At 39.8% G+C, this 144,179-nt stretch overlaps 1 long non-coding RNA gene across 1 annotated transcript in view; it reads right to left on the bottom strand.

Annotated features, from left to right (window-relative positions):
- Nucleotides 1–139,273: 139,273 nt before the first annotated feature.
- LOC138118769 (uncharacterized) overlaps nt 139,274–144,179 on the bottom strand; it is a 19,966-nt gene continuing 15,060 nt past the window's right edge. Inside the window, exon 3 of the long non-coding RNA XR_011155282.1 lies at nt 139,274–139,367. This is a non-coding gene — a long non-coding RNA (uncharacterized lncRNA). The remainder of the gene's footprint in view (nt 139,368–144,179) is intronic.

Genomic DNA, 144,179 nt, shown 5'->3' on the forward strand with positions numbered 1-144,179 from the left:
CAGACTCTGACAGAGCAACAATTCAACAAATACTACCTCCACTAATTTCATACAGTCCATTGAGTGGCTACATGAAACCAACAGATTTCATCATTAATATTACCATTATAGTGTGATCAGACTCAAAGGGCTAGGCAGATATTCTCTACTTGTAGTATAAACACTTACCCAAAGACCAATCTACTGTCCAGAGTACTTTATTGACCACTGCCACCACATGATATTTAAATCCACCCTCAGATCCTCAGTGGAAATCTTGCTTCTGGCATTGCTTTTCTGTATGTGGGGCATTGCTACCATAATGTTATTTCAAATCATTGGAATAAACAAGTGACCAGAATGACCAGTGTTCAAGTCATGTCTCAAAGCCACCTGATTACACAGAAAATATATTCAAAATAAAATGAAACTTTTAAATGGACTGTGTATTCTGGCAGAGAGGAAGGAAAAAAACTAAAAGCTGCAGCCAAACCTGTCACTCCTGAAAATTTTATTTTCTTATTCCCAAATAAGATATGCAGGTTGGTTTAGTTGCAGCTAGCTTTTATCAAAAACTTTGCCTCATGGCTCTTTATATGGATTCACACACTGTTAAACGATTCAGTGCAAAGCAAATGGAAAGATTAATTTTGTGATGTGGCACCAAAAGAAACAATTTAGAGCAAGGATTAGGGATTGGGCCACTCAGCAAAACTTTTGGAACAAGTCCATTATAACTACAGAACTGTATCAGTGATCACAAGAAAGATGGACTTTTTTAGGAGAATTGAGAAAATTCATACAAAAAGACTTTCCTCCCCTTATTTTTCCAAAAGGAATGAGAAGGAGGGAGGTTTTATAGAACAGAAAAAAAAATGTTGAAAATAGAATAACTGGAAATTTTGAGTCAATTACTACTAATGAGACATCAGACTGGTAGATTGCTATTTATACATAAATACAGAGCACAGCTAACAACCCAGTGGTCATAATATAGCAACCAGGGCAGGGTATTTTGGCAGCATGCGTGTCATTCTATGACACCTCTAAATCTGGTTTATTTTCTTTATTATTAAAAACAATTTTATGAGTAAGAAATCCATTTCCCCTTTGTCTTCATGCTCATGCATATGTTGCGAAGCTTATTGCTATTAAAGCAGAATAGAGCTAAAAAAATCAGCTAAAAACAGCAATGATAATTTCTCCCTCAATTCATTCTCTTTCAGATACACATTCACAGAGGAACTTGTTCAACTAATTCAACAGCTACTTATGTCCTGTGCCCCCTTATACATCAACTGTTAAAAAAACATGTTATCAGCTGCATGGCTCCATTGCAGCCTTTTTCCTCCCTTCTGCTACTTCCTTTCTGCCTTCCTTAGCTGCCTACTGGTCAACTGAGATTTGCTTATTCAGATTTAGCGGTGTGGTATGAGCATGAAATCTTGGCACAATCAACAATGATGCAACCAGGTTACAAACCTGGACATCCAGCTCTGAACACAGTGTTTTGAATTAAAGAAAACCTCTTACAGCTGGTCCCTTTTTTCTTTCTAACATGCAAATGCCATGTAAGACAGCCCTGACCTTAACAGTAAAAACACCATGCAAATAATTTCACCATCCCATTAGCTCCCAGATGAATTGGTCTCAGTTTTTCATGGTATTCACCATACAGTGTCTAGTCACCATAACGTTGTTGTATCATGGCAGGACGTTACCCAAAATAACAGTCCTAAGTTTCATGTACTCAAAAGACACAAGCATTTTAAATTATCATTACAGTACAGGCCCATGAGATTAAGGTCACCCTCAACTTTCTTAAGAGAAGATGTGAAATCCCCCCAAATTTTAGACTATATTAGCAACTGCAGCAGAGAAATGCCTGAGAGTGATTATTTCATATTATTTCCCATTCAATTTTATTCTATTACTAAGATAAAACAAAAGGATAATAATTAAAAAACAAAACAAACATCAAAGCCTTGCAAATTAATGCTATGAATTAAAAGTCCCCCAGGTTTTTCACAGCATGCCTTCATATTTTTTGATGACTTAATTTCCATGCCTTCATGCTGATTGCTCCTAAAACACCTGGTAAACAGGATGTAGCATATTCTATTCCCTTTTACAAGAATTTAAAGTCTGAGCAATTTAATCTCAGAGCAGAAGAATCACCCCAGTACTGCTCATTGCTGTTGAAGATTAATTTTTACTAGCCACTTAGAGGGCTAAGGAGTGCATTACAACGAACGCTATTATTCAAGTTCAGCAGAACAAAATCCATCATTTCTGAGCAGGGGAAAATTATTTTTATTAGAGCCATTCACACAGCTCTATAATTCAGTGACATACACCATCTCTATTTATTCATTTTCCATTGTAAATTTTATCTTGTCCAAGAAGCAAAAAGTTCATTAGTTTGCTCAAAATGGTTCTTAATAAGTGTGCTAATTGAGAGTGTATAATTGCATTTCAGTAGTTTCCAGTGTTTGTTTATTGAGAAGTGACACAAATTTGTCTCCTTTGTATGTTTAATGCTAGCAAGACTTTGTTTACAGGAGAGCAACTGTGGTACCCATTATGCTCAGAGGTTAAAAATAGTAAAAAGCACATCACAAAGTAAAAAACACTTTGTGAAGGGTCTTGAAAAATTAGACTGAGGGATGTTAACACTTCCTCTAATGGATGAATGAGGGGAAGAAGGGTTCAATCCTATTATGAAACATTCTCAGTTGTGTCACAGACCCTAAAGATACTTAATACAACACATGGCAACCCACTTTCGGTTTCTTGCCCTGATTCAGCAGGCTCCATAAGTACTAGCCTTATTCTAAATGTCTGGATAGCACCACAGTAGACATATTAAATTATCTTCCTAAAGTGGGAGCTTTCATTCACATATAGAATAGCCAAACAAATTTGACTAAGTTTGAACTTTTAAAAAGCCATTTGCTTCTAAAACGTCCATATTGTCATTCTAATGGTTAAATCTATCTTCATGGACTTATGCTGAAGTTTGTCCATTATTAAAAATGAAGAGCTTTGCTTTTCAGTCAGGCATAACATACCCTCTCCTTATTAGCAAGTCTTTTTAACAAAGCAGGTTTTGAAACACCAACTTCTCCCTGGAAGTCTGCTGTGAAAATAGAGTCAAAGATGCATGATGAAATGTATGTGTCTTTTCACAGACCCTGCTTGGGAAAACAATGTTTCTTAGATCTGAGGTAGGAATGGAAGGAACCTGAGTCCATAAGTAAATTACTTCAAATTTTTATGAAAATGAAGCAGAGGAAAGGAATAAAGATTTCCTTCACATAATGGGAATCATTTTAGTAAGCACAAAAAAAAATGCCTCATGCCCCCTTGAGTCAAGAATAAATTTCTCCCCCAGTAGAAATAGCTGATACCAAATTAATTCTGACCTTAGATGCATCAGACTGATCCCTTAGAAACTTCTGAGTTTTAAACAGAATTCTCCAAACACCAAAAAAATGTGAAAAATTTATATCTCTGATATAAATATAGCAGCAGAAAGCAAGGTCCTAATTTCTTTCCACTCAGGATAGCTGCTATGTCCAAAGAGTGAAAGGGAAGCTGTTTTACACTGGCCTTTACCAGAAAATTCTCACGGAGTTGTCGCTGTTCAGAATCCAGCTTCAAATCACAGCAGCTGATAGGGAAAGCCCCTGCGGACAAGCCTTGGAACAAGGAAAATGCTGCTGAGACAAAGTGGCCCAGAGCTGTACACTTTGAAGTTGTACCCATTTATCTTTCAAATCACTTTGGTTAATCTCCATTCTGTCACGTTGTTTTTAATTCAATTTCCACTTACATGTCAGTCTCTAAATGTAAAGAATATATATACCAGGCCAGTGCAAGCTCTCAAGGAAAGCAGGGGCCAAGGAGGCACAACAGCCTTCTAGAACAGATTCATCTAAATAACTGTGTGTGGAAAATAAAGAAGTAAAGAAAAAGAAGTATTAACAATCACTTTCCCACCCACTGATTCTATACCAACATTAGTGATTAACAGGCAATTTTCAATTTCAATCAAATATTCAGTGCTAGATTCTCATTTCTATCTCATGAGCAAAACAGCTCTCTTTATGTTTTACAAATTTGTTCTTGAAATGTCATGAAGACCTTCTGACTCCACTTAGATTAGGAGTAGTTTCAGTAGGCCAGATTCTGATAATTTCACTATTGCTGAGAAATGCTCAGCAATAAATCCTGCCAAAACTTGCATTCAAATAGAAGGAAAACAAAGGTAATAAAATTCAGCCTATGCTCTTACAGTCAGCATTAGAAATATGAAAATGCTCGTATTTAAGTTTTATCCCAAATGTAATGGTTTTAATCTATTCGAGTTGGTTTTTGTTGTTGGGGTTATTTTTTGTTTTGGAGGTCTTTTCTTTAGAGCAGAGTCTCAAGTTGGGGCATATGTTCATTACTCTCTAAGATTATACAGGAAATATATTCCTAAATAATTTTTATTCCCTCCTGCACTCTGCCACATCATACTTTCTATATTTAGAAGTGATTAGATTTATTTACTTTGCACAGCAACTCAAATGAGTACAGAGCTGAACCTACTCTTCCAAGTGTCTGTTTACATACCCTGATTTCCATTTAAGTAGTGGCCAATTAAACCTTTGTAAGTAGAAGGAAGCACCCACGGCCTTTGAAATTTGAAGGTAAATATGCCACATACATGAACATTTCAGGTTATTGCTCTCCAATTAGAGCTCAGAGCACACCATCATTGTCCTTTTGACAGTGAAACCTGCCAGTCACATTTGCAAGTACACACATGAATTAAACATATCACCTAAGCATAATGTTTTTGCATCCTAGAATTGGGTCTTAGAGCTGTTCAGTCAAATGCATTATAATCATGAAAGGAACAGCTAACACGCTGCTTCAGAGCCCGCCGGTACTGCGGCCATCATGCAGAAGAATCACCCAAGCTGATGGGGCTCCTCCAGTGGCATACAACAGGGAGGTAAGTTCTTGTCGGGTGGCATCCAAGGTCTCCTCATGCACTGGCAATGTCCAGCTGCCCTTGCTGCCGTTGGTATCTGCTGCAAGTTAGTTAAGGCTGCTTGCCTGCAGGCCACTCTCATATACCCAAGGGTACCAGCCAGGCACTCAACCAATCACAGATCAAGGGAGAGATTAGCTTGATTCCTCCTTTTCACTCCAAATCCTCAGATGCACTTTGTCCTTTCTGGCCATGGCAGAAGTACTGAGCCAGAAGCTGAAACTCCAGGGCAGTGTAAGCACTGTTGTATGCCTGTGTGTGGGAGTAGGTGACTGTGGGTCAGTGGGAAACAAAGGCCAGGGATGAGAAAAGGAAAAGGGAACTGAAAAAGAACTGAAGGGACTATGCATAATGCGATGTTTTTGGGCAAAAGCATGCTGTTGCTTCTCCAAAGCGGCAGCTTTGCTGCTGGAGACAGGGAACACACATTGTCCTCAGAGCCCCACTGTCAGACTGCTCACTGGAGTTCAAGAGCATTGGTGCTGGTTTGAATGACAGTACGTTGCCTCCTGCTGGGCTGCACACCTCAGCACTACTTCAGAGCCAAAGCAGTGACGTTATGCACTATCTAGCCCAGAGATGTTTTTAATTTGGTTTGATTTCTCTCAGACAGGATTAGAAAGATGGAGTTCAAGGCCCCCTGCCTCGTGTCGACACCACTGTACCTCACCTCCCTCTTGCTGCTGTGTCACAGAGGTTGAAGATCTCTGGCAATGGGACAAAGAGACAGTAAAACAAGAAGCCCATATGCTTTTCTTTCAAAGCCATCGCTTGCAGAAAAATATGTTTCAGACTTTGCCTGCTGTGTTCCAAAGACACGAAACTTAGTTCACATTTGCAAGTTGTTCAGCGTGGCTTTATAAAAACTTCTCCGGCAGAATGAACTCACTCAAAATCAGCTCCTCTTTTGAAAATATAATGCTTTTCATCTGGGATGAAACAAGCGTAGGCTACTTTCAGTCAAAAAAGCTGATATAATGCAACACGTAGAGCGTGCACTGCCTTTCTCTGTAAAGCTGTATTTCGGAACAATTACAAAGGAGACATGTAAAACCAAATGTGGAAAGCTGTCCAACTGCTGAATGGATTGAATTTTTCCCTCACCCTTTGGCGAGGGTCATCTCTTCCTGCTATTATTAGGATGCCCACTGGGTGCAGGGTACCTCTATGGAAAATGGTATTCGTTGGAATTAACCAGCAACGTTTTAGGTGCACTCTGCTTCCTTGTCAAAAAATCTAGGAATCAACATTGCTGCCTATTTCCAAATGTCTCCCATGTCCTTATTAAATCTAGCTGTGGCAGCAGAAAGAATATCTCTTAAACAGCATATTGCAGCATTAAAAAGAGCACAGATGTGCTGAGAGTATCAGTCATACAATTCAGTTTGAACAAACAAGTCTTCATAAGGGGAAGCAAGGGAAAGATCTGGTGGATTCACTGGCAGTTTTGTTATGGCAGGGAAAGAACTCAACTAGCAGTGTCCAAACAAGAGGAAATTTGTGTTTTCAAATAGTTTTGTAAAACCCATTAGAAAAATAGTCCCCAATGAACAGGATAAACCAAATCCTGTAGAAGGTATCCTTTAGCAGCACTAGGACAGGCAAGGAGTTAAAATCTTTCATTTAGGCAACATGACCATAAAGCATTCTTCACTACCTGAGATAATTAACTATCTTTATTAAAATTTTGCCCCACAAAACAGAACGGATGTTACCAGCATTGTTTCCTCAGGTCCAAAGGTTATTTTTTGCATGTTTATAGCTGTCCTGGGTTGCAGTGTATTCTATTACCGTCCTCATGAGCTGTTGAAACCAGGTGGGGCAGTGTTTCCTTGCCTCCTCTTCCTCCAGACCATCTTCTGTTAATGAGCCCATCAACACCTGGCCTCCTGACCCATCATCCCATTGTGAGATGCTCCACCCAGAAGGAGGAACCAAGCATTCCATCCTGAATATAATCTGAGATTCTGAGCACCGAAGACATCACTTTCCACTGGATTCCCAGAGGACAGGAGCTGCATAGCCACCCCTGGACCTTCCAAGGAAGAGCAGACCCTTTCTGCAGGATCACTGCTTTGACAGAACCATGTCCGCCACTTCAGGCAGACTGCAGCCACCATTTTATAGGACTGCTACTGCCACCCCGACTCACAGGGTGTCAGGTTCTATCCTGACTCTGTCAGTTTAAACCAGTGTTTTCTGCCTTTATCTTTTTGATTTCCCTATTAAATTTTTATTCTAACTTGGTGCCTCTCACTGGTTTGTTTTCAAACTAGTACAATAGCATTCTCATGAACAAAAGTTGTGTGAAGGCTGATGACTGGAGCAGGATGCTATGGTGTCCTGTGGTAATAGTTATCTTTCCTGGAGGGAAAGGAACATTTTTTGCAACAAGATGTAAGCTGCTCTGAATCCTACTAGCAATGGTGGTCTGACAACTCCTTTCATAGGTCAGCTGAGCCCCAGAAAGCCTGCTGCCTGGCTTGGTAGCTCATTGTCTCCTCCTTGAACCTTAGCCCTGGCTTGACAGGTATGTAAGACCAACCCCAGAAGGCCCCAGACTGGTGTTGCCCCAGTAGGGCTGTGCATGCTTAATGCCACATGTGAGCATACCCCCCATCTAGCAGCATTCAGACAATACAGCAAGGCTTAGTCTCCTCCAGAGCTCTCACAGCTTCTGATTCTCAGTTAAGTTCCTCTCTGCTCTGCTAAAATCAATGTATCTCTCTGCTGCTGCTCTCCTCTTACAGGCTGTGTCCATATGGTCTGAGCACATTTGAGTAGCCAGGACTGGGCAGCAGCTGAGCCCAGGTGGCAGGTGAAGGGTCCCAGGAGGGTCATGGTGACATTACTAGGTCGGTGCTTTCTCTCACCAGCCAGAAGAAAGCCAGTCATGCAGCTTGGATAGGGATGCCCATATTCTTCAAAGGCTTTCTGGATAACAAGGAGACAAAGACCTTGGGGCTAACAAAATACACAGTGAGAAGAAGAATGCGTTGAAACCACTAAGAATGTAAGCCAAATCCAAAGTGATATATAACTAGAAATTAGAAATATGATGGAGCCACCAGTTCTTCAGCATGCCAGGGAAACCCATAAGGACACATCTACCTAACAGTGGAGAAATTGTAAGGAGTTGGGTGTAAAGGAATCTAAATTGCTTTACCTTATATGCATATTTTAGGCCTCACTTTTTTCTTTTAGCTTTCAGTTTTTCATAGCCTTGTTCCCTCCAAGGCTTTCATGCAGGCCTTCCTGCATTTCTTTGCTGAAGGCATGTCTCCAAGGAGATTCAAAATGTAGCCTGAATCTGTCTTTAATTTATGGTGTTGGACCTTAGTTCCCCAAAGGTACTAGTTTAAACATACTGTCAACTTCATCTTTACATTTCACCTCCTGTGCAATGTGTTCTACCTTTAACACAGCTCTGATAGCTGTATATTTGGGATATGGAAATATCTCAGAGGAAACCAAATGTTTACAGAAGTTCACTTAGCTACTGCATAAAGTAACTCTCATTTCTCTCTGCCAAATAATATGTGAGGTGAGAATGGAGTTGTTTATTGTACAAATGCAAACCCAAGGCATACAAGAGGAAACAATAGTGGAAGAAAATTCAGACCTGAGTACTGCTGGAAGTCACACAGTGATATATAAGCAAGTTAATAAAATTTGTGGTCTAAAGGAAAGAAAACTCTTTTTAGTGACTTGTAAATGTAGAAAATAAAACAACCGATGGTTATTCCAGAACACTTTTTCTGTGTATCTGTGCCCTGTGCAAGAGCTCTGCCAAAGCTTTTATTTGAGACATTGGCAGATTAGTAAAACTGCAGTGTGTGTTAGCGCTGCAGATCCCTGGCACCATCAGAAGTTGTTTCCAGTTCACGTGTACAATATGTCATGCTGTGCTGCATGCACATGGAGAATATTGGGCATATTTTGGGGTCTCTATTTCCTTCAATCTTCGCTCTTGAGCACATGCATATAGGTTGTTCTGTTGTGAAAATATTACATACTTAATTACCTATTTGAATTTTACTAAGGTATCTTGGGGATTTGTAATTAATTCTAATTCTAATAATTCTAATTTTAAAGCAATTCTAGGCAATATTTCTGTCATTCTCTACAGACAGATTCTGTATGGATGGCAGATGTGAGATCATTCGTGTGCTCAAATCCAGATCTCAGCAGGTCAAAAGTGGAGGGAAATCAAAAAATGTAACATTAGTTATTATGCTTAGTACAGTTTTATCCTTTTATTCAAATGTAAAAATAATTTACACACATAGCAGGAGCTTAAAGTGCTGTTAGTCTAATAATGCTCCACAATTTCTCTTTTTTATTACCCCTGTAAGAGTTCATGTTCTTCACTGGTCCCTTGCCTATCAGCAGGTTTACTAAGTTTCAGAAGTGTCCCTTGGAGGGTACCAGATGGTGATGGCACTGAGTGGAACAGAACAGCTAATATTGTATCATCATTGATGAGAATCCAGTAAAAGCATGGACATATCACTGTTGATCTGTCAAAGGAAAAACCAGCAGAAGACCTGAACCTGAGGTAAACTCTGCGTCTTAAGCAGAAGCAGCTTGTTTTCTTCCTACTTCTAAGGTAAGACAAGCAGCTGGTTTTATTGTATCAGCTTTAGGAATACTTAAGAAAATAATTTTGAAATTTAGTAGAAAAAAATCCTAGGTGAGCTTCTTTTTCAGACAGGTAGGCCTTTCATTGTAAAATTGAATGGAATTTCTGTATCAGATTTACAATGGAGTTCACATTTCAGTTTCAATTCTGGAATGACTATGGTTCTCCATATTTTATTTCCTCTACCAATCCATAAAACATGTCAATGATCTGCCTATAAGGTGGTGCCAATTGCATAAATACATAACACAGTATATAAGGGAAAATTACATTGGGTCACTTTGTGAACTCCATGAAGGACATGTGTATGCTCATAATAGTGGCCAGTTTATGCTAGGGTACATGGTGAACTTCAAACTGAAGTTTCACTGCAAAATGAAGCCGCACAAGACAAATTGTATAACAAGTTCTTTGCATGCACATGAACTGCTAAACAGTCTATTCATACTAGGGCTCATCACATTTGTAATCCATTCTGTAGGGGGTCAGTGCTAAAATTAAATTATACCTGCCTACCATTCTCAATCAAATCAGGCTGTGAACTGAAAAATAAAACAATTAAAATTAGAGGAAGGACAGCCTCCCACTGTTTATGATCTCATTCTATTTGTGAAAAGTAGGTGGAAATTCACCCATGGTGAGCATTTGGTTTATGTCAATTTTTTCTTGTTATTACAGCTGGGGCTTATTTTGTGAACTGTTTGCAGCTATTTCTGCTAAAAATAGGTGGATACCAATTTAAACTTCCTGGCAATACTTCAAGTCAAAGTATCATTAGTGGATAGTTATTATGCTGCATTTTATTGTAAGAGATCCTGCCATGAAGCCAATCTATACAAATATAAATAAAGACAGTTAGAATTACCTTCCAAACGACTCTATTGGAGGTTATTCATGTTTCGTTTAGCAAAACAAGCTAAGCTATTTGCAAGAAAATTTATTAGTTGCAGGAACACTGAGTTAATGAGACTTTCTAAACTCCTTATCAGGTTAGACTGTGACACTTGGAGAGAGATTGGGGATCAATTTTGCCTTTTTGCCTCAGTCCTAAGTAAGAGAAACTTGTAGTTCTCCCTTGGTTTCCAAGGAATATAATTTCTTTTTATCACTACTCCCTTTTCTGCTATTCAGTCTTGTAACAAAATAATATTCCCAAAACACATTGTCTCACAAACAAACACCAAAAAAAAAGTGACAATTAGATACAAAAGTCTTTATCTTCTAATGATAGCAATAGCTGACACATGAGGTCACATAATGATGATTTGGTCAGCCTTCTCCATGTACTTTCCTAGTCACCCATCACAGGGTTTATATCTTGGCCTGTGAAAACTGTCAGACCCAGTTGCCATAAAAGTTTTCAATAGGAGTCCCAGAGTCTCAGGGAAACTGCTTATACCATTTCCATGTTCTCCATCTCAAACTTATGAGCTGATAGTGTGGCTGCAGCTGTTACACAGTTGGTATTTCATTCCCATATTAGGAAACATTTCATCACTGAAAGCATTGTCAAGTTCTGGAACAGGCTGCCCAGGGAAGTGGTTGGGTCACCAGCCTTGCAGGTATTTAAAAGATAATGTTAATGTGGCATTTAGGGACATGGCATGGCTTAGTAGTAGATTTGGCAGTTGCTGATTTGACTGGATGATCTTAGAGGTCTTTTGCAACTTACACAATTCTGTGATTCTATGATCCTATCTGCTGTTATGTTATGTGACTTCTGACACCAGTGCAGGAATACCAAGATCTTGCTTTGGCTCTGAATCTCAATGATAAATGTATCTATCTATTGTCAAAGTCAGTAACATGTTCAGGAGTGCCCAGCAGTGAAATTTTACAAGGCTACTAAAGTGTGACCTTTGAATACTATGCTGTGAAGGGTTAGCTAAGCTATCCTCAGAGTTCAAGGTGTATCATTAAGGAAATTACATCCAGTCACGTTTTCAGATACAGCAGTGTCTGAAAGGAACAACACCCTCTTTGGGTGTTGTCTAGGAAATGCTAACTGCCCCAAGCCAAAGCCTGTTAAACAGTATAGAGATTCATTTCCCAGTGCTTGTGCCTTGTGCATTGGTCCAGTCTAGTCTGCTTGCAGAGCCATAGCCAGAAAGTTTCTATATTCACATGGCATAGCAGTGTTACCCCCAGGCCCACTGACCTCATGGAGAAAAAGAACACATCAGTGGAGTTGGAACCATTACCATGATAACAGAGTTGTATTTCTTCTTGGTTGTAGTTTTTTAGGCAATACCCTGTTGAAATAATTGTAGTGTGTCATAGTGATGTTCTTCTAACTCACTCGACTAACTAGACAGCCAACTGTCTAGAATACAGGGGTTTGGTCTAAACTAATTGTCAATTTTACTTTGTCTCTCTATCAATTCTTCCTGCCTAATTTAACTACCACTTTTTAGTCTGGAAAGCATCTCTGGATGTCTGTGTCCATCTCTGGTGAGTATCTAGACACTGACTTTCAGGCAATTAAAAGTAGCTGAAATGGGAAGAGACATGGGAAAAAAAATGGTTCTGAAAAGATGAGAGGGAGAGAATGGAATCAGTGTAGTTGCACAGCTCCAAAATCTGTGCTGTTAGGCTGGTTTCCAAGAAAGTCCTTTAAGGGTACAAATGTTTCTTTCTAAAGATCTTAAGGTTAAGAATGCAGATCTAGCATGATTAACTCCAACATTTAAGCAGAATGGTTTCAACATCTTGTTCTGGCACTGTAACACATAAAGCCAAAATAGATGCCTGGGGTTTGAATATATAAAAGGGAGGAAATTTACTTATCCAGTTGGGAATTAGAGGATTAATTCAGTAAGAAAACTTACTGAAGTACAGTGAGAAAACTGCTGTTTACATTAGATTTGCTCCTTTAGTTAACTATCTGGTTTTAAAAATAACACCTCTGCAAAAATGACATTCAAAATGTATCTTATTCTCTCAATGCTTGCTTTCTTTCATCAGGTGCTCACACCACCCACCCTTTAGCTGGGACACACGGGTGCTAGGATCTCAGCTATGCATGCAAAGCTAATACTCCTGTAGACAAACAATGAGTTTACTCATTCTCCACCATTCACCTAAAAAGTTGGGATGAGATTAGATTCAGGAAGTATTAGAACAGACATCTGAAGCAGACAGAGAAGCACAGAACCAATTATGGGAATCAATAGGACCCAAACAAAGAAAATTGTTGAGGAAAATGTTGTGATTGCATGTTTTGCAGAAAAAAAATTTATATACTTCCTCAGGAATATAGCAAGAAAGATATAACAAGAGCACAAACTGTTTAAAGTGTGTGAATATAGGAGTGTTTTCAATGTCTGTTTGGAAAGAGAAGGTTCTTAGACATTTTTTAGAGGCAGTGAAACAGTGGTATCTATACACAGAGAGAATGCTTTCTCATGTGCAAAGCAAAAACAAGAGAAAAGGAGCATCCAAAATGACCTCCACAGCTACAGAATCTTTCAATGAGTTTTGTTAATAGCACTAGCAGGGACTTAGAAGCTCACAGGGTTTCAGAAAAAGGGTAAGGAATTTGCTTTTATTTCTATTACACTTCAGGGGAGGGGAAAAATAGAGAAAATCTTAAGACAATGCAGGCAAGTTTGATGAAAGGAGAGATGGTAATGAAGATGTTGATATGAGAGGGGCTGATGTAAAAATAGCAAATGAAATTTTGTCTTCAGCTGGTTTCTTAAAGAGATATTAGACCCTAACAAAATCCTGCATCTAACAAAGGAAGGTGGTGGAAAAGCAGCAAGAGAAAGTAAGTGGGAAACCAACAGTGAATATCAAAATATCCTACTAAAGGATAGAAAACCACAAAGGAAAGTGTGATCTGAAATATAATGAAGTTTTAGAAAGAGTGTGAGAGGTATGGGGAGAAAAAAGGGAGGTCAAAGCAGTCATACTTAATCTTCCTTTTTGAAAGAGTAATTAAGATATTGCATGGAGAAGGTGAAAGGCTGGAAACCAGGAGTGTTTTAAGAAGGTGTCAAAGGCTGTAATTAAACTAAGGACAAAGGTAGGCATATAATTTGATTTCCTGATATTCTGCTTACAGGGAGTGGCAAGGCAATTGAATTTTTTTTTTATTACTATACTACTACTATTTAGTTTTTAAATTTAAGAACTAGTAGTAGCTCCATTAAATTTATTCTGCTCTTTCCAGTTTCATATTTACATAAGTATATTCAGATTATTTAGCCAAATCTGTCATGCAGATGATATGCTAATACTTCAGTCTTCTAAAACTTTGTATGATTTTTCTGCTATAGCTTACATGCCTACAGTTATCATTTAATACTGATAAAATTGAGTATAAAAACTACCAAACTGGATTTTTTTTACTCTTTTTACTTCACTGAGTGACTGTGTACAATTGAAAGTTACCATACAAGGTAAGAAACAGAGGGACTCATGACATTTTTACCAAAATGAGATTTCAAAAGATTATGTGTGAGTCAACACAGGCAGGTGGCCAGAACACCGCCAAACCAATGGCTGAAATGCAAAGAATAAATTTATTTTATTACCTTGCTAACTGGAGGATCCCCAAAGAAACACCCAGGCAGCAGAGACACATGAGGGCAGCACAGGCACCATCAGGCTCAGCCCATCCTGGCAGACTCTGGGGCTGCGTTTGCACCCTTTTAGCGAGGGCCTGCACAAGTGCAAGTTTGCCACCATGCTCTGATCTCCTCTGTGCTTTTTATGATCTTTGATCACTCTCCCAACAGGGAGCTCGAACATGTCCGTGAGAGCACCTCCAAGTCTCTGTAAACACTGGTGTTATCTCTACACAGAGATTCCACTTCACAAAACAGAGGATAAACAGCAGTAGGCATAATACATGGGATTTCCCCTCACTTTTACACTCCAGACTTCAGCATTCCCAGATGCAAGGTCACCTGAGCTAATCTACCATCCTCCTCACCATTCTTCTGCTTTTAACCATTTCCTCCCAACAGCTGAAGTATATTTTTTAAGAGGATGGAAAAGGCCTGAAGAATACTGAAAATTTATTTCATTTTGCAGATAATTGACACAAGCCAAAAGAATACGTCCCATAAGATAAGGATTCCCCCAGACATGCTATTATGAGCAAATCATATTCTTGCAAGAGGTTGCAAGAGAAACTTAGTTGTTCAGCTCCATCCTGCTTCTTACAGACTTCAGTCACTGGAAACAGATTCCAACTGACAGATGTGAAGATATGACAGCTTTGCCTGGGTATGCTTTACACGTTACCTGCCTGAACCCTTTGAAATCTGGTATGAAAAGGCCAAATTTTGCAAGAGACTAAAGCAAAACAAAAACACAGCACTGTCCAACTTAAAAAAACACCCTGCTAATTTCAGACTGATGTTACACGTTAATGACTTCCACATACTTCTTGTCTTAGAGTTTCAATAGCTGGGTGATCATCCCTCCAGGAATACTGCTTGCTATCACTCAGTTTTGTCAAAATGAAATCACCCAGATTAATGCCTTTTTCCCCTTTTTCTTTTCTTTCTGCAAGCGCCTGTCATTAATGACTTTTTCAATCTTGACAAAGTTGATAAGTAAGTTACTTTTAAGGAACTTCAAATCTGCATGTAGTTATTTGGCAACATAATCAAGTTGTGTTTATATTTTAGAGAGCAAAATAATGGGCAATGAATTCCACTGCCGCCGGCAGTCAAAAGTTCTCTAATACACCTCTACTTCTGCATTAGTTTAGGGTGAAACACGACCAAATCTCTTCCAAACAAAAGGCATTTCTGTCAGCGGACTGTTTCACTGAGATAAGAATAAAGGAAAAATAACTCTTTATGCTTTTAGCACAGATTGTTTACCTTGTGATAGATGTAGGCAAGTCTATCATTGGGGAAAGTTGCATTTCAGTTGACATGATTGAAAAGTATATTAAATCTCTTTTTTTCCTTTTTTTTTTTTCTTTTTTTCTTTTAAGGAAAGTATGACCAGAATTAACTCTTTCGGTTAAGACCCATTTTAATGCATTGGCCTGGCTTTTTCTGTTGCTTGCCTGTTTTTTCACAAAAAAACCAAAACCATATCTGTGCCTGTAAAATGCAGTCTCTTTGCTACCAGCTTAGTATCAGATTTTAGCAATTACACAGTCATTTCTCTTCACTGACAGTTAAAGTCACAGGGCATAGCTGTCATTTACTTTATTGAGACCAGGATTTGAACTGCTTTGTCTGGACTGATCCAGCCTGGAGTCTTCTGTGTTGTCTCTGTTATTCACCTTTCAAAACCAAATGCCACAATTCCATCCCAAGGAGACCAGCACACTCGTAGGAAGCTTCTGTTATTCCTAAGCACAAGCAGTATGTTTAGAATCATTTCTGTAGAAAATAAGGATAATCCATGCTTGGAAGGTCATGAAACTCTTAGACTTCCAAATTCAGAGATCTCAGACTTAAAGGTTAGTGCTAAATCCTGCAAATGTACTTAGAATTTTACATCCGTCAGTTCTGTTGGCTTCAGTGGTTTTACTGTTCTTAAGTTAAGCATATGAATGTGGCTTTGCACAGTCAGGGTTTAAAGAGATGAAGTGAAATTGAAAAATTTGGGATGATGAAAGGAAGCATAAGTTCTTAGTAGAATGTCTAAGTACATAGGTGTCCATTTGGATTTTTTGAGTGAGCATGCACAAGAGTATGAGTGCTGGATGAAATATGTCACTCCGTGATCCAACCGCAATAGCCAGTCTGCCTCCTCTAACTGCTAACAAGAGCAATTTCAGGAAAAATCCAACTCATCCTCTGTGCATCTTGACCAGTAATGCTTACAAGCTGCAGACACTTCAGAGAATGAAGCTTTCAAAATCTACCAAGTCTCTCTTGATTTTTCTCAGGGATGTAGAAGCAAGCAGATCGCATGTTCCCAACATTTGCTCAAATACAGCACTAGAATTCACCTGATAAACTCTAGGAGAATTTAAAAATAATATCACAATGTACTTTCCTAACCCTTTGCAGAGGTTTTACTCTTGCTGATGATGATTCCTCAAAAACAACAGTCTGACATACACACTAGTAATGGAAATATTGGGGTCAAGTAGTAAGAGTTTGGTGAAGTTGCAAGGAAAAAATAACAGTGTTTTACAAAGTGTAGGACATATGTCCATCATATAACAATATTATATTTCTCTTTGATTTCACAGAAGACTCAAATATCAGACTGCAACAGCTTTAAGGAAATTCCTGTCTTTTATAGGACATTTGACAAAGCTTGGATTAATGGAGCTAGGAACCCATCCAGTGATTTACAACTACAGCTAGAATAGAGATAAAGAGAAGAAAGACAAAAGGTTTGCATTAAAACCTTTACTACCAGACTGAAAGCAAGTCTGGAAGTTTTAGCAATACAAGGAGTTTTTTCTCTCACTGTAGGCAAATTCTCTATTATGATTTGGAGAGTTCTTTGCAAAGTCAACACAGAAAGTCAATTTAGCTTTCTATTTCCAGGTTTTACGTGAAGTACTTATTCAATAAGGCAAAACTTCCACTGATTTTTGCAGACAGTTTGTCTTGACTAAGGCACTAGATACTGTGTTACGCTAATTACTTGGAGCCTAAATCATCATCCCACTAAGCACTACAGCTACTATATCACTAGACTTGTTTTGTGGCTCTCTGACACCATTACATTACAGATTGATTCATTTTCATGTGGATTTAATATTGTGTCATATTTAATACAATTTAATGCATTTTAGTTCACTTTAAATATGTTTAACATCATTAAAAATGAAAAGGGAGGCAGTTTGCCACAGAGGTTTCTCATGTTTGTGGCCTGCCAGGACAGTTCTTCCAGTATCTTGCAGTTGCCCATATTGTGGTGTGTAGGCTGTACAGTATATATATTTCTTCAGCAGAACATGGGCCAGAGAAAATCCTGTCTCTAATAAAATATCTGGTCCCCATGCAAAATGATGGAAGAGAAAGCTTCTGTGTATAGAGAAAATATTGGCTTCCCAATCAACCATCTGGTGTATAGTGGGAATGGTCTGAGTATCTTTCTCAGTTGGAACATTTGGAAAATGAATATACTGTTGCTACAGCTCAGGCTGTTGGCCATGATGTTTGTGATAATGTTGTTGATTTACCAGATGTCCTGCAAATTCCTGGTGTGGTAGTGTTTCCTGCTCCTACTGAAGTCTTCATTACGTGATGGGTTTATGATTGCAGTCATTTCTCACAGAGTAGGAGGGAGCTGGGAAATGTGTCCAAGCACAGCATGGAATCCATCATCCACTCACCATTCAGTTTGCAAATCAAAATCTATCCCAACATGTTGCTTCTAGATCTCTAAAAATTACATGGGAATATATGTAAAGACTTGAGTAATACCACTGGCATATTTTGCGTTTTTCTAAACCACTCAATGCCTAATACACGTGCTTAAACATCTGTCTTGACGTATGCACACCCATTCCTTTTCCCTACTTCCCAGCTAGCAGGCAGGAACACAAATGGGAGCACTAAATGCTGTGTTTGCTTATCATGCTCAAGAAGTGTATCTGAGGTTTGAACAAGGATGCTTCACCACTCCACTCCTGCTCTGTTACAGTAGATTAATGAAGATAATATATGATGTACAGCTGAGTGCCTAGGCTTTGACTTCATAAATTAACTCATCTCTTTTACTTTCAAAATGAATAACCACATGTGCTGCTTTCTCTTTTTTGTTTCATGTTGCCGATTCATAGATAAGACACCTATTGGCATTATCTATGTGTTGATGGGGCTCTGAGCGACCTAGCCTAATGGAAGGTGTTGGAGCTAGATGATCTGTGGTTTAAGGTCCCTTCCACACCAAACCATTCTATCATTCTATATAGGTACCTGTAGAGGAAAAGCATAATGGAGGCCAAGGCACATATACACAGGAAAAAAAGTCTATTTCACAGGCAAAATGTATATATAGCAAATGTATCAGTCTATTTTTATTTAGATCCTAATATCCTCACCATTCTTGTTTTCCTGGTGTGAACATTGCTTAGTCAGCACACTTTGGACATAAAGACGCCTTATAGACCTGAAGCAAAAGTCATTGTCACTGGTTGAGAAAAAGCCAGAAAATGCACAAGGACTTAAAAATCCCATGTTGGCTCTGTAACAAGAAATAAACAAGAAATTTAAACAAGCATGAAAAAAATATAAACACTATTTTCAAATTCAAATAGACAACACTTTCTCTTCATCCTTCACTTTATTTGGTATGAATGTTTACATGTTAAAATACCAATTTCAACTCAAGGAATCCATATTGCCTAAGAGATCCCGAACTACCTAACGGATATTTAAAAGATGGATGTACCTTTCTCACAGGCATCTCAAGGTATACAACACCCAGCTTGGCTGAGTGTCAGAATAAGCAGTAATTTTTGGTGGCAGTGTGTAAAGAGCCAAGGAGCTGTTGCAGTGAAATGCAGTTCAGGCAGCACAGTCCTCTGCACACCACAGAACTCTGTTCCATCAAGAGAGCAGATAAGTCTCGTTTTAGTGGGTATTTATGGAAATGAATAGAGAAGATACCAACATATCTGTGATTAGGTAGATCCAAAGTCCACAAAACCTGATATGGGAGTCTTGATATCCCAGACTTAGTATGGCGCAGCATTAATAACAAATTTGCTTCATGGCTCAATTTCTTTTTACAGCTAGGAATGGGAATTCTATGGCAAAAAAAAAAAAAAAAATCTCAATTTGACGCAAGATTTTTCATGCCTCATGCTTCATGCAAGAGGGCATCATTTTCTGTGTGTGAAAATGGGTCCTAGACTACATGTTGACTGTGGGCTATTAATCTCAAACCAGGAAATGGTAGAGTATATATTACTTGTGTCAGTTCCACATTCAGAAGCAGGTAGTCTTTCTGAGATATATACAAATTTCTTATAAAGGAGCATATGTTTTCTCATGAAAGTTTCACCAGTGCTTTATTCAGATAGATTGGAAAACCTCCTTTCTTTCATATAATGTTTATCTCCAGGCTATCCAGATCCAGCTACAGTGAGAAACTATAAACCAAGTTCTGCCAGTGAGAGGAAATTTTACAAAGGCTCTCTTGTAAAGGAAAATGAAGACAGAAAATATTCAATTTGTACTGAAGAGATGGTCATTCCATGCCTGATCCCACTGACTTTGCCCTGTGTGAGATCTGTCATTCCTCATCTCAGTGCCAAGAGCTGTCTCTTAGCATACATAATTTCCCCCAATATTCTGGCTTCTTCCCAGGTGATCTTCACACACAAATATGAGAGGCATAGCGCAGCTGGTCCCTGATTAGGTAGCTAGCAACATTCAGGTAGGAAACCTGAAAACAATTATGTGTTTTATTAAGGTTCATTGTATTATCACTCTTGAAGGTTGTTGCTTCAGCTCAGAGAATCAGTGATAGCACAAAGAAATGGTCACTTGAAGACCTGTCCCAGGTGATTTGGACAAGCATTTGCACCAGCACACAACTCTCAGAAGTAATGTTTACAAGACTTTTATGATCAGCAATTTCCAAGCTGTTTCCAATTGTGACTACACTTCCAGTTGAGACACACTTGCAGAAATAATTTAATTTCTTTCAGATTAATGCTCTTTCTCACAATGATTATCTACAGAATTGCTGCCTCTGCTGCATCTCACTCCACAACATTGTCAGCAGGCAAGACTAAGGCAAAAAACAAAAATAACAAAGCCAAAAACAACAACCAAAAAAGCTCAGGGTTGTTATGTGCTACCTCTTATAAGTCTGGCTGCGTTTAAAATGTTGTTGACTCAAATAACTCCAACACCTACATCTCTGCTGGCAGATAGCATCTCAGTAATAGTCTTCAAAAGGCACAGCTTAAGAATCCTAGCCTGGCTGGTTTTAGCTCTCTCTGCTGGTGAAGGTGGATTTAACTAACATGCCAGAATGTAAAGCAGTGTAGGTGGAGTGCTGGTAATTCCTTTATACCAACTGCCATGAGGGCAGTGGTATCCTCTGGAAGGGGATAGGACAAACAACTGAGGATTGTAACATCTTAGGTTATCCCAGAAAGACATGCCAGAGATTTTGTGCCACTGTTCGTACAGCACAGCAGTTTCTATTCAAAAGCGATGCCATTTAAAAGTTAAACATTCACATTCTCAGGGTTATCTGTTAACCCTTAACCTGTCTCCTGAAGGAAAAAAAGACAAAGAGGAAGTGAAAATTTCAGTAGGTACCAAAAATGGATTTGATCCAGTTTTATAAACAGAAGTTGTTCCCTTAATCAGCTGCTGTTTGCCAAAATTTTGTGTCTTACCTTGCCTGATCCCTAGTTTTGGGTCAGGTCCTTTTCTTTCTGAATTAGCACTGCCATTCCCAATGCTTTCTTCAAAAGTAGTGAATTTCATGCTTATTTCCCAAAGGGATTTCTTTTTCCCCGGAAGCTGTGTGTACAGCAAATGGACCATTTTACACTTATGAATTCTGTCCTTTGTAGTTCTTGAGTTAGTAAAGCATTTAAAAGCATTAAGACTAATCATTCTAGGTAATTGTAGGTTGTACATTGCCTTTTGGGAATCTGGACTCTCAGATATATGGTAAATCTTTCTCTGGATATTGCAGTTGGTTGTCTTTTTCTCTTCATCATTAAGTGATGGGGCTGATGGAGATCAGCTGCTTCACTTTGTAAGTGGTTAGCATTCTCTCACCTGCTCTGCATGACTACTGAACTGAGGTATTTTGTGACAGTCTGCCCACTCTTCCCTGTTCAGATTAATGAATACAGCTTTAACTGTTAATTCAAAGGCAGTCAAGCTTATATCCAACAATTAGAGTACAACTTCCCTATCCAGATAGCCTATATGTAATTTGGCACAGTCTTTTATACCAATTTGGGGTTAAAGTGTGTTTCTGCACTAAAACTGACTTTGTAAAAACAACTTCAGGCTTCAGGGGGCTCTGTGCTTATTCTTCCTCAGAAACACCCAAGGGAGATTCACTATTTTCTCACACAAAGATGGTTTTTTTCCAACTGCCAGTATGCAGATTCAACCTGTGCTACAAAAAAAATTGTCTTCTTTTCACAATATGCATAATTTCCAGTAATAAAAATACTGCAGCCCAATTTTTGCCCTTAGGTAGCATCTGAGAAACCCAACTGAAAGCAAGACAAAGAAGATATTGTCCTGTGAGGGTTGCACAGGCGGATCCCAAGAGACAGCAAATGTTCAGCCCTGCAGCAGACAGGGCCTTGACCCATCAGTGCTGGCTGGAATGAAGCTCTCACTAGCTCTTCATCCTGAGCACATGTAGGAAACTGCTCATTTCACCATATGCTGTGATACAAATAGGCTTCCCAACATTTGCCTAAAATGTAAATTCATTCAGTCATGGCATCATTTGAGTCAGATACAGGTTCCACAAAAGTCAGAGGTAAACTCTTCCAGTTAATAGGACATGTTTTTTCCTGCTCTTCCCACTTCTTTATCACACATTCGTGATGAAATGTGGAATTTGACTTTGAAATATCAAGTTTTTTAAGGTTCTCAGGGAATTCACGCATCAACTGTAAAGTGTCTATTTATACAGCTGAACGAGATTATTTCTGCAAAGCAAAACTCCGAAGATCTTAATTCAGTGCCTAGTTCTACATCTAACTTCCTTGGGCTTAGTATTTTGCTATGACATGGTAACAATAACACTTAAGCTTCATCAAAAAACTTTAATAATTAAAACTTGTCTCTTCCAACAGATGGATAGATGAGCTGTCACTGCAGATCCCTAATTCAGATGATGTCTCCAGGGGGAAATATAAATATTAAAGTTAACAAGTGAATACTTTCTTATAGACTTATCTCCAAAGCTCCATTGAACTACTCCAAAATATACAGTGGGAAATATACTCCTCATAAAATGTGATTAAATCCTGGCAAATTAGAGACCCCTTTTAAATTCCAGAGACCCAGTCTAAAACAGCAAGTGACACTTAAGCAAGAAGGAAAATTCCAGTATAAATATCTGAAAAGCCAGGAATTTTGCTATGTGTCTGTCACCTTCAGCCATCTCTTACTTGGTGGACCTTAGATTAGGAGGAGGGCTTGGGTTGGAGACTTATGAGAACATTTCTATGACAGGAAAATTAATCACAATTTTTTTTTCTTCAAACTTTTCTATTCTTTTAAATAGCACTCAGAGCAATTTCATTCATATGTTTCAGATGCTAGGAAACTTTGTATTTCAAAATGCATGTCCCAAATGAGCACAGCTGACCTCAGAGTTTGGCATGTGAGTCAAAATTGCTGTTCAGAAGTGCCACCAGAGACAGGTGCTTAAAGTCTGATGAAGTTTGCACTTGTTGAATAAGTAGTCCAACATAAATCCAGTGTTTTTTAAGGATGGCTTTGCTTTGGTCATTAATGCTCCCTCCATCTCTCTCTTGGCAGACATCACCACTTGAATCAGTACAATGAAATATCTAAGAAATTGAAAAGGAAGGGACCATTTGAGGAACCAATCCTATGAACCCTTCAGGTTTTTGCCAAACTCAGAAGTGGTTACCCAAACAAAATCCAAAGGCACAAACATTAAAATGCAATCAGTGACAAGCACTTATTAGAAGACCAAGCTACCCCAGACTAAGATTTAAGCAGCCCCAGACCGAGCGTGCTGGAAGTTCAAGTCCTTGTAGCATTGATGTTTCCTAATTAGCCACATGCCATCATAAACAGCCAAAAGAAAAACATATGATGCCAGAATGTCAGCACTATCACCTGGATTTATTTTAGAAACCACCTTTTTTCTCTCTCCCCACTTGCTAGCACACAGAACTAGACTCACAACAGAGTACATACGTGACTGAGTGAGAGGAGCCCCTACAGCATTAGCATTAAAAGGTGGAGAAGGACAGAGGGCAGCAGCTGCCAACTCCAGGGGGAAGGCTGCACTCACAGCACAACACCCCGACCTGAGACCTCGCCAACCCGCCCCTGCTTGCTCTAGCTTTCTCTGACACTCACAGGTTTAATGCCACGTCTCTGTAGCTTTCCCAAAGAAAAAAAAAAGGGCTGTATTAGAAGTTAATAGTCCACTTTCACAGCTACACTGCAACTAAATGTAATCTTTCTCCTCTTGTGTGACAGCCTTTTTGTGCATTAGATTGGAATAGACTGTTACTGCCACTGTCCAACATCACGCTGACTTCAATGACTTTGTAAACACAGCCCACGACATCAGCAGTGCGCAGGCACGCCTGGGCACAGGGGCAGCACTTAGGGCGTCTGTTGTTGGTAGCGAGGCGCTGTCAGGGTTTAATCGGGTCAGGTCACTCTCTATTTCATCCCTGAACTGCTGCAATAGATCTGAGTTAGGCAGCAGGCCATTCACAACGGGAATATCTCCCAAATAGTTTTCATTACACACCCCCAGAGGAGTCTCTGAAAAGACCTGTCGTTTTCACCTGAAACGGCCATAATGCTGCCAGTCTATTTGCTCTGACTTTGTCTTTCATAAGGTCTTAAAAACTCCTGTCTTTGAGGCTCTATAGAAAGAGTAATGCTAGCAGAGAGCACAGCTGTTTTTCAGGGGAAAATCCCCTTGCAACCCATGATTTGGTTAATTGTAGGAGCCAGGAGGAGTGGGGGATGGAAGAGATATACACATTTTTAATATGATAACATGTTTCCAATCAAGCTTTACAAGATCCTACGCAGCATGGTTTGCAGCAGAGTGCTGAGTGCTGCTGCCTGAAAAGAAGCATGCTTTTTGATCATCATTTATTCTTCCCTTTCTTTTTCTTTTCCCTTTCAGAGAATAACAAGATTTGTGCAGAGTGGAAGAGAAGACAGAGTCTGCAAAATATATTCCCCCAAACACACCAGCTAGTTAAAGTGTATGGATGTGTAGACAATAAAGTTCACACTAGACAGTTAATGAAGCTGGGGAAAAAAATGTGAATTGGAACGTAATGAAAAATTCATACTTTCAGTGCATGAAAAATAAGTGAATGCCCTTTAATTGTTCAGTTTACTTGCAGAGAGGACAACTTGAATAAATTGAAAAAAAATATTCCAGGTTGTTAAAAAGAATAATGCACAGTCCTCTGCATCTTGTGCTAAATTCTTCAACGGTACTAGACATGTGAATATGTGAGGGTGTGAGTCACTGTAGTCCATTCGGTAGCCTACAGACCCAGGAACCAAATGAGGAGCAGCTGTGTAAGTATCAAATTGCACTCATCCTCCACCACCCACTCATTGACTGCAACAGAAAGAGAGGTGGCTTCTGGAGAGCTGGGAAGCAAGATACTGGGTTTTGTAGCCAGGGGGAGGAAAGGAATGTTGTCACCACCACTGGTGGGACAAGAGAGGAAAGGTTGTCACTGAGGAGAGGTCTCTTGGTCCATTTTCCAGTAGCATAGCACCTGTCTCCCTGTTGTCCCTATTCTTCTGCCAAAAGCATAAATCTCTCTTAGAATGCTTTTCCAAACAGGCTGGAGAAAGAGGTATGGAATTATGGAGGAGCCAATGCCAGCTGTAAGCCTGCTGTCTGAGAAAGGCTGCAGCTGTATTGGTTAGTGGGAGTCTGGTTAACAGAGAGGGTGAGGTAGGAGAAAAGGGGTAGGAGGAAGGTGGGAAGGTCTGATGAGATGCTGATACCAAAGGGGGAACTGGGAGTAGCTGCATAAGGGGTCTGTCCTTACTTTCTTTATGTACAGATGCCTCCCAAATGGCTCCTTGCACTGCTGAGCAGATTTCAATACCTATGCTCTTGTCCCTGTCTTACATCTGTATCCTTAAGGACTGTTTCTTGTTAAATGTTTGTTTCTGTGGATCTGCGTACGCTTCAGAGAGCATTTATATTGTCTTTCATCAATAAAGCACTTGACAAATGCTTGATTAAACCCCAAAATAGCATCACTTACGTTGAAAAGAGAAAATTTACAAGCATAAATTAATTACATTTTAAAAAAAAAGGAAAAAAGGAGAAAAAAGAAAGAAAAGAGATGCAGGAGAAATTACCTTTAAAAGCTCACAAATGAAACCCATGTCAGGATCAGGACCTGCAGCTCCTTTCTCTCCTGCTCTGTTCAGCTCCCCAAGCATACCTTCACAACACAGGACACCCCAGTGCTATTCAGTGTTCACATTGCATCAGTTGAGTTTCTCACTGTGGGAACTGTCAATTCATTGCTTTTTAAAGAAATGTGACAGGGTTGAGTTCAAGCATAATCCCCTTGAACAAGAAACCTTCACTGATGTTAAGATTAAAGATTTTGTCTGATATCCTCAAAACCAACTAATCATGGAGTGGCAGAAATGAATTTACCTTGGTTTTTGTACTCTGAGTACAATAATTTATTGCAAGAGGGCTTTATTGGCTTTTCACTGTGAATAGTGCAGCAAAGCAACTCTTAAGCAGCTTGCAGTGACATAAACAGGCAAGAAATGTGTCCATTCTGGCATTCTTGGGCTTTTTTTTTAATGACAGTCTAAAATGCAAAGTGAATTGTTTCAATTTCACAGCCATTAGAGGAAGAAAAGACCAAGTAGGTCAAGACTGTCACGTTAGAACCACTTAAATAAATAATAGTAATAGTCTGACACCTGACCAAAGGAGGATTTCTCCCTTTAGCACAACTACTAGTTCTTTGTTGAGTCAGGTCTGAATGTGTTATAATTAAAACACAGTGCAGCCTGAAGTCAGAGAAGTTATAGCAAGGGAAATTTGCCCATTATTCTCCAAGAAGATAATCATCAGTAATCATTAGTCAACCTATTCAGGCAGCAGGCAATATAGATGGATTATTTGTAGATCATGTACATGCATTTGATCTTTTTTTTCTACGGAAGTGAAAAAGAAAGTAAATTCTATGAACTGCTAGAATTGAATTTCAGTTGTGTACACGACAGCAAAGCAGATAAAAGCTTTTTTTGTAAAAGCTGATATGTTGTCATGAGGGGACTTTCTTCTAGAAAAATCTCAACATTTTGCTGATAACAACATAACAGTGCTCCCTTAATTTCACTCAAGCCTCTACAGGAACTAAAACAACACAGGCTCATCAAGAGAATATGCAAGATACACTGAACTAGCAATAAAAAGAAAAATGTGACTCTCCATGTAGGCTTTTTCACACTCTATTATATCTTTCAACTGTCATCATTAGCTGCAATTCTAGAAATGTCTTGTTGTTCTGTTGCCTTTGAAAATAGATACAGTGATTTCAATAGATTTTACTTGGATATACTGAAAAAAATTTTCCCTGACGGGTATATTCTGCTTTTAGTATGTTTCTTCAACACATGTTCATCATTATAATGATTGAATTTGAAAATTTACACATTCCTAGAGGAAAAAAGAAGCTAAAATCTGTAAATTGTTTTCCTGTGGCAATTGGAATGAAAGGTAAAGCTGGAAGACTAGTGGCAACAGAGCTTTACATATTTGTATAAAAGATGAACCCTTCTATCTGTTCACTGTTTATCAGTAAAGGAAAGAGAGAGAGATACAGCACTGCAGCCTAAGAAAGCTGATAACGAGTTTTGGTTCATGATATCTGGTGGTTCTTGTAAAAATAACAACAGCAACAACAAAACCATGGTAGGACATCATGGCAACAACAATCTGTACAGTAGAAATAGGATGATACTGTTGGTACTAAAGGATAGCTATCCTTTGCAAACTGACTGATGTAACTGTGTCAAACGAAAGCAAACTTTGCACTGATTTCCTTGTCATATAAAAGGCAATGACTCAGTGACTGTCACTTAATGTGCATCTGCTTTGAATGAATAGTAGCATTCATCCACTTCATAATAAGGATCCCGTTGTGAATAATATAATAAGCATGTGCAAGATAAAACCCATCAGAAGTGAATGTGTCAGTCAGAGTGATAAATATGCTGATTTGTTGATTCCTCCTCACCTCTACCCAAAACAAGATAAAGCAAATATAGAAAAATGAAAATGTTTCCACACAAGGTAAAAAATTTTGAGATCACAAAATGTACAAGAACAATTTCCAGCGGAAAGTAGAAGTGTTATATGTACAATGTGGCACCAGTGTTAATTGGCTGAACTTTGGAGTGGGATGTCATAAGAAGTCATGACAACTGCAAAGTGCTTGTCAAAGCCTAAATGGGATGAACCTACTCACTGGCAGGGAATTCCACCTGAGATATGCATTGAAGCAATTTTGTTTTCTTTTAGTTGAAATCTAACTTTTTTAATGCAGTCTGTAACTAACATTTGTGGCACCACTGGGCTGATGTATGCTGCCTGCAAATGCTCCAGAAGAAGAGCAATTAGTGACCTGTAAATTGAAGAGAAGCCATGAATGCTATCACTCTTTGTGATGCCAAATGGTGGCATTTGACTGCGTAGACGGGATTCAGTTGCATAATCATAGTCAGCCAATGCCCTCTGAAACATCCTAACATCTTCTAGCATCCACTCAGGCAAGACTGGCAGACCAATGCTCTCCTGAGCTTTTAACTCAGGAGTTTTTGATCTGGAAGGGCACATGTCCCTCATGGAGCTTGCACCATATCTGCTAGCCCAGGCCCAGATAAAGAATTTCAAATGGCAGCAGATGTCTGTGTTTAGGCACCTGACTCCACCCTTGCAGATTAAAATTGTCCCCTAACTGCAAACTCTCAGAAAGCTGCTGAATCCCAAGCCAGTGAATTTCTTTCAAATTCCTCTCATATGAGCTCTTTGGATACCATATGTAAGACATTGTGTCATTTTATGGTGGTATTATGGGACTAATGCTACTAACCCAGCTGAAGTTCTAAAGTAGTTTTGCTATTTATGACCTTTCCTTGCAAAATAACTCTGATAAGATGAACAGCTCACTAAGAAAGATTATATAATGTCACCTATCCCTTACTCAGTACTATCCATAATCGACAGGCATGAATGTGTTTAACTTTATTCACATGAATTTAATGAATCCATTTTCTTCCTGTTGTAATAGTCAGAATACAGGCCTAAATGCACAGGTCCCCTGTGCTCCCCTGTGATACTTTCCTTCTTCATTCCCAGGATTACATGGTGAAGTCACCATGAAAAATCATCCATCCTATTTAAGAGGAACTAGAAGATTGGATAGCAGCAAGCACCTGACTCCTCATCACTGGATGGTAGCAAAAGCCAGGTGCTTTTTCAAGGGTTGGCACTGTTTCTTTTGCTCCCCACAGCAATTTAGGGGGATTATACTTGCTCCCATCCTTTGCAGAAGTAATTACCTTCAAGCACTGCTGCTTGTATGTTGTACTTCCCACCTGCTGCCCCACTGTTTCACCTGTGAAAGCCTTAATTTGGTGCTTTAAGCATTTATATATCGCTTTACATCTTCAAAGCAGCGTACATGTGTTAATTAAATTACATGCCTAGGAGATAACAAAGTACAAGATACAAAGGCATTTTAAGCACACAGACAGTCTATCAAGTTCTAGTGCAACAGGAATAAATTAATAATGACCTTTTATAATGACTGAACTGCATAGCTTTGTTTTTCTTGCAAACAGTAAGTCAAATAAACCTATTAGGAATGGAAACATAACAACTTCGATGTCAAAATTCTGATGGACCTGGAGACCTTGAATCCAAGCTATATGCCACTGGGAAAAACAAAGTGGGGGGGGGGGGGGGGGGGGGGGGGAAGTGTCCTAAGATCCCAAATGAAAAATTATTTCATTCATGTCCTTGTTCCACAGGAAAAACTTTTTTATAGAAAAGAGCTATTTGTCACAGATGGCTATATTTACCCCACATTAAAATACAGATGGGATGAGCAGTATTTTCACATATGAATGTGTCTTTCTATAGAGTCTTGGGGTCATTTTTGACCAGGTAGTAGCTCCATGAAGAAATTTAGGAAAGGTATAATCATGTCATGGCCACTGGCATGATTCCTGTCCAAATATCAAAATAGTCCTCCAGCCTTCACCTAGTTGCTCCTTAGACAGGGATGTACACACAGTGTTCAGGCTTTTGAACCATCCATGATTTCACACACAGAGGTCCTCTGACACATGCAGTTCTGCTTTTGAGCAAGCCCAACACAACTTGGCCTCAACCACACTGAAGAGTTTTCTGCCTGCCTCCCTTGCCAGCTTTTCAGTGATCCATCAACTCTACCATGATCACTCCTTCAGGCATAGGAGATTTTAATTCAATTTCTGCCCCTACCTAGGAAAACCTGAATCTATTCCAAAAGTTGATTGGGATGATCACACTGTCCTTTTGGAACACAGAAATAAAGTGGCATCTCTTTCTTTTCCTGCACTGCAGCTGTAAAGGCATGAATTACTTTTAGTCCTTCAAAGATATGCTGTCAAACTCACAAGCAGGATAAAGACCTGGGCATCCTCCACAGTTGGAAAGCAGCTTGGTAAATGTAAGCAAGGCTTAAAACTGTTTGGTGGGGTTTTTTTTCCAGGTGAGGCTAATGAAGCTGTAATAAATATCTGAGTTTTCTAGTAACTAACTGAGTTTTCCAGGAACAAGTCATGCTGGCTTTGGTGCAACCCATGCTTAGTTGGTCATTCTTCTGCATTGCCTAAGGGATTTAATGTGGGTGATGCAGATTCTGGGTGGATGAATAAGTACAGGTTAGTTAAGTCAACATTCCACATTCAGCCATTTTAGTAGCAAGGCAACAGCTTCATCAGAGATTTTTTACAAAATAATTACATTTCCTCTCTCTGATCTCTGCAAATAGGACCTTTGGTAGCTAAGACATTTGGTTTTGCTGAGGTTGACGTATATAATTTATACATTGCCAAATAAAAACACCCAAACTAGGTCATTAAAATCTTTCCAATACACCACACTATTCACTGTGTAGAACTCCTTCAATCATATCAGAAGATTAGTCTTGACTCATGGAAGAACAGTCTGTTGTTAGTCTTTTTAAACTGATTTCACTCTCCTCAGAAATATGGAAAATAAGGAGCTGAGAGATTATTCACAGTGATGTCCATATTCATTTCAGTTTGCAAAACTAATGTATGTATCTGTGTGTCATGCATGTGTGCATTTTTGTGAGTATGAGAGAGAGAAAAAAGGAAAGAAAAAAATGTTTCCAATTCTTCTCTTGCTGTCCTCCTCATTTAGAAATATGTATTAGTTTTGTGAAGTCAAACATGCATAAAGCAAAAATAAACCCTTACAGGTTACCTGTGATTTCATGGCATCTTTTCCAGATTTTGAGTAGGAATTCTAATCTCTTTAAGATGAAGTAACTGTAACTTTTCTCTTACCTTGAAAAGTAGGGGCAGGAGATAAAAGGTAAAAAAAAAAAAAAGGACAATGTCATGGGCTGAGCTATGCCATCCTTTCCTTGTACTGATCAATATGTGAAGCCCATTGTAGTACACTTACAACTTTGCCTTTGAAACACAGATCAAGCTGGGTCAATGAGACAATCTTTTTGTATTAAAACTTCTTTCTTCTGTAGTCTGCGGACAACTTGTGAACTGAGTCTTCTGCTGGATAACTACAACAGCACCTGCTTTCAAATGAGATTTTCTCATAATCGGTTCTATCGGTTCTTTGTGTCTTTTTTTTTTGCATGTGTGTGCTACTCGACTTCCATCAGTGACTTAACAAGCACAGAATATTTTAAAGCCTTTGATCCTAAGAGCTCTTACTCATGCAAGTTGTCCTCAGTCACTCCACAAACCTCACTGAAGCACTGGGTAAGAAAAATTATATAGCATTTTGTGTATAAATGTCTGAAACACAAGAGAATGTAGCATACCACAATCAGATCTACTTTCTTTCAAGGACAATGGCATTTTGGGAAAAGAATAAAGCAGTTCAGAAACACAAAAATGTAATTCAGTAATATTTCATGGGAAAATACTTCAGTTTCAGAGCCACGGGTTTAGAGGACAACCTTTTGTATAATCCCAGAAGATAAGGGGCTAATGTGTACATCCCAAACACGTATAGCTGAACCTCTGCAGAGCCAACCAAGGATTGTTGGTAATCACAGACAGGAACTGTGGGTAATAACCAAGGATTATTTGTAATAACAGGCAATAGGAAAGAACAAGATATGACTGGAGAAGGGAGCCATGCAGAAGGCAGAACAAATGCTCTTGTACTAGTTCCTGAAGGTAAACACAGCACAGCACCAGTGCAGGAAGGAGGCCAGAAAGTGGGCATGGACTGTAGGGAGTGATCAAGACCATCAAAGACTCCCAAAGCCCTCTGACCCATTTCCAGAAAGATCTGAAAGAATGGCCCCTACGTGAGAATTAATTTGCATAGAAAGCGAGAAACCTGTCTTCAGGGCAGGGAACCCTGTTTATAGAAACGTACGCCCACCAAGCCCAGGTGGTATCCCAGGACATCCCATTAGCTGGACGATGCTGGAACCAGGACACTGATGACCTTTTTTTTTTCTTCTTTTTTTCTTTTTTCCCTTTCCTTTCCTTTCCTTTCCTTTCCTTTCCTTTCCTTTCCTTTCCTTTCCTTTCCTTTCCTTTCCTTTCCTTTCCTTTCCTTTCCTTTCCTTTCCTTTCCTTTCCTTTCCTTTCCTTTCCTTTCCTTTCCTTTCCTTTCCTTTCCTTTCCTTTCCTTTCCTTTCCTTTCCTTTTTCCTTTCCTTTTTCCTTTTTCCTTTCCTTTTTCCTTTCCTTTTTCCTTTCCTTTTTCCTTTCCTTTTTCCTTTCCTTTTTCCTTTCCTTTCCTTTCTTCTTCATTTCTTCCTCTATCCCTCTCTCTTCCCCTCTTTAAGTAATCTCTTTCTTTATCTCCACCATTTTATCTTACCCCTTTATGCAAAACATACTGCTGTGGGCTTATATAGTAAATCAGGGACTAACATCAATTTCCATGCCAAGTGGGTAATTTACTGATAAAACTCTGTGATTTTTTTGCGGATGAGTATTTGTTAATCTTGAGGGCTCCCTTCCCTTTAAGGGTGGGAAGTCACACCTTTGCCCTGGGGAGGGATGTATTCTGTAAAAAAGTCTCTGGAAAAAGTCACGAATTCTGGTATTGTCCTTAATCTAACTGGTCTGCCCTTGTACCCTATATCCAGTATAATCTGGAAGGCAGTGCAGGTTTCACACCTCACTTGTGATGTGCCTACAAGATACTCAAAGACCAGCTTAACACCAATGACAGCTATCTTCTTCCAGCAGTGACACTGGCGGCAGCACACAAGAGAGGGTTGAAGCTTTTTACTGTCTGTCTCTATTGGTAGAAGTGAGACAGGTATGACCTCATTCAGGGAAACAGATTTACAGCTGAGGCAAATGGCAACATAGGAAATCACAGTACCCAAATTGTTACAAAAGATCCATTGGAAAAAAATAAGAATTATATTTATAATTTCTCCCATTTTTATATTAAGCTACTTCAGTCTTTGCCTCCTCTAAAAATCTACACAACCAATAGTGTATACAAGTAGCTGACTCTTGAGAATGAGTCCGCTTGTGGAGTTCAAAGATACATCATTCAATAGCACCCTAAAATAGACCCATACTGATAAATCATGCCTGGATAGACATCCCTGGAGATGCATCTGTTGGGGATGGTGACACTGATTATGAATTTTCATCTCATATCTACTGAAAATATGCACCAGAGGGTAAGAAACAGTTCTCCCACAGTGAACACCATAGCCCCTTTAAAACATGATGAAGTAAGTGTAATAAAATAAATTATAAAAATATAATTTCAGAATTAAATTGGTTTCCTGTTTACTAGTGTAGCTTAAGATGTGCGGACATTTATTTTTTAATGTATTCTACAATACTGACACTCTCTTGAAGAAATTTAAAGAACAACTCTTCTCAGTTATAAAAAGCAACACTCCAAAGGCAGGAGTTTAAAACTCTTTCTCAGAAGTAAGCCTTATCTAAGCCCTATAAAGAGTAGATGACCTAAGGAAAGATCCAAGCTTTGCTGGGTTGAATTGAATTATTTGAGGGACACGTAGATGGAGTTCTGCCTCCCACTCCAAGAGATGTCTACACCTCCAATCAAATACTTGCTTAATATAAAATGTAAAAATTCAAACTTTTGCTATATGAAAAAATTCTCTGAGAACTGCAATAGTCAGACACCTTTTCTCAACTTTCAAATAGCACCTTGAGTAAGTGGGGAAAAAAATATAAGCAAACCATAATTAAGAAAGATTGAGCTGGCAGAGTCCTAAATTTATGTGAGAATTTAATTTTTCTGCTGGGTTAAAATTTGTGACTGTTTATGTGGGACCAACATAAGGTTCACAAGTTTTCTCAAATATGTCTTAAATTAATCAATTTCAGCCCACAACTGCTGTCAATAACTGTGGACTTTCATGCTGTTAGAAAGTAATTAAAAGCTTTAAGCCAACATTTCTGTTCTGCAAGCAAATTATTCCAGGTACTGACATGATGTTTCAGCATCCTCATGCTAAAGAACATAAAAACCAAAAAACATAACTTCTGTTTTAAATAGAAACTCTGTATGTGTACCCTCAGCTCAAGTTGTGCAATGGAGTTTCCAGTTTACCATGTGACATCTGCAAACACAAGGCTGTAACAATGGCCACAAAACACATTGGCCTTTCTAAAGCCTCTAATAGCACCCACAGAGTCACTCCTGTATCTAGAACTCACACACATCCCAAAAATTATGTCATACCCCTGATCCATGAAAATTTGTCTTGAAATTGAAATTACATTATTTCTTGATTGAAGTGCCATGAAAAAAGCATAAGACTTTGTTCTAGATAAAATGGTTTTCCATTCCTCTTGAAACGCCTGTTGTAACCAAGAAGGCAATAAGGTAATATAGGACTTACCAGAGCTTCAGGGCCACAGGGAGTGCAGCAAGGGACGAGGAAATATCTGAAGTGACAATAGGTGTCTGTATTTAGGCATTCCAATTGAGCCTAGCTACCACAGAAAATACATGCTGCTTAAAAAACTCTAATTTTTTTCCTTCCTCTTTCAAAGATGCAGCACTCCGACTTTGAAGTAAATTAATTTGGATTTAATTCTGTATTGCTAGCAAGAATAAGCATGGCTCCCATCATATTTTCCCTTCTCTGTGTGACTTGGTGCTGCTGTTTCTGCCTTGCTTTTCCTCTGAATGCCAAGCTATTAATTTAGTGGCCTTGCTACACAATAGAATGCAACAAAAGCAGAATAAGGCACAACAGAACCCAAAATTTCATGCAGTAGATGTAATTGTAATCTGTTCTTTCTAATATATATGGCTATGTCTTGTTCTCTCTTTCTTTATTTTTCTCAGAATTGTGCTCATTAATGTCATGGTAAAAAAATGTTAATTATTCTAAAAAGTAAAGCAAAAGAGCCCTCATCCACACGTGTTTATAAACAATGCAGAGATCTCCCAGGATTTTAGACAGTTTGGCAATATCTATATACATATAAATGTGTGTATACATGTATAAATACTGCTAGACAGCAGAGAAACCATTGTGCAGTTTCCCTGTTTTGTGTTTTATCGGCTAGCATTGCAAAAATTGATGAGCTAAAGAAACAAAGGCAGATCAACCAGGGATACTGGCGAAAGCATTGTCTACTAGGATTGAAAGAGAAGTGAAGAAAAATGCTGTAACTACAAGTAACACAGCCCTCGGAGATTCCAGCAACGTTAAAAATCAAGTGATTACCATTTAACTCCTTTCAATCAACTTTGATGTAATAACACAGCATGAGGGACTCGGAAAAACAGAAGTTAAGAAAAGAGGAGGATTATGTGAATAATAACCCCTTCATTAGAAAAGTGTATTTTCTGCCTGAAAGATGATTGATTGACAGCCTCAAATGAAGTCCTCTGTGTAGCAGCAGAGAAAGTTCACTGTGGCCAGCAGTGAAACAAATACTCTCCCTGTGACACCAGTGCCTTAGATTAGGTTGCAAGGTTATCTGTAGGCAGACTGGATGCACAGGTTTTCCAGGGGGAAGTTCTATGGCAGGTGAAAGTAGGCAAATTCTAACAAAAGAGAAAAGATAGTGGTGGTAGAGATATTAGTTTATTTGAGATTTAAATGAAATGTGTTTTAAAATAAATCTAATTTGCTTATTAAAATTGTAATTTATTTATAGTAATATGATCTTATTTATAATAAAAATTGTCACTATTATAATGATTATTACCCACCTTTATAATAATATTTATTCACCACTGATCGACCTATACCAAATGTGATACAGAACATGAATGTTGAAAAGTGCAGAAAATCCTAGAAAATCCTCAGCTTGTCCCAATCTAACAATCACCTTTATCTGCAAGCCCAGTAAAGCAATGTGCCATTAGATCAGTGCATGTGAAGGCAGCAGAAGAGGCTTAGTTTGGCCCATCATAAGACCCTTGTTTTACAGACTTACTGAGGAAAAGCTGGCATGTCACAGACTAAGCTTCCCTCTTGTCCATGGGAGTTTTGCAGTTCTGTAGTATAAATACCAGACTGCATTTTGAAACTTTTGTTGTAGGAACATTTGGGGTTTTTTTAAATTTGCACAAAGAGACTGGCAGGGCTGGATAACGCAAATACTGATGTCCTTAATTTTATATGGATTGATGAATTGCACAGCACTCTTCCAAATCCCGGTCAAAGGATGTGTATTTCACAAGTAGTGTTGCCTTGGCAGACACCTTGTAAATGCCAGCAGACACAAGCACTGCACAAACTGGAGGGCCCCTGTACAAAATCACAGCAGGGGCATTTCCTCAGATTCAGGTGTTTAGATGTGGTGCTTAGGGACATGGTTTAATGGTGGACCTCGCAGTGTTAGGTTTACGGTTGGACTCAGTGAGCTCCAGGGTCTCCCCCAACCTAAATTACTCTATATTCCTATGATCCTATGTAATGAACTATGCACTTAACTAACCTTCATATCACTGCTTTGCAGGACACTTAGAGTTCTGGTCCCTCAGATATACTGCTTTCAGGCTGTGGAGATTCCAAATTTCCCCAAGATGCCAAACAGCTGAAGGCAGCCCGGAGCCTGTGTAGGGCAGCCAGCTGGTGTGACTACAGACCTGTGTCCTACATGTAACTGGATCTATATGCACAGTTAGCAAATGGAAAGAAAGATTTGATCATCACAGCACTGAGAAAAAACAGAATGTGATATTATTATTTTCCTGCTATTATTTATTATTAATGACTTGATTCCTCTGAGAGGGGTCGACATCAATGTCAGTTGCCAGTTCTTGACACTTCTAAGGAAGAGGGCTATTATTAATTAATAATTATTATTATTGTATCACTGCACCAGCTGTGTGATAGGTGATTTACAGACATATTCAGGCAGGGTCCCTACATGAAATGTTTAAAATCTAAAACATGAAAATTACAAACAGCATTACAGACAAACAAGCGTGGGAGAGAGACAAAATGACAGAAGTGATTATGTTTGTCACAGGGTCACTGAGAAAAACCCTGGGCACAGGGGAGTCTGTGGGAACTTTGCTGTTGAGCCCACAGGCTCAAGAGTTTTGCTTCTCTTGTTGCTGATTTGGGGGAAGAGCTGGGGGTTTCAAGTCTATTTTCAGATGCCACTGCAGCACCAGCTCAGTTATCAGTCAGTGAAATGATATTAGATGTATCAGGGTATCTGGGTCCCAGGCATAAAGTTCTGAAGAAATAAACTATTGGAAGGACATGAAGATGAGCTTGAGGAAGTAGCTGACAGTTAATTAGTGGAAAACACAATTTTTTATGTCCAGTTTATGTGTCATTTTTCCCCTCTGTCCAGCCGCTAAAAGGAGCAACTTTTTCACGGTTATATCCACTTCCTAAAATGGAGCAATTTTTTTCTCACTTACATGTATTTTAACTCAGTGCAAACTCTGTGACTTTAGAGAACTTACACATTTCACCACATGAGAAAAATGCTGCCTCCAGTTTGATCCAGCCTAGCTGAGGCTCCTAACAGAAGGAGAGCTTTGCCCAAAGCTCTCTCTGCAGAAAATAGAGGACAATGTACTCCAGGGCATAATTCTGCCCACTTAGGAGATGCACTGCCCTCTGGAGGTTTCTGTCTTTCTCCATTCAGTATGCAGTTTAGAGTGACCAGCTTCCTAACTCCTGCATCACAGTGAGATGCCTAAATTGAGTAGAATGAATCCACGCCTCTATGCCTATGCATAATTTAAATCTACACCTCCTTGTAGCTCTGCTGCAGACCAAGTAATTACTGAGATATGTGACAGCAAGAGATAGTCAATAGATAGGAAGACCATTAAGGACTGCTTGGATTACTTGTACTTTGCTGGGCTCTTCAAGTGTGCTTTCTGCCCGTTAACACATCACTTAGGCTCTTCTTAAATGTCAGAACCTGACTGGACTTTTCTCTTCATGAGAGGCATATAGGCAAGGTTTTCGCCCTGCACCGCGTTTATTTATTTACAGCCTATTTTGAAAAAAGATTAGTTCAGTCAATCAAGGATTTTAATACATTTATATGGCACAATGGTGTATAAGTTTATTGACTGTGATTTCATGATGTGGAATAGGGAGAAAGCTGCCTTGGAAAAATGTATTGTTATTTTATATGAAATTCATGATGCTATTAAGTTTTTGGTCTCGTATACTGTGGAGTGCAGCATTTCAGAGATAAACTATCTTGATGTTTTCATTTCAAAGACAGGTAATAAGTGGAATACAACAATTTCCTGGAAACCCCAGACAGGCATAATCTGCTTTATGCAACCAGTCACCATCCTGAGGCTCTTAAAAAAGTTTTACTTTATAGCCATTTTGAGAACCTGTAGGATTTGCAATCATGGCAGTGGCTATAGGGCAAAGATGGATTATCTGGTTAATAAATACAGGGAGTGGGACTAAAAACAGGAATATATCATGAAAGCAAACAGCACTTGCATTAAGGGAGACAGTACAAAATTGCTGTAAATTGAAGCAGATAAAAAAAAGAAATTTTGCTTTTCGATGATACTTTATGGATCATTCATAATGACACCACTCAGTCTTCCTTCTCTGCCAGCATGATTCTTTTCTCCCACAGTCTCACAGAGGCAGGGAGCAACCTTTGGCTTCTGTACTGAGTGCTTCTGCATTATTGTACCTGCCTCTTATTGATGGGTACATAGATCCAGTGTCTTTTGCCCATGCTCCAAACTGGCAGGATGCTGTAAGAGATACGAGCATGTTCGGACAGCACTGTGTCCAAAGGACTATGCTCCATCAATACATCCCCAGGCACAGAGTCATTTTAGCATTGTTATGTATTTCTGAGACAGTGTTACATGAAACCAGTTCAAAGAGTGAAAACAGAAAATTATGTCCCTACCTATGACTAACTTCTACAGACATCGAAATTTCACCAATTTTTAGCCTCAAGCAATATACTTTTCACAGCAGCAGATCTGTTGTGTGCTTGTAGAGTGTCTAGCACTGGACACAGTGGTCTATAAAGCAATCTTCTGGAAAATAATCCCATGCTAATAACAATAAAGAAGAAATTAGTCAGTAAAGAATGATTTAAGCAAAGGGAATATGATATCAAAATCTAATTACATGGTCATTCAATCCCCAACATGGACCTGACTTCACAATATACTTCTTCATCTTTCTCTATCTAAAACGTACATACAACATCAGTTCCTGAAACACAGGCTCAAATTAGTTTCAACTAAACCATCTACAGTAATGCCAGAAAAATCACTATCAAAACCCTCCTGATTTACCCTGAAAAAACAGGAAGCAGAAGTAGGCTGTAATCTCATTTGGAAACACTATGATTGATTATCACCATTTCATTTTTCAATTACGATAACATAAATCTGAATTAATTTCAGTGTAAATGAGCTCAGGATTAGGATTTTTGACATGGTTTTTTTGCATGGGGAAGGAAGGAAGATAACTCCAGGGAAGAATTTAACTCCGAAATGAACCTGAAGGGACATTTACCTACCTTCACTGAATATGCAGTTTTTTGGGAGCAACTCGATTTCCATCTTGCAGACCTTCAGGTTCTTCCTCAAAAGTCCTTCCTCCTACTATAACCTACAATGAAAGCAGAAATCTTCAGTGAATTTTCCCAGAAATAGGTCTGAACAATATTTTTGAATGAAAGGTTTAGATAGGCAGTTCAGAGACAATCTTCCATGTGTAGAAAATGCCATTTAGAGTAATATTAATAGGATCTGCAAATGCACAGATTGTAGGGGATAGCTAAAGATGGATTTCAGACACACTAGAATAGAAATTATGCAGTTAAAAACAAAAATACAAAGAGAAACCAAAAAGGCTGTCTTTCAAAACTTGCACATTGGATTCTGCTAAGCATCTTTCTGTTCTCTCCTGTTTTCACAGGGACCAGGCATGTCTCAGCATTCACCACAGTCCAGTTCTGCTGTAATCCTAGAATAACTGCTTATTTCTTCCAGAACTGGACATCTGTATCTAGTCTGCAGGTGAGATGAAGCTGAGCAGTGCAGTTGACACAACAGACGAAAGGGATATCATCCAGAGGAACCTGGACATACTTGAGAAGTAAGCCCACGAGAATCTTGTGAAGTTCAACAAGTCCAAATGCAAGGTGCTGCATCCATGTGGGAAGCATAGATATGAGTTCTGACTGAGATAAGGGCTTGGAGGTCTCATGGATGAAAAGCTCAACTTGAGCCAACAGTGAGCACTCACAGCCCAGAGAGCCTGGGCTGCATCAAAAACTGTGCGGAAAACAGGTCAAGGGAGGAGATTCTCCTCCTCCACTCTGCCAAAAGATCTTGCCTGGAATGCCCTCCTGGTTCAGGAATGACACTCCCTCATTTAGTGCTCTCTCACCTGGCACCAAGACTCTCCCAAACCAGATGCCACTCACTCACTCCCCCCAACTTCCACCCCCCCCTTCCTGCTCGAGGGATGGATTTGAGAATTGGAGGCCCAAAAAGGTGAAAATTATTGTTTGACATAAGAACAATTTACTGTGAACAGCAATGAGATAAGAAAATGAACAGTAACAGCAACAATATTAATAACAAAAGTATACAAAAAGAGAGAATGATTCACAGGCAAAAATGCTCACCACAGAGCCTGACCCAACTGCAGCCTTTCTTCCCAACCAGAAGAAGGAACGCCTTTCTTCCTGGAAACAAGAGAAAGAGTCCCTTCCTCCCAGTCCCTGGCAATGACCTAAGATGGTATCAAATAACATTGGGGGTTTGGCCAGACCCACTGGGCTCTGCAGCCTAGAACTCCCGGGCTCAAGCTTTCCTGCAGACAGCCTCGTGCAAAGGTGGGACTACAGGTGTGTGCCACTGCACCCTGCTGCTCTAAAAAACATAACTCTGTCCTGGCCACAACTAGGACAAGTACTGGGTCCGGATCTGGGGTCCTCCAACACAAGAGAGATGTGGACCTGTTAGAGGGGATCCAGAGGAAGACCACAAAGATGATCAGAGGGATGGAGCACCTCTCCTACAAAGAGAGACATGGGGTTTTTCAGCGTGTAGAATTGAAGGCTCTAGGGAGACTTTGTAGCTGTCCTCCAATACCTTAGGGGTTCTTACAAAAAAGGAGGAGGACGAACTTTTTATACAGGCAGAGAGTGACAGGACAAGGGGTAATGGTTTTAAACTAAAAGAGGGCAGGTTTAGATTAGGTATCAGGATGAAATTTTTTACTGTGAGGGTGGTGAAGCACTGGAACAGGTTGTCCAGAGAAGTCATGGGTGTCCCATACCTGGAAATGTTGAAGGACAACTTGGATGAAACTTTGAGCAGCCTGAACTGGTAGGAAGTGTCCCTGCCCACAGCAGCAGACTTGGAACCAGATTATTTTTAACATTCCTTCCAATCCAAACCATTCTATGTGTCTATTTCACCAAGTAATCTAGTAGGCAGAGGGGGCTTTTGATTTTCAAGAATTCATACAAACTTCAGTGATAAAACTTCCCACATGCATTTTCTACTCAGATAAAATACAAGTTAGAATTTTTTTATTCCCCCTAGAAACTGTTCCGACAACCTTTTGCAGTAAGATGCACTTACAATTCTCAGTATGGCAAACGTGTTTCATACCATCTGTTCCATATTTATAATTCTTTAGTTTATATTAAAGAAAACAGTAAACTACAGGGATATTATGCATGCAATCGAGGATTTTATAAGGTTCAATAAATTCCCTCTTAACAATCAGAGTTAAACCTACATAAATTCTAATCTTTCTCCTGCTCTACATTTTACTTTCTCAGTTCCTCAATCAGTTTTGTTGCTCTGTTCTCTACTTTAAGATGAGACATCAATTTTACAACAGGATAACAGGCTAAACTCCCTTTTCAAAGAGACTCTGTGAGGAAGAATTGTAACACCTAACCAAAAGTAAAGCCATGGAAATCACAGATTTTTCAATTTGGCAAGTTTAAGAGTTGGAAAGAATAGTCCAGAAGAAGGAGACTTAAAATGCTTTGGTTTTTCTGGACAAATAGTTGTTTTGCTGACACCATGCATCTCATTCCCAGAGCTTGAAAGAAACAAATGTGATAATGACCTAGATTTAGAAAATTTTCAGAAAAGGCAACCATCTCTCTTGTACCCAAACTTAAGTTCTGTGGGCACAGGTCAAGAGTGTGACTTAGCTCCATTAGGACTGGAAACCCCATAATCCACCGTCCATGAGACTGGACAAATGGTGGGCTGCCTTGGTATCCTTGCAGATCCAAGTATGCAGGGAGTAGGGACTGTCACCCCACACCCATCAGGTGAATGTCTTCCTATTCTGACTAGAAAGTTATACCAAATAACTGGGGATGTATTTTATAGAGTTATGTCTTCAGGACCCAGCAATAAAGACCTCTCTTTGGTCCAGAATATCTTCCTGAATGGAGAAGATCCAGGCCAGGCTTTTCCAAAAGGAAGTCCTTGACTGCTAGAATGAACTATTCTTTGAAAAAAGGTTTCAGCTTTCTCTCTTATTGGAGCTTTTCTGCTTCATATACCACATATAGACACGTACTAAGAGAAATAGCAGAGCAATGAGTCTGGATCTCCAGTCAGAGAGCAGCTCACAGCACAGGAGACAGAGTCCCATCTTTACTCCACTTGTATCTAATTTTTTTTACAAGATGAAGCAGTATGAAGGAAATCCCTAGTAGAGTGGCATTTATGAACTTCTGGTAAGGATTTAAACACTCCAGATAGAGGAAGGAAGAGATAGCACTTTCTTCTGCATTTTAACCACCTGCTCTGACTCCTGCAGTCCTGGTAAATGTGAGTTTGTAATTCATTTATAATTTTGAAACATGAAGTCAAAACAGTTTCACAAGTTGTCTGTGTCATTAGGACAATGATGTTCTGTTGCATCAGATTCTTTTTGAAATGTGGGGTTTTGTCTCATCAGGTCGTATACCATTTTCCTAACATTTCTGTGTTCATTGTAAATCCAAAATAAGTTTCTATTCTTTATCTCCTTTTGAAGAATTCCTCTGACTTTACTCATTGTTCCTCAGATTTATGACAGATTATGACTCACTGCTCTTCCTGTCATCTAGAAAGACAAGTGAAAAGGGTTAGTCTCAAATTAACATATGAAGTCTTTCAGCTTCATTCTATTTCTGGTGACACATTCCTTGTCCTCTGGAACTTATACTGAGATTCTCCATGAAAAAGAGTTGGTATCCAAGGAAAGCCTCAATGACATTAACGATTACATCCTTTGGCACAGTCTTAAACATGCACTGTTTTTGTTGCAAGCTTAAAGCCTAAGTCAGCAGTATGTTCATTGCAGCAAATGGAGAAGCTTGGGGTTTACATCATCACATTGAGAGCAGGATTGGTTCTTACACATTTTTATGTTCTCATTTCCCCTGGAAGCTGTGTTGTCATATTGCCTGATTCATTTGAGCACAAAATAAAAAGCCAGAAGGAGTGATGTCTATACTGCGCAAGAAAATTTCTGTAGCAGGGATGTAGGCAGAGAACAGGGAAGAGGTGCCCATGTTTTCTTGCAGATTACCAAAGCACCTAGGAGCTTTAATATATGTCTCCAGAAAAAAAAAATATTTTACAGAGAGGTTGCTAGTTTATAAAAAGAGTTAGATGTTGCTTACAACTACTGAATACTCTCAAAAATTTTAGACAGTGATAAAAATACTGTTCCTCAGTAAACCAAAGGTACTGCAATTATTACAGATCAAAGATAGCTCACAACTGACACGTATTTTAAAGACACAGAAGTTTCAGATTGAAGAGAAAGTTCTGCAAGTGGCTGAAAGCATAACACAAACTTTTGTTTTCTTGGAATTTATAGAAATAAAATCTATGAGAAGATATATATGTTATCCTAAGATTTTTTTACTAAATAAAAGAACATATTTCTCCATTTTTCTTTAAAAATAGCAGATTTGAATATATGGGTTTGTTGGAAACATTAATTAACTATGTAGGTTAACTGTCTCTGTAAGCACAAAGGAAATTCTGGAAAGGCAAAATTAGTGTTTTGGTGGGGGCTTTGGAGGAAACAAGGGGATGAGGGAAAGCAAGTGATAGTTCTGCTAGTATCTGCTCAGTAAGTTTTCCCATAACAAGTCCAGTGAGCCAAAAGGTTCATTTGTGTTGTGCTTTCTGCCCTCTTGGACCTCACCTGGAACACTCCTGTGCCAGGTGTCACATTATGCCACGGTGACTACCACTTACTGGAGCAGGTCAGCTGACCGAAGGAGGAAAGTCATGGAAATTCCCTTTTCATGTGTGGAAACTTTCTCATGAGTTAGAACACAGACAGGGGCCAAATAATTTGCAGGTTTTATTCATATGGATACCTGCAGTTACCGAATATATTCAAATCCCAAGTCTTTTTTGTGCAGTTGGCAACCTAAACTCTGAGTGCCTCCCACAAGTTATTACAGGGACATGAGCATGCACCTCATCCTCTTTGATAAAAACAAGGACAGGTTTCTGTCCTTTGCTTGCCTTGGGTAAACAGCACCCTCAAAAATCCTCCATCGGTGTTGTGAGAGCTCCCTCTCCTGTTACAAACGGCTTTATCAGCTGATTTAAAGTCTTGGTTCTGGTTTACAGGGCTGAATCACAGCTGAGCAGGCAGAGAACGAGAAGGAGGGCAGACAAAGAGATGGTGCTAGGATCAGCTACAGAAATCGTCTCCCAGAAAAGTGTCAAGCAGAGGAATGTCCCTTTGTCTTTTCAGAAAATGCCCTGGAAGCAAGAATGAACAACTCATATTGTAACTTGATCCATTTTAAGGTGTAGCTGGTTGCAGGGCCGTATTTAAAGAGCTTGAGTAGGGATTTAGGCTGTTTAGTGCCTGATTTTTATTCAATAATCTGTTATTGCTTGTTTCATTTAATTACTTGATACCAAATAGCAAGCTGAAATGGGCCCCTTTCCATACTAGGTAACATTCCAATGACTCAAAAAGATGAAAAACCATGCAGACAAGGGGAAAACACAGCTTCCATCTTGTCCAGACATTTTTTGCAAGTCTCACAGGAAAAGGAAGCAGGAAGCCCACTGGCCCTAAATAGCCCTTTCCTCCCTGGAACACATGCCTGTAATAGTCAACCCAAAAGTGGGGGTTTTAGTGTCAGCTTTTCCAACACATACAGATGAAGCCATGAGTGAACTACTGAGATATCCACTCCAAAAGTCTCCATTAGTTTGACAGAGGGAACTTGAGGTCAAAGGCACCTGCAGTAATACGGCACTGCAAGAAGAAGGATCTTCCATACAGACTGTTTTAAATGGCCTCTCAAAATGAATTAGGCACCAAATGCAAGTAAACGTTATCAAGCATCCCTCTCTCTTCATTTATCATTGATTTCAACTTTCAGCCTTACACTCAAAATGAGAATTTGGTATCTTAAATGGGTTTTCAGACATATCTGAGTGCTAGAGATAAGATACCAAGAACTTCTGTACTCCTTTCAGGGGTGAGGGAAGAAGGTGAGCTTGAACTGCTTTAGCTGGGGAAGTGAGTTGAATCTGTGTCTCCCATAGCTATGTGAATACTCAAACATGAGGCCATTCTGTGCACATTTTCAAGGAAAGCAGCAGCCACTGCTGCACATTTGTCACAGATATCTCTGAGGTATGCCGTAAGCAGTTTCTAAGAATGCCTGATCAGGCTGAGCCTCTTGGCAGGAGGGACTGTCTGTGTGGACTTCGGTGAGAATGAAGCACTTTTCATCTGTCCTCCCCAGGCTGAGCACTTCTGGGTAGGCACAGAAGCAGAACAGGAGGTTCGCAGGGATTTTAAAGGTTAAAAACTGAGGCATCTCTAGAGGCAGTATGTGAGGCTTTTCAAGGTTTGAATGAGAGCTGGGCAGGGATTTTCAGGTTGCACATTTTGATGTCTGAATTCTTCATAGTTCCCCTTGGAGGTAGCAGCATCTTTTTGATTTGCAGCATGTAGGAGCAGGGAGCTTCACTGCCCATGGTGGGACTTCACACCTAAACACCTGCCTAAATACTTTAGAAAATGTGATTTATAGGTCATGACAGGACTCTTCCACACACTTCTTCTCTCCTACACAAAGCTTTCAATTAAGTAGCAGATAATGAGTATTATAAAACCTGTTTCTGATGTTTCTGAAGGATTTTTTTAGATGCAGTCCCTCAGTAGTCTAATCCATTTGTTGGTGGAGACAAAATAAACAAGCAAATTTGCAAGAGGTAGGCTACCTTTGCCTCATGTTCGTTTTGTGGGGGAAAAAAATAATAAAAATACTTTTTTGCCACTTGATCATTTTTGTGGGTAATTGTCAGGTTAAACTGAGGCTGTTCTGTCTTTTCCAGATAGTTAAAATAATAGCACAGTTCCTTACCCACAGCAGTTAATTATCAAACACAACCAGTTGCAAGGCTATTAAATAATTATAACATGTTTTATAACTGCTAAAAATGTATATGAATTTTAGATGGTGATATCATCATATCCCTTGTTAATATTCCTCAGCAGTTTAATAGAATGACTTATGACAATTAAGTGCAGTAAACACCTTTTATTACAGTTTTAACATAATTTTGCACTATATTTTCTACATACTAAATCACAGCTTCAAAGGAATCAAAGCAAAACATTAAAATGTCAATTATCTTGGGATCCTGAAGGGGCAAAGGTGGGAAGTGTACTTAGTACAAGTAAAACGAGACTGATTGATCTTTGGGGATGGTCCCTCCTTAGCTCAGGATGCTGATGCTCTGCAGGGTTTGAAACAAACCTTAAAGTTCTGAGGATAAATTCTTGGTGCAAGCAAATTGAGTTAGCTATGGAGAATACTAACATAGATCAAATTCCTTGCTTTAAAGTCACTCCTACAGAATGGGATCTGATCTCCCAGTTTTATACCCCAGCACCAATTCCCCCAGTGTCATGGGATCCCCAGAGCATGCACGTAGATTTTAACCTTTTGGACCCTTTCCCTTATTTGTGCTGTACTTTCTGAACTGCAGAACATAATCTCGAGTTCCAGATTTCTGTAGCTTTTTTATTCTGCAGGCAAGCCATGCAACTTGTCAGCAACTCCTTGACGTCAGCAAGTCTTGTTCTGAGGGCTTGCAGCAGTTATCATGAGTTGGTGCTAGTTAGCAGAGCTGTTAGCATAAGTCCACGAGCTTTAGTTTACAGTTTCAGAAATAGATTAATCCTCTGCTCCAAAAACAAACAAAAAGAACTTTTAACAGCTTTTGCACATTCAATGAATAGTCAAGCTGCACATACAACCTTTTGAAAATCAAGAAGGTTCAAATGTGTCCAGAAGTGTCCAAATAGTACCAACAACAGCAGCTGATTGTGAGCACCAACAGCAAGTCAGAAAAAGACAATGAGATTTATAGGGATGAGTCACCAGGCATGTATTTTCTGTACCTACATTCCTGTACCTAAGGAAAATAAAGAATTTACAGAGGAACTGCAGGACCACAGACCTCAGGGGGAATCCAGGTAAAAGAAGAACCAAGTGACTTCTGAGGAATCCTGGAGATACCACAATCCAGGTCCAGGACTATGCACCATACAGCTGCACCATTGCACTGACCCACCTGTCATTTGTCCCAGCCCACTTCATTGCTGCCATGAAGCAGGGAAGCCATGCAACTCATAAAAATTCATATATCTGTGATTTAATAGTCTCCATGCTGTCATTTGGTCTATAAATGTGCCAGGGTTCATTGGAAAAATGCATGTAGCAGTGCAAAAAGGCTACAAACTACTGGTTAAAGCCACATGTGTATAAAATCCCACTGCAGAAACATCCAAGTGTTCCAAGAAATCAAAAGAAAGGGTGGATATAATTAGAAATTTATATAGCATTAACAAGTGGTATTCAGTCATATTCTGCAAACTGAGAAGTATCAATGTGAGTGACCGAGACACAGACCCAGACCGGCAGGGGATCTGAATCATTTATTCAAAGGAATGAGCTGGTTTTGTGCACTTTTCCAAGGCACAGTATTTCCTTACATGGTGATCCTCACTACGTGACCTATCCCACGTTGCCACATCAGCAACACACTTCCTTCTATGAGATGATCACTCGCTGTTCACCCGTCTGTCAGCTCCCAGCAGGCTCCTCTCTGTAGGGTCCTGCTGTGTGACACCTCCTCCCCCCAGGGTCTGATGGAGACAAGCCTCTGTGTGCCACCATGTGCTCCTTTGTGCTCCTTTGTGCTGCCATGTGCTTCTTTGTGCTGCCATGTGCCTCTGCAGGTGCATCCCACAGCCCGCGACCCAATTCTATCTTATCTCTCCCCACATATCATGAAAAAGGAGAAATCTACTGTCCTGTCAAATCATGAACAATGTATTATTCAGGTCCCAAATACAGGAGCCTAAGATCCTTGACCACAGTGGCCACCATTAGTTAAGGAGTTTAACAGTGATGGGAAAAAGAGGAAAGGAGCAGCAATTAAAATAATAAGATTCTCTAGAAATGTAATAAGCTTCCATAGGAGCTGTCCTGGAAACATCTATCATTTAACAATGATAATCAATAATTAAATGAATTATTCCTTATTTTGAAATGGCCATTTCAGGGACATACTCATCTCTTAAATGCCACTGTATGATTTAAAAACAATAGTAATTTTTTTTTTTTTTTTAAGGAACAGCTGGGTGATTTTCACCTATCTTACAAAGAGAAATCAGAAAGGCTATTGCAGGAGTCCCAGTGAACTACAGCTTTATGCTACTAAACAACAGAAATCCACTAGTACATAGAAAAATACTTAATCAGATGATTCTGCATTTGATCATCCCAGATATATGCCACCACCACAGAAACAGATGTCTGCATGACAAAGTGTTGAAATAAATCAGTGCAGACCAGAGCTACAATTCCTGTGGAGGATGAATTTCTCTCAGAAGTTCAAGCCATCGTCCAGCTTGTAACATTCGTTGTTCTCAATTTCTAGGAAAATATTTGGGATTGCTAGAAAGAGATGGATTTCAGTAGGATTCAGTAGAATTCAGCTAAAGCTGTTACAAACGAGATCTGGGATGCAGAGTGAGCACAGGCTGTGTGGTCACTCCCAAGTTGTTAGTGGGTCCCCCCCACTGGTTTTGTAGCTTTCCAACCAAGGCTTCCCAAGGAGCCTATGAAGGGCATTAGCGCTAAGCAGTGGGACTGGGAAGCAGTCACTGTCAGCTGGCCTCAGGGGCCCAACTTCCTTCCACCAGTAGTGTTGCCATAGACCAAGAGTCCCTATTTTTGGTGAATTTTCTACATATCTCACTTTGACTCAACCACCAAGGAAGTTGTTGAGTCACCATCACCATCAATGATCTTGGAGGTCTATTTCAACCTAAATGATTCTATGATTCTATGTTTACCTTCTTCATTTTCAATGCCTACAAGAAACAGTGTATATTGAGCTCACTTTCCCTAGCTGTACCTGCAAAGCTGTACTGACCCTCTCTAGATCTTCTAGACACCCAAATCACATTTTCCGCATGCAAGATGCTCGCGTGGTTGCTCTAAGGCTGATGGGTATCTCCCCATGGACACTTCCACAAATGTCCTAGCACAGACACTTACAATGCCAGCATGCTGACTGCCAGCTTCCAAAAGATGATTCCTTACAGATTTGCCTGAGGAAAGCAGAAAACAAAGCTGTCCAGACAACCAGCAAGGCTCAGCAGAAGGGCATCTCCTGCTGTACTCCTGGGTGGCCCTGCAGTTACACTCACAGTCTACCCCCACTACATGCTAGAGAATTGCAAAGACACATCCCAAATCTGGCAGTCAGTTCCCCACGGTGGGCAAGTTGGACCAATCTGTCAAATGACTGATACACATCTATTAAATTGTCTTTTGTAATTCCCAGTAACACAGACTAACAAGATAACGCTTTGAATAATGCATCTCAGGATAAGAAAACTATGAACCACAGATGCTTCACTGTCTTGCAGTCATATGTCATTCTTCTGTCCTACTGCCTTTGACAAATTGAGTAGTATGATAGTTATATGGGTCCTTTGTTTCCTCATCTGCCTCTTCTCAAACCCAAGACTGAAAATTAACATGACTTTCAATCATTTTGCAAGTTATTAAATTTCTTTGCACCTACAGCAGGCACATGCCAAAAAGCGGTGGATTCACCAAACCTAGCTCTTCTACTGAGAGACTTGGTACACCTGTGGTATGATCCAGGATCCTTTTCAGTATAATCTTGACATCTGATCTTTGATGTAATTAGCACAATCCCAAATTTTCACAAGGGATTCTCTGTTCTTGTCAAAATCTTTACCATAACAACCTTTGAATTACAATACAGCAGTAAGTGTACTACAGCATTCAGCAGAGGAAAAGGTACAGTAGGAACAACTCTAAATGAAATTAATTAGAATGGTTAATGTTCGTGAAGCACTTTGAAGATGGAAAGAGCTATAGTAGTGCTAAATTATAATCATTAGCATGCCAGATTGTGAAGGTCTTACTCATTTATTACCCATTTGTTACACAGACTAAACTTACATTCACTTCAGCTGAAGATTTATCTGAATGAGAAATACAGATTTCAAAATTCATAAAATAATAATAGTAAATATGGATTAATAAACCTGTAAAAAGTCTGTGTTCATAGCCCCTGGTACTCCAGCCTGCTTAGGAAAGACCCACTTGGAAATGTCCTGGGGCTAAATAGATCCATTGTTCATTTAGTTTGAAAAAATTATATAAGCAAAAATAAATATAATAAATATGACACTGTTTATAATAAAACAGTGTTCTACATTGGATTAAATAGGCGCGCTGTACTGGGGAAAGGGAAAGGGAAAGGGAAAGGGAAAGGGAAAGGGAAAGGGAAAGGGAAAGGGAAAAATTCAAATGACACACTGAGATGTCCAAGACGATCCAGGGAGCTAAAGACCAGTCAGCCTGGCCTCAATTCTTGTTAAGGTGATAGACCAAATAATCCCAGAAACCATTTCCAAAAAATATCAAGGTGATTTGAAGTAATCAGCATGGATTTTTGAATGGTAATTCATGTCTGACAAACCTGGTAGCCTTGTACAAAGAAATGGTTCATCTGGTGCCTGAGTGGAGAGCAAAAGTAGACCTTAGCAAGGCATTTAACAGCCTTTCATAATATCATCATTGGCAAACTGATAATGCATAGGGAAGATAAACGGACAGGGAGGCAGACTGAAAACTGACTGATCCTTCCCCTCTGCTCAGCATTGATGAGACACATCTGGATTTCTGGATCCAGTCCTGGGTTCCCCACAACAGAAAAGATGTGGACATACTGGAGAGAGACCAGAAAAGGGTTACAAATGTGACTAAGGGCCTGGACCATCTCTAATATAATGAGAGACTGAGAGAGATGGGACAGTTCAACCTGGAGAAAAGAAGGCTCTGGAGGAATCTTACCAATGTCTGTAAGTACCTGAAGGGCAGATGTAAAGAAAACAAAGCCAGGCTTTTCTCAGGGGTGCCCTGTAGCAGGACCAATGGCAATGGGGACAAACTGAAATACAGGAAAGTCCATCAGAACACAAGAAGACAATTTTATTTTGTGAGGATGGTCAAATACTGGCGTTCAGACAGGTTTTGAAGTCTCCATTTTCAGAAAAGGAAGAAGAACAAGTGGGAAGAAAATGCCCTTTACAGTTAGCTGTGATATGGTATAAGAATTCAAACATCTGAGTTTAGAAAAATGAAATTCTTTGTGAAAGATTACCAAACTGACAGCCATGGAAGGTATGAATGTACCTGCATCTCATTCCCCAAGCATAGTCATTTACTAACCCTCTTTTAATTCCCTTGTGTCTCCTTATTTTCATCAGTGCTTCAGACTATTCTGGCCAAAGGATTGTGACAGAATCAAAGATCAGCAGTAATGTACATCACATATTGTCTCCCAACACCCTCATTCAGTGGTGAAGAAAGTTCTTTTATGGGTGAGATGAGTTAATCTATGTTGATTCAGTATTTCTTTTCACTGCAAAAGTAGCACCCATACCTGGTAGTTATTTGAAAATGGTTTACTTAAGAAAAAAATTTTGGTATACTTTAGTAATGCAACTTATTCCTAGTGAAGCTAACAAAATGTCTTTTTAAAGGTAATCAGGGAGACTTTCATTCACATCTTATAAACCTCATTTTTTTGCTTATGGTATGGTTTCTGCAAATAGCACATATCTCACCCAAAATTTATTTGGTGATCAGCCATCCACAGCAAGCACACATTAAGTTCTGAGTTGCAATAATGTCCAACTTTTCCAGCTCTTGCTGGAGAACTCAGCAGCTCCTCCAGTACTCCAAGGGTTTGTCAAGCAGTAAACAGTAGCAGCAGCTGGCCAGGATGCTAGGAGAAGAAAACAAATTTGAAATAAGGTACTTTTTTGTTCTTGTTTAAAGCCATGCTATCAGAGAAGATGCATGTGACAGGGATGGGAGTGCCTGTGAGAAGAAGCTACATGCAGACTTCCAACAGAGACTTTAAAGTACTGGTTAGCAGTATCAATGTATTTTGGCTGCATGCAAGTCCTTGCATACTATCATAGTGCCTGGAAAGTACACAGCACCTCTGAGTCATATAAAAGTTCTGGTTCCTGCACATAATCTGCATTTAGGCAGAAAGTAATAACTCATAGAGTGGAGGAGAGCAGATAATAGTTCCCCCAATAGTATCACATGACAACGTGAGATGATTTTAACTCTGTTGTTGCTCTGTACATATATATAGAGCAAAACTGTCTTGTAAGCACATTGCAATCCCAAATTCCTGTAGATTTGTATAACTTCAGCACAGCATGCTTCTTGTGAGTTCTGATAGGACAAATAAGTGCTTTGATCACATAGGTATCCACATTAAATGTGACCATTTAAATTACTCTGTCTCATATAAGTGCTTACGTGAGACTGGTGAAGTCCCTACACAGCTGAAGGAGAGACACCACCTCCTAACTCAGACTCTTGTCTTCTGCCTCCTCATTGTGCAGCAAGCTTGAGATCCTACAATGGGATTTATCTCACATAATTTTAGCAATACAAATCTTTAGCTTTTGGCTAAGCTAGTCTCCAAGCTCCTTCTACATTCAATGCTGAGATGGGTATTTCCAGTTAAATGTCAGTGTTCTTAGACAGATATTTTGGGGTGGGATAGCTTGCTTTCTTTCAAGGGATCCTTGACAATACATTATAGCAGTGGCCCATGTGAGCAACTCACAAGAGATGCCTGTAATCTATATTATAGACATAAAGTGACACAGAAGAACTTAAAAACATGGCAATCACCAAGCAGTGTGAAAATTGATTTGTAACACTCAAAGCTGCAGCACACTTCTAACTACCTTCAGCAACAAGGAAGAATCATCAGTAATGGAATTAGATGTCTATTTTATTCTAATACACTATTAAAGCTCTCAGAGGTTTAAACCTTCTGAAAATTATGGTAGTGTTGAGTTCAGTGGTATAATACAGATGAGGGTTCAAAGATATTTCAAAGATGATTAGCAACTTCTCTTATCTGTTTCTGACTCTCAGTATTTTATTAAATTAAGAAGGAAGTTTCATTTAAGAGAGGAAGACTAGCCCATCAGAGGGTCTGATCCATGCTAATTTACTGAGGGCAAAACTTGGCAAATTGTAACATTTGTGAAATATTATTAAAATAGTTTGTTGGGAAATGTTAAACTTTTCCAATAAGCTAAACTAGCAAAAAGGGACCAAAAATACACACATTGATATATCTTCCTTTAATAATTTAATATAAAAAGAGAATACAATGAAATGAACTGTCAAGTATAAAAATCCTTTTAGTATTCTCTTTTCATGTTCAAAATCTTTGTTGTGTTTGAGCATCCATAATTGCTTTGCGTCAAGTTCCCTAAGACATTTCCATCTGTCTTTCAGCAAACTTGAAAATGTTTTTTGTACTTTTGGCTTTAGTGAAAATCAGATGTTTGTTTCAGCCAGCAAGGTTACTTCTGGTGATTGTTTATCCTCTGCCATTCTGTTGTGATCACTGGGGTCATCTTTCATTTTGCCATGATACATGTATATCACTGTTTGCACCATCACACACAGCTCATAACTTGGGATAATCCAGAAGGGCATTGCATCCATCATTCCTTCTGTTTAGCCATTGAAATAACTTTACTCAGAATCAAAAGCTGAATGAAACAGCTGAGCCCAGCAAACAGAGCAGCTAACATGGGAGTTTCTGAAGGGTTAGCTACAAACCCTGTGCTCAGAGGTAGAGCAGTTGCAGAAGGTGAGTTGAGAGCATTTGCATGCATGTGTGTGTGTGTCTGCATTATCTATTCAAGTTTTGTCCTTTGGGAAAGCTGTGGGGACAGTCTCTCAATCTCCTATCAGGCCGTACTGATCAGCTTGTCAGAGTTTCTGTGAGACCCATCTGGCCATGACTAGCAGGTCTTTGATCAGAATCAGTGCTTGAAATCATCAAATAGCTAATCCCTCCCAGATTACTGAGGGAATGAGACTCTGCAGCAAGAATTTATATATAAATCATTTGCCTGGCGTCCTTTGGAACCAAGCAGATGAAGGAAGAACGAAAAGAAAGACAGTGACTTCACATACGGGAGGGTTATTTGGAAAAAACACATCTGGAAAGCATCACTGTTGAAGATTCAAGGCAGCAGGGACCCATCACTAAGGAACAAGCTATATGACAAATCAGGGTTTATAGAACAAGAGACAAGGGTACCATTTTATATACCTGCTCAAATTCCGCAAAATACTCATGTCTGAGCCACTGACACAGCCCTGTGCAAGTGATCTTGAAGGTTTATGGATTAATTTTCTAGCCAATATAGTGCAAGCTGGGGCACAAGCCACCAGCAGCTCCTACCATCATATCACATTTCAGAACAGCATCAACAGCTCCTTAAAACCTGCCTGTCCTATATTAAGGAAAAAAGCCGAGAAGTTGACATCTTGATGTGAGTGATATATATCAGAGATCTGTCAGTACAAAAACTACCTTGGAATTTCAAAAAAAAATACTGACAATTTCATAACTCAAAAAATAGTGTCATGGAACAATAAATTTGATTTCATCTTGGCAGATAAAAGGGCACTGATCTAAGGACTAAAAACAAAGATTTTTTAGGAGCAAGTCATCATGACTTAATTACAGTCATTATGTGCAGACTGCAAAAAAAGCTCAAATCAGTAATAAATATGGTTGGTGATTTAAAAGAGACGGGATCATAAAGCTGAAAACAACTATAGGCTGATAGAACTGGAAGAAGGTATGAATAATTTCAGAGAACTGATTAAATATTTTATTTGATGGTCAAAACACTACCATCCCACAGCTGAAAAATTAGGTGACATTAGTTATAAAAAACCTTGACTTTAGCAAAGAGAATAAAAGCAACTCCAAAAGCTAAAATACACTTATGTATAATATATATACATAATATATCTGTGTGTGTGTGCATCAGCGGGGAGGGTTGGGGTGAGGGGTAATGAAAAAAAGAGCAACATGACAGAAATGTATATAAATTTAGGAACTAGAAAGTTTGGGAAACTGATTAAGGAAAAAAGAAAGAATAAAGTAAAAAGCAAGGGATGATGCAGTTGTATGTAATAAAATATCCAAACATAAGGAATTCTGCCAGAGGTGCTGTTTTTTTCCTAAATTAATAAAGTAGGGCTGTCAGTAATAATGCAGAAAAGTGTTCAAAAATATTCTGGTTTTTATTTGGAAAAAACACTATATTTTCAGATTACATGAAGATGATGAGTACATTAATAAGAAATTTTCAGAGGCTTTCTTTATGTTCAAAGGGCCATGACAAAGAACAATACAATCTTTGTTATTTTTGCTTAGAAATAAAGAGGGGTTTGAATGAGATTTAATCCAAGTTACCTGGATCTATATTTCGATCTATATTTAGAAATGTTATAAACAAGTCATTTGTTAGCCAGAGGGGTCCAGAAGAAGTGTTAGGCTGGGAGTCTACATTTTTTAAGGAAGTCACTTTAAACTCTTAAAGTAGCTTCAAACTCCTAAAGCACTGAACAGATTTACTTCTTCATCTTGAAATGCCGATGCTTTCTTCAGTAGAATGCCTGCTATTTGTTAGGCACTTCACAAAGTCTCATATAAATTCTTTCTGAGCATCTGATGAGATGTTGTGTTTCTGGCAAGACAGGATGTCAGTGCCTGCTGCTTTTGAAGGCAGATTTTTTTGTGGAAGGTTGTATATAAATACATATTAAGGAAGAATGTTTTAACATAACATTTGAGACATAAATATTCATTTCCTGCTGCAAACTATAGATGAACAAGGTATAATAATTCCTTCTGAGTCTTGAGCACTTATTTTTGGAATGTTTGCTACTTCTTCCATCTGTTGCTTCTTGATCCCATGTTTTTTGTACAAAGTAAAATACCTCACCGTGGACTTCCTAGATTTCAGGAAGGAAGACATGCAATGGTGAAGCTGACCAGAACAGCGGCTACTGCTCTTCTGTTTCCTATATATGAATGATGCTGAGAATATGATATTTCAGTGGTGGTTCTCCCTGCCAGCCTGAAATTCTTCCTGAATGCATACAGTTTATAAAAGCCAACAAGCAAAGGCCATCACTGGACAAGAACCAATTCTCTTAAGGATTTATTTGTGCAGGGTGGGCAATGTACCGGGACTCTCACCTGAAGTGTTGCACATGGATGACACTGTGGTACTGATGGTGCCAGGCAAGCCCAAGCTGAGGCCATACGATCTGACAAAAGACTGAGCTCTATGCACAATCAAAAGTCACTGCATCCATTTGAGGTAAATATCAAGGTCCCTGTTCACTGCAGCTGGAAGGAAAATGGTATTTTCTGTGGGAGTATTTTATGTCTCACATCAAACCCACATGGGTATTTTCGTTTCTCATCTAATTTAAATAATCAAAATTGAAACCTTTTCCTCCTATTTTTAGTATTTGAAACACAGACAAAAATGTGTTTTCTCACACATAAGCAGAGGAAGAAAATATTTGCCTCCAAACTTTCCATCTAAAAGAAAAACTGCAGAAGCATTTACATGTTAATAAAAGCAACTCCTTCTACTGGTTATTATCCTCCTTTCTCACTCATGCATATTACAGTGATCCAAGCAGAGAATGAGCAGGCTTTCAGACCTTCCTTAGCATGCAAATGAAGCATTGGCTTATGCATCACCCCTTGCATCTGAAAGCAACTTGTGTGTTGCTGCATAACATCGTTCAGAAATTTGGGGGATCTTCCTTTATTCCTTCAGTCCAGCCAGGCAACATTTTCCATGTCTGATGTGTAGAACTAAACCTATTCCAAACAGCAATAAAACTGAGATAGAATAGCAGGTGAAGATAAGGAAGGAAATTAAAATTGATGGGGTTTTTATGGACACGTTTCAGAAAGGAGGAATTGCAGCATTTCCCTCCAGCTGTACACTCAAAATCAGATATGAAGGACTATCTGATTACTTCCTAAAGTGTTGCCTGGGAGGATTAAGCACAGGCCATGGAGCAGATCCTCTGCATAGGCAAATCACTGTATGCTTTTACACCAGCTGAAAGACTGGTCCTTCTGCATCCCATCTGCCAAATACACAGAGATGCAGAACGAGTGACTGCAGTCCTCCAGAGCAGGTACATCCCCTTTCTGCCAGTGTTTTTTTATGCACCCACTGAATTTCAGTACTCAGTTTAGCTCTTTTCCAACTTCATTTCATAGAGAACAGAAGATGGTTTTTGGCAGTGACACTTAGCTGAACTCCGCTTTGTGTGCAGTTAGATTCACTTCTAACACTTCTGAATGTCGTTACCCACACTGTTGCTTTTGTCCCAAACTCTCTTTTTGTTGGTTGGTTTTGTATTGAAATCACAGCTAAGCCATTCAGCATGGTATTTTCTCTACAGAGTGAAAAGTGTGTGAAAGCAGTTGAAGGTCACATGTATTATAACAAAACAAAAGAGAGAAATAATAGGGCATCCATTCTGAAGTCCTCAGACATCCAACATATTATTGCCCTGGTGATTTCAGTGTGGATAAGAAGAGCTGCAGAGGGAAGGAGGCATCTTAATCCAGCTGCTCCTTTCAGCATACACAATGGGAGGGATGCAGGGGTCTTGTTCCCCAGCCTCTTCCTGCCACTCGGTGTCATGTGCCTGGAGTGGTCTCTAGAGGCTACACCTCTGTGCCAGGGTACCACGGAGGAAAATGTTCAGTTTGTGGGTGTCTGCAGTAGCACCCCTGAACTCCTCAGCTCATTTGCTCCCCAGGACAGGCTCTGGGCACTGCAGTCCCCCAGGTCCCATTTCAGTTATGCAAATATTCCTACATGGGACCTGTGACCAGAGACATATTAGCTGGCTGAACAAGGAGATTTCTCTAGTAAAGGTACAGCTTGTTCCTCCATCCCAAAAAATGAGGTGTCTGGGAATATAGTATAAAACAGAAGAAAAAGAGAGTAGGGATGTATTTTATTGCAGTTCCTTCCTCTCTCCAGGTCCCCAACATCTGAGTCAGGAAGAACAACCAACCTGCATTATTTGAAGTGTGATTAATTTATTTCTGTGCAGCTCTTGCCAGCCTGCCAGTGTACCCAAACCACTCTCTTTTAGCAGATACTAGCTCTTCTTCATTGTGTTTGTCCTTCAGTAGTATAGAACAAGGCCTAATGATTTTAAACTAAGAAAGTGTAGAATTTGGCTAGGTATAAGGAAGAAAGTTTTTATGATGCAGGTGGTGAGACACTGGAATAGGTTGCCCAGAGAGGCAGTGGATGTCCCATCCCTGGAAACATTTAAAGTCGGGCTGGACAGGGCTCTGAGAGACCAGACTAGTTGAGGGATGACCCTGCTCATTAGAGCAGGGCTGAACTTTATGACCTCTAAGGAAGTCCTTTCCAACCCAAACTATTATATGATTCTATTATTCTGTTGCTTGGAAACAGACATTTAACACCTTTGAAGGTGGGAGCAACACAGCTTTTTAAACATTGTATCTACACGTTTTTGTAATTATGGTGGTTTCTGTTCCACACCAAGTCACTGGTGCTGGCACAGTCAAGCAAAGAACAGCCTGCTGAGGTCTTATTGTTTGGGCTGGTGGGTAGCCTATCCAAAGCAGCTGTGCATACTCCCTAGGCATCCCTAAAGACACTGGGGTTTCACAGCTCTAAGAGATAAGAAGTTCTCAGTAAGTTCAGACACCCTGCTGCAGCATATCCCTACAGTTCCAAACAGAAGGGGAAGGGAAGGTTGAGTCCCCCTTTGCTCCAGCTGACACAGGGAGGGGGCAAAGCGTTTGTCAGTCACTGTGGCTGTTTTAGGAGCAATAAGTTCCCAAAAATCCCTTGCTTTCTGAGTCCTTGTCTGTTTCCATCTCTCATGGACACCAGTTTTGTCCTCTGCCTGAAAGTCTGAACACTTGGCAACAAAGCCCTAACTCAACACCCAAACAGTAGAGCACAGCCATTAGTCCCAGACTCCTTTTCCCCTAGGCCAGATGGTCCCTCAGATGAAGAATATTATTCCTTCAGAATATAAAACACAATGCAGAGCTGTGAGCTGCCTTGCAGACCAAAAGAATTAAAGCCACTTCCCCATCTATACAGCATCATATATATTACATTAGCACAGTACTATACCCAGGCTAATAAAACCAGTTCTGCATTGGAGATAATAAACCTGCTGGTTGGACTGCAGCCAGTCTCGTATTGTAGCTAACCTAAAAGAGGTACCAAAGCTAACTAGTGACAGACCAGATTAAGTATTTGGGTGCTTAACCTCTGTTGAACTCTGTGCTGCAGGAGTTCCATTGCTCTCAACACCTGAGTTAGTGAGTTTAAAGCTTGCTCGGATATGTATTATCAGCTACTTGGGGGGAATATTAAGTGTGACCTGGTGCAAAGCAGGAGAGAAGATTCTCCTCCTTTTGCCTCCCAGAAGTGGAGTTATATATGAGACCAATTGTCTAAGTATATACGGTCTTGTTGTCAGGGCTGGCTGGCAGAGTGACTTTGTTCTTCCACACAGAGCCCCAAATCATCAATCCTTGGTCCATACAACAAGGGTATTTCAAACAGGGAGTGTCAATATTAATATCTCATTTCATTGTTTCTAATCAGCTGAAATTATACAGTCAGGGCAAACTCTGCTCTCTATTATCCTGGTGCAATTCATTGATTTCCACAATGGCCAAGTGTAATTGTGTGCAGAATTTGGCTATTAATGTAATTTTAATAAAAGTTTCTTCATGTATATTTCATAAATCTATTATTTTGCAGTGAGAACTTTCTAATCAGCAAGAAGGTATCTCTAGGTACTGTTGCTCATTTGGTAAGGTAGGCAATAAGTAATAAATACCACTGCATTAGAAATGTAAGTGAAAGAGAAAATTGGAAGTTGCTTTAGGATGAAAGTAGATTAAATATAGTGCATTTGCTTAAGTATCTTTATAATGTAGCTTGGCTTTTCATCTTGATCTTTGGTTAAAATTACTTTCTCTGAATTTAACTTTTCGTACATGCTAGAACACCTCTGCACTATTGGAATAAACAAGACTGTTAAATTAAATGCATATTGTGCCAAAACCTTCCCTCAGCAATATATGTGCTTAGGAATTTATAGCAGGATTTAAAATCAAAGCTGAAGGTCACCTCTTTTGTATCACAGGCCATTACATTTCTCCCCTGTAAGGAAATCCAGTAACTTTTACTCAAATTAGAACATTTCAGCTCCCTTGAGACCTTACTGTAATGTGCTTCAGACAGACATCAGCTGAAACAGAGCCACCACAAATGCCCACGGCCTTTGCAATGCCGGATAACAAAGAGGCACAGTGCTCTTTTATAGAAGGAAAAAACCAGTGTCCCTGATGCTCTGAGTCAGGATGAAGCCACCTTTGCTTCTGAATGTCTGAACCTGGCACAGTGGGCAAGGACTAAACCAGAGAGTTGTCTGTACCACATAGGAGCAGTGCCTAGTTCTGCCCTGGGGGAGAGTTTTCCTCATCTTGAAGACAAAAACCTATCTGCTTATTAACTTAGTGGAAACACCCAGCTTCTTCTACAGCCTCAGCAGAGAAGGAATGACTGGGGAATTTGTATGTGCTTTGTGGTATTTGTCTAGCTTGTTGTTCTCTCCAAATGCTACTAATCTGTGGAACTACTTTAGTAGTCCTGATCCTCTGTGTTTAGTCATAAATTTCCAGAATCTTATTTAAAACTCATTGCTACAAAGTAACATTTGGTATTTATGGATGGCTTTTCTACCTTTGGCATTCAGATACAACGCTTCATTTAGTGTGGGTCAACAAATTGGAGCCCTTCTCTGTGTCTTCCACCTAGCTATTAGGACTCCTCTCCGTAAAGAACTAAATCCAGTGAAAAGTGAAGTCAAGTGACTGCCCCTCACCCACTTCTTCAGCAGATAGGAGAGGGTAAGTTCTGATCTTATCCCTATTAGATTTTCCACATTCTCCTGGAGATGAGGGCATCTTTTCATAGTACCTCTAACACAGAGGAATGATCACTCCACTATTTGTGCTCAGTTATCCCTTTTGCATATAGAAACCCGTCTTTATTTACCCCACAGCAACCCCTTGCATCCAATGCTGATGACTTAGGCTCATGTACCCCTAATGTAATTTATTTTTCAGGAGTCAGTGTTTCATCTCCCAGATTTTGCGTGCTTTCTGAAAGGCAGGAGTCTAAATCCAGATGTGAAAGAAGCAAGGAAAATGGCTTTGAGGACAGAAATCCTCAAAGGCTTTGAGACTGAATATTTGACTGAAAGATTGCAATTACTTTCCTGGAGCTGCTGAGAACTGCAGGGATGACCTTGCTTAGTGTAATTTGGGATTTGAAAGAGGTTCCTTAGCTCAGAAGAGTTTGCATTCTCTTCAGCTGCTTATTGTTGCCAAAGGGCTACAAATAAGGGCTCAGGGAAAAAATGCTGTTTGAATACTCACAATTGCAATGCTGAGACATTTAGGGCATTTGCAACCTTGGTACTTTACATCATCCCTGTGATAGATATTCAGGACTCTTTTCAGGTATCATCTAGAAAAGCCTGTATTTTTGTTTCCTATGAAAATAGCAACAGTTTACCTTATCAAATTGTCATACAAATAGATCAATTAGGAAAACAGAACTTGCATGCTTAGAGAGTGAAGGATATGTGAGCATAAGAAAAACCTTGAAAAAGGGGCATTTGTACTGGATCTAGCAGCATGACTTATCACAATTAGTTCAGCAGAGTAGCATGTATCATATAAAATGCCAGACTGATAGGAAAAAAATACTCAAATGTGTCATGTACCACACAAAAAGGGTGGAACCAAACTGTGAAGTGCTGTGAGATAAAATGTTCAAGGTGCAATACAAGATGAGCCAGAATAGAAAGAGATGACAGCAACCAGACAGCAGACCAAAATAAAATAAAAAAAAAAAAAAAATGACATGCTGCCTTTGATCCTGTTTACAAGAGGGAAGCAGCCGCACAGTAAAGCTTTCAGAATCTGCAAGTGTAGGAGAGATTGCTTCTGAGAGAGGGCTTGAACCTGGAAGTTTGCATGCAGCTCTGCCATTAACTTCAGCAAGAGCTCAGTGTGCAGGGCGCCAGGAAGATTAGAGTCAGGATAACTCCATAAGTGGCTTGAGGACAAGAAAGACATATGCAAAGAGAAATACCATTGATCAATATCACCCTGCACTGTCCTTCTTTACACTGTATTAGCTCCCAAGCTTGGGAGCTAAAGTGCATTTTTAATGAAGCTTCAGTATTATATAAGGCTTTACCACCCTCCAGAAGTAGCCACATCTTTGCAAAAGGGTTTTAGGGTTGCTAGGGAGGCATCAGTCCAGGTGTCTGCAAGAGGCAGAGGAAGGGAAGCAGTAATCATGTATGTGGAAAGCAAGTTTTAGAGGGATCAGCACTCCTATTTGCTCCTTGAAAGAGAAACTCTTTTTCAAAAACTAAGTGGTATTAAACAACACATTATCTCTCAAAGTCTTTTACTAGTCAGAGGTTTTGCAGCACCTATATAGGGGCAGGGAAGGAGAAAGAAGGACAAACATTAAAATACACGTTTTCTGATATTTTGCAGCCTCTTCTGTAGCTGAGCTAGCGACCCACATTTTTGCTAGTGCTGCTATAAAGGAATAATTCTGTCCAACAAATCTAAAACAAAAAAAAGTAAGCATTGTACTGAAACCTGTGAACATTATATGTAAGAGTCATATGTAGAGGTAAACCTCATGCTCTGCTTAGTGCCATGTAAGAAAGTCTCAATGTAATGTCATGTCAGCCACCAGACCTTCATCATTCAAGACAATGGCTGACTAACATGAAAGACTCCAGACAATAATGAAGACCAGAGGTCTAAAAATTACAGTCCAGCTGGAAAGATGGGAAGAATTGATTCCATTTACTCATGGGACTAAAAGGCCACCATTTTCAAACATGCAAAATTTGCTGCCAAAAAGGAAAGGGATTAATTGATCCTCCTGTTTAATATAGGCAAGACAAGAGGTTAAAAGTTTAAACTATTTCAAAGAAGCTTTAGACAAGACATTAGGAAAAACTTCTTAATGTTAAGGATTGGACGGTGTATAAGGATAATGTATAAGGATTGGATGGGGTAGTCTTACCACCAGACTTTTTAAAAGGGTTACATGAAAGGCAGAAATGTTTACTCAACAGCTATTCTGTTTTCAGACTGAGGGTGGCCAAAACGGCCTGTCTAAATCATTTGAGTCTAGATTTATGAGCCAAGCTGCTGACTCTGAAATGAATTACAATATATTTATTTTAAAATCATACTGCAAAGTTAAGGAGAAAAACTTTAATTAAAATTGCGGGAGCAGCATGAGCAGGAAACATATTTGGAGATTTGGCATATGTTAAAACAACTTCTCTAGTGCAGCCTTTGAGGGGCATATTAATGTTTATCAGCAGTAAATATTTTGGCCACTGTCTCTCTTCTGAATGTGGAAGATGCAGAAAATCTCTTTCTCCTTGAGGCATTTATGGGGCACAGTTTCATTCCTGTTTACTGGACAGATGGCCATGTGTTGACTCTCTAGATGAAGTAGTTCATTCTGCTGTATTCGTTGATTAGCTTTGAAAAGCAGTTCTTTGGGGAGGGGGGAGAAATTGTTCTAAAGCTTTTATTCTTTTTAGAGGGACTTACTGTTCCAAATTGCTTACAGCTTTTCTCTCCATATAACGATTATGGAGTTAAACATTACAGAGTCTGTATAAGTAGAATAATGACAATAACTAGAGCAAGGAATGAAAATGTTAAACTAACAAATAAAGTGTTCGATTACTGAAACAGATGAGAAGACAGTGGGCAAATTCTAATACCAAGACATAGCTGGCACAATGATTAGACCACAGGCAAAGCTTACTGAGTTTGTATTCAGAATGCTAAAGCATCAACAGTGGAATACACAGGACTCACAACACAGAAAAAGCACAAAAAATAACTGGAGGATATATATGAAAGCAGAAGGGAAAATGGTGCAAGTGAAAAATATTATGAGACAGAAAGTCCAAAAAGGACAAGTTTGCCTGAGGATGAGGAATTGAAATGAGAAGCAGCACTCCTGCAGTACTGTGTGGTTCTTTCTAAGGCAGGATCCCCCTCAGCCCTCTCAACCAGCTCCTACTGACCCTAGTCCCTGAAGCACAAGCATGACAGCAGTGCTGTGATTCCTCAAATTGCCCAGCAAAATAAAACTCTCTACAGCTATATTTCCTTCAGATAGGATGACAATTTGTGTGCAGCATGCATGTTGCTGATAGGGCTTTGAGACCACTCTCTGGCCTCACTTATAAGGAAGGAATCTGGGTATCCTACCCCTCTCTAAGGCATAGTCTCATACAGTCAGAGGAAAACCAGCTGCTGTTGATAATGACATGGCAAGGCTTATGCTGTGCAGGGTTGATTGATCTGAATTCAGGTGATGATGGAGGGGAGTTTCATGGACTAAATCATTCCATGACTATAAGTGATCACCACGTTGTGCTAGCAGCAATAAAGTGAAGTCCTTTCGTTTTATTTAGGTTAGAAAAAGCAAGGCAGAGAAGGACTGAAGGGCTTGAGTAGGAAGGCAAACCTTGTTAGTTTCTATTTATTTTTACCATCTAATATCTAATGCTTCATAGCTCTTGTGACATTTCAGACACACGCGACAATTGCACTAAAATCTAAGTCCACAGAAGTAGGCCAATTTACAGCAACTGAGGAGCTCATTCTTCTAGGGACTACTACTGAGACAAATCATTTTGATTTTTAGGCTTTCCTCCAGCAATCAATATTTTTATTGCTTTACTTGAGATAGAAAACAATGATATAATAACAAAAGTTGCTGGGTTTTGCTTTAGATTGTTTGTTTTACTTTTTACTGGCTTGTTTTGAGCACAGTGGGATAGCCTCTTTTCAGAGAAAATATGAAAAAGGAGTGAAAAAAAATTGTACTCTACTTTGAAGGGAAAGAAGGGAAAAGGCTTCAGTGCACTGCCAATAGGCTGAGGCTCATACTGACTGTTTATTCAGCTTTCAGAGGCTGCATTCTCATCCATGCTGCTGTTTACATGTAAGGACATGTATTCCTGCATAGTCATATGCTGTTGCTCAGTTGTTTCATTTTGTTTTCTGTTTCTGCTCTTCATTCATCCCATACCAGAATTTGTGTTTCAAATGGATTGCATTGAAATATCTATATCTGTTACAGACTACGCTGCTTTCCATCACAAAATTCATATAAGCCATCCAGCAGGAATAAAAAGCACAGTGGCAAGTTGACCAGAGTCAGCTGCCCAAACTGCTCTGCCCGTAAATATACGGCTTTGCACTTCATGTGTCGCAAGTGGTGAGGGATAGCAGTCAGAGGATACTGTAGAATCATGATGCTCTGGCCTGGTGACCACAGCCCAATCTTAAACATTTTTTTTGTGCTTTTTGTCACCAGTTGTCATGATTTAACCTCAGCCAGCAATCAAGTCCCTCGCAGCCACTCACTCAATCCCCCAGCAGCGGGATCAGAGAGAGAATAGGAAGCCTAAAAGCCAGAAAACTCAATGGGTTGAGATAAAGACTATTCAATAGGGAAAGCAAGAGCTGCACACACAAGCAAAATAAAACAAGGATTTAATTCACTGCTCCCCATGGCAGGCAGGTGTTCAGCCATCACCAGGAGAGCAGGGCCTCATCACGTGTAATGGGTACTTGGGAAGACAAATGCCATCACTCCAAATGTTCTTCCTTCCTTCTTCTTCTCCCCACTTTATATACAGAGCATGATTTCACATGGTCTGGAATATCCCCTTGGTCAGTTTGGGTCACCTGTCCTGGCTGTGTCGCCTCCCAGCCTCCCATGTAGCCCCAACTTCCTTGCCAGTCTGGCAGTCCAAAAGTGGAAAAGGCCTTGGCTTTGTATAAGCCCTGCCCAGCAATAACAAAATCATCTCAGTATTATCAGCCCTGTGTTCAGCACAAATCCAAAACACAGCTCCATATCAGCCACTGTGAAGAAAGTTAACTCTACTCCAGCTGAAACCAGCATATCAAACTAAGATTATTCTCTCTGTCAGACCTGTTCTTTGAGGAGATTTTCACCATATCCTCAAGGTGGGAAATACTTCTTTTTCTAAATAGGACTCATATTTCCAGCATCACAGGCATCAAATACCTGTTTCTCAGCATTTGAGGGAAGATTTAGTTCATTTATCAATTCTACTCTTGAATTCTTTGAAAGGGGACAGATCTTTGTGTTCAGAAGCATAGAAAAATCTTCCTAAGTATTGCTCCATTTGTTTTGCAATTTGTGGCAAGAGAAGATTAGCACAAAAGAACGGATTAGTTGCTGGCTGGCAGCTTCTCTGACATTTATAATGGTTAGCCAGACTAGCTTTACCTATATAGCCTAATGTCCAACAAAACTGGTTTAATATTGTGTAGTTAAATAATTGTAAACATAATGAGTTGGATCTGTTGCTGGTGTTCTTCCTTATAATTTCACTTTACTAGTCCAATTTTTTTAAAAATGTGAAATCTGCAGACATTTCTGTAAATTTTGCAACGACTTTTAAAGTCTGGAATATGCCAACAAAGGAGTCCTAGAGTAAAGTTCCAAGGCAGAAGCATCTATACAGAATACCAGAAAAAGAGTAAGGTAGCACAAGACAAATCACAATCAAAGAGAGCACAGAAAACCACAGTGCTGTCAATAAAATGCAGGGTTTGCCAATCTCAGTCCTGGTTCAAACTGCTTGTCTTACCCTGAGCATCTCTGTCCTCCATTTCCCTAATTATAAAATTGTAAACTGCCAGGATTAGCTGTTGTGTACAGAAGGCCAGTAGCGTACTAAGTGTTTACACACTTTTCTGTTGACAGAAAAAAAAAAAAAAGGAGTTCAATTATATTTGTGAAGGACTGAAAAAAAGAAGCATTACAAGTATTCTATTGGTTTGTACTTACTTCTTATGAAATATTTCATCTCCTAAGATATTGCTCTGACAGCCTTAGCCGTTTACCAGTTTGATGCCTCTTTGCAAGGACTGTCCTATTGACACAGAATCATTTCTCCCCTCATAATAATATTTTCATGCCTCATGGCATTCCCACCTGTGGCTTTTTAGTAATTAATGATGTTACAATGCAAATTCTACTCAAGCTGCATATGTATTTTGTTCATTTGTTTCCTTATGGGAAACATTTTAATTTCCCCTGGCCTTTATGCAGCAGCTGCATGTCCTTCTGATTATTTCTTCTGTTGAAAAGCGGTCAAAATGTTGTTCAGGACAAAATTCAGTCCAGCTGTAAACATGTGAAACTCTTTTGGCCCAGAGTGTCGTAATCCACTTGCTATCTAGTTTTATTAAAAGCTAGACAAATCATAGAATCCTTCAGACATAAAGTAGCAGAAAGAAAGACAGAGAAAAGATAATTTTGAGGCTACTGAAGCAGACAGCTGTAGTGGGGGTTTTGAAGATTGCAGCAGTTCTAAGACATAGAAAATAAACTTTCCTGCTACACAATGCTGTCTGTTAAGAGCATGCCTATAAATATCATTCCCTTCTTCTTTATGTCTACGAACTAGATGAAAGAATTTGAAATAGAATTTTCTCATTAACATACAATTTAATGTATTTTGAAAGGAATTTTAACATGTATATAGCAACTTGTCTATTATTTTAAACCTCTGTTTTGCTGCAGGCAAACATAAAGACAGCCGTGTAGCTGAAGCATAAGCCTGGGAGTGGGGTGATATACTAAAATCTGTCATGGCCTTTACATTTATTTTACCTCAGTCTTATGAATCTTTCGAGAACTCATTTTAATCTTCTGTGAAATGGAAACAACAGCTCAAACACACATTACAGGGGCTCGGGAAGGTCTATGTCTTCAAAGGTCTTTGATGATCTCTGCTACAAAACATTATAACACTCTGACTATTGCTTTTACACATACCTTCTCTTCAAGGAGATCTGAAGTTGTATGTTCATTACACCTTAATAGCCTGTATTTTTTTTTCTGCTGTAGCTGGAAGCAGTGTTTTAAATTAAGTTCAAAACACTGGGGAAAAAAAGACATCGTCCTTGTTCTTCCTGAGTTGTCCACACTGCCTTTATCTCTTTTCTCAACTTCACAGTTTCCACATGTGAGGTTTCAGCTGAAGGGAAAAAACACCTGAACAGTTCTTGAAAAATAGTGACCTATCATGGGCTGTCACCTGTTCTGCAGACATTTTGCATCTGAAAGATGGTTATGAAATGAAATCACTATAGCTGAGAAACCTCAGGTATTAAATTTAACTGTATAGGGGGAGAGTAATTGGAAAATTCTTTCAAGTGGGCATTTTTTAATGAATAAACAAATATTTTGCAATATTGAAAATATATTATTTGAACCTATAGTTTTCTCCTAGAAAAAAAAAAATTACTGCCTTCAGATCCTGATTGTCTAATCAGTTTTAACCTTCATGCTCTGTTCTCCACTTAACTATGGTGCTACACTGTGATCACTCCTGGGCCCTGAAACAGAAATACTGTATCAAGATTCAGACCTATTTCACAGACAGCTAAGAGAGAGAGGCTCAACTATGGAGGTCCCTGTCCCATACTTCCAAAAGCAGTATGGGAGCTAGAATAGATTCAAAATTGAACAGGAGTATCCAAATATATAGTGCTTCATAGACTGGCAAATGCTTTGTTGCTTCTGCAGCCTAGATTTACTGGACACACTCTGGAGACATTTACACACCTTTCCAGAAAGCTTCTGTGCTCTGTTTTCTGCTTACCCTTTGTTTTAGGGACTTGTTGCAGTCCTCCTTCCTGTATATTAAGGATCTGTAATTCTTTCCTTCTGGTGAGTAATGGCTTTTTTCTGCTTCCATATCCACTCTGAGCACCAAGATACTCCATTCTCCTTCCATGTCTGTGTTCACCTCCTCCATCTTCTCCAATTCCAGAGCCTCTATGTCTCTCTTCATTACTCTGCTTCCTTCCAGTAAACCATTGTGGCTTCTGCAATCCATATGGGGTTATTTGCCTCTAATTTCCACCTAGGTCTTAATATCTTGTTATCCTTTTCCTCTCTATAAAGTTAGATGAGTTTTAGTTGGGACACACCTTGCTTTAACGCAAGAAGGTGCTTTTTCATAGACTTGCTTTATCATCTGGAGAGAACACCATGTTTGATAATAGTGGGTGGATTTACACAGTAGATGCCAGGTGGAGGGTGTGCCCCTCATCATGTTTTCCAGTTGTCTGTCATTGAAATATATTGAGTTCTGCTCCATACAGCTTGCTCCTGAACTTTTGCAGTCAGTGGGCTGCGACTCTCAAGGAATGTCATGACACCTCCAAACAGAAAAACAACGTTAGTCTGAAGGCCAGTCCTCACAAGCTCGGCCAGCTCTCTCACCTCTGTGAGTGCAGGACTGGTCGTGTTGCACTACGGGCAGGCAATGATTAGGAGTGCCAAGCACCTCCGTAAAGTAAGTAAAGCTTGTGAAGAGCTCTGTGTGTAGCTGAGCTCTCCACAGCAATATTAATGAACACTGACCTTGCTTTGAAAAAACACAGTGTGTGTTTCTTCACTGCTTCTCTACAGTCTCTGCTGATTTCTACAGTGTTCGGCATTCTTGGAAAATTCTACCCTGCTGTGAGACCTAGAGGATTTAAACTTTAGTTTAGTAGCTCTAAACTCCAAAAAGTGTACTCAAACAGGCACACATGCACTTAAAGACACAAAGGCTCACAATATAAAAGAGTTTTTATTCATTTTCCAGCAGAGGTTTGTCATCATAAATGATCACTAGCACTTTAGAGCACCACTTGCATTGTGTATGGATACACAGGAAAAGTCTTTGGGACAGCAAGATCAATTAAATTAAAATAATACAATGACTTTTTTTTCAAATTTTAACCTCTTTTTTAACTGAAATAAAACTTTAAGAAAAGCACTTCATTTCTGTGTCATCATTTCTCCCAGCTGTACAATGGGATAATAACAATGCTTTATCTCACTAGGATTCTGTGAAGAAAATTCATTATTCTTGTGAGAGCCTCTACTACTAGAGATAAAGGGTTGTGGAAAAGTCTCTCAAAAATTAGTTGTGTTTGGGCTTATCATTGGTCATGAGTAAAGTTAAATACATTCATAAGTGCTTTCTGTCTTTGGACCAAGTTCAAGATTTGTGCAATTACACAAAAATACTAAGTTAGGAATTCTTAAATTGAAAATGTGATGTTCCAATTCAAGAAATCAATAATTTTGAGGTTAAGGAACAATGCCTACATTTTCTGAGTCTTTCTCTCTCTGAGCATCAGAGTGGCATTTGCTGGCACAAAGGGAGAAAGCACATTCAAAAAACTCAGCCAATGGCATTTCCATGGTTCTGGGTAGACTTATTAGCTTATTGTAAGGAATTTTGTTAACACTAGAGTGAGTATCATAGGTTAGCAAGCATAGTCCCAGAAGGGATGTCCTTGCTAAGGGGTGCTTACAGCTTCCTCTGGGACCTGATAGAACCTATCAGCTGGCCAGTTTGAATATGGACAATTCTTTAAGCCACTTAAAGTTGTGACCGCCTCTGTGATACACACTTAAGAATAGACAAACTCCCCCCCAAGCTCTCTCTCGTTTCCGGCACTGGCACAGGTGGCTGCGGGCCCCGTGTGGGGGCCAGCGGGGCCAGCCAGGCCCTGCTTGGGCCAGGCCGGGCCGGGCCACGGCCAGCCTGGAGCCATGGGCCTGTTCCAGCTGTGGAACCCCCCCCACTGCCTTGCCGTGGGCAGCCGGAGCGGCTTGGCTCTCACCCCTCTCCACTGCGATAAGAAAAATTCAACATTCCAGCTGCAAAGCTGCAAGGCCGAGGTGAGATTAACCCTTTTATTGCTGTGAAGAGCTGAAAACCTGAGGGAAGAGAGAGAGGAGAGGCTTAAAGTTGAAAGTCTGTTGTGAAGCTATGATATATCAGAGTATCCCATTGTAATTTCATGAAGATATGGGGGGTGGAGTGTTCAACTCGTAAGCAAAAGCACCTGCGCTGAGATAGGCAGATGCTGACGCAGCTGTAATTTCATGAGAAGTTTGGACAGGGAGAGATGGAGCAGATGAGGACTTTTGCTCCAAATGGGAAAGGAGAAAACCTCAGTTCCTAGAGATGCTCCCAGAGACAGTCCTAATGATGAAGATGAGGAAGACCCTTTGCTCCCAGGGAAGGAGAAGGGCCTCTGTTTTTTGTTTCTGAATGGCTCAACCTTAAAATTGTACCCCAAAAAACTTCAAGAGTGGACCCTCGAAAGCAGTTGCGGGAAAAGCTGCAAGTCGGGGGAAGGGACTCACATCGTGAGCAGAGAGACTCCTCTTCCTAAACGGACTGAACAATATTTGGAAGTGGGTGGCTGTCTCGGTGTGATACTGTTTTCATAGCACGAGCAAGAAGAGACTTCTCTTTCTAAATGGACTGAACATGGTTATTATGGAAGTGGTAAACAGACTGAACATCTTAAGGGTTGTCTTTTTACATTGTCAGTGGGAGAAGGGAGGAAGGTGGGGGGAGGAGGAGAGTTCTGAAGGTGGTATAATTTTTTTTTCCTTCTTTTAGGTCTGTTAATAAACTTCTTTATATTCTTTCAAGTTGGTGCCTGCTTTGCATTTCTCCTAATTCTTATCTCACAGAAGATAAAGAGTAATGAGTATTTTAGACCAAACCACTACAATAAATTGGTGTTTCTGCCTGGTTACAAACCCAACCCGCTACAGTGAGGAATTCTGTTCAGTGCTCTAATGCTTCGTTTTGATACATACAGGCAAGGATACATCCTGCCCCAGGCTGCTTCAGAGATACAGAGCCCTTCAATTGATGTTGCAGTTAAAGGCTCAGCCTGACCTGCTGGGAAGTATACGGTTACTTCTTCCTCTTTTTTTTCCCCACATAAGTAGGGATGGTATCAAGGTTCTACAGCAATCTTCATCACACAGCTTTTCACAGGAAGAAGAACAAAAGGTAGAACAAAATGTACAGGTTGTCAAAGATGCTGTCACTTGGAACATAGTTCTCCTGAGCTGTATCTTAAAGGGGAGATAAAAGAAAAGAAACTAAAATATTTTATGTGTGTTTGAGATGAGCTCAACGCGATTCCTGTTTTTTCTCTGCTAAAACACATCACTGACTAAAGCAACATAAAGCTCAAAATGCTGTCTTTGAAAATAGTTAGACAAACACTACTTAGAGGCTTGGTTGTTTTGTTGTTTTTTAACTTTGCTTTAGCCTGTCAAACTCAAGAACTGTCTCTCTGCCATTTGCAGATTCTGCCTCTGCCCCCTTGCCATTTACAAGGGTTTAGACAACTATTGTGAGTCCTTTCCCCCCTTAGTTCTTCTGCCATAAATATCAAGGTGTGAAGCAATGAACATACATAAATGCAGCTGCACCACAACGCAGTAATGCATGAGGACTGCATGGCTTACAGAAAAATAGAGCCAGACATCTTAAAAACTCATCAATACTATGTGTCTGTGCAGCTGATGGGCAAGTCAAGCCACAGTCACTGTTGCTCACTCCTGATTTCACCCAGACAGCATTTGATCTGTGGGCTGAAGTCTGACATTATAATAGATAGTCACAGTGCCTGAGAGGGGCATGGTGACCACCGCAGGAGACACTGCTGGTTACAAGCTGCTGCATCTGTGTTTTGTGTCTGCAGCTGACTTTGTGTTCTACTCCACACCAAGCTACTGCTACACAGTTAAGGATTGTATTTTTAAAACAGTAAGGGACAAATTCACTTCAAAACATTGATTTCCTTTTTAATCACAAAGAGCAAGAGAGCAGAAATCCTCCAGGAGTTTGTACCCACACTCCACAGGCAAGAAACCATGCAGATAACAAGCAACCTATTCACCTCCCTAACTGGAAATGTCTGGTCTGAGCTGGTTGTCTGGCATCTACCTGTAGTCAGCAAAGAATGAAAAACACTGAAGGGGCTGATTTATCCAGTGCTAAAGCAGATGTCTCAGAAAAGCAGCATGAATTGCCCTCTGGAACTTATCTCCTCTTGCTAATTATAAGGGTACCCCGGAAAACTGGTTTAGAGTAGATACTGGACTTCCAGGCAGCTTAAGTTAGATGAGCTGACTTCCAGTGCTGGTTGAAAGGAGACTACATCAGAATCCTCTCCATTCCTCCTATAGCAGGCTTTCTGCCTTCCAGAAACTTCAGGCAAAGCCCTGGCTTAATTTAAGTCCTTGGCAACTCTCTAACCAGACTAGGATTTTCCCCCTCATACCTGCTTCTGATTCCTGCACTATTACAGCCTCACAAAACTACCAAGTGGGAATCGCTGCAGTAAAACCCTTGTCCAAATATTTCATAGTTTAAGGAGTCATGCATTTTTGAACAGTTCAAAAATTCTGTTTCAAAGCTTTCAGCAACCTTGCCTTTATTTTCTAAAATATTATCTTGCTTGCCATAAAATACTGCCTTGATTGTTAAAGTGGCTCTTTTTTCACTAGACAACATAAAAAATGGAGTGAGTATTCACCAAAAACCCAAAGATTATCTATAATTTTGAAACAGGCTGTGGCAGAAATGGAGCAGCTCTGGGTTAATTCTCAAATACCAAGTTTTAATCCAGTTAATCTACGGTTTACTGGAGAAACGTGTTGTGTAAGATCAACACGGAAACAGGGAAACAATGAAAAAAGGCAGCCTCAGACAAGATACCTCTCAACAAACACGTGGAAGATTTACAAATACAGAAGGGGGAGACGACTAAAGATTTCTCCATTAAAATACGACTCCTTCTGCAGAAGGGGGTAGGCTTTTCCCAGGCAGGTAAGGGAGACAGAGGCTGCAGCTCTAACTGCAGGCATTAGGGCTGACAATGAACAGGAAGCCTATTTAGTAGCTCTGTCAGCATTTGGCAGCGACCCAAGTAAGACAGACAAGCAAATTGGCCTGTGTTGTTTTAAACCCCTCGTTCCTTTATCTTACCTGCCGTCTTTGCTGACTTGCTCACCCCCAGCGGGGACCAGGTTAGCCGCCAGTCCTTTCCCAGCCATGGCCCTTCTACACATCCTATACCTTTGCAAGTCAGTGGGAGTTGCACCAGAGCTGCAGGTGGGATGCACATCTCCAGAGGGGCCTCCAGTGGGTACTTTTCACTAGGTACTTTTCACTTTTCTGAGGTACCACAAGAACAATAAACTTGTTCTTTTTTTTAAATGAAATATGAGATATGCCCCCAGAATCTGGGACTTCAAGGAAAAAAAACAAAAAAAAAAAAAAAAACCAAAAAAAACCAAATACCATGAGACTCCATTAAAAGCAGAAACTGACAACACTGTGACCCAGAAGTGACATGGAAAAGTCAGCATTATTTCTAGGTACAGTGAGACTCACATTGTTAACTTTTGAAATGCCTTCAAGAACAATATCAGACCAAATTAATTGCTGACATAAGTAATTTCACCAGAATAAGGTGAAAAGTCACCTGGATAAGGAATTTTACCAGGCTTGTCTAAGAAAAACTTTGCTACTGAATGTTTTTTCTCTGTACATTTGAGTGGAGCACAGACAATTTTCATATCAGCATGGTATCTTTTCTGAAAAAAAAAGAAGGACATGACAGATTTTGGAAACAAAATTATTACTTGCAACTGTGACAGATACCATGGTGACACTTACAAGATTTTTTTCCTATTAAGCTTTACCAAGTGCTAGTGCCACAATAAATAACCTTTCATACTTGGAGGCTTCAGAAGGAACAAATAAGGAATAGTACAAGTAATTCTAGAAGTTTAAAAAAGGATTTTATTACTTCAAACTTAAACCAATAATGCAGTAGAAAAAGAAAGTGGATGAACTATATGAAATTACTTACCAGGGTGTCCTCATTCCTAATCTATAATTTATATGCACATTTATTTTACATTTTTGTAAAAATAATTAGATGTATTTGGACTCCAAATGAAAAATATCAGATTATATATAAGGCAGCACAGAAGCCTCTGAGCTTAGATAACACTCCCAGTGAGATGCCTATGAAACTTTTTCATACCCGGTAGTCAATAGGGGATTTTCCTCCCAATTTCCCGTTCTACTGAGGCTTCAATCCCTCTTCCCCTGAGAAATTTAGCTTCACATGGACGGAAACAAAGAATTTTGAAGGTGGAAAAACATATAAAGTCAACTTAAATGCTTTCTGCATAGATGAAATGTGCATGCAGCTGAGTTTACAGAAGGATTTCATAATATCAAGGCTCACAGAGATCAAAAGTAATAATAAGGAGTCTCTCCGAGTCTGTGGTGGCATGAAAGAATCGTGCATTCGGGAGAAAATTTACATTTTGTTTGTTGACGTCTTGTAGATTGAGCTCTGCCAGAGGGATATAAATCAATGAAGATGCTGCTTTAGTGTTTGAGTCCATTATTAATATAGTCCAATATGTTTTTATCAGAATAAGTTTAAATAAAAGAGAAAGAAACATATTTAATTTTTTAAATTTTTCAGACAAGTTCCATTCCCTACTGTACACATACATATATAATCTGAATGTTTTCCATTTTCAGCTGGTACTACTTAGTCACAGACATGTAAATAAACCAGGTAAATTCTTACCAGTGAATACAAAGAAATCCTGTTAGGAAGGCAACTGTATAACCAGAATCTATAACTATAACTAGAATTCCCCTACATAAGAACACGGATTCCTTGGGTATCTCCCTGGCAGTCCTTTAATCTCTCTTCTAAGAAGTCATTTCAGTCTAAGCACTGCATTCAAGATTGAGACAGAAAAACAATGAGAAACCATGTGCTTTTATGGTCCAGGAAAATATTCACTATCTCAACAAGCTGTAGTTCCACAGTGAGCTCCAGAAGTTGGGATTCAAATAGAAAAGGAAGGCACAGTCAAAACATGCAAAAGGAAAAATATAAAATATTTCTGAGCTAACATGCTAGGTTGCTATATTTTTGGAGTATCCTGATATATGTACAGAAACAAATGTTTAAATCCTTTTGAAGTTAACTTTAGGATTCATGAAGCAACTACCAAAGTCAGCAGCTAAGATATCCTCAGCCTATCGTAAAGTTTACAGATAGAACAGAAGTAGAAAGAAAAAAGATAGATAAACCTGAAAATAGTGACTACTGAATGCTTGTATCCAACAGAGCAAAGAATGAGTTCATGTAATAAAGGAGTGTAAAGGTTTTCAGTTCAGAAAGGAGCACTTGGAGGATTTAAGTAAACAAGAGTTCAGTCCTAAAGGCAGAACTTTAATGGAAATCAAGAAGAACCTGACATGTATAAGGCTTACAAAAACAAGAATCTACTAGGAAAAGTTGGACGAAAGTGTTAAAATCCACCATGTTTTCCAACTCCATTGTGATTTATATTCTCTAGACTAAGACGTAAAGGAAAGAAGGAATACGGAGAATAAAACATCAAGTGAAGTAAGCAATTATAGGAGGTTTTTAAAAATCTATGAAATCTATAAAAGATGGGAAAGTAAACTGACAAAAATATAGTCATTTAGTCTATAGTTATGTTGAACAAAAAAAAAAAAACAGAGAAGTAATAGAGGAGGATTGATCACAAAAAAATTTAAAATACCTTTACAAATACTTTAGGTGAGAGAAAGTGGCCCACAAATCCAGAAGGCTGAACACCACATGTAGAAATGCCCAAGAACATACAGCTTTGAAAAGAAAAATAAATAATTATTAAAATGTATTCAAAGATTTCTGAGCACCACCGCATTATATGAAAGAGAGGTGGGAGTGCAGCAGGACTAAGACAATAAAAGGAAGGATCCAGACAAGATAGCAGGGAAAAATAGGGTGATTTCCTACTCAAATGTAGAAGAGGAATAGGCATGTGGAACACAAAACACTGGATTGCCTGCACTCCCTCCTTTTGTTTAAAAGACATAGCTCTGTTAAATGTCAACAGAGCTGCAGCAGTTTACAACAACAGAAGTTTTCTCACTGTGTAGCAGTATGTTTGAAGGGTTCCCTTATGTTAAAGGAAAACACATTTTTCCCTCCTAGTCCATTGAAGAAACATTTCCAGCATAACCCATCTTTATAAAAATACCTCCATGGAAAGGGGAGTAACTTAGTCACCACTGATGAAAAGAGTTTCTCCCTTCAGGGGAATACCTGTGCATGCACGTGAAGGTGTTTCCCTTCTGCTCTTTTACTTTTGAGACATCTCTTTTTAGGATTTTTAGGGTCAGACATAAGTGTATCAGAGGTAGGCCACGTCCTCAAGCCCTGTGCAGTAGCTTAGCTAACTCCAGAAGACCCTGTGAAGCACAAACTGTGCCAGATACATAAAGCAAGGATCAGTTACAAAAAGATAGGGTATCATGGCTCTGATCAATATTTTTTCCCTGGATTTTGCTTGGCAGAGACAAACTTGTATTTACCTGCTGGTTAAATAAGAGAAAAAATGTCCCATGAAAGTGGCATAAAACTTCCACAAAAATAACTCACTGTGTAAAAGTATTCCAAAATCGAATCTAATAACACTGCGTAGAAAAATCTATTCCACCAGTCTGGAATTCAAAGTATCATAAAGCTAGGGAACTGTGCAAGCAACATTAAACAAGACAAACAAAATGTAATCCAGAGCACTTGTAACAAAAGCATAGAATAAGGAATGGGAGAATAAAAGTGTGAAGGCAGCCTAATGCTTCCACAATTAATAGACTCTACTTAAAAAAAAATCAATTCAGTGCAAAGTTAGAAAGATGTCAGAAAGGAGCAATTATTCATGGCTAATTACTTTTTAGGGGATGATGACAATGGGTTAGTTTTCTCTGGTATTGATGAAGAAAAACCTCTGGGGAAATCATTTGCAAACGTTACCAAGGATATGAATTATTCTCTGGTATGTATGAAGTACAAGAATATGAAAGAATGAGTAAAATACTAGTGTAGTGAAGGTCATCAAGACAACTCAGCTAATAGCATAAATTACCACTTTAGAGATTCAAACATGCCATCAATATGTCTAATAATGAATGATCTCCTGGAAGGGATGATTTGTTATGAACTGTTCGGATACTTACTAGAAAGAAGACTTTAGAAAAATTCGCTTCAAGAGAATATAGCAAAAGACAAAATTACAGAATTCAGCCTGTAGTTGTCCCTGTCAGTGAATTAATAAAAAACCAAAACCCCTTAACAGAGGACTGTATTGTACTGAGGTCCATTCTCTTCCTGCAATGTGGGGTGATGTAGCACATCCCCTTGTCTTACAGCCACTTCCCCATTCCTCTACAGAATATCTACCATAGTTTTCTCCATTTTATCTTCTCTCTCTTACTTGTGGGTTCATTATCAGCTTTCTCTTCAGCATATCTATTCACAGCCATCTTGCCTATGCTAGTCTCAGACAGACAGCAACAGCTTTATCTCCTGGAAAATTAGCTTGTCTCACAGTCCCTCTATCCCAGTGGGGTCTCCATCCTAATTTGCTCACAGTTGTTCACATCTCTGCTCCAAGTGCCCTATAACATTTGAAAATCTGATTATAGAGTCCATAGCACTCATTATAAATTCTCCTTCTCATCTGTCTCTCCTGCCTTTAAGCTGCCACATCACCACCTCTGCCATTTAGCCTGTCCATTACACTGCTTTGCACCCATTTCTGTGGAGCTCTCCCTTCATGTTCCCATTTGTTCTCATCTTGACTTTAGTAAGTAGGATAGCCACACACACTGCTGGCACATTTACATGCAACCTTTGTAATAGCTGAGGGGCTTGACAGTAGCTGTGTTAGCTACCAGTTCCTCTTTACCTGCTTGCCTGATTGTGCAGTTAGGCAGCAGTTCTTGGACTCCCAGTAGCGACCATACATGAAACCTGCATGTGTTACGAGATATTACCAAATTGCCAGCTCTTCTACTAGAAGACAACAAGAAGTTGGGTTCTTTCAACTTCAGCATGGAATTATTTAAAAACCACTAGGCTTTATAGCAATTGTGTAGATTTCTGCTATAAGACAGTGCCATTTTCATGTGTTTTGGTGTTCAGTGCTATTTAGCTCACAGTAAGCAACTCCTTCAGACATGACTTGAATATGTCACCCACTCTTTTCAAAACTTCTTTGTTACAAGGGAGGTCTCATCCCTCCCATGTAAGCAGAAAAGGAAGAATAGTTTGTGAGCAAAAACAGGCCATCAATAAAGCCAGGAAAAGTCTGAGCTACCTTTGAAATCTACCACTACGGCTAAGTCTGAGGGCAAGGAGGCTGCAACTGCCTGCCAGGCAGTGCAGGAAAAGGAAAGTGTTTCCCAAAGAGGTCACCTGCCTTAGCAGCTAATAAAATCTGTAGACTTAAACTGACATAAAAGTAGCATGGGGGGAACCAGACCTCTATAGTAGAAATAGAATTGTGTTCAACCGTATACATTTCTTTTCACCTTAAATCATAGCCTCCTTAGGGCTAGGATGGGTGCAAAGGGCAGGAAAGTTTTAATGTAAATAATTCTGGTACAAACAATCAGGTTCAAACACAGATGAGTGAAAAGGTTGATATTCAAGCATAATTTCAAAGGTGAAACCTGCTTTTCTGCAAGCAGGGATACAATACTGCATTTTCCTGTCTCTTGAATCTGGTCTGTTCACTGGGCAAACAACTCTGCATTGCCCAAAATGATGCAAAGAGGAAGCAGGCTTGGAGAGCAGTCATTATCTGAATGCTTTTGAAGACATCTAGCATATATGATTGTAAATACACTGAGAACTAGTAAGAAGATAAATAATAAATCAGGAGGGAAGTACAGAACTGATCCTTTTTTTATGCAATTACAATTTTAAATAATCTCATTTGTCCTCTTTTTTTTTCATTTCCTCTGAGCCAGGGAACCATTAATCTCTAAAAATATTGTTTGTTCTCTTTTGATTGGCAGCCATTTAAAAGAAAGAAAAGAAGGAAGGGGAAGGGGAAGGGGAAGGGGAAGGGGAAGGGGAAGGGGAAGGGGAAGGGGAAGGGGAAGGGGAAGGGGAAGGGGAAGGGGAAGGGGAAGGGGAAGGGGAAGGGGAAGGGGAAGGGGAAGGGGAAGGGGAAGGGGAAGGGGGGGAGGAGGAGGAGGAGGAGGAGGAGGAGGAGGAGGAGGAGAAGGAGAAGGAGAAGGAGAAGGAGAAGGAGAAGGAGAAGGAGAAGGAGAAGGAGAAGGAGAAGGAGAAGGAGAAGGAGAAGGAGAAGGAGAAGGAGAAAAGAGAAAGAAAGAGAAAGAGAAAAAGAGAAAGAGAAAGAGAAAGAGAAAGAGAAAGAGAAAGAGAAAGAGAAAGAGAGAAAGACAGACAAAAAGAAGGAAAAGAGAAAATCCTCCTTGTCTGCAGGGGCATGTGTTTGCAGGGACGTTTGGACTTTATTAGGCATGTTCATTAGGTTCATTAGGTGAAAGTGTCACACTCCTAAAAAGAAAATGAATAGATTTTAGCATATCCAGACCATGTATTAAAATGGTATCACAAGTTATAAATTCTAAAGCATAATGTTTGACAGGAAGCTGTCATGGAAGCAATAGATTCATTATAAAAATTCTAGAAGTGCATACATCTCGTTGACTGTTTATCATTAACTGCATGGCATGCTGATAGGAAATGTCTAGCTATAATTTATATTTCTGATGACTCTCGAATCTATTACTCACCTCTCTCTAGTTTTATAGCTGCTCTGGACAGAATAGAAATTGAACAGGCAGAGTAGGTTTGGGAGGGGAATTTTCTGCTCTTGCTGTCCTCTATTTTCTCATCCCTCCAGCCTGATCTGTCCCTGACATGTGATCAGACCCATACTGCCCAAGTGTTTCTCAGAAAATGAGGTTTGAAAACAAAAAATAAAAGGGAAAGAGAGATATTTAACTACACTTCCATTTTAAGTCTTGCAGCAATCATACTCTAAAAAACACATTATGGGTAAAATCTTAAAGGTGCAGTCGGGTGTGGCATGAAGAAAAACTCAAGGATAACATGAGTTTGAAGACTACAAAGACCTGAAAAAGAGTCTCCAGGAAAACAAAGAAAATAAATTTGGGAAATGTTCAATAAACTAAATATTCATTTGTTCCAAGGTATGGGTCCAAGAAATCTGATTTTGTAAAGAAATCCTTATGTGTGCAGAAACCCCTAACAGAACCCCTAACAGCAACTGAATCCATTTCAATTATCAATTAGAGTTTAAAATTCATATAATTTTGTACTGAGAATTATCTTTGTTTTTTAAAGTCCTGTAGCTGTTAGATCAATTACCTACCCATTAATTGCAAAAGACTTCATTGAACTTACAAAAGGAAGGGTTTATTCTGTTCTCTTTAGAGCTAGTATACATGTTTGTGCAGATGAGCTTTAGAATGCTATGCAGTTTCTCACTGCAGACTTTATTTCTTTTTTATTGACTACACCTATTGCATTTCTTCCTTTTACACCACAAACTTTAGAAGAGGACAGGAAGTAATAGCAGAGGTTAGGGGCATATTTTTCACGTGAATACCAAGTTCTCATGTAGCAAAACTTTGCTAGAGAAATCTGAATTCTCTGTTTCTTTCCCAGAGGGAGAAGGGGAAACAATTCTTCTTGCTTCAGACCCCCACATAATCTAATCTGACAATTAATCCCTGAAAGAAAACACAGAATTCTTGTTACAGGATCAACATTCAATAATGCATTTTTATTCAAGCAGAGGTTCATAATAGTTCATGTAAACGCAATGTATGATGAAAGCAGGTATCTACTGTAAAGTGTGCCCCTTTTCTGCGAAGGACTGTGTGAGTAAAATTCTGCCTCTGTACAAGATTTGAGCTGTATTTTGAATATTTCTTTTAAGAAAAGATGATTTATATAAATATCTCATGGCAAGTCTAATCCAGATTTTACCTTGGAGACAATCAAACAAGTCTAGAATGGAAGCTCAGGCTTCTACACTCATTCATAGAAAATCTATCTATGAAAAAGATTGTCCCTTCTCTCTGCAATAAAATGATGTTTTCAAATCTAGCAAAAGATCTGATGTAGTCAAGGAAATTTTTTTTACAGAGTCACTAAGATCAGTCTCTTTTTTATACCTAATATTGTTATCAAAAGATTTTTTTTTTTTGTAAGATAGCAAGTTATACTGAAAAACCTCTACCCATAACTAGAATTATAAGTTAAATTTTCACTGATACAGGTATCTTTACTGTGACCTGATGGATGGGAAGGAGGGTTCAGGTTTTTAAGCAAGACATGTTATACAACTGAAATGCCCAAATAATGAAGACGTAAAAGTTAAATTACCATCTAACTGTCTACATCAAAGCTATTTTATTTACAATGTTAAGAAGGGTTTAAGTGAATGTCAAATGTGAAAATAGATAGGCAGTAAAATTATTATTCAAAAATTGTGTGATGGCAGCCTAAATCACATACCATAGTTAAAAAGAAATTAATTCTCAGGAGATGGTGTCCAGGTTGCCAGCACCACTATTAAAGGTTAGAAAGATATGTTACACCTGGAGCTGAGACATATAAAAGTGATATGAGTATTTTCCTGTCTCCTATAACTTATGGACATTTGAAAACAGCCTTATTATTTGTAGTCCCAGAATATGTTGACTATAAAATTTCTGCTGTTGTTTCCATCTCAGCTTACTTGAAGACCAAAAAAGCCCACCGTTTAAGGCCCGTATACAGAAGATTATCATAAAGTCGTGTCACAAAATCATAGAATAGTTTGGGTTGGAAGGGACCTTGAAGATCATCTAGTTCCAATCCCCCTTCCATGAGCAAGGTCACCTTCACTAGACCAGGTTGCCCAGGGCCTCATCCAACCTGGCATTGAACACTTTCAGGAATGAGGCATCCACAGCTTCACTGGGCAACCTGTGCCAGTGCCTCACAGTGGAGAATTTCTTCGTAATACTTCATCTAAGCCTACCTTGTCCTAAGACTACATGTCCATGTAAAAAGTCAATTTTTCAGCCCCCTTTAGGTACTGGAAGATGCTATAAGGTCTCCCTGGAGTCTGTTCTTCTCCAGGCTGACCTCAACTCTCTCAGCCTGTCTTCATAGGAGAGGTGTTCCAGTCCTCAGATCACCTTCGTGGTCTCCTCTGGGCTCACTCCAGTAGGTCCGTGTCCTCCTTATGTTGGGGGCCCCAGAGATGGAAGCAACACTCCAGCTGGGGTCTCACGAACAAGTACAATCCCCTCCCTTGACCTGCTGGCCACGGTTCTTTCAATGCAGCCCAGGGTGTGTCTGCCTTTCTGGGCTGCGAGCACACATGGCTGGGTCATGTGGAATTTCTTATCCACCAGTACCCCAAAGTCTCTCTCCTTGGGGCTGCTCTCAAGCTGTTCTCCACCCAGCCTGTACTTGCCCCTGGGATTGCCCCGATCTAGGGGCAGGAACTTCCACTTGGCCTTGTAGAACTTCATAAAGTTCACAATGAATCCGTCAAGGGGAATCCTCTCCTTCCAGTGTGTTGACTGCACCACACAGTGGTGTCATTGGTAAACTTGCTGAGGACACACTCAATCTCACTGTCCATGTCACCAACAAAGACGTTAAACATATGTAAGAATATAAAGGTAAAATGCAAAAGACTGTGCAAGAAATTGCAGCAGAACTTTACAGCATGAAACACAAATGCCTAATATGCACAAACATTTTATGCAGAAATCTAAAAGAGGACACTGGCCATGAAAAGAGAGTCTTTTTCCCATTAGAAAAAATCTTTAAATAAATTGAAGTGAGGAAGGATGAAAATAGAAAAGGTGCAGGAGAAACCCATCCAGGATGGGATGAAGAGGTCCATCCAGATGCATAAGGGACTTGTCATACCTGATAGGAAAAATTAATTGTCTTGTGTCATTAAGAGGGACCGAAACACATGGAATGAAAAAGATGCAGAGGAAAATGAAGATATTGCAATGTCCAGCAGGGTGAGGAGCTTTGCTGCTGGCTGGAGCCGCACCTGCAGAGCTTCAGGTACAGAAAGAGATAGCAGTGCTTCAACCCAGCAGGTCTGATGGTCTAAGAACTTCTCCAGGTGTGGGTAGGATTGGGCAGAAGTTTTTTAAGTGAGGCACCTTTACCTTTATGGTTATTGCATCAGCCTGTCAAAACCATACCCTAACTTCCAAGGGGTATCCCAGTCAGGTGAGACACTACCAGAAGCAATAAGGTCCTTTTCAACACCCTCACTTGGTCCAAGAAAACTGGTGACTCAGATTTACTTTTGCTTCTCTCTGCCTTACTTATATATGTGTCTTGCCTATTTATTTCATACCACTTCAGAGGATAAGGGATTGGTCTTTCTCATAAAATATTTTTAAAAGTCTGATTTTCATTTTGATACAAAAAGAAAACAAGTTTTTTTCTCAGCACTGACATTTTTCACAAAACAGTACGCAGGGAATTTTTGTCAGCCTGGAGCCTCTGTGCTGAAGAGAAAAGTTGTGTTTATCAGTGCTGCTGGGAAAAAAAGAAGATGGCTTTAGGTGCAAGACAGAATTGGGTGTCATTCCTGGAGGCCTGGCTTGAGTTTCATCTTGGGTAATTGGACATTTTCTGAGGAGGTATTTTCTTCTTTTCATCAAAACAGATCCTATTACAATGATAGCCAGGCAAAAAAAAAAGGGAGAAAAGAAAAAGAAAATATGTCCTGGTCACTGCATTTTGCAGGACTAACCATTACAAATCACCACCATCTCTGTATCCGGGCTGCATATGAATACCTGCCACCGAGCCCAGTGCAATGCCATTGTAAATTCGCCCCCTCTGCAAAACATAGTTTTCCTCTCTAACCTGCAGGGAAATAGCAGAATTGCCAGACAATCAAAATACATGTTTTTGAAAAGGTCAAAGGATTCCAGCAAAATATTATATTTCATGTAGTGTACAAACCATGAAAATGTTGATATTTCATTACAGAGAAAAAAAATTGTAGCAAAAACAGAATCTGACTTTTTTTTATATATATTTGGGACAAAGAAGGTGGCAAAAATAGATATGGGCAGATGGCCACCATCATCTGAATATAGATTTTTTAGTTTATAGTCATTTTGTCTTATGTAAAAGCCTTTCAACCACCTGAATCTTTAGTTATCTAGCAGAACTTACTCTGTTTCATGGCAGGGCTACCTCATAAAGCCAGTACTCTAGGAAAAAAATGCAGTTTGCTGTCTCTGACCCCATTCAAGCACAAATGAACCCAATTAACTTTTTTTTCCCCTTTTTTTTAAATCATCTCCTTCATATTGCTGAGGCACCAAGGCTACCAAGCTTCTTTATTCCTATATATATAGTTCTCACCATAGCAATAATGCACTCTACAAGGCATCAAGCCTGTTAATCAGGAAAGCTTTCAGAGCCTCCTTAGTTCCAACAATTTTATTGCAGATAAGTAAGCAGCTGAAACTGCATAAGTTCAGGAGCTGCAGTAACTCAAATAGCCAGTCTGGAATAGCAGAAAATTGAATGCACTGTTCTCGGCAGCTTTGTCTCAATTGGGAGAATGGAATTATTCTTCAAGTATTACCCTGTGCCAGAAGAAAGCATTACTTAGAACTGACTATCGACTGTCTAATTGCAGCACTGAACCGAATAATTTGAAATGATAGCTATCTAAAGCCAAATTGTAAAGTGAATAGTGAACAAAGCAATAAATAATAGAATTACACATACTATATGTGATTGCTCATTGAATCAGATTGCTGGTCATAATAAAAGTCAAAAGTAACAATCAGCCTCATTACTTCACAAAAGAGGAAATGCCACTAACTATTTCTAACTCCTGTCATCAACATATACTGTGAAAACAACCTGGTAAATCTCTTTTGATCATACTGGACCTAACCTTAACCTTACTCCTTTCTTATTCCTAAGGGTGGGCTGTCTCATACTTTTGGGATGGTTTCATTACTAAATGTAAACTGTGCATGTAATTCTTTGGTGTCTCACAATACAGGCTGTTTTCACTCAGAAAATGAGCTGCAAAGCACATCCAAAAGGAAGGAGTGAAGGTACTGGGAAAGAGGAGCATCACTGAGGACAGTCAGGGAAGGTGCTCTCAATTTGTCCAGGTAGATGAGACTGCATGTCTCCAGTGAGATTCTCCCCAGGGACTTGGGTGAGCTACAGATATTGGGCTGATATTTGTAATATATATATGTCTCTCTCTCTCTATATGTGTGTGTGTGTGTGTGTATACACATAAGGAACCCAAATACTGTCTCAGTTTGAGGGTCATCCTTCATTTGCATTAGATTTGAAAATGCCCAATTCAAATGCAACACAAATAAACTAGAGATACAGTTCTCACTTTGCAGCATGTGCAAATGGAATGCAAGTTTATTTAAGTCTTTCCAGTACAGCAGCAGGGTTACTTGTAAGAGGATAATTTTGCATTTTGCTGTCTGAGAGCTTTTTCTGTATAATTGTTAGTATGTGTGGCAACTGACATTCCAGGCACTGTAAGTCTATTCCTTTCCAGTGTTACAAGCAATGTCAGAGGAGCTTCATATGTACCTTTTTCTGTTCTCACTGCATTATTTATCAAATGAATATGAAATCAAAATGTTGATGCACAGAACAATATGTTAAATACTCCAATGTGCAATGCCAACTTAACCTTGTCGACCTTCCACCATGGGTCAAAGGTCAGTTTCCTACTGTTTTAACCAGTATTTACCAGTCTTCCTTGCCCTATTCTATTCTCCTTTTTAAACTTTCCCATTTTTTTCCCTTCACTTCATGTTCAGGCAAAAAAAAAGGAATATCCACATAAGCCCTTGGTGGTACATTTTATTTTATAGCAGATGACAACCCTACCCAAGAGATTTCAGCACATACACCCTTGCTCTCAACAAACCTAGAGGCAGGTTGAATCTATAATTTACTTCTAACCTTGCCTGAATACTGAGTTTTTAATGAAGTGCTTTCTCTAACTCCCTAATATTTACCTATTTATTTCTTGACATCTCATATCTACTGCTGATTAGGTTTCACATCCAGGTTACTTTCTGAACAGGTCAGTGCCAATTACCTGTCAGGACTTGGATATGCAGATTACAAAAACTTAATGGACACCTTAACTAAATAAATCACATTCTCACTACACTAAGCGTATCCTACAACCAGGTAGGATAAACTGGTATGGTATAGGTTTAAAAATCCCAATCTTGAAGCACAAGTCCAGCAACATGGATTTCTCTAGTGGTTGTTGCTCAATTCCTCTTTCTCATCAGACCTTGCTTTACTGATTCCTTGTACCATCAGTATAGAAATTCATGAGGACTCACTTTTACAGCTCTTGGGGGGGGAAATAGAAAAAGGAATCACTGACCCAAAGACCACATTGCAGATGGCACCTGCATTCAAAGCCCCACAGGAGGGCAAGGAAAACATGGGACGGAATTCATTGTCATTGTAGGCAATGATTTCAGATGATTTGCCTTAACAATATTTGGTAGGTTGACTTGACTGGACACCAGGTGCCTGCAAAGCCACTCTATCGCTACCCCTTCCCTGCTGGACAGGGGAGAGAAAATAAGCTGGAAAACAACTCATAGGTCGAGATAAGGCAGTTTACTAAAGCAAAAGCATAAGTTTGCACGTGCACAAGCAAAGAGAAAAACCAACAATTTAATTCTCTACTTCCCATCAGCAAGTGTTGTTCAGCCATTTCCCGGGAAGCAGAGCTTCAGCGCGTGTAGTGGTTGGCTGGGGAAGGCAAACACTGTAAATAACAAATGCCTCCATTCCTACTCCTTTTCTTAGCTTTTGTATCTGAGCTGATGTCATATGGTATGGAATATACCTGTGGTTAATTTGGGGCAGCTGGCCTAGATATGTCCCCTCACAGCATCTTGCTCAACTCCAGACTGATGGAGGGGGAATGTTGGGGAAACAGCACTGGTGCTGTGCCAGCCCTGCTCAGCAGGAGCCAAAGGTGTATTATCAACACCTCTCCAGCTACCAATGCAAGGCACAGCACTGTGAGGGCTGCTACAGGAAAATGAACTCCTTCTCAGCCAGACACAATACAAAATGCCATGTGGTTTTGGGGGCTTCAAAGCAAATTAAGGATAAATAGGGTAAAAAAATGCCCACTATATATTTCTCTGCAAAGTACCCAGTCCCCACTACATCTGTTAGTTTTAGTCCAAAGTTATTTCCTCCACATAAGTCACACAAGCACTTGTGTATAGACTTTCCCAAATTACAAGGTTTGTTATTGGTTGGGGTTTTTTTTGTTCTACTACAATAGAGAATGAGTGAGTTGCCACCATCATTTTACCTTTAGCTTGCACAGCTAAATTTGGGTTGTCTGGTTTTGGCTGGTTTTAAGGTAATGGAAATAAGCTTCTATTTTCTCCATAATGTTTGGACACCAAAGGCTACCTGATAACATGCCATTGGCACTCAGATAATACTGAAAAATTCAGATAATACTACTGTTATCTTCACTATGTGAACCTATTTCTCTTTAAATCCTGGGCCTCAGTGACGTCTAATTATTACTGGCATTAATTTTGCCTATGAAATCCCAAGATGCATGTCATTGAAAATTGCTAGAGCCACAAAAAGGCACTGACAAAAAGGAAATTAGGATAAACCAATTAGAACTGAATGCTACATTGCAAAATATTTGGGAGAAGGAACAAAGAAAGCTTTGATCATTTACTGCTTTGATAGGGACCTAAGGAGGATACAGGCTCAGCTTGGACACATTAGCACTATGCCTATGACTTTCATGGAGTTATGTTCTCTGACAGCAGCTTAGGAGCTGTTACTACATACTTCCTAACCAAAATTTTGGGTAGATTTGCATTTTAGATGCTTTTAAATGTGCTGCTTCCTGTGTATGCTAAAGGCAGTCCTTTCATCATCCAACTACAGATAAAAGCAAACAAATGCAGGAAAATATAGCTACATACAAATGGCCTTAGAAAACGTGGATTGAAAAAAATCCAAGGGGAATTCATTGCACTAGCCAGGTTTCAAAATAATTCATTAAATAGCTACCACTTGTCCTGTCACTGTCTATCAGTCTGGAAATGGATAATGTTCTAAATGTGTCTGCTTTCATCACATATTCTCCCACTATCACAGTTGGTAACATTAGCTATGTTCAGGAAGCACTTTGCAGTCTCCATTGCTTTCTTATCAATACTACCACAAAACAAAGGAAATACATGTGGGAAAAAATAATCATAACAGTCTATGGTTATAGTTGAAAGCATAATGCTTCTGTCTAGCAGACAAAAAAAAAAGCTTGCCCTATAATCCTACATGACTGTGGAAAACAGAACTTTAATAATCAGGTTGAGACTTGCCATTTAAGTTTACAGCAGCAAGTCTGTCATATTTGTTGTTAACATTCTGAATAATCCTTAAAAATAGTAATCTGCTTATCATTTATCTTTTAATATAGCATTATTATTTCAGGAAAGCGTGCAACAACGTTGAAATGGCCTTATTCCAACAACAACAACAGCAAAATCAATCCCTTTCTACAAATTTGATATAGGCAGGCTGTGTACTATTTGAAAAAGTTCAGTGAACCATGAAGACTGGCATATGCACCATAAAATTCTAGCTTTATTTGATGAAATTATTGAGCATTTCATTTACCTCAACTAAGGCTTAAAGCAATCATCCATGTTTTTACTGTCATCTCAAGTAGGAAGCTTTGAATACGAAGCAAATCAGATTGCTACTTCTGGGAGTTTCAAAGGCATCTGAGGAGGGGCACAGAAAAGATCCTTGGTGTTTAATGCAAAATATCTGTTCAGTTCAATTATGATACCAGAGGCTCAGCACAGTGCAAAAAAAAAAAGGGGGATGAAAAAAGATAAAAAAAGACGTAGTGCAATAATAACATGAAAGAATTTTGTTCTCTATCTTTCTGATTAAAAGTGTATTTTCATGTCAACTTTAGGAGAAATTATGTTCAAAGCCTGTTTGCAACAGAGTCTGTTTTAATTTGTCAAAGGTTTACACTGTATAACTCGATCACATTAATTGCAAAGATTGTCTTCTCTATTGTTTCACTGCACTCTTATAGACAAACAAGAGGAATCCAGCTCCTGTGGTATCACCAGGTGTGACAAGCTATTTTCTTTAGACCAGTGCCTGGTCATCCCAATTTAGGGGCAACTAGTCTAACTGGGAGCTTGCTAGAGTCCACTATTTTATTATTGTTAATGTCAGTCAAAAATATCAGAGGCATCAGTTTAGGGATCAAATTCAAAAGCTCAGGAGATGTGTCTTCCTCATGTGACCACGTGACATTGACACCAACATAAGTAGAGAGAGCAGGTAAATGTTTTAGCGATTATACTCCCCTGGATCAAACAGAATGTCATATAAAAGACTCATCTCTCAGACGATTACAAATAAGCTTATATTAATTGAGTCTTGCACAAGTTTAGATTCAACACAGTACAACAGGGCACAACAAGGTCAATGTGCCTTCCAACACACTGCTCAATAGCAAATTAAGCTTATTTAGAGGGTACATGCCTAACACTCTCTGACAGCCCTGAACAACACATCATCAGTTTTGTGGCAAACTTTTCTTCAATAATCTGGTCATTTTAGCAATAGCACAAAAGCCTAGCTTTAATTGGCTGCTCTGCCAGAGGAGATTCCGAGTCACCTCCTCCTTCTACCTTCTACAAGAGTGTCTAAACCACCAAGTGATACATCAGGCTGAAAAGAGCTGGGACCACTTGCCTTTAACTTTGCCCATGACAGTGTCATAAAGTTGAGAAGGACTACAGAGATCTAAATGGAGTAAAACATAGGAGACTAAAACTCTCTCAGTATAGAGGCTAGAGACATGCAATAGGTAGAAACTGCTTGTGTCCACTTCCTCTAATGTGTCATACTAAATAAAATGTTGAGTTTTTCAGCAGAGTCCAGAACTCAGGACTTCCTCACTGCATTCAAAACAGTGAAGTAGGTATTTGAGTGCTAGCAAGATCTCAGCATTCCAGTTAATAACTGGGCCTCTTGGAATTATGACAGTATCACAGCAAAAATAAACATTGTGCAGCAGTGCATGTTACTTTTAAGGGTCATAGAAGCTTTGAAGTGATTTTTATGAACAGAGAAGGAACAGGTGAGGATTTTGGTAATGCAGTAGCCCCTAAGGTTCAGACTTCACTAGAAGCCATTGTAGTTCTAAAATAATTTTCATAGGCAATACGTTTCTGTGGTAGAGACCTCAGCAGGCAGACAGAAACATCACTCTTACTCAGAGGCTTTGTCTACTCTGCTGAGAAAAAGAGGATTGAGCCTGAGTGCTCACCTCATTGTCCACATGACTTAACTGTCAGTCCTTAGTGTTACACCACAACAACTAACTCCAAGAATTTTCTGGTAAGAAGGTTGTTCTAAGTAGTGTTGACAGGAACTGGTCGGTGACACTTGTGTTCTGGGCCAGAAGTCAGTCCTTGGCCCTCATCTGTGCCTGTTGGTGCACTCGGGAAATACCCATCAGTGATTGTGAGAGCAGGGTTCTGTGTCCCTTGAATAGTGCAGCAATGGGAACTTCCCAGGTGAGTGAGGGAGTGTGTATGAGCAGACTCCAGAAAACTAACAAGAATGAATTAGGTGGCAGAAGAACGTTCAATACAAAAATCAGTAAGTAAATAAATGGAGCTGCCTGGAAACAAAGCTGTATATCTGATGGCCTACATTGTAAAGCATCAAACCTGTTATCGAAATCTCCCCCAGATCCTAAACACTGAATAAAGTGTTCCTTCTAGCTCAAATCACCAATTTATCAGCTAACAGAAGCAAGCAAAGGCAGACACAGCTCATGACCATATGTACTTTGGGACTCTGAGCTAATTTTCTATACTGAAGGATTGCAGAAGATGGCAATGTCCTCAAAAATCAAAAAACAGGTTTATTTTCCGACTGCAGCCTGTTGGAGAAAGAGTTCTTTGATGTTGCTGTCCTACCATGAATTTAAAGGATATGGATAATTTACAGCCTTGATTAACAATCTCAGAGGTGCAATAGCTCATCCTCTGCACATCCCATCCTTTTTATTGAATGTGCTTAAGTATTCATGAACACATGATGGTAATCTTGTTAACACTATGAAAAGCAATGACATCCTCATTATAAACTGCTTGAAAATGCTCATGATCCTTTCACCAGAATGAGCTTTGTACAATTAGAAGCCTGAAAAAGTCACAGGTGCGAAACACAGGGTGATAAAATTGTAATTGTAAGATACAATGGCATTGTAATGTCCAGGACAGTAGATTTTGCAGATACAGACAGAGGGCAGGAAAACCAGTGCTCCTTGTAATACTAATTTCTCTTTGGTGCTGTGCAATTTTGTCCTGGTTGTATATTCAGGCTGACAAAATCCTGTAGATTTCAGGGGGCAGGTAGGTAATTCTATCCAAATCCAATGAAAGGGAGCTATTTAGGACTCCCTGTCTTTCTCATCATGGTGAAAATAAGTTTGTTTCCTGGGATCAAAACTGACCTTAGGATGTTTGATCAATGACTCTCTTTGTTTCTCTAGAGACATAATATACCATTTGTGATCTTTTTATCTTTTCTAATAGGTTAGCCATTTGCTGCAGAAATGGGTGTGGAGGAGTTTTAGTTATGGAAATGGCTTTTGGGCAGCTGTCAACAGGAGGTTCAAGTTGGAATTGACATCCTGTCAGACCTTCTGCATCTCTCTTGTATAATTTGTTCTGGAATTTCAAAATATATTCCTTTCCTTTTATTCCTTTCATTTTCTTATCTTTGTGCATCAGATCTCTGAATTGCCAGATATTGACAAGTAGAAGGGGCCAAAGACACATATTAAAATCTTCTATGTGCCCTGTACCTACGACTCAAGACAAGCAGAGGCTGTCCTTAAAAAAACAAAGGTGACTGTCACATGCACCTCCACAGGTGCAGAGGAAGATAGAGACAGCAGGCATGTATCAGAATTTAAGAAACATTGAACCCATGTAATAGTTAGTTTGACATTTTGTGATGCAAGTGAGGCTCTGAGATCTGAATCCCATTTATCATTTTGCCCTTTCAAGAACTGATAGGAAAAGAAAGAATTTCAGCTACAGTACAGCATTTCCACTTAAGTCAGTTAATCAAGCCAGTGTTAAGTGGGATAAGTGGCAATGAAGGAAGAAAAGGTACAGCAGATGTGTCAGACTCAGTCTGGAAGAGTCATATTTGACTTAAAAACCTTCACTGTCCTGGACAGTTAGCAAAAGATTTCATTTACCTCACTGGAGACTTTCTGTTTAACAATCTCTGCAGGCAAATAAAATGAGACAGAGTGATATAAAAAATCACAGAATCACAGAATATGCTGAGTTGGAGTGGACCCAAAAGCATCATGGACAGGACATCCCCAAGAGTCACACCAGGTGCCTGAGAGCACATTGTCCAAATGCTTTAACTCTGTCAGGCTTGGTGCTGTGACCACTTCCCTGGGGAGCCTGTTCCAGTGCCCAACCACCCTCTGGATGAAGAAACTTTTCCTGATATCCAACCTAAACCTCCCCTGACACAACTTCAGGCCATTGCCTCGGGTCCTGTCAGTGGTCACCAGAAAGAAGAGATCAGTGTCTGCCCCTCATCCTCCCTTCATGAAGAAGTTATAGACTGGAATGGGGTCTCCCCTTCAGGCTGATCAGACCCAGTGACCTCAGCTGCTCCTCATATGGCTTCCCCTCAAGGCCCTTCACCACCCTTGTGGCCCTCCTTTGGACACTCTCTAATAGTTTAATGTTTTTCTTATATTGTGGCACCCAAAACTGCACACAGGTCTCAAGGTGACTCTGCCCCAGTGCAGAACAGAGCAGGACAATCTCCTCCCTTGACTGCTGATTCATATTCAATGTGGTTTTTTGGAAAACTGGACCTGCTTCTCTGCTGTCAAAGAAACCTACATAAGCATAAACACTTCTGGAAATAGGTGGAGATGTAGCAAATACTTCTGCAAAAGTGTTGTATATTGCATTTTTTTGGCACTTAGCCTGCTGGATGTACATGGGCACATAAAGCAGCACAGAATTCAGCCCTGCACTTCCAGTAACGAGAGTATACTTTGCATTCAGGAAAGCTTTTAAGCACATTTTTAAGGTTAAGTGTGGTATTCATCACTCTTCTTCATCCTGGAAGTCATTTCTAGCAACATTTGGGTGCATTCCTGCCAATATAATCCGCCAGAGCTGGGCACATTTTTCTTCCTGTGAATGAACTATTCATATCCCCAAAAAGCAATTTCATCCATTCCAAAACAATTTTATGAATTCAACATTAATTTGACAAATAGTTTCAGCTGGGAAGGGTTTCTAAAACTTAGACTGGCATAAAAAAATACCTGAAAGAACCACTTCTTTCCTCCAGTTGTCACCAACCCAGACACAGAAGCTCTTCTTAAAATGGACTCAAACCCCTATCTTCTGCCTCTAAGGAAAGGTTCCTGCACAGCACAGGGTACATTATCTAAAATTATCAGCTCAATATCTCTCCTTCATACTGTTCAGCTTTGCATAAACTGCTTGTGGAATTCACTGGAACAGGGGCTGGAAGCCAGGTGTCAGATCTGTTTGCTAGCTCAAAGATCCTGCCAAGTGGTCTTCTGCAAACCAACATCCAAGGAAGGAAATTAAAAAAGAAGAATGAATGCTTCAATGAACCACCACCCTTGTTCCTAAAACTGGCCTTCCTAAATACGTAGATGTTTCATGCCTTCTGTCAGGACCATCTCCAAATAGCATAATTGAATTCTATTGTCTCCTTTGTTTCTCACATCTGATTTATTATTATTATTCATTGATTTATTTATATTCATTTTATCCAAGCTGGTAAGCTTGGATCCTAAAACAAATTCTGATGTCACTGACATCATGAGATGAGAGGAGGATCTATTTGATCAAGCAGAACTAAACAGAGATAATTTTTGTGAAGTTGTCATTAGCCATTAAATGGCTCCCTACTTCCCTCCTGAGGTACTTGTCTTAACAGTCATTAATACAGTGACATACCTGAGGTCTTTACTGGAGGAACATCTGGATTTGTTTTCTTCAGTGGTTAAATACTGATACAGAGTGATTGCATTAGGAAACCGTTTTGAGTGTGGAGCTGGAATGCAATGTGTAATACTTACAGCTAGTCAGTCACAAGGAAGAGAATTTGTATTTAAAGTGTCGACTGGAAAAGAAAATATTAATGTATTTGGGTAACTATTTTAAAAGGAAACCTTTCTAGGGGATTGTTCTGTTGGTTGGTTTTGAGGTTTGGGGTTGTTTGGGGGATTTTATTCACAAATTTTAACTTAACCTGAAAGAATTGAGAAAAATGGATTTTCCAGAGAAAAATGGGTTGAAGACATAAAAATGTCTCTCTGACATGTAGAAGAGAGAGGGAAATACTTCTTCTTAGCTAATTCAGGGTTGCATTATGCCAAGCACTCACAACAGCTGCTGTGGAGAATAAAGCCTGTTAACGTGGCATGCTGTGTCCAGAGCAGAACCTCTTCTGGTCATTTTTTTGGCATTGGCCCTAAAATCTTCTGAAGCAACCACACCTCATCTTAGACTGAAAGTCAGACTTCATAGGATGATTCATTCCCAGAAGCGCTGTTAAAAGAAAGTGTTATAAATATGTGTGTCCACTGACTTTTGTCTTTTCCTTTTTAAATCAAGCACCTTATTCTATGCAAATTTGGAGTCAAAGGCAAGATGCATTTCAGATGTAATAAAGCCAGCAGGCCCATGATCAAGAAGTTTCTCAGGTGAAGAAACCAAATCTGCTTATACAAAGAAAAAAAGTCTCATCCTGCAGTGCCAGAGTAATATGTTCTTCAAGTCCTGACCATTATGCATTCCATTTATACCACTTCTTTAATCAAAGCTGAACTCGGTGAATTGCAAATAAGAACGAAAACATTAAATGTGAAAGGCCAACTTGCTCATCTATATTTTTTGACAAAGTGACAGTTTTAAAATTACATAGGTAAAATACTTCACTAAATAGGGTTATAAATGTGCAATTCATCATGGCAGAACATTTTTATGCGGTTTTAAACTACTCTTTTATTTTAAGAAGTGAGGACGCAAAATGGTAGGCTTATTCTTCATCTTTTCCTTTTGCAGTTTATTTTTGACATAGCAAAGATGCAGCATGGTTGGAAAAGCTCTTGGAATGGTATTTGTACCCTTCTCATTCTAAAGCTGTTGCTTTCCAGTGAGCATATTTCAAAGGTGAGCCTGGTTAGTATGTGTGCATACACAGCACAAGCCTGTTACTGGATAAGACCATCTTTGCTTCACAAAGTCCTTGTTCTGGTAAAATAGGGACACCATTCTCCACACCATCCCCTCTGCCCACTCCCACCACGCCCCCCCCACACACCACACTCCCCACACCCCCCTTACCTCCTTCCCCAATCCTCTAGTAAGGTACTGTGTTGCTGAAACACAAGAATCAGATTTGTTATCCCACTCTTAATGGGAATTCCTGAGTAATCATTCTGCAGCATAAAGTTGGGTATATGGGTCCCCAGTGGCAATGGATTTGTTACTCTTTTAAACACGTATCACTGGGAAAACTTAGACGAAAAGGTAAGAATTAAAGCTGAAGAAATAAGGCAAATGCTTTACTAGAAACTCTCATTTTTTTTGCTGTAATTTACCTGGAATCCTTGTTTTTCATTGCAAGTGTGAATTCGCATGCTGAGGTTGCAACAAAGGATTAAGATAAAACTCCTGGTTCTGAGTTGGGGAAGAAAAACATCATTGCAAGGTCATATAGAGAAGAACATCACTGCATCCAGGTAGTCTGCTGCATATGATGTTTTTGAGAGGCTGGCAAGTACAGAGCTTGAGGCAGGTTGAGGAACTGTCACAGAGAGGAAGAAAGAAGAAAGGAAAATGTGATCTGACTCCTGTTACATCCTGGGGAGATTGTCTCCAAATTCCACACCAGTACTAGGTCAACCACAAAGACAATGACCCAGAATAATATACCTCAGGTCTGACATTAACCCCAGTGCCTCGTGTGTTGAGGTTCAGAGCATTTCCCCCACGTGATTGTGAACATCTGTCAAGGAATTGATTTCTTCCTCCCATTAAGTTCCCTGGGTGTGAGATTGAGGCCACCATGGAGACCTGAGCAATAAAGTCAACCAACAGCTGCCCTTTGATTTTGAGAGCTTTCAGATGCACACTTATTCCCTATATGGCCCCGGTCCCAGAGGGCATTCACCAAAAAATCCCTGGTATAAGAAGACTGTGAATCTCTGAGCACTTTGATATGCATTTAGGGGCAGATGATCTCAGTGCTGCTGCTTTGAACCCTCTGCACAAAGGTGTGATGCCCAGGTCCTTGAGAAACATGCTGCCATTCCCAAGTCACCCAATAGTTTGCTGCTGACCATGCACCTTGCTTCAGTTTCCCTTTAGTTAGGATTTAATCACAGGAGTCTTTCCCATTTCCCTATGGCTGGACAGGCAACCTCAGGTGGACAAGATTTTCACTGTAGGTAGCATGAACTTTCAAAGTAAATGGGTTGACATCGCATGTTTTATTATGAAAGGAAAACAAAAATATTTTTTGTGTTTTCTGATGCTTTTTTACTTACCTCTGGTAAAAAAGCAAAACAAGCTGTGATGAGGGAGTTGCATAAACCCATAATTTGGCAGCCAATTAGTCTTTGATTTAGACAGTTGCTTTTTGAATATACTTTTTTTTTTTAATGTGATTCCTTGCAGCTGAGAAATTTACATTTTAAAAAGTGCTTAATGCCAAGGCAGTGGTGGAATCCCACATTTGTCAAAGAAGTAAACTGAGACAAAATCCAGCCCTTGTTAACATCCTAGTCTGGGACTGCTCTAACAGCAAATGAAAGAGAGGACAGGGAGAAATTTTCCTCTGCTGGTACTGGGCCTGTGGGGACAAGCAGGGGAGCCAGATTCCTTGTTGCCTCTTCACCCCGACTAGGATGCAACATAAGCAGATGTGCACAGCAGACAGAAATACTTCCCACATAGCTTAGAGATACTGAACAAATTTGTCACCAGAGGTAGAGATTGGACAGTCTAAAGCAGAACAGAAAGGAGGACACTGTGACCTCCTCCTGGTGGCTGTCCAGAGAGGCTGCAGACGCAGGTGTGACACTTGCGCAGGTGTGACACTTGAGCAAAAAACCAAGGCAGCCTCTAAATTTAAACAATTCCAGTGCAGGCCTCGTTTGCAGTCAGCTCTTTAGACTGTGTATAGATCTAGTGGCAAGAACAAACTGCAGCTTCTGTCATAAATGCAGATGCTAGGGTTTGCTTCATTTTAAACTCAGTCATGTCAAAACCACACTGCTTTGTACTGAATACAAAAGGAGAGAAAAAATACTCCGTTCACTCTAATGAGACCCACTGCTGGAAGAAACACTAGCCTTGCTGAAACAGGAGAAACACCATGAGCATTGAACCCTGCTAGAAATAACTGTTTCTGAGTATACAAAGCTAGCCAAACAAAGATATGGCAACTTCCATATGGATGTACATTTTGGTGAAGAATGTAGTTAGGAGTCAGCTCAGTTATAGTGGATGTGGATCAAGTATTGATATCCCTTGAAAATCTCTCAAGACACATTTCTATCTTCTTTTTCAGCTTTCGAACTGGATGCCTGACACTAGAACACTCACAAAGCTTAGTCTTGATCAAGGCCAAAGTCTTGGTTCCTTCCAACTGGGCCACACAGCACAGAGAGAACACCTGACCTTGTTTCTCATGCTTGAAAATTTTAGGGAGAAAAACCATAAGTCTAACAGACCTAGAGATACTTCCCTTAATAATTAGCCTGTCAGCTGCTGCTCTTGCACTACTCCTCCAGGAGACCAAGGGGAGGGAGACCTGTGGTCCTTACAGCATCCTGGATGGGGTTAGTGGGAATCCAGCTCCTGTTGGTGTGTGAGAAATAGATATCTTGCAGGCTGGGTGTGGGAACCACTGGCTCCTGCTCTGGTACAGCAAGTTCAGCAAAGGCTGCCATGATGGTTGGGGCTGGAGTACTTGCCCTGAGTGGAGAGGCCAAGGGAGTGGGGCTTGTTCAGCCTGGAGAAGAGAGAGCATCAGAGGGACCATGCAGCAAACCCCAGTATCTGTGAGGAGATCATCAAGAAGATGGAGACAGGCTGTTCACAACAGTACATGGTAGGAGAGAAGGAATTTCTGAGCAGGTATCAGGAATGCTTTTCTCATTCTTAGGCAAGCCAATGGAACAGGTTGCCCAGAGAAGGTTTTCTAGACCCAGCTAGATAAAGCTCTGTTCAACCTAATATGACCCCACAGCTGGCCTTGACTTGGCACTATGTTTGAGTAGAGACCTTCTGAGGCCCATCCCAATCTGAAAGATGTTATAACCTACCCAGCAAATTCCAGAGGGATTTGCTCTTGTGGTGATTTAGGAAACAGAGGGTAGCACCTCAGACGTGCCTATAACCCTGGAGTAGGGATAACAGCTAGGGGATTCTTTTTGTTTTCACATTCCTTTTCAGAGACAGTATGGGACTCACCTCAGCTAGCAGAGAGACCCTCAAAGTTAAATTTCCTGTCTCAGCCAGCTCTGAGCCCCTTCATAACCAAGGGGAATAAATGGAAGTTCATGTTGTCATAACAGAGGGTCTGAAATGAGAAACTGGATAGGCACCATCACTTTGGAGATGAAAATGTCACTTGTCTAGAGTGATGTTGCTCAGGTGAATAGCTTGAGCATGTATATTTTGCACAACAAAACCTGAAAGAAATGAGTCCTATCCTAAAACTGAGGGAGATGCTGGCTAATCTCACATTTGTGTTTGATCAGGATACTGAGTTGGCTCTGACAGGAACTGTGGGAGCTCAGAGGACAGGGACATCATTTGCTAGAAGTCTGAAAAGCAGAACATGTGAGGGCATAACTCCTGCTATGATCCCCTCCAGCAACTCTGTGCAGAGTGATGCTCTGGTTAAGCCCCCAGAATTAGGCATGGGAATGTCTACACAACAAGTGCAGGGAGAGCAGGAAAATGCAATTTCAGTGAATTGGCTGGGATGGGATTTGCCAGATTAGCTCAGCACGTATAACTAATTGTGTTTATCCTGCCCAAGCAGCAGGCATCAGTGTAATATGCCTGGAGTTGTTATGCACTGTGTGTTTCTCATCCAGGTTTCCCTAATCCGTCCTACACACACATCCCTTAGGGAATCTGCCTGCTCTAGGTGTAATACACTGGTCTAATCTCTGCTATCCTTCTGCCAGACCATGCAACTCAAGCCCCACTGGAGTGTCCCGTGTCTTTATGAGCTTCCAGGTGTGTAGGAGAGAAAGAATTATGTCTGCTCCATTCTGGTTAGTCATATACATCAGTTTCTTCCAAGTTCTTATGCTGACTATTTAGGACCGATCCAAAAGAGCTGTTGGATGTCTGCAAGAATCAGCATGTGGACTGTAGGATGCAAAGACAAAACCTTTCCTTAGGTTCTCCTGTATTCTCCTAGTTACAAAAGTACCCACATACTTTTTACATCAAACTTCCCTCGGTGCCTAAAGATCTTCTGGGTGTGCACAGATAAACCTTCAGTTCTGACAGCACCGATGAGCTCCATCTCACACCCAAGCCCAATTAACATTCAGAAACCCACTCTAACTCCCTCTCAGTTTCATGTTTTTCACCTAACACACCTACACAATTAGGGTCTTTATCAAACACTGTGGTTTCCACAGCTTGCTTTGAAAAGGCACCCAGAAGAGGAGTTTTCTGTTCCTGCCTTTGCACAGTAGATACTGCAGGTCTAGATCACAGGGGGGACCTGCATTCAATCTCCACCTTTACCTGATAGGGTTAAGCCTACCACAACATCCCAAAGGAGGGTCTGAGAAACACAGGCTCTTACACTCAGGCAGCTGGCTTCTTTTAGTTCTCAGCCCCTTTCTGAAGGTTTTCCACTACATAGGAAACAGTTAACTTCATAGGTGTTGGAAGCAGAAGGAAAGAGTGTTATCCACCCACTTAACAGAGCACCAGAACCCACATCCCTCAGAGAATGCACTCGTGTTCCTGCTCTGACACCAGTGATGTTTTTAATGTGCACTATCCACAGAACAAGTGAAAAAGAGTTTCCACACTCCAGCACCCCGCAGTCAGGTGTTCACAGTACCTCCAAGGAGCAGTGAGACATGGATTGCGGCCTCCCCAAGGAAATGTGGGAGCTAAGCGTGGGCTGTTGCTTCTTGGGTGACTGCACTGGGCTGTTACATAAGAAGGTGACACAGCTTCAGCAGCATATCTGGATCTGAAAAAAATAAAACTTAAAAAAGAGTGTGAGACCTCTATACCACTTTGGAAATAAAGGTAAAAATACTCTGAGAGTAAAATAACAAGTTGTGGAGTCCAAGTAGGTGAAGGCATTTGCTGTCATAGTAGCATATTAGAGGGGACAAGACCGATTCCTGTGCTCAGACCAGCTCTGTTGGCTGGTTTGCAGAGCACTGATTGCAGAGGTAATAGCTCAGGTCTTGGGAGCAACTTCACCACCCAAGCCTTTGAAAGCTAATTTACATAGGCAAAGCAGCACAAGAACTGTGACCATTCTCCTATTGCCCCAGAGCTAACCCAGCTGTCTCTAGCTGGAACTTCACCCGCACCAGGTAGACACACTGCTTCCTGGCACATAAGTTCTGGGTGTGATTGTTAGGATCCTCAAGACAGCTAGGCTGAAAAATGTTACTCCATGAAAAACACTTTTCATTGATTTCAGGGAAAACAAGCCTACTTTCCTGATTTCTTGCTCTAGAGAGAGAACAAGCATCCAAAAATGGAATTGATGTTATGAGGCAAAAATTTTCTTTGCATGCCTTTTTACTCACCTCTGTAAATATATTTAAAAGGGTTCACAGAGACAAGAAAAATGACAGGTTTATGATCTTTGGCTGAAAGTATCACAGAATTGAAAAATATACTTGTCATATATTTTTAAATCAAAACACATTTCCCTATTTTTGCCTTTTAAATATTCTTATACGTTAGAACATTTTTTTTATTGCCACTACTTGGAAATAGTTTTTAGAAGTGTGCTCTTACTCATTTATATTTTGCTTCCTTTTTTATTAATGGTTTTAATAGACTCCTACTTTCCTGTATATTTCTGCTTGTAATTTAAAAAGATGAAACAAATGCTTTAAACAAAAGTCCTTTTTTCAGCCAACAATTTTTATTTTTGTATAATATTTTACATATAGAAGGCTTAAGAAAAAAATAAATGAAAATGCTTTTGCAAGAAGCAACACAGAGCATTAAAGCCTTTGTTTTTTTCCATAAATAGCCCAAATCTGCCATCTACTGATAAAACGTAGAATTTAATGGAACCAGCCACTTCGATTTTTCTCTGGAAAAAGCGTGCTTACTTTCCAGCCGTGCAAAAACAGTGCCATCTAGTGGCTTGTCCTAAGACTACGCAGGCAAAAAAAAAAAATATATATATATATATATATATATGTATTTATCAAAATATCTATTGCTGCCGGCTGCACAAGCTACTTAGCCATTTTGGAATGGATTCAATAGGCTTAGTGTCCTGTGACTCCATATAAATCTTTGCAGCTATCCTCTGAGGTGACATATAAAGCTCTACACTTATTTGTAGTTTATTTTAACAGCAGCAAAAAAAAGACACTGTGCAAATTGCTTTTCAGGTTAAATGCACCCTTTATTCTTGCTTATTTTGTACTTTTGGTTTGTTGATACTTTTATATTCCCCTTATTGGATCATCTAAACTTTCAGGGATTTTGGAGGGATAAAAAAATATTGATTGTTTTTAAGCTTGCTTTAAAAGGAGAGAGATCTAGCTCTTTTGTAAGAAGAGCAAATATAATTTTGAAGTCAAATGATCTATACTTTGTAGCATGCCACAATAATAAACAAAAGACAAAAAAAATGCCTACAGTTTTACTGAGTTTCATATTTCTTCCACCATTTGCTGAGTAGGGCTTCCAAATCACAAATGCATCCTGTCGAGCTCAGTAAACATGAAGAGAGTAATTTTTATTTGTACACTTACCACGTGCTAGGCTTTCAGATACATTGTTAAAAACAGGCAAAAGGGGCATTGCCAAAGACAAGGACTGCCCTGGGACTAAGTACCTGAAGAATCAGGTAGTCAATCACTGGGATTTTCAGATACTTACCTTCAAAATTACTTTTAACATTTAGGCCATCTTGCTTAAGGGCGAACAAATTCAGATTCAGGTCTGATGGTACAGATCTTTTAAATGTACTTTGGTAATGATTCCTCCTGGAATCCAATGTGCAGGCAGCCTTCTATGCATGTGTTGACTTAGAGGCAGATGAAGGTTTCGCATTGCTCCCTAGTGTGCTTCTGATCAGAAGGAGAGTCTCACTGCTCACAAACTCACTGCTCACAAAAGAGTCCTGTGAGCTCCATTCTATATTTGAGACAAGAAATGACCTTTCTTCTCTGGGTTAACTTTCCTTAGCTTCAGGTTTGCAAAGATTACCAGATGCTCACATCTCATCCAACTGCCTGAGGGTTCTTCTAATAGTTAAGAAAATAAATGGGTAACTTTGACACATTTTTCTTCTAGAATTTAGATACCTTCTACTTCCTGTCAAAGTGAATTGAGCCACAAAGGCACTTTCTACCTCTCCTCAACTACAAAAGAGTGTAGAAGTAGTACTCAGAGGTAAACAGCTCCAGACAGTCACAACTGATTAGGTGAAACTCTGTTTCTGGGTTGAACTGGGCTTAGACCTAATTCTTGTCAGGAAATAGTGATACTAGTTTTGCTCTTAACAAGTTCTCATCATTAGCCTGGGCTAATTCCACTGTTTTCCAAAATCTTTCAGTGTTGTACCTGGGAATAGTCCAGTTAGATGCTAGACAGATAAGCTGGAGTGTTTATTTTAGTAATCCGTTTACCTGGATACAGAAAGTTAAAAACATGATAGGTCCCTTGGTAGGAACCACCCAACATGTTGAATGTCCCTGAGATCTCAGTGGGAAAGTCAGAGACATATAAAAAAACTAAAAAGGCATTTTATCTTAACATTAAAAATAAGCTTCATGAAATATAAAGCAAAAATGCATCTTTAATTCCAGCATCAAAAAGACTTTGCAAGCTCACAGGAACTGATAAAACTGTGTCATTTAAACAAGTGTGGCACATCAGTAATACAGATGGAGGCATGAGGAGCAAGATATTATGTGGCCATGGGCCTTCACTCCCACAGAAAGCCCATCAGCATTTGCAGAATCCAAGAAAACAATTCTGCACTGAGCACACCAGGAAGGCAAACTAATAGAGCTGCAGTATGGGGGTGAGGGGTCTTATCATACATCTCATGATCCTCATCCTAGGAAATACTTTCACTCTCAGCAGTAGACACTCACTAGGAATTTGTCATGCATTTGTTGGCACTGGTGACAATAGCATCAAAGCCATTTAAAATGTGGTCTTGCAAAGGCACAGCCTGTTCAGAATGAACTTGTGGAACATGCTGGTCAAAAAATAGTAGAGGTGAGCTGCATTAGCAATCAGTTGTTCGAGGAGGAGGGATGTTTTTAAATGTAATAGCAATACCAAAAGTGGGAGGGGAAAAGACCATTCATGGTTACATTAAGAGTACTCACACAATGTGTGAAGTACTCACACAGAAGATTGTTGTACAGAACACACACCACTAAGACACTGGTGTGAGTTATGGCTGTGTCCAATATCAAGTGCTTAGCCCTGGAATATAAAAAAAATCTGACCAGAGCTCCAGCCCTTCCAAATTACTTGCCTGCTGCTGTGGACAGTGCAGCAAGACACCCATCTGATAGACCCTTTCAGGTAGCCAAGACAACGCAGCTAGGTTCCAGCCTCTCTTCAGTGACCCTCGGGGACTGGAAATTTGTTTTAATCCAATGTGCCAAGAGAAGCACAAGTTTGGAGGGAAAGCAGCCTCAGCCTGGGGGATCTTAAACCCTACAGCCTTAGAGGGCATTCCAAGCACTGTGGACTGCCCAGCAGTGAGCACAAAGGGCTGGGCTCCCTCACTGTTGACATTGCACCACTGGATGGGTAAGAATGCAAGTCTTTGGACCTGAAGGAGAACAAGAAATGAAGACTCTGAGCCTCATCCGAGAGGAGGCATAATCTGAGTAAAACAGAGCTTTTCATCCCTTACTTCCTTTTTTATCAGCTACCACCATCATCCTATCCTGTCTAATGCTCAGTCTCAGAGCCAGCTTTGCTGCATTTTCAAGTACCAGCCATCACACTCTCACCTGTGCGTCCCCCATGACTGTGAAATGACTCCTATAAACTTCAGGAAGACCTCTTTGCAGTTTATTTTCAAGATTCCCTCAGTCTTATCTTATTGTCCCTTTGTACTTCCCACTTGTCTTTAACCACTTCTTTTTATACAGAATAGTATTTGGGAAAGGGCTGCCTTTCTGCTCTGTGCTTGTATTGCAGGCAGCATGTGTGAATTTATGTTTCTGAGCAGAGCTCCCAGGAGTATTTGATGAATCTGTAGATATAAAATTATCATTCTGGACATTATGGAAGCATCAAGTTCGTCCATATCTGTTGGAGACTCTGAGATGAAAATAAAGTTAGTCCGGAACCAAAGATGTAGATAGTCTTCTTTCAAAAACTAATGTTATCACCTCTCTTGTCTTCAAAGTACTTTTGCATGAGAGAAAGGAACAGCAACAGACTCCACACAATTTTGCTTGGGGCCAGCTTACAAAATAAAAAGGTGAAGTAGTACAAAGCTGAGCAAGTCAGAGTAAAGACAAATCATTCCTGTGGTGAGTCGCTCCTTGCAGAATCAAAATTCATTTGGAAGCATCTTAGCATTGAGTTTTCAGGGCCCTGTATTGACAAATGAGACTACCACCAGCAGATCCAGGGCAGGAGTTTTACAAATGTTCACTGTTCCTCCTGTTTATTGAAGCTTTGCTCATGCATCTAAATGACAGAACTAGAACTTGCTTGCCATTTTAGGACATTGCTGCCTGTATTTCAAAAAATACTTATACAGTGACCTTGATCAATCTGTTTGCCCCTACTCAGTGCTTTTATCTAATGATAAGTTCACAGAGAAAATATAATGGTACTGAATCAGTGACAAAAGCACCACTTCCTGGCAGTGCCTTTGGATTTTTTCACACATATCTGCTAAAATCAAGGAAAAGCAGTATTGGCAAACAAAAGGGACTGTGATTAATCTTTTGTTTTCCAGTGTCAACATGTTGCACTGTTGCTACTTTGCCTGTGTTAATTGTAATTAAAATCCCTTCCTTTTCAGCTTTCTTACTTGAAAAACATGTTAGTACATAAGGGAATACTTGGACGATGCATGTACAAAATGTGTTAAATGTATAGTAAATGCAATTGGGTGTTTTGAAAGAAATTTGGCATGTCAAATATTTTTAACTGATTATTTTTTCTCCTGTGTAAAGAGTTAGGTGTTGTACCATACATCACTTTCCATGATTCACTGACTTTATATAATATCCATTTGCCTAGCACTGCTTATTTGAATACCAGTTCCACCCCTGCAGCAAAAACTGCAACCTTCAAAAATATCTGTTCCCACATTCATTTTTCACCAAATTCACCTGATGTAAGTAGGACTGTATGAGATGTAAGTAGGACTGTATGAAGACCATGGCAGCCTAATAAAAATATTTATAAGAACTAGTGATCACAAAATAATAGTTTAAGGCATGTTGAATTTTAATTTTGCTGAATCTTACAGTAGGCAAAGATATACAGTGAGTCTACTTCAAAACTTTTAATTCCAGACACATTTTGCACTAAAAGAGAAGCATGAAAATTTATTTCTTCTGCTTTCCCTGCCAAAAAAACCCACAACACTGAAAGTCTTTTTCAAACTTATCTTGATTAAAATAGTGTCTTACACATTTTCAGTTAAATCATAGCATAGTCAAAGTGTGATTCCTTTAAATTTGGATTATAATATACAGCTCATAAACCAAAAAAAAAAAAAAAAACACCAACGGAATCCCTGTTCTATTTTTAAATCTCAGTGCAAAAGTAATAGTGAAGATACTGAAGAATCTCTGTTATACCAGAAGTTGAGATGATGGACTTGGACATGCTTTTTTTAGACATCTTCATTCAGGTTCTGTGTCATCTTCAGAAGATGCAACTACTATTGTGCAATTGCCTTCTCACGTCCCTCTGGTGCAGGTGTGGTCCAGTGAGCAGGTGGTGGAGGCCCCAAACAGAAAGTCAATGCTTTCACTGCCTCTGACTGGCTTCTGCTGATTGATATGGTACATGCAACTGCAAGCCCATAGAGACCATCAGCCCTGAGAGTGATGTATTGTTTCTGAGTCTTGAGCCTGCATCTCTCTCCAGCACTGATTCCCAATCTTCAGGTACCCAAGGCCATTTGAAGTTATCCTGGAGATTTCTACTTCTGAGCATTTTTGTATATTCCTTATCCAGTGCTAAAACTGGTGAGAGAACTGGGAAAGCCCCATGAAGAATTTGGACAATTCTGTCTATATCAAGAAATTGCTAGGGACACCCTGTAGGACTGTACAGAGTTCAAACTCTGTTCCCTGGCAGGGAGGCCCTGCACACCACTTTACTGGGTGTAATGAACAGGCCATTCCTACCAGTGCCTATAAGAAATCCTTGCTCTGGAAGAATTTGGTAAGAACTCTAAACTGTGTCTGTAATAACCAACTAAAAAAGAACAGGAAGCACTCCTGACCCCAAGAACAAGGATGAAGTTCACAATGCTTCTGATTAGCCTCTTACAGATCAGTCCTTCAGAGAACTGACTGGAGCACTCTCAGACAGAGCCAGGCAGGAAGCTAATAAATGTGGATTATTAAGGTTCACTTCCTTAATTAGTTTTCAGGCACTCTTTTTTGTGCCACCTCTACAAGTTGTCCTTTTGTCAAGGAAACGTGGAAAAAGAATAAGCATCTTACCCAAATTAATATGAGGGTCAAGTTGCATTCCCACTCATTGGATTAGAAAAAGCATGCCAGAAATACATGTGTTTGTTCACGTTTAGGACCATGTTCAGAAGTGGTTTGAAGCAGCCACAAGATCAGGGCTAAACCTCACGTGTGGTATTAGCAGAATCTGCCTCCTTGCAGGTCCTGCCAAGTTTATGGCATGTAGTATGTGCTGAGACATACAGAGCTGTCAAGACTTGAGCACTTCCACAAATGCTCACCAGCAAAAATTTGCACAACACCAGATTTCGGCAGAGGAGGAAAAGATCTAAACTACAGATTTGAGTACATGCATCCCCTCTGTGAATCTGTCCCTCTGCTTTCACATTGCAAGTACAGTAACCTTCTTCCCTCTCTGCCTATTAAGATCCCTAATTACATTAAGGCCTATCATCACTTATTCATGAAAGCATCTCTTTAGCACATCCAAAGTGACTGGTCCCCAAGGTTAGAGTTACAATGACAGAGAGGAACGTGTGTGTTTTCACAGAAGCACTCTTTTCTTTTCTTTTTCAGTGAGCAAGGTCAGTTCTGTTGGTTTTGTTCAGCCGGAACTCTTTAACAGTAGAAAATTAGATTGTGTAATGTATATACTTTGCCACCTGATCTCCAACCTGAGTATGGTACCTAGCTCCAGTGATTTTCTTTAATGAGCTGGAAATGTATATAACAGTTTTAAATATGCAGGCTAACATTTTCCTCCATCTATAATTATGCAAATCATTATATAGTTGTCTCTGCATGACAGAAGTAATAACATCATATAGACACCCTGTTAAAATTCACTGAAATCACCTACACAGATGGATATGATTTTAGAGCAAATACAACACAGACTCATTAATTAGTTACAAACCACCACCACCATCTCCTAGGAAGCTAGGTGACACAGACTGAGGCGTGTACTGTGTAATGATATAATTTTCTGTTTGCAGTAGATGACTGAAACATTCTCAAACAGTTAATAAGACCAAAAGTAACAAGAAAAGTTACAAGCTGTTATTATTTTTCAAGACTTAGAGGAAATACCATATTCTTTTCACATACACTTGATTCTAAGACAAGCAGGACCATAACCATCCTTTAGCATTTTATGGGATGTTTTCTTTTAAATTCCACTTCATTTAACTTTAATTGTGACATTTTAGAAGGAATTTAATTGATATAAACATTTTTATAAACACTGGCATTCAAAAAATAATATTCAGAATTTTTAAATCGGTTCCGTGAGTTCCATTTAGAGCTCACAAAGGTGTGAATCAGTGTCTCACACCTCCTCTTCTAGCTCTTGCTTCATTTTTCTCTATGAGACAACTCACAGTCCTTCACAGGCTTTAGAAAAGTCCTAAAGCAAAGTCCCCTGATGTCAATGTGAAGGAAGAAGATACCTGCAATGGCTCTTTCCCAGCAATGAAAGAAACAGCACCTTACAAGAAGCAGGGACTCTCGCTGATGGCAGAAAAACTAGCCACAGGAGAACCCCTTTTCACCATGCCCTCAGTAATTATGCTTTCTACTTTACCCTTTTTGGACATGTTGATCACCTTTTCCCATTAAAGGGAGGCTATACTTGCAAGGGTTTCTGGAGGAAAGAGTAGCTGGCCTATGATTCATACTTGCTGCAGCTCCATGTCTTATCTGTGTGCTCTGTCACCTGGGCAGGCCATAAAGAGGAGCCATAGCTTCTTCTTCACCTGGGCCTTCAACTCATTTCTGTTATGAAAAGATAAATTCACAGATTTTCTCACCCTACCCCTTGGCCCCTTGACTCCCTGACTCCCTTGCCCTTCATAAAGTTCACAAGCTTTATTCATTACCATACAAAAGTACGTTTTAGAGACCCGATCCTTCTCTTTTCCGTATTTTCCCTGACCTGCTTCTAGCCAGGACAGGGTTAATTTTTGCAGTAGCTGGAAGGGGGCAGGGCTAAGACAGGGAGCTTGTTATATATCACCTCATGTCATTGCCGGGGGCAGGGAGAAGGGACTCTTGTTTCCCAGGAGAAAGAGATCCTTGGGGTTGAGCAAGTGTGGCAGAAGGACTGGTTGGGGTGGGATGGCTCCAGCTGTGGTCTTGTCAGGTTGGTCTTGATGAGTGTTTTGCATGTGAATCACTCTTTTTCATACACTTTTGTTGTTAATATTGTTGCTGCTACTGTTCATTTTTCTCATCTCGTTGGTGTTTCCAGTAAATTGTTCTTATCTCAACCAGTGACCTTTGCTTTTGTGCCTCCAGTTGGAAGGGTGGGGGGAAGCGGCCCATGATGTTGCAGGAGTATTAAACTGGAGAATACCATTCCTAAACCACAACATTCCCATTTCGGGTTCTCTTATTCCTGCACACACCTCCTCTAGCCTACCCCTAGCGAGTCTGGTGAACTTTAAGGGCCCTTAATTTCACAGCCACCTTCAACAGAAGTGCTATTTGAATGAACATGACATGCCTATCCATGCGACAAACATTCGCACAAGCACAAATACACATCAAGCATGTAAATGCCCTCAAAATGCATGTAAATAATTTCTACATTGACTAAATTTTATCTGCACAGTTTTCAGGGCCATTCAGCAAGCTCCAGGCTGTGAGGAAATCTGCATGCTTGGAAGGAGGGACGTGCTCCTTGTACACCCACCAATTCAACAGGAAACATGAGCAGAGGGAGGAGGTAGGACACTAATATCTGGGGACAGGCTGTTTCTGAGGATGAGATGCAAGAAAACACAGGAAACTGAGAGAGTCTGCACATGGGGCACTTACCCTGTTCCTCATACCACATAAAAGAGCCCAAATATTCAATGGATGAGTCTTGAGCCTGAGTCATCTTGATCCCTAAATTAACAGGGCAACTGAATCCATTTCTCTGGTTTACCAAAAAAAAAAAATCTGACTATTTTTAAAAATGTTAGGAGCCTTTTCCCTGGGGAAACAAGAAAGAGAAATGCCTATGTCACGGACCTATATTTAAAAAAAAAAAAAAAAGCGCAGATTCTTATCTCCAAATTACATAATATCTCATAGTCCAATAACACAGTTGGGATGTGAAAAACACACATTTATATAAAAAAATGAAATCACTGTGGAAAGAAAAGAGAATTCTATTTGGATTTTAAGGCACAAAATTTCATGGGACAGGAAAATCGCTTCTCACAAAGATGTATTAATGCTGCCCTTTGTGGAGAAAAGAAAAATCCCAGAGGTCAAGTAGAAAAGAATATGCCTCTAGCTTCAAGAGAAAGAACACTAACTAAATGGAGATCTATTGGAGGATGCTGGAGTCTGCTTCAGAGAGACAAAAGCTACAAAGAAAGAGCAGTCTTTATAATGAGAAACCTCTGCTCATTCTCCGAGTGTCAGGGACTTTGCCATTGACGTGCGACTGCTCTTCCTTCTGCTCATTCAGGTCAGGTCCATTGTGCTACTGTTCACAGCTTTAATAGCTATCTGCTCTGGACATCATTAAAAGTGCTGTGGCTTGAGGCAGTAATAAGTCTCATATCTGTTTATTAATGACAGTAATCCACAAACAAATAAGTTGCATTTTGCTTGGAGACTTGCTGTGTCTCAAAAACATATCTGAGGATCATTTCTGCTTTAAGTTTCTGATTGTAACTAGTCCCATTAAGTCACAGGAAAATATAACTTGAACATTGCAGTGATTATTCAGTGGTTAATAGGTCCCCTACTGTTCATGAAAAGTCTCTGTATAAGTGCCCTCTACACTGTAAAACTTACATAGCTCCAAAGCTACTGATGCAGCCAGCTGGAGTAACAGGCTTCTCAAAAGTGACAGATTTAAAGGAAGAAATAGTAGCAGCTTGCTAGAGGCAAGTTATTTTATGTAATGCAGCAATGACAGCTCTCTACGTTTAATCACTAAGCTCCTGATTTTCTCCTCAGCACTTGAATTTCACACGAGTTAGGGATTTGGGTAGATGCTATTTAACATTCCCCCTCCTGGCTGTTGAGTGTACCTGCCAGGTTCATGTTGGGAGCTGTGTTTATAACTTTCCCAGGTATTTTAAACAAAACCCTAAATAATTGTATGCATGAGAGACAGGTCTCAGAAGAGTAATTGATACAGGTTTTCCAGGACATTTGTCTGCTCTGGCATTTTCAGCATGGTTGAGACACACTGATTGCACATTCTCATCATTTCCTGCCCCAAAAAGAATTCTAACTCTTTTAAATATTTCTGTGGTGCCTCTCAAATATAAGCACAGCTTTTTATTTAACTAACAGCCCCTATGGTCAAAGAGACAGAAGAGTCCGGGGCTTTGGTCCTTGAGTTTCACAGACTTATACAACCAATCACTGGACTTCACCATGATTTGTTTTGCCAAGCAGACTACAATACCTCGGCTTGCACATCAGAGTATGTATGTTTGGGACTCTCTGCACATAGGGCACACATGTAAGGTCATGAAAAAAAATTTTTAATTCCCCTACATTTGAGTGGCTAATCAGAAAGAAAACAACCTGTATTGAAAAAATAAATCACTGTAGCTTCCTCCTCCTGCAGCTCTTAGAAACAATTTTTGATAAGTGATAGTATGTTTGAGATGTAGCACTTCCAGACAAATCAGGAAGCGCTCCTTTCTCAGCAAGCCAGCCTCTGGGCTTCTAGGTGTGTGTTCTACCAGACTCTCTGGTTTCAAGGGAGCCAGTCCTTTGTTTCCATAGCCATTCAGAATTCTCTTTAACTAATCATTTTCCTCAGAAGCATCATCACATCTCTATTGATTCTTCCTCTCAACTCCTTCATAAAAACCGAATTCGACTCATCGTTCCGGGTGTCTTCCCTCTACACCCAATGCAAAAAGAGAAAAACAAATGGCCGAGAAGTCCTACAAGTTACAAAGGTAGAGTCCATATTGCCTTTCCTTTGATTTCTGCAATACAGACCTGTTCATCTGAGCCTGTCACTCAGGGCTTTCTTATTAGACTATTCCAAGGAAACTTTGTTTGCAGAGCAAGATTCATCTGACTCATTTTTTTCTGCCAGATTTAAGACAAGATGCAATTTGTATTTCTCCCCATTTTTTTTGAAATTCTGCAGATGCTGACTAGCTCCAGTATCCACATGTACTTTGTAGAAGGCAACAACAGCTGGTTAGACAAATCCCAAACAGGATGATCAGAATATCCAGGGTCAAATGTGGGGCTTCAAGCTGGAGTACAACCCTGGCAATACAATGAATTCACTGGCAGGGAGACAGGAGAGAAGAGAGGGGTTGAACAAAGTTTGTCTGGGCATATGATTCCCAGTAGACAGAGTATGAGGCAGAGGATATAAGGACAGAATCAGCGTGACTGGGAGAGGTGAATGTGAGCATGAGATAGTAAGTGAACTCGAGCTGGAAGTTGGACATTGACCTTTGTCCAGAAATTTAGAAGACTGGATGATATTCTGAGCATTAAAAATAAATCACAAGTCAATACAATAATATAATAGAACGCAGCAAAACACAATAAGAGTACAATGGAGGGCTTTTATCTTTACAAATTCTCGTGGCTTTTGAAGTCTGACTTGCAAATTACTCTTTATAATTTTTTGAGGCTAATAATACCACAGCTCTATTACTGCAACCCTAGGGTATTTTACTATGTCCTGCAGCCATAGGGAGGAGGAGAGAAGGTCCAGCAGGCAGGAATTGTGCAGCAAGATTGATCTATTTAATTATTTTACAAACTCTTTTATAGACATTTTTCTTCATAGTCTAATTGGACAAAGGATCAGCCACCCCTTGGGGTGATTGGCTAAAATCCTAAAACACCCATTGTCAAAATATTTTTCTACTGTATTAGAAACAAGAATTTTCAAGGCTGCAGGTGTTTAGTTGTTTACAGAACTCTGCTACCTCTTCTGAGAGAGAGAGAGAAAAGTCTCTCATGGACTTAGAAAACAGCAAGAAAATCCTTGCTAGCAGAATTTTTGTATCTACACAGCTCTAAGAGCAAACTCAGTTTAAATCAAGCAATATGTTATTGGCAGTTGTTGAGAAACGGGAGGGGGAAATTACACTAACGGCAAACACAGAAAAAAAAGAAAAAATGAAAAGAAAAAATGAAAAGAAAAAATGAAAAGAAAAAATGAAAAGAAAATCCACATGCTGAGAAGGAAGCTATGCAAAACATTGCTTGGCTGTTACTGAGCTCAGATTGCAAAATATCAATGAGAAAGGTCTAAGCTCTCTCTGCTTCTGGCCCTCTGTGTTCCATCACATAGCAGAGAAAACTGTCCATATCTCGGCAGGGGACTCAGCAAATTTGACACAAGATCATGTAAGCCTGTAAGTTTCTATCTTCACTTCCATCTCAGATGAAATATTGCTTTGCACTGGTGCCCTTAAAAATGGAGAAAGCGCACAGATTACCATTTCCAGTCACCATGGTCTTTTTTCAGCAAATCTCAGGCTTGTATATCTGGTGCTAAATCCATTTTAAGGAATAGAATAGGAGGGAGACTGTAGACTGCAATTGTAAGACATTGATTTGTCTCTCATCTCCTCTTGCTGTTCTAAAACCTGACGACAAGGAAAATAATGTTCTTTCATTCAGTCCTGCATTCCAACATCCTAAGCTGCCTGGCTACTCTTTGTCTTGCTCCTGTATGAGAATAATGGCAATTAAATTTTAATATCCTGGGTTAGTATCTAGTTATCATGTGAACCTAGTCCTCAAATTAATACCCAGCAGAACAGCAGCCTCCAAAATGTTTATATACTGTAAACAATAAATAGATGTTAGTGTATCAGACTCTAAATAATCGACCTTAAAGTCAATAATTCTTTTTTATTTATTACTTAATCTGATTCCTTTCCAACCAAACAGGTTGACACAGAAAACATCCATTCCTTTATGTTACTGGAGGTTAATATCACACATGGGACTCACTTCACCTGACTTGTCTGTCTAAAAATTAGGCAGCCAGTCTCAGATAGCTGCCTAAGTTTCATCATTTGAGAATCTGGAATATTCATCTGATCTGTGTTCACTATTTATGTACTGCTTTATTGAAGAATCTCTACTCCTTTGAGAAGGAACATGAGTGACTAGATAAAATTAAGGTAATCATAAGGGGGCTAATGTTACCTGAGATTAATCCCTCTATACTTATGACAATTTGCTCAGTACCAATCAAATTCTTTCATATCCAGTTTCTCCCTTCAAACATAGTGCACCATTGGACATTTCAGTCTCACCAACCACAGGATGTTGAACTAGTTGTCCAGAGATGTCTGCAAAGCTGAATTATGCTGTGATCCTGTGCTTTCCTGACACTGGCAGATTCTGATCTCTTGACCTAAGACTGAAGTCATCACCACATTTTAGAAAATCCCGTGTCCTTGACACCTCTCCCTTATTGGTTCTATGCTTAGCAGTCGAATGAATGCTTTAAAATTCATCTATTTGTCGATAGAGAGACATTCAGAATTACTAAACCTTGCAAAAATCAAACTATGTCATTAAAAATCTCTTTCATGACCATGACCAACTGTTCATGTTCATTGTACTGCAGCTCAATGTGCAACCAGAAGACTCCCTCACCAAATGAAGAGTTGTGAGAGGTAATAACACATTTGAAGTCTCCACATGCTTCCAAGACAAAGTTATTTAGCATTGATGCCTCTGTAATTTTGATGAATTAGGAAAAGTCATTGTTCGGTAGAGCTCAGACTCTTGCCTTCACCTGTGGAGAAAGGTGGCCAGCTGCCAATTTCCATCTGCTGCTTCTTGAATGGTACAGAAAGACTGGCTGACTCACAATCTCTTTTTTTTTTTTACCTTGCCTTTTCTTCTTTATTTAGCTAAATGCTTTCTTTAATTGTTCCTTTCACTTGAAAATAAAGATAAAAAGGAAGCTAACAAAGGTTCTCTACATGGCTAACTTTGTAAGAAAGTGCTGGGGCACATTCATCAGTTGCTTTAAATAAATTCATACAGTCTGGCTGTGCTTTTAACTCATGGCATGGATTAATGCTTTTTTATTCACATGCTGTAGTGTCTCCCTGGACTTCTGAAACATTATTTAAATGTATATTGCTAAGTAGATGAGGTTTGTAAGTTTTCAGCAAAAGCTGTGTAATACACATTAATTATGCAATTACTGTCTGGGGTCTGAATTTGTATAAGCAATCAATTTACTTAGTTCTTTCTGCACCATTATTCACCAATATGCAGGTATGCATTACACATGCATGCAAAAATAGTATTATAGATAAACTGAAGTCAGATCTTGCAGAATTTCCTATTCTGTTTGCACAAAACTTTCAAACATTAAAACTTACTTCACTCAACCTGGAATTTTTTGTTTAAAACTTTATCTATTGTCTTAGCATCAAATATTCCAGAAAATCTGACCAAAAAAAGATTCAGCTTAGAATAAAAATAGTGAAAAATGGGGGGGTTGTTGTTTCATTGTAGTCCCAGGACAGTCTTTGTCTTCTAACAAGCATCACTAGGATGCTATTTTAATCCTAGTTTATATCCAAGATATTGAAATTTCTTTTGATGCCTTAGGTTTTAATTTTCATATTTTTCCAATCCTGTACTGCCTAGTTTGTAACTCTGAAGTTTCTTGTAGCCTGTTAGCTGCTGTTCTCTCATGCTAGGTAGACATAACAAAGCCTCTCCAAGCTTGGTCTCCAAGGACACCCAGGTTGTCCTAAGCCCAAAATATGTAAATCAACATCGTGGGAAGGGGGGTAAACTTGCGTAAATTACATCATTAACTGAAGCTTTATTTGGAGAATTAACCCTGATATGCAAATGAACCAAACTTATAAAAGTGTGAAGAACTCTTGACTCAGGGTCTATCTTGGGTGTAGCCTTTGGCCTGCCCAGGGTGTACCTTTGAAGGCCCTTCAAATAAATACCTACCTTTATTCTCTTATTCTTGTCTAGTCTCTGTTTTTAGGTGGCCACTTCAGGCATCACTGTGACTTTTTTCTCAAGCCATAACCCTTTAAATGTGGAAAATTTCAATGCTTTGACAAAAGTACATAAATACCTCAGTAACAACCAGTGCTCCCCAGTGCGTCACAAAGCCCAAGTCTCTGCCTTGTGAACAGGCAGAGTGGAATTTCTCACTCCTGCTTTGTTCTGCATGAATACACTGGGACATGTCCTCCCTCATGTAACCCTACACATAAGTCATGCCCCATACATGCCTCTTATTCCAAACAAAAATCTGACCAACTCACTCCCGAGACCACTAACTCTGAGGCTAGACCTTATCTGTCTTATCCCCTTTTGTTCACAAGTGAATGCTCACTCTTTAATGATTACTAAATGCTTAAATTTTGGGGAGCTTATTTGGATTAGAAGCATCTTACTGGGTGGTGGGACATGTGGCTTCAATTCCTTCCTAGCAGAGGAGCCACTGAACTCACAGGCAGCCAATGCTCATCCTATGCTTTCAGATAAATCTGTCTGTTAGGCATCTCAGGAACACCACAGGATTAAGCTCTGGCCAGAAACAAAAGGGATGATGAGAAAAACTGATCAGCCCTACCAAGACTGCAATAGTCACAAGAAGTACCACCTTATGCAACTGAAGTGGCAGCTGGAAGTCTAACAGAGTACCTAACATACCTGAAGTAGCATTACAGACCAATGTTCAGGCAAGTGGATCAACCCATGTGTCTTGTACCTGGGTACCTACCAGCCTGGTAAGTGTGTAAGCTTCTGTTAAATAATCATCTAGAAGACCTATTGCCATAAAGCCAAATGGCAGTGATCAGTATAGTCAAGAGGTCCTGTTAACCAAGAGAAGACCATTTCTCAATGGTGCTGCTTTGAATGGGAAGAGCCTGCATGCCTACAGCACTACGATCTACTTCCTTCAGTCCTACAGTCTGCTTTCTTCCCACTTTGGTGCCTTCTCCTTTTCAGAGATGTGGGCATATCAACAGGAACCAGCAGACTTCTGAAAAACTTGTTATAGAAAATGTGGGAGCCAAGCTCGTTCTAAAGGGTGGAGAAAGGACATGGTGGTATGGATAGAAGAGCATTTTTGCACAGACATGGAGTCAGAGACTGAAATATTATAGTTTATGACAAATATTTTCATGGAGGACTTTTTAAACTATTACAAAAGCTGCAGAGAAGACTACCGCACCCTGAATGGGGCCCTGAGGCCTGACACTGCTCGCTGATGAAGATAAGATAAAGTAACAACTCAGGGTTGAGGACATTTCAGAAAGCACAAGCTTAACATCTCCAAGGTGGAGACCACAGCCCCAGGGCTATCAGCTGCCAGGCTTGAACAGACCCCCTGCACCAAAAGGTGGAGAGACAAGAGGTTTTGGGTATCTTGGAAAAGCCTCTGGTCAGAGGTGCAGTGACTGCCCATCCTCCACTGTACAGAGGAGCCCAGCTGAGGGGTCTTCAGCAGGGGGGGGAAGCTTATCCACAGCAGGAGGGGGTGACATGGCCCATCACAGGGGCCGCCCTCAAAGGGGTGCCCAGACCCTGCACCAGAGCACCAGAGATGATGCAACAGACCCTCAGTGTTGCAAGGGACAGTGTCAAGCTGGCCCCTGCAAGAGAGGCACATGGGCGTTCCCACCTGGCCCAAAGTGTATATTAATCCACAGAATTCTGCACTCTTTGGCGTGTGGCAGCGTGGTGTGCTGGCGTGTGGTGCCGTGGCCACGGCAGCGACGGGGGACCCTCACCACCAGCAGACCAGACGGAGGGGAGCAATGAGACGTCATTGGGACCCTCGGATGGGTGATCTGCTTCCACCTAACCCCTGTCACCTCTCCCTGTCCCCCCAACCCCCATGCACACTTCTTTCTCTATTTCTTTCTTTCTTTTCTCTTCCCTTCTCTTTGCCTTGTTTACTATTAAATAAAATACATCCATTTCTTTGCATCATCATTTAACCTCATTTGGTTTTAGTCTCATTTCTCAGAATATTTTGAACCTCTTAAGTTCTTTCCGATTTATGCACAGAGACTTAGCTTGCTTTGCTTTCCTGGGTTTAAACCGGATCGTAACACATGGGTACTGGGATTGAATTTCATGTAAATAAAACACGACCTACAGATGAGCTGGTTTAGGACTGGAGCCCTGGAGGGTTTTTCATCTACAGAAAAACTCTGACAGAGGAATGAATTCAAGGCTTGACACCAACCCAAGTTTTCCCAGAGGGCCAGGGTCATGGAATCATAGAATTAGAGAATATCTCATGTTAGAAGAGACCCATAAGGATAGAGTCCAACTACTCGCTCCTCACACAACTATCTAAAGATAATCACATGACTAAGAGCATCGTCTAGATGCTCCATTAACTCTGACAGGGTTTGTGCCATGACTCCTAGCTCTGGCTTTAAATTTTAACTGAGCAAAAGTGCCTGGGGGCAAGGATTGGGGCATGGGAGCATTGACTAAGTCTTTTTAAGAAACTTTTCGGAGTTCAGTAATGAGTTAAGCTGCCAACACAGATATAGCCCTGAGAGAAGGGCAGAGAAACAGAGAAAAAGAGAAGGAATATATTTGCAAATAAAATTCGTGTTTTAGCCATTCCATTGTGGCCAATTTTTTTCTCTTTTTTGATGAAAGTAGAAAGAGAGAGAATGGGTAAGGATATCTGAGAACTAACAACTTCCAGTGTGAATGGAATGCTGGTATAGTTGGCTTCATATTAGGATAATGTTCAGGATCTGAATATCTAAGAATCATTTTAAAAATTCTCTGCTAGAGAAGATCTTTGCCTCCTATCCAGCACACGGCATAACAAGGCCCTTGCTCACACAGCCACACTTCCTAAAACTAGATTACTTGTAAAATCTATTGCTCCCTCAGGTAAGGAAAATTTTAAAGCTTTTCAAGTGGCAGAATTAGCAAGGCTACTTGGTAGTGTTTCTCCTCCTAGGAGACTTCTCAGCTGTTGCTTCAGCCTGGCAGCCCACATGAAAGAACAGATGAGGAGAGAACAGATGAGGGACTCTACAGGCAGGGGTAAAAGGATCATTTTCACACCATTCAAAAGAATTGCATCCCTCCACTGCACAGGGAGCTAAAATTAGCCTACTCTACAGGCCTTCAACTTTTCAAGCATTTCTAGCAACTAACAGACTCGAATCATGCTTTACAGAGCTGTAAGAACCACCCTTACTGAAATTCCACTTGCATTGCTAAAGAAAAGAAGTAGAAAGGTGTTAGGATGTTAGCTCTTCCTCTGCTTTTTCTTTTTCCCACTAGCTCCTTGCAAAAGTTCCCTCACAGCAAGGTAAAGCTTTGATTTTTTTTTTCCTCCCTCCCTGCTTTTTATTGTTCTGGTTCTCTGTCTCCCTCTCCAAGTGAGATATCAAAAAAACATGAAAATTTATTGGTGTAAGTTGTGATCAAACAATCACATTTCAGATCACAGGAAAGATGAACTGAAAGCCCTATTCAAAAAGACATTTGACCAGTTTTAAAAGAACCTTAATGAGAAGTTTTATTAATCAACAATTAATGAACATTATCATAAATATTTTTGACAAAATGGCATGCATGAAAGTTCATTTGTTCTAGCAGCAGAAGCAAAATCAGATTAAAATCTTAATTAAAATATGAAGAAGAGGCTTGTCATGATCTTCAACACACTGAAAGATTCCTTTTTTTGAAAATCAGGCTCTCTCTTGCTGTCACATTACACTATGTTGTTAATGAGCCCTTTCGTTTCTCTGTGCACAGCAATACATTTAATCTTAGCTGCATATTTTAAATGATTGATGTTCCCCTAATTACATTTTATGATATATTGTGCTGTGTCACCTCTAATGAGTAGCAAACATGACATTACCTCACTAGTACTGAACCACAGAAATCAATAACTGACATTTATTCAATGAACTGCAGATTGTGATTCACTAGCTTCTCTTTGTGTTGAGTAAATTTGAAGTGTAATTAATTTTCATGCATATTACAAACAGAAAATGCCTGTATGGGCTAACTTTAAAAGTGATTTGCTCCTTCCTTAACTAATTACAGCACAGGAAAAACTCTCAAGCCATCATTCAAAAGGCTGAGAAAAATCAATGGCTAGACAGAAGTAATCTCCTTAGATGGGTAGAGAGCACAGTCATGGTTTACACTTTTGAGAACACTTCAGAGCCATTTTCTAAGACATGTCTTATTGAGTGAAGGTGATATCATTCACAAACAATCTTGCCTACATATATGTTTTTGTGTACAAGAATGAGAAAGAAACCCCTTGTTGGTTTTCCTAACAGGGAACAAACATCCAACAGTAAGAACTATATAAGTGCTTTTTTCAAAGGAAAAACATTGTCAGGTGTCATACAGAACTTGTAAGAAGAGAGCTGACTCACTGCAATTCACAGGTGGTGGTTTTTCTTGTAAGCAAAATCAAAGTTTAAAAAACTAGTTCTTGTTGCACCTTTCAAAACTTCTTGCTGTGTCTTTAGTTAGCTTGTGATTTCTTTACTGAAAATGTCCACTCAAATCAGGGGAGAGTAACAGGAGACTTTATAGCTAATGCCCTGTTTGCACACCAGTTGAAGAGCAGAGGTGTAGAAATCAATCAAGCGTTAAAGCTAAAGGCCCTGAAATTCATAGCAAAAGTCTGTGGGTCGCTTTAGGATCAGTGCTGTCCTTTGCACTAAAGCAGAGACCTTTTTATTTGGGCATATAGTGATAGGACAAGGGGGACTAAACTTGATTTAGAGTGAAATAGGATAGAACTAGATTGGATATTAAGAAGAAATTCTTCACTGAAAGAGTGGTGAGGCACTGGCACAGGTTGCCCAGAGAAGCTGTGGATGCCTCATCCCTGAAAGTGTTCAAGGCCAGGTTGGGTGGAGCTTGGCACAACCTGGTCTAGTGGAAGGTGTCCCTGCCCATGGCAGAGAAGGTGGAACTAGGCAGTCTTTAAAGCCCATTTCAACCCAAACCATTCTATGAATTTATGATCTATGATCTGTCCATTTATTTTTCAATTAACCCTATGAACAAACCTCATTTATATAATGAAGTAGCCAGTGCTCATTCCTCAGATTTGCATGAAGTTCAGTGATTTAGAGGAGTGATTTAGCTTCAGCCTCAGGTCTACATCTGCTAATAAACCAGAATTTCTTCCTCAGCCAATACAGCACAGGGTTATTCTTATCTTCAAGAAAGATACTCCTGGTCCTCTTGGCTTCCTTTGGGCGGAAAGGAATCAAGACAGATGGGTGAAGTAGAGTTATGACCATGATTTTAAACTAACTGATTGAAGTTTCTTTTGAACCTTACCTCCATGTTTATCTTCTTTTATAAGTGTCTCAAAGACAAGGATGGCCCAGAGTTGGCTCCAGAGTAATTGCCAGAACTCAACTTTAGATATGAGAAATGTCAGAATAACAGTCATCTTAGACACATTTCCAGACTGTCATTGGACCTTCCACCAATACTTAAGGCAATGGACAAAAGAGCAAAACTACCAAACCTGCAATCCTGACTTCTTTTAGAGAAAAATCTACTTTGATGCCAGTTTTCACACACTAATTAAGCCACAGTAAAACCCCTTCTTGGCTTCTAAAACCTGGTTGAGCTGTGATAGAGGAAAATTACAGAAATGTATTTCAAAAGATCCTTCAGCTTCTGTTAAAGATAAAAATAATGTGAATGTATGGAGTTAATTTAACCTACCCTGGGCAAATGCAATCTCTATCAGTCTTGAATGGTTAATCCATAGACAAGCCTGCTAATGAGGCTGCTATTCTGCTGAGGTTAATGAGCCCTTGAGCATCTGGTGAAAGCACAGACACTTAGCAATTACTGTCTTTTATTCAAACCAGTTCACAGGCTAGACAGCAGCTGATTCTCCCATTTTTACTATATTGCTGCCATAGTACCTTGCATGCCAGCTCTGAGCCTGCATGTGCTGGTTGTGTTGGTTAAGAATGGATTCCTTCACCTGCATGCTGAGCTCAGTGAGAAGGCCTTATGGACTGGGCTTGAACCACAATGTGTTCTTTCAGGTCTTTATGGCTTATTAATGTACGCACGCATGTATGCATGGTCCACAAATCTCAGAAATCAATTCTTCCTCAAGCAAGATCAATTCAGTTCAACCATCAAAGGTCGAACAGGACAGTCAATGTAGCAATAGAATAGGCTGTAGAAAACTATTTTGTATTCCCCATTAGCAATACCAAGATAGCCAAAGACAGGCATACTAGAGCAGTACTCCTTCCTAGCATTCACTGCTTGCAGGGTATGTTTGCTCCTAGAACACAAAGTACATATGGGAAATGCAGGATTTTAAATTGCCTTTGTGCCACTGGAGGAAGTTGTACCTGAAAAATAATTAATATGTAATGAAAGAGTGGGGGGAGAGGAAAAAGAAAAGTAAAGAAATACTTTTGCTCCTCCTTAATGGATGATGAAAATGAAGTTCAGAAGGAAGCACATCATCCATTTTCAGCTACTTCAGCGTCTAACTTGCATGCTCTGAATTGCCCCCTGGAGGATCCTACTTCTTGTCATTGGCTGTATGTGGAAATTACCTGCCTTACTTATTACCTTCAGACTCTAAATTGTAGCTAAGATAAATCACCACAGCAGCTTAAAATAAATGTTATATATATACACTTCAAACAAGTCGAGGGTTCTGTTCCAGATTGACAGCTGCTTCCCCTGGGACAACTCTAGTGACTCTTAATCCTAGTTACTCATCCCACCCTTCTCTCAACGTATAAATGCCTCAGCTGGGACATTGCAACTGCAAATGAGGCAGCAACTATGCTGTCATACTTCACAGACTTGTTCAGGTAAATAGGCTTCCCTTAATAAACTAGGCTGGCACCTGTGACAATCAAGTCTTATTTAACAATGATATTGTGGTAGAGCACATGTATCAACTAAACTACATTATCCTTGCCCTGGTTTCTGTTGTACCATACAGGCTGCTGGCATTCACATAGCCTATCTAGGACAGTTCATATACTCACACTTGGAAAAAGACAGAAAACACTAAAAAAAATTATCACATTTAACAGCAGTCTAATTTTCAATGTAACTTAGATAAATATGTTTAGTGGAGCACACAGATTAAACTTCTAACCCTAGACTAAGATTCAGGTATGTATCACATATCTAAGCACAATCTGAAGTTAAGAACCATCATTTAACTCTTTTTAATTCAAGAATCACCTCAGTTTTCAAAAAGCATATATTAAGTTCCTAAGTAAGTATACAATGTAACTAAAAGCTAAAAAAAGAGCATCATTTAGAAGAATATGCAGCAAAAAAGTAGCTATGACCTGGAATGCTTTAAGCTATACAAGTGGTGTGTAAAGAGTGTCTTAACATCCAATAAAATCACTTACTGGTCCCAGATCATCGATCATTTATATTCTACTTCAGATATTTTTGGGGTTTTTTTTTTATATTGTGAAGTGCTTGAGGTATGTCTTTCTGCAGTGAAAAATCAACTCCTTATAAAATGATCCAGGAAACTACCAGGATAATGTGTTCATTTCCAAATAGGAAATCTTTGCTCTATTCCTTCTTTATTTAGCTTGAGTGTAGAGATCCCCAAGCCTGTCATCAAATTGTCTTCATCTGGGTCAGTTGGCCTAATAACATCAGTTCACTACCCAATTTTAATTTATCTTCTTTAACTAAAATCACTATTAAACTGCTCTAAAATATTGTTTTTCATTGAAAATTGAGTTAGCCTTATCTGAAATGACCAGAAACAGGTGGTAAATTAGCTCTTCAGCATTTTCTGAGAGCAAACATTTTGAGATGGAACTGATATGATATGGAATATAGCTTTGGGAATTCCCTTTGGAGAGTTCAAATCAACTGTCCTGGCTGTGTCTACCCCCCAATTTTTGCAGACCACTGTCTTAATCACTTTGGGCATAGAGTGAAGAAATAGAAATCTTTAAGGATGTGCACACATTGTTCACTAATAGACAAAGCATTGCTGTATTATGAACAGTAATAAATTACTGATTTATCCACAAATCCAAAACATGGAACCATAAGGGCTGCTATGAAGAATGTTAACTCCATCCCAGCCAGATCCCTTACAATCATGAAAAGAAATACTGAAAGATTTATACATATATATACAGAGAGATGTATTTAATTATGTCTGTGTGTGATCGTTTCCTAAATAACCTACATTCCTCATCCCTCAAGCACAGCTATTTTTATGATTTTCTTAGTGATCTAATGCTTTTGCTCATACAGTAGCATAGAATTCACCCAGCCATGTGGGCATAAAAATCTACCTGCACTCTTACAGATGCAGACCTAAGGCCAGTTTGATGTTATTTTTAAATAGCAAAAAAATATAAATAGGCCATCTGATATATCACACAGTAAGTACTTCAGGATGTGTTTAACTGTAGATGTACACTTAGTTCTTTTTATTTATTTACATAATCATTTCAGAATAAAGACATGGCTTGGTTTCATTTACTTTTTAATTCCTAGCAGCAGGAATTGCAGGATTTTTCATAGTTTTAACTTAGACTCATTGACAAAATATAGAAGATTATTTTAAGAAGATTATTTATCTAGACACTGATTGATTTTGCCATAACTTAAAGTAACATTTGATCCTGCTGGGATTTTATTTACACATCTCAGTTGGCAATGCTTTCTCATAAACACGGACAAAAGTACCCAGAACATTTTTATGATAGTCTGCGTTATCTTTCCATTGCTCTTTCAGAATGATGTCCCTATTTCAGAGGCACTTACGGGTAAAGTGCTCTGTGAAGGCTGATTTAATCCTCTGTGCTGTCTTGACAGGCCAGTACCTGGGCTGTTCTGACTATCATTTAGAAATCTTTCAGATACGCTCTGCAGTCTTTAGGGCTTGGGAATATGCTCTTGATAGTAACATTTTTTCCACTTTGGCTGCTGGGGATGAAAACTAGAGTTTCCACACTGCAGTATGTCCCAACTGGCATTGTAGAATATGTCCTCATTTTCATAATGCAGAGGAAGTGTTTTCCATGTTTTCAGCTGTTAGGAATAAGAACCATGATAGCTCTTTTTGTCCTCATAAGTGTTTTCCTTTGCAGGGGATACAGTACCTGGAAAGGAAGAAATATTTTTAAGACCTTCAAATTAATATGAGGTATTTTTCTAGAATTCAACAATCTAATATGTTTTACTGAATCACAAACAATTTATTATCATAGCAAAGGCTGACTTTTAGCAATCTTATCCTTGGGACAACAATATCACATTTACAATAGGAAAATCTTAGGTGTTTCTATTCTATCAAAACAAAGCCATTTATTATATTTACAGATAAGTATACCTACATTTCTTTGAGCTGATTTTGAAGAAGATATCTCTTAAACTATGCTAGGATACTAGATAGTGTGCTAGGATCCTAGAAGCACCTGTGTGCAGTGAGCTGTAATAAACATACACCTCTGTAATACATGTGTTTCAACACTCAGCAGTTCAATTGTTCATATGTCTCATTCTTTTTTTTATAGTGCACATACATATGACATGCACTTTGCAACACACACAGACAGACATGGACCAAAGGTTTCAGGCATACCTGGTGATTTTAGTATCTGCATTTTCTGCTGCTCAGGTTCAAGAAGCATTAACGCTCCTCACTTGCTCACTCTCAAGCCTCTCTGCAGTCTACCAAACTGAGCACCCAAAAAAAAGCACTCAGAAGCCAGTCATATTGGGGTTTGACAGTGTCATGGCACTGAGCCTCATGCATACTTACATCATGTGGCTGTGTGTAACATCACTGAGGTGTTTCACTGGTGAGTCTGGGACACTGGTGACTAGGGGTCAGATATCTCTACTTTTCAATCTGTCCCTGCCTTTTTTCATCCAGGACCTTTGTAAAGGAGAATTATAAGGTTTGTTTCAGTTCATTGCCTCCACCTATGCCTTGCACTCCAAAACTGAGATGTTAAATTTTTTTACTTTCCAACCTGATTTTCCATCATCTCTGAAGGTGTCTTCTTTAACCTTCTTCCGCTGAAAACAGAATGATTGTCATTAAATTCACTGTCTCCTCTCCTGCTGTCCTTCACAGTCAATTGATCTGGGTCTGAATGGGCACTAAAAACAAAGGGAAATTATTAAAACTTTCTTTTCCAGGCACCACAAAAAAATTAAGTACAGTAGTTCCAACTGTTAATTTGGCAAAATACACAAATTTACCTTGAATTGGAAGTAAAATTTTCTTCCTGCTGAAGGGCAGAAGGATGAAAAGAAGAACTTGACTCTCCTAAAGTAAAAAATACCTTTGCTTATTTCTTTACATAGATTTAAATATCAACGTGGCACAAACATGTTTCAGATTAAAAACGACTGAAGTGCAAGAACTAAAGAAAAGTTCAATAGTATATAAGTATATGGTATATAAGTACAATAATATAAGTACAGCACAAACTTCTGAATAATACTTAGATGTAGTATAACCTGCATATTTACAGAATGAACAAAACTGGTTTTCTCTCTTTAAAATAAAGAAGTTGAAGGACATGGGAATCAGTCATTTGGGCACCCCATCTCTGGGGGTCTTCTCAGAGCTGCAAATATTCAAGTCAAGCACCAGGGAGAGGAGCAACACATCTTCCATGGAAAAAGTGCAACAAAACTGTAAAGAAGCTTTAGCCTACTCCGATTCAGAGAGGACTTTCCTGCTTGTACACAAATGGCCAATAAGACTGAAGAGATTGGTTACAGCTAGAAAGTGACAGAAATTTAGTTTCATGAAGTGATGCCAAATGGAGATGTGTAGCCCCTCTGTACTTGTCTGGCTATTTCTGAGTTCATGTCATTTTATGCAGTAGTGCACTTTGTGGGAAGCAGTTACTCCGCTATACTTATTGGCCTCTGGTCCTAGCAACAGCGGCAAAATTATCTTTGAACAAGATCTTTTTATAGGAATCATGAATATTTCTTTATCCTATAAGCTCTATACAGAAAAATCTCCCATCTGTGAATGATTTGATTTTCCAATACGTCTTTTTTACTTGATAAAGGCAGGAGGTTTCTTTTAGCCCACCAGAGCTGACAACTACTGTAGCATTTCAAGATATGCTTTTGACAACGATGTTTTAGCAATTAGGGGCCAACAGTGCATGACTTATCTCTTGGTCTTACGTTTTCATAATCAAGCCTGAGGTGGTAAAGTTTTCTGTTAGCTCTTCAGGGACTTGATTCTCTCCAGGATCACACTTGCTCTGGGCTTCATGCCCCTGCAGGCTGACTGCCATGGGTGCATGGTCATCCTGTTATTTTCTTGTGTGTGCTGTGACCAACCATTTCCAAACAAAGCAGTGTGTGCTAATGAAGGACATCTGCAGTTTATAAAAAGACATTTTATGAGGCAAGATCAACGCTACACCCCTGAAGTGACAGGCAGGTTAGAGCAGACATTGTAGATGTATCCCCTGGGTCATCAAGCATTGACCTGATGTGGATCACACACTCTACAGCTTAATCATAGCATCATAGAACAGTATGGATCAGAAGGGACCTTTAAATGTCATCTAGTGACATCCCCTGCAATGATAAGGGACATCTTCCACTAAATCATGTTGCTCAGAACCCCATCCAACCTGACATTGAATGTTTCCAGGAATGGGGCATTCACCACCTCTTTGGGCTACCTGTGCCAGTGTTTCACCACCTTAATTGTAAAAAATATCTTCCTTATATCTAGTCTGAATCAACACTCTTTTAGTTTAAAACCCTTTCCCCTTATCCTATCACTTATCCCTTGTAAAAAGTCCCTCTCTGACTCTCTTGTAGCCCTCTTCAGGTAGTGGGAAGCTGCTCTAAGTTCTCCCCAGAACCTTCTCCTCTGCAGGCTGAACAACTTCAACTCTCTCAGCCTGCCTTAACAGGGGAGTAGTTCCAGCCTTCTCGCCATCTTCGTGGCCCTCCTGTGGGTTTGCCCCAACAGGTCCATGTCTTTCCTGTGCTGAGTATTCGGCAGGCCTGCTTTGGTCCCCGGGGTAGTCCTGCCCATCAGAGTGATCAGAGTCCCGGAGAAGACGGACCTGGTGCCTCCCCACGCCAGGTGGGGAGGGGAGCTCCCAAGACACACACGCCCCCCGTCCCCCCATTCCCAGGCTGTTGCCCCGCTTGCCACACGCACGCACAGACAAAGGACTCCGTTTTTTAGGACGAATCAGCTCCTGGAGGTACCTAGAATTCCCCACTTGAACTACAGAGGGAGCCCGGGGCTCTGCTTTGGAGCGCAGGAGGGCCGGCGGGGGCTCGGTGCCCGTCCCCGCCGCGGGGCCGCGCGGCCGCCCGCGCTCAGAACCGCGTCCCAGGCGCGACCTAAGGGAGCTTCCCTCTCCTCCCTGTGAAAACAGGACAGGGCAACACCCCCGGGCAGACCCTGCCACGGGGCAGAGAGAGCTGTGAATATGCAGGGCTGTACGCCGCGGATTTAGTTGCCCTCTCGAGTCTGCTCCCGGTCTCATCGTGCACATTGCACATTCGCCAGCTCTAATCATTAAACTGTCATTAGCATGTTTTGAGAACAAATGAAACCGCGGGGGTGCTGCTTCCAGCTGCCTGAACGTAACGTGGTGAGATGGCTGGTCTTAATGGAAGCATAAACTTCTGCCATACCTTGGAAACTTCTGCTCTTTTTCTTCTTTGTTTTCCCTGTGAGGTAAACAATTTCTGTCTGATTTTATCCCTGGTGCAGATTCCTGTAAAACCTGGATACAATTTGCATTGCTCATCTGTCTGCACATTTTGTAGCTTTTATGGCTGTATGCTATCATGGGCAAAAGCTTCAAGATTTAAACACCAGGAATGGAAACAATAAGAAGAAAGAGATATGTGTGAGAAATTAATCTGAAGCATAGAGTTTGTGGAGTTTCGTTTTAATTTTATGATCATTCCTTGAAACTGAACCAGGGTTAATAATCTAAACCAAAAGCATAAAAATTAGGTAATTCTCGATGTCATATTATCTCATGTTCCTATTAAAATCTTTGATATTACATTCTTTTTGTGGCTAGGACCAGGGGGTTCAGCCTGCTAAAAAAGAAAGATATCAGTAAAAATACTCATCTCCTTAACAAAGTGCATTCCAAGAAGATAATTCAGGTTCACACAGAGCTAAATATGCCTTATATTCAGTACTGTCGTGGCAGGTTAAAATACAGTTGAGATTACTAAAGCGCAGCAGAGTAGGAAAAAATCTACTTTATCAAATCAAATCAAAGCCATCTTTTCTTTAACTTCGTGGAAATTAAGGAAGAATCAGAATTAAATGGTATCTGGACCAGATGCAGATGACGATTTCTTGAATTACATCACCTCCATCTTATCTCTAATCTTTTAAGCCTTTTTTTACCCAAAGGGCCTTTTCAGACATGCTAAACTGGCAGCATTATAAGGCTGCAGCAGGACAATATTGCTATTCTAATTATTTATAACCAAATACTTTACTTATTAGCAAAGGCTAATACTGGATCCATCAGTCCAGACTCAAGTAAATTAGCCATTAACTTTCTGACACCTAGCATAAAACAACCAGTTAAGTCTGGCCATCCAAGCAATTAATTTAGGTTCTCTTTGTGGACACCGTGGGGATTTTAAAGTGGGCAGAAACTACTTGTGTATCTCTGTTGACTAATTTATATTAAATGCCCATTATTTAGACTGTTGAAGCTAGGAGAAAATTAACTCCTGTATCTTAGCTCTAGTAGGAGCCACTTCCACACAGGTACTTAAGTGTCTGCTCCTTCTGGTTCCAGTGGGAGATATTTCAAGGTCTATGCTCCTACACTTTTCACCTTTAGATTATAAATTATTTCACAGAGGAAAACATCAACTTTGTTCCCAATTTTTATATGGGGAAACTAAGGTACAAAGAAAAATTAATTCTGTAAAATCCCGTGAAGATTAGATTGACAATTCCTGTGAAGGGAAATTAATTAATCACTCTCCTTTCCAAGACTAAGAGCATCCAGGGAAACTGGCATGCAAGAGGTCCAAAATGGGAGTGGGAGCTGCACCCTGGCAAGTGGAACACTGCCGGGGTGCAGCCAAGACTGCTTCACAGCAGGAGGGAAGCTGAAAGTGGAGGGTAACAGCACGCCAGGCAGAGGCAGTGTCCTCACTGGCAGGGCGACAGTCCCTTCCCTTGGTACCCAAGCAGAGCCGCTCTGGGGAAGCCAGGGTCACCTCAGAGCACAGAGACTACCAGACAGGTGTGCAGAGGTGAAGCAAATCTGAGGATATTCAAGGCAGCAAGCCAGGGCCAGTGAAGTTCTGATGATTCACTGACAAATATTCCTTTGCACCATACGTAAGTAAACTGAGGACTTGTCCCTGTCACTTGATAGTACAGATGCTGAAAGTTTAGCAAGCTTAAAAAACTGACAGGAAAAATTCATGGGGTTAAAAAAACCTAACCAGAGCTGTTACATACAGCAGTCCCATCTTCAATGGAGGAAGTCTTGGCACTTTGACTTGTTGGAGCCTAAGTGGATTCATTCAGGAATATCAGTAATACATTTATCCCAATCTTATAATCTTACCTAGGCTCCTGCCATCAGAACACCACTGAACAAGTTGGCCAGGCAGGTAGAGCTGTGGCACAGCACAGCTGGGTGTATGCCCTTGGCACAGCTCAGAGGTGGCTACCAACACCTCCTCACCTGGCCCACAGGTTATGATCCATTGTACTCAACTCCTTCATTGTCTTAAGGAGAGATGCTTCAGAAATACCTGCTCTACAACTGGGCTTCATATTCTGTGTTTGGAGGATTTAATCTATTCTAACCACTGGGGTTTTTTTCTTGTGTTTAAGGCTGTTTTGTCTGCCTGGGGTGATGACAATTGCACAGCCAAACTGAAATGTTGATATATCTACATAGAGAAAGTGTATGCATCTCTTTTTTTACCCAATTAGACCAATTCTTTTTATAGTTGTGATCCCACAATACCTGTCTATGAAAATTAATGTAAACTTATCATGATTTTAGTCTTTGTTTATTTGGTCTATACTTTTTTTTTGTTTTTTGAGGGGGGACACAGTAGTGTTCTTTTGTCCCTTCCCAATTCCTTCCACATCCATTCACCAGATAAAACTACATCTGAAAGTCAAGAAGAAGTCCAAAAACATTGCATTTTTACAATAAATAGGGACTGAAAAGACAGTTTGAAAACAGGGGAAAGGCTGCAGTGCAAATGCTTCACTGCTTTTCTGGTGGCTCCATATTCTTCTGGATTTTTCCCATCTAGAAAAAGTGATCAGGCTGGATTTTTTTCATACCTTGGCTGATCAAAGAAGATTATGTATTTGTAAAGAGAGATTATAGAAATTGTAAATGGATATTCTGCTCCACTTTCCACCCAGCTAATTTTAAAAAAGGTCAAAGCTGTCTTCATCAAGAGAGGCATCATTTACAGAAATATCACAGATTTAAGTGTTTTATGTATGGTTTCTTTCTGAAATCAGAGGAAGAGATCTTAAAAGATACTCTAAATACTCTCATCTATTTTGCTGCCAAGGCAAGTTTACTTCTACCACATATTTGCTAGTGCAGTGGTACTCAAATCACAGTGCTTGGAGCTGCTTCTGTCACAAGCATGAATCATCACTCACTCTTTCAGCAGTGACACCTTCTGCTCCTTATAGCCTAGAATAAGATTCTTCCAGGATTCCTACTAGATAGTTCAACCAAGTAAATTCAGAACAACAAGTATTTCTCTGCAATCCACACAGCTGCTTCTTGTCTTTTTTTGTTGTTTTTTTTTCTTTCTCTTTTGGGATAGCTCCAGCCAGGACCAAAACTGGGGATTACCACAAATTGTGTAGGACCAGACTCCAGGAGGTCCTCAAAGACTGTATCTAAGAGTACTGCAGGCCACAGGAGAAAAAGAGATGCTAATAAAATCCTTCACCTGGAAGGAGATCAAATACAACATGGATCACCGAACTACTTCAGTGCTATCCCAAAATTACTTTTGCATGTAGCAATGGCAGCATGAACTTTTAGGAAAAAAACCTGGAGGACATGCATGTTTCACCAATGAACTTATTAAGTTAGTCATTTTCATACTCATAGGAAACTGGTATTGGTTGCCTGTGTGTCTTTGAGTTGGTTTCTTTAAAAATATTTGTGAGTCTTGAACTTAACATTATTCTTGTTTCTCATTATCAGTTAATTGCCATCATTAATCATTGTTTTCTTGATTAAAAAGTAACAGTCAGTTCAATACCATGTGATATGGATGACTAATCACAACTCAGGAGAAACAAAGAGTTGAAATAAGTGTTCACGAACAAGTTGTCATCTGTAATTTGTCCTCATAAACTAGTTGGCAAATACTTATGTGCAATGAATACTTCCATACAAATTAAGATGAGCTTGAATATGATTTATAAACAGGGAAAAATAGTTGACTTCATCTCATATTCATTTGCAATAAATAATTTGGACAAATACAGTTATCAGAGGGGGGAGCAGAAGGCCTTTATGGAAAGTATCTACAATGCAAATTAGTTGAAAATCACTTTTGTTATTGCCTTATGCTATCAACTTTTTTAAGTGCCAGGTGCCAATGTAATTTAGCAAGACTGCTCCATAACCCTAATAGCACTCCCTCTTCAGAAAGTTTTTGACAGATTTTTTTCTCTCTGAATTATTTCATTGCTCCTTTTGCCACTTGATCTTCTCTTGTAGTCATAGGGTGGTAGATTGACTCCTCATGCAGGCTGTCTTCACCTACTGCTTCAGTGCACTTGGTCCCACCAGTATTGAATACTTTTTGAGCAGGATTCAGTTATCCATATTAATGGATATTAATGTGTGGCAATCTGAGATCTTTAGATGGGTAAAGAAAATGAGACAGAGCCTGTGGAGAGCCCATTGCCTAGCTGAAGACCAACCACAATACCTTAAGCTTCTCAAGTAGTAGTAGAAACCTGCACAGGGGCAGCTGATTAGAAGAAACCTTCGTTGTCTGTAATGAATCTCAGGAAACCTCACCTGCATGTGGAAGGCATACTTACAAACCTAATCTTAAATGGCCTAATCTGGATCAGTACTCAGCCCCCAGAGAGACTCCTACTTCTATGCCGTAGCATTTTTACATGGCACCTAAAAAAGCATTCTATCTCTGTATTTTCAAAATGATGTGATTTTTTTGCATTCATTCACACCTAAGTTAGGCATCTAAATACATTGATTACATGGGGTTTTTGCTTTTCCCCAAATGGATCACTCTTTATTCCATTTTATCTTTTTCTTGACTATATGCCAGCATTTTTCCTCTATCCACTTGCAGCCTGAGCACATTTCCCTTCGCATCATGGCATAGCGAGGTACTGTGGAAACAAGCTATGTGGTCTCTTAAAAAACTAATTAAGCTATTAGATAAGAGCATGGGTAATGATGTACCAGATGATACATCGTACACATCTCTGAATTAGAAAAGGACTCCCCCAAAAGCTTCCACAATTTAATTGGCAAAAGGAAGTACTTTTGCTTGTATGGATCCTTACAATAGCCAAGTCAAGAACTCACCTGAGTATTTTGGTTTTAGAAAAGAGTGTGATCTAATCCATCTAACTTGGATACCTTACTTGTACCCCCATTTAAATTGCCAGGTGAAGCAGTTTTTCTATAAGAAGTTTCTGTATTCTCTAGAGAGAGGAAGATGCCTGTTAAGACCTCTTGAGGAAGAAAAATACTTTCCCAGGAGCAGGCAACTTGGTTTGCTGGAACTGTTCTGCCCCTGAAACCTTCAGGGTCATCTACCTCTGCCCTGTGAGTATCCAGCACTCTTCAGAAACCTACTGAAGCGTGAATGGGATAATCACCCAAAGAGTCCGTGTCAGTCAATGCCTGAAACAAGCAAGCTGTGTCGCACTTTTCAGATGTGTTCAAAAATGCTTGTTCTTATATATAGGGGGCTGTTACCATCTAGATAGCTAGTGATAAATTTCTCTTAAGACATTGGTTCCATTTTTTTCACTGTGGAAGCAGCAGTTAGATTCTGACAGCAGCAGTTACCAGATTTGTGATTTTTTTTTTTTCCTTTTGAGCACAAGCACATTTGCTTTGTACATTTACCATTGAAAAAGTGAAAAAGTGATGTGATATCTAGATATTTAAAAAAAAAATCCTTGCTCTGATATGTTCTGTTCTATAAAGTTGAAATTATTCTCACAAAAAAATTGATTTTCTAGTGTGAGCTTTAAGAGAAGAAAAGTATGTGAGTGAATGTGGGCACAAGTGAGAACCTCTGTGTATGTGTAATTTTTCTAGTTAGAGATATCCTGTTCAAAGCTACCTCCAGCACAGTGATTAGTAATACTATCCAAAGTGTAAATCAAGAGATACAAATAGAAAGAAAACATCTTGCCCACTTTGAATAGCTGCTACAGCAGATTTTTTTGTTGGCCTACAAATTACTCTAGTGTTTCTGCGGGAGTGAAATACATCATCTTTTACTATTAGCTATTATTGTTAAATGCCTGAAGGGACAGAGTTGTGTGTTTCTATTTCAATTACTCAAGCTACTTTACTGGATATGGATTGAGCTGATTTTACCCTATAAGAACAAATGCTGTTATTACAGTTAATGATTAAAATCCTGCTTGTACTCAGCTAAAATATAAATTAGCAGTTTGGAAGAACAGGCTTCAAGCTAAATAAAATTGCTTTGGGAGGCCAAATAATTCAGGGAATTACCAGTGGGCTATTCAGGCTTTCACCTCTATAGCAGGTCACTAATTGGATTTAGACCAGTTTCATAGTGGTAATGTGAATTTGGAAGTAAAATTATTATGTCTGCTGTGCAGCCTTCAGTGCCTAGTGGTCTCCGTCAAATTCCTGGAAAGTTACTGTATCAGGATGGGCATGACAGAAAATTACTCACCCAGCCACGTTAGGTAGCATAGTCTGAGATGTGTCATATTTTGGAGCTGCCAACTTCTCTCCATTAAATAGAAGTATCTAGATTACTAGCTCAGAGCTAGACTTTTTCCTTTTAGATATCTGAAATTATAGAAAGGTACAGAGTAGCTGGTTGATGAGAGAAATTTTGTCATATGCAGAAGTTGGATAAATGCGTTTTTCTTGAATTTTTAGAGCTCAAAATTCAGAAATTCTTTTCATAATATGAAAAAACAACAAAAGAAGTACACACATAAAACAAGAGTAATACTGATATCTTCCTTGTCTCATCATGAAATACTGGATACCAGTAGGATGCTAATAATTTCAGACATAGCCTTTGTTTTCATTTTACTTTCAGGCTAAATTTCAAAAATCCACAGTGATTCAGGAGGGAGGGCAGAATATAACCCTTCAGTATATGGAACACATTTACAGCAGAAGGCGGGTTGGTCCATAATACTAAGAATTTATTACTTCTTTATCTGTTCTATCAGCTGATATGTCCTACTTTCCTCCTTCAATTTAGTACAGACTCATGAGTCAGGAAGGGCCCTGCAGGACTATTTTATCCCAAGGGAATGCCAGGATTTCATATCATATCTCTTCAAGCTCCTTTTGATTATAATTGCTTTGTGATTTCGTGCAAAACTTCAGCTCTAGTCTGTATTGTTCATTATATGAAGCTTTACTGGAACTAACCAAGCGGTTTGCTGTGGGGTTTGGTGGGTTTGGTTCAGCTAGTGGTAGATTTGCTTGAAAGCTTACATCTTGGACACACTTTGGCACTGTGGCAAAGGGGCTCACTGGGTAGTCTGAGCTCTCAGGGTGTGAATGGGGAAAACATCCACTGAATGATACTTAAGTGGGAAACATTTGGTCAGTTCTCATTTCCTCTCCACCGTCCGAGTCTGCTACTTTTCCCTGCCATATGGTGTGTGAGAATTATTTCTGAGCTTCTAGACAGGGACAGAGCATTTGAACTGTTCTGAGGCCACATCTTTTCTCCAAAACACTTCTAAACAAGGCTTTCAGAAGTCTCTGTTGTAAAGGTTAAAGTGGGAATCTCTTAGAATTCAGTTTGCTCCACATTGGCAGAGGCATTTTTCAGTTGTCTTTCCAAGCAAAGCAGTTTAAAGGAACAAAACCAAAAAAATACCTTGCACAGTACAAGCAAGAGCACATGAACATACTCAAAACTTGGTACCTGCATGGTAGGTAGACATTCACTGCTGATTGAAGAGGTCCAGCTATAGGCAGCATCCTATTCTAAATAAAAACAGCATGACAATGCAGCTCTGTACAAACATGCCAAACATTCCTAGGGACTTCTGACAGCAGGCAGCCAATTACTTTGAAAAGAATGGGTTCTGTCTTATGACTACAGCAGCAACACAAATGCATCTCCCTTGATCCCAACATCAAGGTAGAGCTTTGCATTTCCAATATTTTAATTCAATACAAAGCAAAGGTTTCAATGTTTTGTTGTTTTTTTTTTTATGGTGAGTGGCAGCTTGTTGGATTTTTCTGCAATCAGATGTAACAGCGGCAGGGTTAAAAGAGGTATATAAATAATAGATGGCTTCTCTCACCTAAAGAGAGATCTGCCAATTCTTGCCCTCCTTTTAATTTTGGGAAGGGAATATAATTTAAAAGATGACATATTTTTTCCCATCAAGTCAGAGAAGAAGGAAGCCTCCAGAAGAACAATGGTTGATGCCATAGCATGACTATCTGACAGGCTTGAAAAGCGACTGTAAAGTTGCCAACACAACAAGCCTTTTATCTTTGATGATAGTATTTGAAGCATGTGAATTTCATCCAAGGAATAGGAGGAGATATATGATGTCCTCCCACCACCCCTTTTCTCACTGTTTTAATTATCTTTATTTTAAAAAAATATATAAATACTCACAAAATAGACATCCCTGAGTTTTTTAATTCCTCTAAATGAGTTACAGGAGTATCATCACTACACTGCTGAACTTGGCTTTATTCCTAACATAAAAATACATTACTCTTTTCAAATGTCTTTGCCTTTCTACTTATTTTCTGAGTAAATGGATAGCCCTACATGCAATTAAATTTCTTTGGAAGTTTACTCACAGGCCCATTCAATTAATGGGAAAGCTTGCCACACATATTAATACAGCTAAGGTCTTCTTTCTATGTGAGTTACAATCACCGGGCTTTGCTGAGCAGGCTGCAGCTTTCAGCACTCAAAGGAACACACCCAAGACCCAATTACAGCCTGGATTTGTGTGTTAAAGTAAGTGGAATGTGGTTAATTAAGAGTTTCCCCCTACTCCTGTGCGAGCGCGGAGCCCGTGTTGGCAGCCCGCATCCGCGCACATTCCGCTCTGGCGGTGTCACGGGCGAGGCGAGGCTGCGACATTCTCCGGGGTGCCTCGCTCCATTCAGAAGCAGCAGGGCTTCCCTCTGGGTACAGCCAGGTGATTTGGTTCCTACACTGCAGCCTGCCAGGACAAAGGGGACGGTGCACCTGAAACACGGTGTCCTGCTAAAACCAGAGCACTCTGACAGCTGCCAGTGTGCAATTCGGAGACAGAAACCTGATCCTGGCTTAAGCTTTGGATTTCCCTTGAGGAGAAGGCCTCCACAACAGCTCTCTTCTGCTCAACATCTTACCCAGGAAATGGTAAAGCTGAATTCAGTGTCTTTCTCAGACTAACAAGGTTTGAATTTATACCTCCCAGAAGTACTGGAGGGTACATGAATCTGCAGGCTCACCTGGGTAGAAAGATGCCTTCACATCTGTTCAAGCTGAATTTTTGTGCAGCTAGGCATGCAGAATTCATGGCACTCAAAGGAAGAACAGCAGAAGAGCCCAATTCTGTACCTGGGAATAAAAACAACTGTGTATCCAGATGTGTTAACAGTATGCTCTGTTCACATTCTACCCTACATTGGCATTGAACGGAAAAAGTCATCCAGCAAAAAGAAAGAGGCTTTTTCTTCCCCTGGTGAGGTACCTAATACCTAAGCTGAATATCTGCTCTGTCTCACCTCTTCTGTCTCTGTAAATTTTTCACACCTGCTTTGGAGAGGAAGGATGTAGGGGATCTTCTTAAGATTATATCTGATTTATAGCAAGGAAATCCTTTTCAACTGTACAATCCCTTATCTTAATCTGAACAATGTCAACCTTAATTTAAATCCTTGGTCTTCTACTTCCTGAACAAATGCCCCACATTTGGTGGAGTCAATCATCATTTGTACATTAAATTCCACAAGTTCTTAGCTGAGGTCAGTGTCATCCAAACAACTTAATCTTGGAGCCAGCAAACTTAGTAATTAGATCTTATAAGAGAGGATATAGATGCTTCCACAAGTGGTCTAAGCCAATATAAAGTCTTATTGCTCTCAAAAGACTGATTTCAGCCTGTGCTCCTCATGCCTGCTTCTCAGCATCTAGGTGGCCATATGGTTGTCATCTTGGTGATCTAGCTGACCACGTACAGCCACAGAAGTGCCTGTGCTCACACCAACATTTCATGGGTCCGTGTGCCCATGGTATGAGGGACAACAAGCAGGAACAGGCTTCCTTTTGTGGCACACAGACTGGCTTAAACTGCCTGTGTCCCATCATTTAATATAAACCAGCAATTATAACCACTGGACCTCCATCGTAAGAAGCGCACCCCAAGAGAGTTTGCTCCAAAATATCAGTGACATTCTGGGACATAAGCAGGAGCTTTTCAATCAAGTCCAAGCAGCTTAGAAGGAGTTTTCTGTGATCACTGCCTCTATTTGGCCTTCCTACATGATACTTTAAGTGCCTGGAGCTGTTATCTTGAATTTGAATCCTCTGTGGAATAAGGAGAGTTAAAATGGGATTATTGGCACACTTCATGCATGGTGGCAGTATGCTGAGCTATCCAGGCAGCAGGAAAAATATGTGAAATATTCTCTTTCCAGCTTTAAAAGTTCTCAGGATAATCTGTGATTTCTTTTACAAGAACTTAAAGAGTGCATCACTGAGACCAAAGGCATGTTTAACCAGTTCTTGTTTTTGACAGCAACCAATAGCAGAGGCATCAAGAAGACATTAGGAAAGAAAGAAAAAGCACATCAATAGCAAACCTTCCCTGTTTCCCTCTGTCAACAGCTTAGGGTCTTCTTCAGCCACAGGTTATAACAGGTGCTCATGTTTGACATTCATGTTTGACATATTACAAGGCAGCAAGAAATATTTCCACCGCAAATCTGCCCTCTGCCCATTAGTGTTTGACTCTGGGATCTCCCAGTATCCCTATTGATGAGTTTCATAGTTCAATGATGTGAAAATACAGAATTTGTTTGTTATAAGTTTCCCAGGCAACTTCAGTGGATGTTACACTAATTATTGTCACTTCTCTTTTTCTACAGATTTCACTTTTTTTCTATACCCTTTTCCCCTGTAGGTCCTTCCCCAGACTTCAGTCTACAGACTTCTACAGCTGGGCCAGACTTTCAGCTACCATTGATAGTGCCTGGGAATATTTTCTACCTCTTTTTTTTGTCCAGGGTTGATGATGAACATTATGCATGAGAAAGAACTGTAAATTATCTGTAACCGAATCCTCACAATCAAGAGCCCTACCGACTCAGCTGCAAATTCAGGCACTCTTTCTTCTCTCACTTCTAGTCCTGTAGCTGTTAGACACAAGTGTTTGCCAAAAGATTTACCTCTTCACTTCTCTCCAATGCCCCATCTGTTTACTTAGTTTTGCCTGGGATCCTCCTTTGGAGTGAAACAACTTACTTGCTGCTAAATTTGTTTCTTCCTGCTCTTACCCTCCTCATTAAGGCCTCAGCAATGGCACAGGTACAACTGCATCCAGTTCAGTCCTCCTCTGGTGTTTTAGACAGCAACAGCTATCTCCAGGTTTTTATTTCAGATGCTTGAAATACTAGAGCTACAATGAGCCCAGAAGAGCCTGAAGGCCAGCACAGAGAGGCTTAGCACTGAACAATATGATTGCAGGACATTGACTTGGGCTTTGACTGCAGGCACTCCTGTATGTGGATGCTGCTGTGATCTCAGAGCAGGAGCAGAAAGAGCCCTCCAGGAGTGTCTGCTACTGCTTTTTTTCTGTGAGGCAACCTTGATGTGAGTCTCTGAAACAGAAGACTGAATCCAAGCCTATTGATTCCTAGATCAGTGCTCCGGTCTCGAGGTTATTTCTACCTCTCTGAGCGCTGTATTTTGTGCAAAGTCCATCCTGCCAGCTAGGTGGCTCAGATCATGTCTGACAGACCTGACACGAGGTCTGCCTTTACAAGTCGTAGATAGACTGAGACCCACAGCCTCTAGCCATCTGTGCAAGCAGAATTTAAACCACAGAGGAAAAGGGGTACTTGCAACTGCTAAGAGAGGTAAAAAAACTCAGAAACTGAATCCCTCAGTTAAGAGCTCAGTGTTTAAAGTACAAGTGGCAAGTGGTGTCAAACTACCATTTATTTTTTTTCTAAAAACTCTCATCAATTTAGGATCGTATGTATATAAAGGGGAGGGAGGTGGTCTGTCTATATATGTGTACCCAATTTCTGTGCACATAAATCTATTAGATATACATTTTATATTTGTGTACATGCAATACATATACATGTGTAAGTATATATGTATGCATATACACGTGTGGGCTTATGTGCATATATACATTAATATGTATGTACATTAATAGAATAGACTTTCTCACTTGGCTATTTAAGGCAAGATTTCTGAAAGAAAATTAGTGCCAAAACCCCATTAAATTTTCTGACTTACTCTCTCTGACTTCTCTTAAAACTCAAGACTCAGCCAACAGATATGGTCACAAAACCCTCTATATTCTATTCACAGAACGTCCAGCCTCATCTTCCTGAAGTCTTCATCTGAGCCTTTTAATTTTTCTTTTATTTCTTTTTCCCACTTTTTCTTCAATTTCTCTTCAGATATTTTTAATCAGTTATTATATCATTTTTTTATCTAGGCTATTCTTCATGTGTTTTCCATAATATTTGCATTTGTGGTTCTGATTTCCATCCATCAATGGCAATTTGGGTATAAAGTCTGCAGAAGTGAAAGGAGATACTACATCATCTCTGGATGTCTCATTCCAGTTTTCTAAGCTATGGACTTCATCTCCTTATGTCCTGGAGTCAATGGAAAGAATTAAACCCCTTCCCAAGGGAACAGGGGACATTAGTTCTGGAAGTGCCTACCTGTTTTCTGCATGCACAGTACCTGCAGAGCTGTGTCATTTCACTTAGACCCCTACAGTGGGATGCATAAAGCAGAGCTTGACAATTTTTAGCTGTCTTGATGACAGTAACTTTTATTCTGAACTGAAATCTTAGACTGAAAACAGGTTTAATTAAAACAGTGAGAGCTTGTGTGTAAACCAGCCCTTAGGCACCTTCACAGAGTCATATAAATCAGAGCCAAACAAGACACGTTATGTTCCTGAATGCATCTGCCTGTCAGAGGCAGCCCACCCGTGCAGGATATCTTGTAGCATTTTATTCAGCCTAGTTTTAAAAGCCCAAATCATTCCGCCATTTATTCCAACTTGCACAATACACTCAGAGCAAATGCCCTGACTGCTTAAGGTCATTTAAAAACCCTGCAACACTGTACATAAAAATTGCTACCAGCAGTGTCCTGCTCAATTTACAGACAAGATATTGCAACACTAAATAAATTCTTTTTACAGTTTCAGCTTGTTTCAGTGCTTTTATTTATTATGACTGCTATGATTTTATAATAACACTTTTATTGTAGTTGTGTCTGTCACAGAAATCTAAATACATTGCATAGGGAAGTAGGTAATATCATTCCTTTGTAAAGGACTGGGGCACTGCTGCCATGGCAGTGCAGAGCTAGAACTGAATACCAAGTCAGCAGCACAGTTAGGATCATATTTGCTCTACCTGAACTTCAAGATTCAGCCGTGTTAAAATGGACATTTTGAAGTAGCAACCATGTTCTACTACTGCCATGAATAAACTTAAATGTTCCCACAGAAAAACTAATAACATGGAACAGATGAGAGAGGACAGACATGATGTTTTCTTTAAAATCGTTTGGGGGAACACATCGGAAATGACCTCCCCATCCCTGAAGAATCAGTACAATCCACTCTCTGCCATCACAGACCTAACAGCCATTTGGCTTCCAGGAGATCTGCCAGGGACTGGAGTCATATCACAGGTGGGTTTAGGTTCCTCTGCAGCTTTGTGGTATCCCTTACCTTTCAATGACACTCAGACACAGAAAGGGGAAAAAAAATACAGAAACTAAGAAAGGTAAAAATGACATAAGGTACCTCATCAGGTGCAAGGTCTGCAGGAAAGAAAGAATCTCTGCCTAGGAACTGGTGTAAGCTCATGCAACTCACACCATAAGTCTGCTGGGTGGACCCCAAACACTTCTCTACATCACATTTTCTGGCACAGACTGTAAACTTAGAGATTTCACTGGTGGACACGTTTGTAGCTGTATATCAAAACAGATCTACAGGGCCAAACTACACCATAACACATTACTTCTCTCACAAGATTGCCACAGGTTTTAACTCATTTCCTCTTGTAAAGGAAAATTTTGGAAAAGCAGCAGTAAAAAAAAAAAAAAAAAGCCATTGATACCACTAGAAAAGAAAAAGTGCTCTGAAAACACATGGATGTGAAA

Source organism: Aphelocoma coerulescens, chromosome 1, assembly GCF_041296385.1.
Source record: "Aphelocoma coerulescens isolate FSJ_1873_10779 chromosome 1, UR_Acoe_1.0, whole genome shotgun sequence".
Taxonomy (NCBI): domain Eukaryota; kingdom Metazoa; phylum Chordata; class Aves; order Passeriformes; family Corvidae; genus Aphelocoma; species Aphelocoma coerulescens.